The 126,616-nt window shown below is 40.5% G+C and overlaps 2 protein-coding genes and 2 long non-coding RNA genes across 5 annotated transcripts; 1 reads left to right on the plus strand and 3 right to left on the minus strand.

Moving 5' to 3' along the window:
- Positions 1 to 13,091: 13,091 nt before the first annotated feature.
- LOC119862707 lies at positions 13,092 to 19,358 on the minus strand. The gene is made up of 4 exons (XR_005295340.2): positions 18,821 to 19,358; positions 17,977 to 18,055; positions 14,356 to 17,107; positions 13,092 to 13,695 (listed from the first exon to the last, which is right to left on the minus strand). It is a non-coding gene; the product is annotated as an uncharacterized LOC119862707 (long non-coding RNA).
- A 319-nt stretch (positions 19,359 to 19,677) lies between these two features.
- On the plus strand, positions 19,678 to 82,545 carry BAIAP2L1 (BAR/IMD domain containing adaptor protein 2 like 1). The gene is made up of 14 exons (XM_038418989.2): positions 19,678 to 19,967; positions 33,144 to 33,219; positions 41,579 to 41,665; positions 62,491 to 62,552; positions 62,650 to 62,721; positions 63,186 to 63,323; positions 66,401 to 66,553; positions 67,106 to 67,273; positions 68,048 to 68,165; positions 69,849 to 70,056; positions 70,408 to 70,485; positions 71,198 to 71,363; positions 80,805 to 80,845; positions 81,974 to 82,545. The coding sequence occupies exons 1-14, from the start codon at positions 19,917 to 19,919 to the stop codon at positions 82,047 to 82,049; spliced, it is 1,494 nt and encodes a 497-aa protein (XP_038274917.1). The 5' UTR covers positions 19,678 to 19,916; the 3' UTR covers positions 82,050 to 82,545.
- Positions 65,460 to 111,572, minus strand: BRI3 (brain protein I3). 2 transcript variants are annotated; one of them, XM_038418992.2, is made up of 3 exons: positions 111,071 to 111,567; positions 107,908 to 108,016; positions 65,460 to 65,942 (listed from the first exon to the last, which is right to left on the minus strand). In XM_038418992.2, exons 1-3 carry the CDS (start codon positions 111,240 to 111,242, stop codon positions 65,861 to 65,863), a joined length of 363 nt encoding a protein of 120 aa, XP_038274920.1. In that variant the 5' UTR covers positions 111,243 to 111,567; the 3' UTR covers positions 65,460 to 65,860. The 2 variants fall into 2 exon arrangements, with proteins under 2 accessions (XP_038274920.1, XP_038274919.1); XM_038418991.2 differs by lacking the exon at positions 65,460 to 65,942 and adding an exon at positions 87,843 to 88,228 and having other exon boundaries at positions 111,071 to 111,572.
- LOC122456017 lies at positions 98,743 to 103,361 on the minus strand. The gene is made up of 2 exons (XR_006274621.1): positions 101,528 to 103,361; positions 98,743 to 99,693 (listed from the first exon to the last, which is right to left on the minus strand). It is a non-coding gene; the product is annotated as an uncharacterized LOC122456017 (long non-coding RNA).
- Positions 111,573 to 126,616: the final 15,044 nt, after the last annotated feature.

Below are 126,616 nucleotides of genomic sequence, written 5' to 3' on the forward strand. Positions count from 1 at the left end.
ATTTCCAATTCCACCCCACCAACTTGTAGGTTCAGTTTGTAAACCCCTTCCCAAATCTAGCCCTGCTTAATGTAGCCCTGCTTAATTCACACAACCAGAGTAATAATAATACATATTCACACAGGTTGCTGCTTATAGAATAAACAAAGTGCAATGGTGAGAGCAAGAAGAAGACCTGAAGAAGCAGAGCAACAAAATAATCATACAAATAAACATTTACAGTGGAAATAAACATATTGTACATATTCTGGTTACTATCTACTGCACACTTCATTTATTCTTAGGGTGACCAGACAGCAAATGTGAAAAATCAGGACAGAGGGTGGGTGGATAATAGGAGCTTGTATAAGAAAAAGACCCCAAAACTGGGACTGGGTCAAGACATCTGGTCACCCTATTTATTCTTTATTTTTCTTGTGCTGCTTACACTTTGAATTGCTGCCTCTCGTTGTTGGTCTGAACTTTGCACTTTGTCCCAAATCCTGCAAATATATATGTATGTGCTTAAATTTACTGCCTTAAATAGTCGGTAGTACAGCTGAATGTGTATGTAAGTGTTTTCAGGATCTGAGTGTGGCAGAACATACCCCTGTATTCACACCCTGTACACTACTGTAATAATCTTTGTACAAAGTATGCCTTGTAAAGTATCTTTTGAAAACTCATAATTTGATGATCAGTATCTCCCTGATAAAGATATAAGATTCCACTGTATGGTGTTATTAACACATGTTCGAAACTGAGGTTGGCAAACAGGTCTGTCCTAAACAAAGGAATATGTGCTCTGCTTAATTTGCATTTAAGCAGTAAACAGAGTCATCAAGCAGGAAGAGGAGACAAAGGAAGCTCAAAGAGGTGAGAAAACAGAAGCAGATAAATAACTTCCACATAGATAACAGATGTCATATAAACTTGTACTATCCAGGAAAGGGCTGGGCAGTACAGGACATTTATTTCTGGGGAGAAAATATAAGAGTGGGAGTATATTGGGATCAATCTGCAGTATAACCAAAGCTGGTAAGAGCCAAGGTATGGCTGGCTGGCTGCTGCACACACACAGACATAGCTGGGAGTGAGTGACTTGCATGCTAGAAGTTGTTTGTGAGCAGTCTGGTTGGAGGCTATAGCAGCAAAGCATTGTAAAGGCCACCCTTTACAATGAGGGCAGAGGTGACACAGCTGATCATTAGTCTGGATTGTACCCTTTGCCCATACTTTAAGTAGCCATCTGTGTCCTTGTATTTGCGCTGACTTTATGGCTACTCTCAACTGACTACTGCACTGAATTCACACTATGCTCCATCCATCTAATCCTGGAATACAACCATAGCACTAAAAAGATTACGTCTGCAAGAATAAATAAGTAACTAAACAAAAAATGTTAGTAGTCTTGAAGAATATTTTTTCCAGATTAAAGAAATACTTGTTTTAGAAATTTCAAAGATCTTATTACATTTTTCCCCTGTAAAAAAAAAAGAGGAAATAAAAACTATACTTAAATAATATGAAGAGTAGGAGATAATGTAGTCTAGAGCTTGACACTCTACCACTCTGCCTGATTTTGCAATAAGTTCTGTGCAGGTATTCTCCTGAACACGTCCTGAGGACTATTACATTAAGTATGTGCATAAGTCAAAGTGCCTCACAGTTAGATGGAGTGTAATCTGCTATTGTTTTCATCTTGGGAAAGGGCTGGGAAATAATTCCTTTTGCCACTTTTTATTATTACAACACATCTTTAGTTATATGAAAATATTACCAACCTACAACAATTATTGAAATACATTTTTCAATTTATGTTCAAATTATATCCATTGTTATTTCCTTTATTATACACTTAATAAAGATTATCTTTTCTGGGTACCAAAAGGTCCATTTATTTTACTTCTAGGTTAAATCAAAGGATTTCCTCTTTCTGAAGGAAAGGATATCCTTCAAATAGGCCTTTATCTTCTATATTTTAGATCAATGTTGGCATATCAATTTTCTTCAGTACTAAAGTTACATTTGCACAACTCACCATGACCACAAATGTTAATTAACATTAGATTTCTCTAACCTAAAGCCAGTCGTTTGCGTCAAAGTGAGAAATTTTTTGGGTGGGAAATGGACAGAATGACGCAAAAACTACTTTAAAGATGAAAAAAAGCTTATTAGTTTCTCACACTTTGTGTGGATCTGCTAAATTGATTCTAGCTGTGAAACTGAAGGAGTGTAGAATCTGTTCAAAATCTCTATTATATAGAGAACTGGTATAAGAGGAAGTGTGAATCAACAATGTGCTGTAGCTTAATCTATTTATCATTTTCCTCTGTGAGCCAAAGCATAAAAATCCAGCTTGTTAGAATAGATATAAACATTATGTTAACTCAGTCACATTTTTAAATTTTTCTCTGACTCCCACCACCATAGTACATGAATGTCTCCTAACAATTAGAAAGATATAACAATCTCTCTCCCTTCCTTCCCAGTTAGCAGTAGTAAGATACATGATTTGTGTGTATTTTATGTTTTGGTTGGTTGTGTTCATAAAGGAAAGTTAATTCAAAGAGATAAGTTTTGCATTTAGGTCCTGATCCAGCTCTCGGTCTCCCTGCTTTTGTGGACAGTGCTGCAATTTCAGTTGGACACAGCTGTCACCATAGGTTTTGATCATAGTAGGTGATCTCTCAATCATGGCCAGTTCCAGGGAGGACTTTGAATATTAGGACAATGAGGACCCCAGAGTCCTTTGACTTATTCTATTATAAATAGAAAAAATGTATTTATTTAAATAATATTAAGGTTGTGACTCAGATTCAAACTGAATCTTCAAAAACCATCTTCAGTACAAAGTTGTAGGCTTAAGAAAGGAGTTCCAGTTTTCTCTTTGAATTTCTTGGCATCAGAATAATCTTTAACTCTTATGTAGCACCTCTTATTAGAGGATATCAAAGCACTTCACATTTAATAATTAATGAACCTCGCAGCACCCAGCAAGGTAGGTAATAAATATTACTGTACCCATTTTTACATGGTTAAATTTAGGCACAGAGAGGTTAAGGAGCATATTTTCAAAATGTCACCACTAGGTGTTTGAGAAGTGGGAGGAAGGGACACAAAGTGGCATATGGGTCTGAAGAGGTGGGTACCACATAGGGTGACCAGATGTACCATTTTTATAGGTTTCAGAGTAGCAGCCGTGTTAGTCTGTATTCGCAAAAAGAAAAGGAGTACTTGTGGCACCTTAGAGACTAACAAATTTATTAGAGCATAAGCTTTCGTTAGCTACAGCTCACTTCATCGGATGCATTTGGTGGAAAAAAAAATCCACCAAATGCATCCGATGAAGTGAGCTGTAGCTCACGAAAGCTTATGCTCTAATCAATTTGTTAGTCTCTAAGGTGCCACAAGTACTCCTTTTCTTTTTACCATTTTTATAGGGGCAGTCCCAGTTTTGGGGACTTTTTCTTATATAGGCTCCTATTACCCCCTCACCCCTGTCCCGTTTTTTCACAGTTGCTATTTGTTCACCCTAGTACCACAATGCCATATGCCTCTCTGGCTTAGGTCTTTTGGCATCTCATTCTCAAGCTGGTTCCTTCTGTTAGAGCAGGGCTTCTCAAACTTCATCGCATCGTGACCACCTTCTAACAATAAAAATTACTACATGACCCCAGGAGCGGGGACCGAAGCCTAAGCCTGCCAGAATCCCACCACCCTGGGGGGAAGGAGGAACAAAGCCAAAGCCCAAGCCCAAGAGATTCAGCCCCAGGCAGGGGGCCTGTAACCTGAGCCCTGCCAGCCTGGACTGAAGCCCAAGGGCTTCTGCAGTGGGGCTTTGGCCCAAGACCTCAGCAAGTCTAATGCTAGCCCTGGTGACCCCATTAAAATGAAGCCATGCCCCACTTTGCGGTCCCAACCCACAGTTTGAGAATCACTGTGTTAGAGGGAAGAAAAACAGTTTTCAGTCCCACAATAGCTGTCATATTCATATAGAATACAAAAAGTGTATGAATTGCTTCACAACTGCTTGTACTTGGCTATTAGCCCATCTCCTTCTTTGCCAACAAGTATACTTATGCTGGGTTGTCATAGCTACATCTTTCAATAAGTTTTTGCTCTGATACTTGATCAGCCAATAATTTAAAGATCCTATCTTACTGCAGATAATTTATAAAAAGGTAGTACAATTTCTACAGAAAGGTGTGCATGCCACAACAGTGCTATTCACTGACCAGGGTAATTATTAGTAATTTTATAAGGATAACACTTTCTCTCAACTACATGGGCATGTTCAGAAACCTAGTGGATATTGCAGCATCCCAGACAGTAGCATTAATACTGCATTGGTATCTTCTCTTCAGTGCAATTGTGCTTAATGGCAATGAAAATCAGAGCAGCCTGACTAAGAGGATTCTGAATCCTTATTTTGGGCTGATGAAAATTACATTGTCATATATAGCTGCATCAAATGGAATATTTAAGCATTTTAACTTGGGCATTTTATGCTTTAGTGATTCACTTAATTATTTTCTCTAGAGTGCACGTATTTTATTCTCATGTTGATGCATGTGGAGTTATATGAATAAATCTGCAGGCATCAAAATGAGACTAGTACCCTAAGAGCCTGACTTAAATAAATAAAAACAAGAGACAGTAGTGGGAAAGATGCTACCCCAGGCTTATTTCACCCCATTGTACGTACCATAGGTGTGTTAAGTGTTGTGGAGACCTAACTGCCCTATTCTGCTGTTCATGCACCTTGAAACGCAAATTTTCACACAATTTAAGAAAAGTAAGAGCTACACAATGATGTGCTCTATTTTTGAATCTGCATTATCATGTATAATTGAATTTGAGTTATTCAGGTCATGTAACATTTCTGCAAGGTCACTGCAATCCCAGAAAAGAGGTGAAAAGGATTTTGGAGGAGTCACAAGTTTTAGGAGGTGTTAATTTTGCAGGGGGAGGGTGCCCTCCAGTAGGTTGATCAAAAGAAACTCTCTACATTGGGGACATTACATTTTCACTCCCTCTGTTGGTCTTTTCACCCCAGGGAAGCCCTGGACCTTCATTTTTATATTCAGTGGATAAATATGGTAACACTTTGTTCCATTTGCAACATCCTCTGTTTTGAGTGTCGCTTTATTCTGTGAATGTTGTATACAAAGTACCCACAATTTGTAGTTGGCTTTGTTAGTAAAATAATGTGAGAAGAGATGACTCTGAAACCAAAAATTCATATCCAAACAACCTTAAACGCTGGGAAAATTCAGATCCAAATTCAAACCTGAATTTAGCAGCTCAGGCCCAACTCTTCCCTATAAGATGCTTTTTTACTTATGTTGCTAGGTAGCACTATAATAGTAATGATGTGGGCAGAGAACAATTCCTACGACTTTATGTCAGGTTTCAGAGTAGCAGCCGTTTTAGTCTGTATTCGCAAAAAGAAAAGGAGTACTTGTGGCACCTTATTTGCATCCGATGAAGTGAGCTGTAGCTCACGAAAGCTTATGCTCAAATAAATTTATTAGTCTCTAAGGTGCCACAAGTACTCCTTTTCTTTTTATGACTTTATGTTTGATCTAAGCTGGAAAAAATATGTACCTTGTTTGATGCTAATGGAAAATGACTTTACAAAAACATCCCATCTATCCATACAGTATACTCAACTGACTGATGTTCAGTAGGTAATGAAAATGTGGAATGTGCAAGACCTGCCTGTTGACATTTCAGAATGAGTGGAGGCAAACATATATGTCAATTGATGTTCTCTGAATACTGTTCCATTAGTGTAGCAGAGAGTTCTGGATACTTGTTTTCCCTTAAAACAGCTTTTGATGTTACTGAAAGCTCAAGACAAATTAAAAGAATAAGGCACTCACTGAGTTCTCCTTGAATGTACAGAACAGCCCTGACTTTCATGTATTATGATATTTAAGCGAAAATCCACCATTAAGGATGCTACGTTCTATCCCAGTTGTGGTGGATGATATGAATCTTATACAGTACATGTAAAAGAGTTTCAGTATTTATAGTATCATCCAGAAGATCCACATATAGGGTGTATTCCAAAGCCCATTGAAGTCTTCCTATTCGCTTCAATGAGCTTTGGGGATCAGAGACCTAGTAAACTGCATGGAAGTCAACATACCTCCTGCGGTTGGATCCAAAAGCTGGATTTGAACATAGAGTTCCAGGGTGTCTAGTTATTTTGAATAGCCCTCTAAGCCAACCCTTTAACTGAAATGGTAATATTGATCATTGTCTCTATATGGACAACACGGAAAAACAGCAAGCTGGGTCTCCTCAAAACACAGAGGGACAATTTCATCCACGATGCAACTCTCACAATTTCAGATAAGTTATGCAAGGGAAGAATTCAGCTCCTAGGATTTACAACAGTAATCTTCATTCTCTTCTGATAGGCTTGACCACAGTATTCTTCAGAGAGCTGATCAGTTTCAAAGGGAAAAGCAAAAAACCTGGTGCACTAGGCCCAAATTTTTTTAGTAATGCTCCTGTAAATCCAAAGGAACTCAAAGTGACTTGAGTGGAATTGTTCCTGATTAGCACTGATGTAACTGAGAGCAGAATTAGCCCTAACACTTCGTGTTTCTTACTCTCCAACGTTTTGTGAGAAATAACAGGAACAATGAGAGAGAAATAACAGGAACAAAAGATAAATGCGGGACCTGGCTATCTGTTGTCCTCTGAAGACTGAAGCAAAACAAAGTTTCAGCGTATTGTTTGTAGGGTGTAGAAACCTGTTCCATTGCTTTCCACATGCAGAAGGAGATCATAACATTTTCAGTAAGTAGCTTCACTGGGTATTGTGTAATGCAACAAGAACTCGGCTAGTAGAGCTCAACAACAAAATATGTTCTCAGAAAAAGCCTTTTGGGGGGTTCTTTCTGGGGCTTACCAAGGGTCCATCTGCTGTTTCTAAAACATTTCTGAATAAATCAGAAGCAAGTGGTAGCATCTGAGCAGGATTTAAGAAATACGAAAAGAAAAAAATGTACAGATCATGTGGGATCATTCTCAAAAAGAAAAGGAGTACTTGTGGCACCTTAGAGACTAACAAATTTATTAGAGCATAAGCTTTCGTGAGCTACAGCTCACTTCATCGGATGCATTTGGTGGAAAAAACAGAGTAGAGATTTATATACACACACACAGAGAACATGAAACAATGGGTTTATCATACACACTGTAAGGAGAGTGATCACTTAAGATAAGCCATCACCAACAGCAGGGGGGGGAAGGAGGAAAACCTTTCATGGTGACAAGCAGGTAGGCTAATTCCAGCAGTTAACAAGAATATCAGAGGAACAGTGGGGGGTGGGGTGGGAGGGAGAAATACCATGGGGAAATAGTTTTACTTTGTGTAATGACTCATCCATTCCCAGTCTCTATTCAAGCCTAAGTTAATTGTATCCAGTTTGCAAATTAATTCCAATTCAGCAGTCTCTCGTTGGAGTCTGTTTTTGAAGCTTTTTTGTTGAAGTATAGCCACTCTTAGGTCTGTGATCGAGTGACCAGAGAGATTGAAGTGTTCTCCAACTGGTTTTTGAATGTTATAATTCTTGACGTCTGATTTGTGTCTACTCTGAAACCTGTGGGATCATTGTGTACCCCATAGTCAAATTTGAGCCAGTTCTTATTTAAGTAGCCTTATTGTTTGATATAGTAGATAAAAATCAGGTGAAGTTTTGACAGGGACTTCTCATAGACACTCAGAAAAGCCACGTTCATCTTGAGGGAGCACAGGATGGAAGTTATCCACCCAGATCCTGGTACCACTAAAACCCAGGGACAACCTTGCTCAGGAACACCTTTCTGTGACTACAGTGTGCAGTCCTGGGGGGCCTGTGGCGTGGGTCACTTAATTACAGACAGTATCATAATATACTTGGCCAAGAGAGACAAAGTAAAGTTGTATGATTGACCTTCGTTCTGGCATTTGCTAACTTTTGAGTGCTTGTCTTTCCAACTTAAATGGTCTTTTTAAAGTAATACTTATTCACATCACAGGAGGGGGTGTTGGATGATTAATTAGTTCATGTTTGAAAAGTGATAGTTAATGGTTAATATACAGAATAAGTCCTATTAAAAATTAAGGGTTAAATTCTGTCCTCGGTTATTGCCACTGACTTCAATGAGGTTGCAAGGATGTAGCAGAGGGCAGAGAGTAGCCTAAAAGTTCACCGAGAGCTAAAGCATTCACTTTTTTCACAAGGCCAAATCCTGTATTTTGATGAACATGTGTAGCCCCAGTTAAGGCAATGGGAACTGTTGCCTGAACATTGATGGCAAAATTTGGTCCAGAGCATTTTAACGCTAAACACAATTGCAGAGTAGATGTTAAATCCATCTAGTCACTGGAATTCATACTTGTACTGGTAGATATTTATCAGAATTCATTTTATATTTCCCTTTTGAAATATACATGTAACTCCCATAAATGTTAATGGGAGTAAGGTGAGTAAGTTAGGAGATTTATCAAAGTTGCTAAACGTTCTTTTAGGTTTAAAAATTTAGTGGGCACTGCCCAAAAAACATACATATCATAATATAATATGTTCTGTCTATCCAGTGTTCATATAATATATTATATTCTATGTTATGACATGTAATTTGTTTGGGCAGTGCCTGGGATAGCCTGGTGGGCTCCAGAGGGACCTGGATGCTCCACAGCCATTACTGCTACTTTGTTCAGCCCCTTCTCTTGGCACAGAGGAGAGGTTCCTAGAAGAGCTGGAGCTGCAGCATCTCCCTGTAGGCTGTGGTCAAACCCTCTGGGTAACCACATCCTGTTGAGTTGGCCCCACTACCGAGGGGTTTGCATGCCCAAGGCATCTTGGGATCCCTCTTACTAAAGGCCGCAAAGCACTGGGCCCCAGTATTGGTCCTGAGCAGGCTTCACTTAGCTGCGCTGTCTGTGGAGCTGAAGCTCCCACGTCCCTACTCCCAGGGTTCCTCTGGCTGGGGATACAAACTTTCACAGAGTCAGCGGACCCTGGCTGGCTCAGCACCATGCCAGCAGCTTCGGGAAATAGTAAGAACCAAACTAACTAAGAACCAAAGCAGGGCTGGAAGAGTGTGGCTCCAGCCCCAGATTTACAGCCCAGGGCGGACAGGAAGCTGCATTGAGAGCCTGGCTCCAGCCCCCTATGTGCTTCTACCACATAATTCTTGTTGAAGAAAAATTAATATTTTAGTAGTATTCTGTTACTTTCAGATTTAGGACTGCACCACTGGGCAAGAGAGGTGATGAGCAATGTCCAAATAACTAAGTCCAGATTAATGAACCAGTGAGTAGCTTCAGAAGTGGCTTGGTGTAAATCTGAGGTGCCAATGACAAGCGATCGAAAGGGGGGCACCGATTTACAATGTGGTTCATAGTTTGTGACTAATGTCCACAGCACATTGTGCATTGTCTTTCATCTGCCAGAGGTATAAGAGATGACAGTGTCTGCTATGCAATGTTCTGAAATGGTTTGGGGCACCTGGCATTTGCCACTGTTGGAAGACAGGATACTGGGCTAGATGGGGCTTTGGTCTGACCCAGTATGGCTGTTCTTATGTTCTTACGTTCTGATGTTTCTGGTATATGCCGAAGCCTGGATGTTCTTTTGTAGGGTCAGTAATCTGGTGTTTGTTTGGGGCATAAGCATTATCCCAAAATTCTTTCCCTCACGAAAGAATTCTCTTACCTCAGGATTGAATGAGAATGCTTTAAGACCTATTGCCCATCGCCTAAAAAGACTTGCAAAATTTCAAGCATGCCTTTGAAACATTTTGAAGGGCCTCATGAATTGGTAAGCAGTTTGGCCATGATTCAGTTGTACTCATGATCTGTGTGTCTTCCTCCAAATATTGAGTGGGGGTATATGTGCTAGAGCGGACAGCCATTGAATGGGTATTGAGTTTAATGTTCCAGTTATGATTCCAATTGTGACATTAAGCTGCGTGTCGAGAGATTTGGTATCTGAGATGCGTGCCCAGACTGGAATGCAATATTCAGCAGTCGAGTATACCGGTGCTAGTGTAGCTGTTCGAAGTGTGTGCACGTCAGCATCCTATGTTGTGCCTGCAAGTTTTCGGATGAGGACAGTCCTTGCTTTTATCTTTTCACATGGCTTTTCTGAATGAACTTTAAAACTCAAACTTCTGTCCACCCAAGTACTTCGGATAGGGCTCATTTCAGACACATTGATTGCCAAAAGTTCCTTGGAGGCTTTGTTATTGAAGTGAAACCAAGGTGATACTTTTACTGTGAAAAGTATTTGATAACTCCCCCCCCCCCAAAAAAAGGTTTTACAGGATTTGCTACTTTTATAAGTAGAAAATGCTAGAACAAATACCCTGATATTCATTGTTTATTTGATACCACTTTAAATAAGAGTTAAGATTAATAGAGCCCAAATGTATGTGGAGTCCTTTGAAGATAACTACAAGGTACTATCTTTTCAGTGTGTGTGTGTACAGTGCTTAGAATAATAGGGGAATCAATCCCTAATTGGAGCCTATAACATACTACATTTCAAAACAATTAATAAAATAATAATATCTCTAATGTAATAGCCAAACAGTTAGAAGTAGTAAAAGCATCATAATGTGTTTCCTACCATTATCTGTAATACTCTACATTTTCCTTCAGGCAACAACAGTTAATCCCTTTGGAACAAAGAACATGTTGTTGGATAGCTAATCCTCCATCTGATAGATTACAAAAGGGAAGAATGAATATATACTTATTCTAAATAGTACGTTATTGGCATGGCTTATACAGCAGCATTCACAATGTCAGTAGACTAGAAGTCTGGAAGGTCAAGTCTCTAACCAGGACTTGGACTTGCTATCCAAGATTGACCTCCAGGGGAAAGTTAAAAATCCCAAGGCACTTTTTAGACACAAGTGATAACATCCGCATCCTAACAAGGTTTCTTCTCTCAAGGAAAAAAGTCCAAGGCTGTGTGTGAGCAACATAATGGCTGCTCCATTTGCTTACTACAAGTATCTACCTTCTTATTTTGTAAAGCACTTTTGAGCATTATATAAAAATCGTATTTGGTTCTGTTATGTATAGCATGCTTGCCATCTAGTGGTTACAGCTGATAAAATAAAGGAAGCAAAAATCTGTCCATCTATTGATAAGAAATCAGTGCTTGTATAAGGTACTGGTTTAACACTTCTGGAAAAGTAAGACTTTCAGTTACCAGCAGATCTGCTCAGGATCTGCAGTGCTAGTGGCAACAGCCACCAGTTTGCCCTAAGTGCCTCAATCCTGGGCAAGTTAAATAACCTGAAGTGTCTTGTGCAAGTACAAAGAATATCTCTTAGAGAAAAACTCACCCTCAATGTTCAGGATAACACATATTTCCAATCTGAAAAAAAGATATCATAATGGAGAAATCAATAGGTTACCATTCCTCTTTATATTGCCATAGTAATTTGCTATGGAAGACCACTAAGGTATCAACAACACAGGTGTCCAAAAACTGACTAAAAATAGACCGGAGTCCTACCCGTTAAGGAAAAGTTAGCATATGTGACTCCATTTTGGTTTGGGGCCCACCATTGTCTAAAAGCAAGCACATCATGCACCAGGAGGAGTATTCCTTAGTTACTGTATTCCTGTGAACCTCCCCTGGCTTGTTTCCAGCCTGTCTCGACTCCCGGTTTCTGTTCTTTGTCTGTTCCTAACTCCCTGCCTCCTGGCCTTGATGTAAGCCTCCCATCCTGATAAGAAAGGCTACTGATGCATTGCTTTAGTGCTTTACTGGTGCATTGCATGTTGTGTAGTTGAAGTAGTAGTTTAGCACGGGGAATGTACCTAGCAGGGATAAGTGGTAGATAAGGAGAGGGTTTGTCTATTGGCTAAGGTTTCCGATGCACGAAGGCAACATGCTTTGCTAAAAGGTATATAATCTTTGCATAACCTACATTCAGGGTCCCCATCTGACTAGCAGGGGGGCACCACGCTCGAGCGTAATAAACTTAATATCTTTGGGAACTCTGCAGTTGTGGGCTTTGTTCATGCACTTCAGCCTAGATTCGAACTGTGCGTGACCTATCAGGTATAATTCGCAACATATCTGAACAAAAATGTAGCTTTCTAGGCTACAAAGTCATGACAGCATGTCCCCATTTAAAGGGTATGTGGGAAGAAGTCGCACTATTACCTGTGATTGTAAAAAGCATTCTGCAGCTGCTTGAAATTCTCCTTTTCCCAAGAAGCCAATGAGACTACCTATATGCTTAAAGTTAACACTGTGTTTCAATGCTTTACTGGATCAGGGCCATGTTGCTCAACACCCTGCAGGATTGAGCTGTATGTCACAGTTAGACTGCCCCATGTTCCACTCACCATGAAAATCCAACTCATAGGAATGACATCAGGAGACATATGGGGGCTAATTTTGCCCACACCTGTATCAGTTTAAAAACGGAGCAACTCTTCTGAACTAAGGTATAAAACTAATGTGAGAGTAGAATCAGACTCATTATGCTCAGTGGGTCCTACAAAAAGTGTATTTACTTTGTTCATTTAACAGCAGTTTGAACATAGTTTCATTGTTTCCCTGTACAGCCAGTAGAGGAGAAACTACCTGAAAAGATTCTTGTAAGCGTCAGAGGAGGAGAAAACCTTTTTAAGCTTTTTTTAAAATTCAAAATATATTGTTCAAAAGGTTGGAAACAGAACTTTTTTTTAAAAAAAACTAGTCAATATTTAAAACAATGAGGTTGACAGAGTCCCTTAAATTCTAGATTGGAAGATGTTATTCTGGTTGTAGACTTTGAATATCACTTCATATTACAAATTAAAGTGCTGTGTACATTTTATTCTTAATTAAGCTAAATGTCTGCTAATGACCATAGGGAATGAAATAAGCCACAGCTGGCTCTACCATGCATATGCCACTACTGCTTAACAGCAATTTGTGTAATTACTAACAGTTGTATTTATCTGTGTAAAACACATGTTGAAGATTTAATGATGAGTTGAAATGAATAGATCACAATATGCTTAAATAGTTTTTAAAGGTATATTTGTTTGTCAATGACATAGGACATTTTCAGAAAACATAAGTATTAAATTCAATTAATTTTTAGGAATTCCATTATATATTTTATTTTTTCTTTAATAGGATACATTCATAGACATGAATTCTAACACTTCCCCCTTACACTTAAAACCTTGACAAGCTGACAAATTCACAATTAAGCTTTCACAGTTGCTGCTCAAGCTATACCTGTTCTGTGGATACAGTATTTCAATAGCAAGTCTGTTCAAATTTACAATTTCCATGGGAACTTCTCTAAATTTATTTAAAACAATGCAAAGAGGGATTGGGCTCATGAGGGGAGTGAATATCCCAGTTCATTTTGGTTCAGTCCTCTGGTCCCAATTCTACAGTTGGATCTGTGTGGGTGTCCTCTTTGCCCACATTGAACCAACCAGAGATTCTGGACCATAGTTTGCATTCATCAAAGATTAGGCACATCAGGGAGGAGACTTCATTCAAACAAAATAAAATAATGTCTCTGAGATATCTTTCAGATAATGTGATGGACTTCCCCTCCTCCCTTAGCTGTGTTGCAGGTGGGTGTAAGTTAAAAAAGAGGCTGAAAGTACAAGATTGAAATGAAGTGTTCTTTTGGTTAGTGATGCCACCTGTCCTCATCTCTAGAGTAGACAGGCACCTGCATTAGACTTTGTTAGATTTTTAAGACAGTGAGGTGTAGTTTCTTTCCCTCTAATACCTCTGATGTTACAATATGTTTTTACTATACAGTTATAAGTATATTCATGATATAACACAAAGATTCTGAATACTGCATTTCAGCAAAACAAAGTTTTCAAAAAGTCTTCTGATTTTGGATGTCATCTTTTTCTAGGTGACACCTTGGGCCTGAATTTCAAAATGGCTTAATACCCATAACTCAAAGTCAATTAGAGTCATGTGTACTCCAAACATCTAAAAATTAGACCCAAGATGTGTATGGAGTTGCTAGATCAAAAACTGTAGCACCCAAAATCAGATATCGCTTTTGAAAAATGTTCCCTAAATCAATGGCTCTCAACCTTTCTAGACAGCCGTACCCCTTTCAGGAGTCTGATTTGTCTTGCGTACCTTCAAGTTTCACCTCACTTAAAAACTACTTCCTTACAAAATCAGACATAAAAATACAGAAGTGTCACAGCACAATCTTATTGAAAAATTGCTTACTTTCTTATTTTTACCACATATAATTATAAAATAAATCAATTGGAATATAAATATTGTACTTACATTTCACTGTATAGTATATAGAGCAGTATAAACAAGTCATTGTCTGTGTGACATTTTAGTTTGTATTGACTTTCCTAGTACTTTTTATATAGCCTCTTGTAAAACTAGGCAACTATCTACATGAGCTGGCATACCCCCCAGAAGACCTCTGCGTACTCCCAGGGGTACGTGTACTCCAGGTTGAGAACCACTACCCTAAATAAACAAAGATATGGGACAGAATGTTCAAAACATTGATGACGTTTTTTGATGTATTTTGATATTTGTATATAAGCAACAGAGTACAAAGCAAAATTTAGTCATTAAGAGCTCGAATCTGCAAGGCAATGAGCATTCTGCTTGATTTGGCAAAAACACTTAAGCACATGCCTAATTTTAAGTTCCATGGGACTACTCAGGTGCTTAAATTTAAGAGCATGCTTAAGTAACTTGCTGAAGGAGACTTATTTCACCAATTCTGATCTCACTCACTCAAGTTAAAATCAGGAGTAACCCAATTAGTCAATGGAGTTACAGTGATGTAAAACCAGTATGAGATCAAAGACTGTATATCTCTATAATAAAAGATCAAAATACAGAAGTTTGTACTATAATGAAACTTTGCTGTCAAGTTCAGCTGATACTGTTATTTCTATCAGGAGCCTTCCATGTGAACATGGGACTTTCTGACCGAGCAACGTTTGGGAATTTGTAAATATGCAATTAGACCATACGTCCACATTTCAAGTACGGGTTTTTATGTTGTTTACTGAAACACAATTATGGTAAACTAAATCTGAACACTACTACCATTTATTATGCAGGACAGTAGATATTTAAAAATCTCAAACAACAGAACAAGAGGTATATTGTAAACTTTTCCAAATGCTGCATGTACAAATAATGTTAACTAGATTTGAAGTAGTAATATTCACCACCATGAAAAACAAAATTCCATAAAAGAAACAGAAAATATTTTTCCACATTTGCCATTTTTATTTTAACATCTAATGTCAAAATGTACACACTTTTCCCAATAAAAAGGTAACATTTCAACATATTGATTCTGTAAATTACTATGCCTTCGACAAAGATTCCAAGACATTGGAGGAAACATTTTGTGTTTCTATCTTTGAAGTATAAGTCAGACTTGCAAAATTTAACTTTCAGTATATTTTATATTTTTATCTGTTTCAACTGTTTATTTTCATTCTTTCATTATGTTGTATAATTATTTGATGGACGAACACCAACATTGTTTTCCCCAAATAAAGGATTCTCCCTTGCCATCTACAATTCCCTTTGTGGCATTCCTTATCTTTAAAATGTTTTTGATCCTTTTTGACCTGTTCGCCCTACAATTTGATTTGCTAATACATTTAAGTCTTTAGTTACCTCCTTCTGTATATTTCTGAAATATTTAATAAAGAAAATACGTAAAATTTTGCACCTTCTCTTACTATAAATTCAAGTGCAAAAATATGTTATCTGAAGACTGGAGAAGCTAAAAATAGAGTACTGTCCATGTTAATGGAAGAAAATGAGAAAGATGGTCTTCAATAAAACCTTGAAAAAATTTACAACTTTTTAAAATGCAAAGGGATCTTTTAGGAGTACGCATATAAACACCTGAAGTTTGCGTGCAGCTCCCCAAAACTATCCTTTATTCTCTGTGACATGCAGAGACATTTTTATAAGTGGATAACAGTGCAACCTACTGATGAATGTTGTGGATAAGCACAACAAGGACCACAAGAGAAGCCTTTCCAGAATTGATTGCTCTGGTCCTAGATAGCAATGCCTTCATCCTCCAGTGATTTTAATGAGGTTGTGCTGAGAATCATAAAATTTTAAAATCCCATACTGAATGTAAACATATATAAATAAATTAATGTTATTATTCTAATACTTCAAATCTAAATCCCTCCTACAGGGTTTTGTGGGCAGTTTTTTGGACATAGTATTCTATACTTCATGCCTTAAGTTGTTGTGTAATGTAGCTGCATGTTATTGCTGTCTATCACCCTAAGGGTACATCTACACTGCAGCCCCAGCTGTGAATTGCAGCTAGATGTATTTTCACTAGCTGTAATCTGCTAGCTCGCTAAAAATAGACATGAGTTTGGGCTTCAACAAGGACTGCAGAAGTCTGCTTGCTTGATCCCCCCTGGTATTTGCTCACTTGTGCAACCAATGCTGAAGCCCACACCTGCCCATCCTCACTTCTATTTTTAGCAAGCTGGCTAGATTACAACTAGTACGGGTATATCTATATGACCTGAAAATCATATCTGCTGCTGAAATGTAGATGTAACTTAAAAGTGGTTGCACTTGAGTAGTACATGAAGTAAACCCTGCGAGCCAGATTCTCATTTACACAAAAGGTTTCAAGTCCCCGTTACACTGCCAGAGTGGTATAAAGGGGCCTTAAGTGTAAATGAGAATCAGGACATACATGTACAGCTAATTTATATACCAGGGCTTTCTCATGATATGATGCTAATTAGGTACAAACTCACATTGACTATAGAGAGCCTCCTGGAGCTCCCCAGTGTACAGGGATAGTGGAATCACTGGTACACGCTTTTAGGGGATACAGCATATTTCCTCCCACGTACGTACCAGTTCCAATGACTGATGCAATATAAGGAAAGGGAACCATGGCCTCTTCTCCATCTCCTTTGCAGTGACTTGCACCCCCTGGCTACTGTGCCAGGATGCAAGGTGGGAGGTTTCTCTGCATCCTTTCATCCATGCACCTGCTTTGAATATCCCTGGAGCAGTTAGACAGAATGTGGTTCTCCAGCTGCAAAGCATTTTGAAATCCAGCAGGCTGAAAGATGCTATAAAAAGGTATAGAAATAAATGGTCTGATTCTTCACCCTTATTCACACAAATTGAAGGTTACTTTAATTGAACTTCTTGTATGTACTGCTTGTACCACTCAGTGTGAGTAAAGGTTGCAGAATTGGACCCAAAATTATTAAGAACAGTTAACAGGACAGTATTGTAAACTGTATGTTACAGAAATGCTATCAATACAATAAATTCCAGAGGCTTGAGAAGACTTTACTTGGAAGGGTGGGAAATGCCCCATAAACCTGCCTCTGTTCCCGTCATGTTAGTTGTAGTCATGATAATGCTTTCACAGCTCACTGTTTCCCAGCAGGAAGAATTAAAGGCATAAAACCCTTGAGAACGATTCATTTTACAACTCCTGAAAACTCATAACAGTCTCCTCCCACATCAGAGTCCATTTGCCTTTCTGTTCTAAGTCCAAGTCTTGTTGTTTGCCTCTTGTGATCTCACCACAGCAACAAGGTGGCATGAAAAACTAGGAGACAATACCAGATGGGGAAGCCCAACATTTAAAGAGATAGAGGTGTGTGTGTGAGGGAATTAACAAGTTTTCCTTAATTAAAACAAGCTGTTAAGCTTGAAGACAAACTCTTTCTAATTGAGAATATCATTTTTAGAAAATCATTTGTAGAAAGAAAGGCTCGAAATGGGACTGAGTCTGCAGTCTAGACTATAGAAGGGTCAGAGAAAGTTTCAGGGACATGAAAATCACGCTTGAGACCAATGAGCCCCACCACCCCCAATTCATATGACCCCTAATATGCAAGAATCCTGAATATAAAGTAGGACTGGGGAGTCTGCCACTGTGTTAATGTAATGATAAGAAGAAGGAAAAAGAGAATCATAGTGTCACCTTTTCCACTGGTGTAAATTGGCATATCTTGTTTGACTTCAGCGGAGCTATGCTGATTGGAACCAGCTGAGCAGAAATTCTAGAAATAGAAGTATTAAGTTATTCAGTCCCATTTCTTGTCAATGCTGCCTTGTTCCCTACTGTACATTTACTAAAGTTTCATATAGTCTAGTTCTAAATGTCCAAGGCTATGGGGTTTATGTCACTTCTCTTTTGAGACAATTTACATTGCTCTATCAGGAAGATTTTCCTGGTACTGCCCTAATCTTAATTTCATCTCACAACTGCCAATTACTTCTTATGGTTCTAATATTCATAGAATCATAGAATATCAGGGTTGGAAGGGACCCCAGAAGGTCATCTAGTCCAACCCCCTGCTCAAAGCAGGACCAAGTCCCAGTTAAATCATCCCAGCCAGGGCTTTGTCAAGCCTGACCTTAAAAACCTCTAAGGAAGGAGATTCTACCACCTCCCTAGGTAACGCATTCCAGTGTTTCACCACCCTCTTAGTGAAAAAGTTTTTCCTAATATCCAATCTAAACCTCCCCCATTGCAACTTGAGACCATTACTCCTCGTTCTGTCATCTGCTACCATTGAGAACAGTCTAGAGCCATCCTCTTTGAAACCCCCTTTCAGGTAGTTGAAAGCAGCTATCAAATCCCCCCTCATTCTTCTCTTCTGCAGACTAAACAATCCCAGCTCCCTCAGCCTCTCCTCATAAGTCATGTGCTCTAGACCCCTAATCATTTTCGTTGCCCTTCGTTGTACTCTTTCCAATTTATCCACATCCTTCCTGTAGTGTGGGGCCCAAAACTGGACACAGTACTCCAGATGAGGCCTCACCAGTGTCGAATAGAGGGGAACGATCACGTCCCTCGATTCTTCTCCATCCTCGATGTTTACACACTGCAAATATTTGTAGACTGTTCTAAACCTTCTTCCCTCAAGTTAGGCCTCAGGAACAACCTCACGAGGGAGAGTGAGGCGTAGCCGTTTAAAGAAGAAATGCGCCTAAAGCGGATGCCAGTGTCTTAATCCCATTCACTCTGCAGCAAGCTTCCGCAATAAACCCCCCAACCCTCTCACCCCTTTCTGTTTTGAAAAAGCTCCGGTTATTGCTGCCACTCCTGAGCCCTTTTCCTTAGCTCTGGGTGGAGGAGGGTATCATGTACCCCTGCAGTCTTTGCACAGCCCTAAACGTCTCTCCGGTCCCAGGGACGCGGGGGGTGGTCCTGCGGGTAAGGCACTGGGCTGGGACTCAGGAGATCTGGGCTTGATGCCAGGCCTGAGTGACTATGAGCCAGCAACTCACTCTCGTTGTGCCTCGGGACCCCAGGCAGGGGCTATAACCCTTCCCTACCGCCCCAGTGCCGTGAGGATACGCCCGTTAACCTTCCTGAGGTGAGTGGCCCTGACGTGTCGTGTCGTGTCGTGTCGTGTCCCCCCCGCGGGGAGCTCGCCTGGCGGAGCTGTTCGTCGCCCTTCGCTGGCGTGGTGCCAGTCGTGCCCTGGGGCGACTTTCCCTCGTCACTCGACACCCTGTCGCGGCCTCATACAGCAGCTCAAAGCTGGCCGAGCACGAGGGCACAGGCTGCGGCCCCGGGGAGAGAGCGGAGCCGCCCACCCGCCCCAGCGCCGCTCCCGGCCGGCCCGGCCCCGCCGCGCCGCGCCGCGTCAGCCGGCCTCCACCTCGCCGGCTCCGCCCCGGGAGCGCTGCCGGGCTGGGCGGGCTGGTTCTGCAAGTTTGACAGTTTGGGCGAAGGTGGCCGCGGCGCCGTCTCCGCCGGGACTTTTCTGAGGCGGCGGCCGGGCGGAGAGCGCTTCCCGCCCCCCCCGAGGAGAAAGTTTTCCCCGCCGGCCCCCTCGGCCTCGCCGCCGCCGCCGCCGCCCCTTTCCCCTGATCTCCTGCCTGAGGCGCTGCCGCCGTGTCCGGGGAACGATGTCTCGGGATCCCGGCGAGGTGAACAAGCTGACAGAGAACACCTACAAGGTGAGTAGGGCCGGGCCGGGCCGCGGCGAAAGGGGGCGCTCAGGGAGTCAGCGACATAACCCAGTCCAAGGGGCAGTCCCCTCCCGGGGCAGCGGGGCACCCCCGCCTGGGCACACACCTACCCCCCTCCCTCGGGGAGAGGGCGGCGGGGGGGCACCCCCGCCTGGGCACACACCTACCCCCCTCCCTCGGGGAGAGGGCGGCGGGGGGCACCCCCGCCTGGGCACACACCTACCCCCCTCCCTCGGGGAGAGGGCGGCGGGGGGGCACCCCCGCCTGGGCACACACCTACCCCCCCTCCCTCGGGGAGAGGGCGGCGGGGGGGCACCCCCGCCTGGGCACACACCTACCCCCCTCCCTCGGGGAGAGGGCGGCGGGGGGGCACCTCCGCCTGGGCACACACCTACCCCCCTCTCTCGGGGAGAGGGCGGCGGGGGGGCACCCCCGCCTGGGCACACACCTACCCCCCTCCCTCGGGGAGAGGGCGGCGGGGGGCCACCCCCGCCTGGGCACACACCTACCCCCCTCCCTCGGGGAGAGGGCGGCGGGGGGGCACCCCCGCCTGGGCACACACCTACCCCCCCTCCCTCGGGGAGAGGGCGGCGGGGGGGCACCCCCGCCTGGGCACACACCTACCCCCCTCCCTCGGGGAGAGGGCGGCGGGGGGGCACCCCCGCCTGGGCACACACCTACCCCCCCTCCCTCGGGGAGAGGGCGGCGGGGGGGCACCCCCGCCTGGGCACACACCTACCCCCCCTCCCTCGGGGAGAGGGCGGCGGGGGGGCACCCCGCCTGGGCACACACCTACCCCCCCTCCCTCGGGGAGAGGGCGGCGGGGGGGCACCCCCGCCTGGGCACACACCTACCCCCCCTCCCTCGGGGAGAGGGCGGCGGGGGGGCACCCCCGCCTGGGCACACACCTACCCCCCTCCCTCGGGGAGAGGGCGGCGGGGGGGCACCCCCGCCTGGGCACACACCTACCCCTCCCTCCCTCGGGGAGAGGGCGGCGGGGGGCACCCCCGCCTGGGCACACACCTACCCCCCCTTCCTCGGGGAGAGGGCGGCGGGGGGGCACCCCCGCCTGGGCACACACCTACCCCCCTCCCTCGGGGAGAGGGCGGCGGGGGGGCACCTCCGCCTGGGCACACACCTACCCCCCTCCCTCGGGGAGAGGGCGGCGGGGGGGCACCCCCGCCTGGGCACACACCTACCCCCCTCCCTCGGGGAGAGGGCGGCGGGGGGGCACCCCCGCCTGGGCACACACCTACCCCCCCTCCCTCGGGGAGAGGGCGGCGGGGGGGCACCCCCGCCTGGGCACACACCTACCCCCCCTCCCTCGGGGAGAGGGCGGCGGGGGGCACCCCCGCCTGGGCACACACCTACCCCCCCTCCCTCGGGGAGAGGGCGGCGGGGGGCACCCCCGCCTGGGCACACACCTACCCCCCCTCCCTCGGGGAGAGGGCGGCGGGGGGCACCCCCGCCTGGGCACACACCTACCCCCCTCCCTCGGGGAGAGGGCGGCGGGGGGCACCCCCGCCTGGGCACACACCTACCCCCCCTCCCTCGGGGAGAGGGCGGCGGGGGGCACCCCCGCCTGGGCACACACCTACCCCCCCTCCCTCGGGGAGAGGGCGGAGGGGGGGCACCCCTGCCTGGGCACACACCTACCCCCCCTCCCTCGGGGAGAGGGCGGCGGGGGGGCACCCCTGCCTGGGCACACACCTATCCCCCTCCCTCAGCGGAGAGGGCAGCTGGCACAGTAAAGGTCACCCTTCAGAAACACATGTCAGTATAAAACTGGTTCTCAAATCAGGGGTACACTTACCCCTGGGGGTATGTAGAAGTCTTCCAAGGGGTACATCCACTCATCTAGATATTTGCCTAGCTTTACAACAGATTACATAAAAAGCATTAGCAGAGTCAGTACAAACTAAAATTGCATACAGACTATACAGTGAAATGCAAGTACAATATTTATATTCCAATCAATATATTTTATAATTCTTTGGTAAAAATGACAAAGTAAGCAATTTTTCAGTAAGAGTGTGCTGTGACACTTTTGTATTTTTATGTCTGGTTTTGTAAGCAAATCGTTTAAGTGAAGTAAAACAAAAGGGTACGCAAGACAATCAGGCTCCTGAAAGGGGTACAGTAGTCTGGAAAGGTTGAAAGCCACTGATGTATAGCATACTTGCATTATTCTTCCTTTCTAAACAATATAGGAGAACTCAGCATACTCAGGATAATGATTATAGTCCTTTTATTTGCTACTCCCAAAACTGTCAGGATCTTTTACCTTGATCAGGCTGCTACTAAGCAAGTTTTCTCCATGATATGTTTATGCATGCCACAATACAGAAGAGTGCATGTGTGTGTGGGAGGGGGGATTAAATAAAACAAAAAATTTCAAAAAACTTTTATGGTAACATTAAGGATATTAATTTGACTCCTTGTAGTTTCACATGGAGAACAGTATAGCATTAATTAAAATATTTTGTGCCATGAGTGTTCACTTTTTTCAGCTAAGCTTATGACTCTTGCATTGTTTGGGTTTTGCTTTTGGTTTTTGTGATTAAATCTATGAAAAGTTAATGGTTGTGGGGTATACATACCCCAATATGACAATTGTTTACCCAGTTTATGGCAAGTGTGTTTATATGTATGCTTATGCACATAACACTGTATTGCAATATAATCCACAATGCCTTAAAGCTCTTTTGCCGTAAAGAGTTTAAGATTTATTTTTTCTTTAGCAGAATCAATAACTTTAAGTGACCAGTAATTCATATAGCTCATTTTGATAATAGGGTATTTTACTGCTGGTGTTTTATGAACAGTGATTCTCACTCTGGGCTGGAGCCTAAAAGTGTTTAAGCACTTGAGTAAAGTTATTGGCATGAGCCCCAGTCTGGCAATCTGATTCACACAGGTCTACATATGCGGTGATCCTGAACCCCAGCCAGACTACAAATCAGCAGAGGAGTCAGTCTGTGTGGATCCAATTTCATAAATGGGGCCATGCTTAATTGTAGGTGTGGATGCTGATTAGTTGTATGTAAATTCATATATGGGGTATGAAGTTTTTTCTTTAAAAAGTTTTTAAAAATTTTACTTACATCGTAAGTATACGCTAAAGCTTGTAATAAATCAACATCTATAAGATACAAAATCCATTTTGTGAAAGTGTACAACCACAAATGAGCCTCATGCAGAAATATATAAACTATGAGTGACAGTCCAACTCTTAATTTTTTTAAAAAACACACATCTGTGTTTTGCTAGTTGCAGAATGTTTTATTTCTCTACATTATCTGTACATACTTATTTTGAAACTCTTTTCTCCAAACTCAGCAACTACCTATATTAAAAGTCTCTATACTTACAATTTCTGCATGTGTCTTTATTTAAACACACTGAATTTAATCATACTCAGTCAAATCCTGTAATACTTACTCAGGAAAAACTCACTTTAAAATCAGAGTTTTGGCTGAGAGATGAGTGCAGTATTTGGCCCATAATCTTAGTTTTGCATACCATCTTTTACCAGACGAAGTGCTCAGACTTGCAAAAAAACACTTGTGAATCAAGTTACATATGTGTATTTGCAGCTTTGAGCCCAAATGAAGGATTTCTAGACTTTTTCATACAAGATAATACATCATAATAATAATAAAGACGACATTGTCAAGGTATGTTTTCATAAAACAAAATTTTAAAAATTACTGACTGTTTATAATCCCTCAAACTGTTTCTGTAAGGTTCTCCTCCCCCCTCGGCTGCATTTGTTTTGTTACTCTCACACTTCAGGCTGATCCTACAACCTTTTATTCTTGCAATTAGTCCAGTTGTGTTGGAGTCATGTTGTGTTTTCTGTTTGATCACTAGGGGCAGGAGTGCTGGAACAATTTGTATAGTGGGGGTGCTGGGAGCCCCTGAACTAAACTGTAAACCCTTTTTATGAGGGAAACCACTTCAAGTCAGACAGGAGGTGCTACCGGGCCCCCCAGCACCCCTACTTCTAGCACTTATGACTAGAGGGCTTAAAAATATAAAATTTGGGCAAAATTACCCTTGACTTTATTGGAAGGAAGATCAGGTTCTTTGTGTATAAATAAAAGCTCTCTCCCCTACACTCTGTCTTGTCCTGTCTCTTACATAATCTCTAATATTTGTGATATCAGTTACCAATACAGGCCCTAAGTCAGCAAACCCTTTATCACACAAGTATGCCTATTGCTAATAGAATAATTTTCTTGAGTAAGTTTGCAGGAGGAAGCTCTGAAAGTTAATTGTAATGTTAGAAATGCTGGATTGTGACAGGATTACAGGAATTGAGGAATGGTGAGACATAGGACTAGCAGGACCAGTTATCGGCTTTCATCCTTAAAAAAAAAAAATCCTAGCTTGAAGGGAAACTGAAAGAGATTGGAAAAGGAAAATTAAAGGTTCTCTTGCTTGTCTGTTTCCCATCTTGCCTCCCTTGTAGTGCATTAATAGTACTATCCATGCTATTGGATGCCCTTTAAATACATATTTATTCACTCTGAAGTTCTTACACATATTTACACAAATAATCAGATTGGCTAAAAGATGAGTTGACAAGGTAGACTGTAAATTCATGTTTCTTTGGGGTATTATTTGTGTGTTAATTTAGCAATATAAAGAAAAAGTGAACACCCCAAAACTAATCAATATTGTTATTACACACCCATCCTAAAGCCATAAATCAACAAAAGCAAAGAATTCCAGAGTTAAGATTGACACTTAGTCTTGCCCTCTTATTCTTTACATATTACATAGCTTTTGAGTATATGATACAGTGGCACATGCAGGATGAAACTTGAGGGTGTGGAAGTTCATGATTTAAAGGCAGTTACAACCTTCCTCATAGCATACAACCCTAATAATTTACTGGAATGATGTTGTACCTATGAATCAGGAGGCTCTGCAGCGAGAGCAGATATTGCGTGACCCCAGGTAGACTGCTAGGCCATTCACTTGTTGGAAGGCCACTACAGTCAATGTGACTTCATGCTAGGAGCAGTATAGAGAAAAACTGCCTGTGAATCATCTGATCGCATACTATGCAAAATGATAATCAAGAAAGCATTGAATTAGAAAGTTATTCCAATTCTATGTTCTTGTGACTGCACAAGACACACACGCTGTGCTCTTGTGGCTTATGAGGTTTCCAGAACTCTTGATGGGGTGATGGTTCCTATAGTTCAATGGTGTTTGTTATTAAGCCTAGATTTAAAAACTGTATATAAAACTGTCCTGAACGCTATAGCAATAATTCTAAGTGCATATTAGGCAGTTTTTAAAATATCCTGTTTACTTCAGGAAACAGGTTAGGTTAGGTTCTTCTGGTAATGTATGAAATTACTAACTAATGGTTTGTCATGCGAGTATGTAATTATATATGCATAGTTAAGAATCTTGACAATAGTTACTTTAAATTCCTTTAAAAAGAAAAAAGGACCAGTGACTAGATTATGGACTACCTGCCATATTCATTTTAAAAACAAATTAAAATCAAAGAACCTTAAATGTGTTTCATCAAAACAATTGTCTTGTACTACTGAAACCTAAAGTAAATTTATTTTAAAGATGTGTTTAAAAATGTAAAAGACACTCCCAGGTTGAGATCTGGAGTGCCAAGAGCCAAATTCTACCTAAGTGTAAAATATGTATCTGTATTGACCACAATGGAGTTGTGCCTACTTAGTGCTTCATTTGGACCTAGATTTTGTCCTGAGTCACATGTTCATAACCTCCTGAAAAAGAGTTTATATTTGAAACATACTGATGGACGACACTTTAATGAGTTTCTCCTTTAAATAGTAAATGTTTGGCAAGCTGACTAATAATCATAAGATCTCACCTGGTTTGAATAAACATTTGGATCTTAATTTTTTTACTTTGTTAATTTTGTTTTACACCACTGCAATTCTGTTAGAGTGGAATTACACCAGTATAAAATGGGTTTAGGATTTGATTCTGTACCCATTGACATCAGTGGTAAAGCTCCCATTGCCTTCAATGGAACAGGATGAGACTCTTAATGAAGATGAGAACAGGCCTAATTTTATTTGTTAGAGATGTATGATCACGCAAAAAAAAAGTTTTGAGCCCCGTACAATACGATTTGTTTTACGTATGTTTATATACGACTCCTATTTGAGTCAATTAAAGAAATCTCAAGGGGATTTCCAAACATAAAATTGTTATACTAAAGGATTCTTCTAAATGTAATTTGCTGTTATTTTAAATATGAAATAGCGCATGTAATCATCCCAATATAAATGTTTAATTAATAACTACTAAGGTATGGCTCAGTCTTGCTATGACTAAATATCTAACGCTGTAATAATATGAATAGTAAGGTTTACTAAATATACAGCATGTGTGTTTGTGTATAATTATCGATTTTTTTGTTGGTTAAAGTGTCAGCAGGATGTAAACCTGAAGCTACAGGGACTCTAGGTATTGTTTAGCTGTGTTCATACCTGCTGAGCTATTGTTTTGAATAGGTGCATCTCAAAATAAAAAGCAAAGCTGAGCATTTACAGGAAAGAACTCCCACAATGGGTCTCATTTGTTTTGAAGGTTAAAACTGTTTATAATAGTAGCAGGAATTGGAGAGAGAGAGAGCGAGAGAGAGAGAGAGAATGAGAACATGTGGAAATGCAAGGTTCTTTCCTTTTTAATTCTGGAGAGTCCTAAGCACTTTAAACTCCCATTGACTTCAATAGCAGTTGAAGGCGCCCAGCAGTGAACTCTAGTACAACTCCATATAATTGTTTCATGAATGACCACAATATATTTCTCTTAAACTCTTTCATGGCACGTCATTTTGCCTTTTTGCTGTACTTTGCACAAAAAGATGTTTCCTGGTGGCTGTTTTGAATAGGTGTTTCCTCTTAATTTCCATTCATCATCAAGATCAGAGAGCTGTATGAGCCGATTATGTGCCTATTCTCTTCTAGTTAAGTATTTTTATGAATAGATAAGAGGCATTATGGTACCAGAGCATAGGGCACTGGACTTGCATGTAGGAGACTAGGGCCTGGTCTACACTGGGGTGGGGGGATCGATCTAAGATACGCAACTTCAGCTATAAGAACAGCGTAGCTGAAGTCAACGTATCTTAGATAGACTTAGAATCACTTGCTTTGCTTCCTCGCTGCGTGGGATCGACGGCCACTGCTCCCCCATCGACTCCACTTCTGCCTCTTGCGGTGTTGGAGTTCCAGAGTCAACGGCAAAGCGATCGGGGATAGATTTATCGCATCTAAACTAGACTAAATAAAATCGATCCCTGATAGATCAATCTCTACCCGCCGATCCGGTGGTTAATGTAGACGTGGCCTACATGGGTTTTTTTCCCCCACTTAATTTGTTTCCTTTCCCATCCTTTGGGCTTGTTGCATGCTAACTGGCCCATGGAGCAAGCACTAAAAGATCTATAGTGCACTTTAAAGGTAGTACCGTTTGCATGTTAATTGCAGTCCCATTTCATTGGGGGCTTTTAGTTCATGCCAGAGGGTCCACATAAGCCAGTTAGTTTGTGATGTGCTGGTGCACATTAGAATTTACACTCCCGCTGGTGCAAACTAAGGCCACATCTACACTACAAACATATTGATATAACTACATTGCTCAGGGGTGTGAAAAGTTCACACCCCGAGCGATGTAGTTATACTGACCTAACCCCTGGTCTAGACAGAACTGTGTCAACAGGAGAGCTTCTCCCGTCGACATAGCTACAGCCTCTCACGGAGGTTGGTTAACTGTAGTAACAGGAGAAGTGCTCCCGTCAGCATAGTAGTGTCTTCACTAAAGCACTACAGTGGCACAGTACATGAAGACAATCCCTAAGGCATTGTGTGGTCTTGTCTATTTGGATGATGCTTCTCAAGGCAGGGACCATTTCTTTTTGTGTGTTTGTATGATGCTTCAAATGATGGGTTCCTGGTTCAGCTGGGGCCTCTGGATACTGTTGTAATAGAAATAATTCACATTAAAAAAAACAAGAAAACTTCTACTAAAGAGATTTGCTTTTTTCCCCAAGATTGTTCTTTGTTTGTTTACTTTAGTTAATTTTGAAGTCAAAATAAAAATTTACACCGAATACTTGTGAAAAGTGGCTAATGACATTTGTCACATTCATTTTCTTGTTTCTTTCAATAGATTATAAATAGCAAAAGTTATAAAACACTGGGATGTTAAAAAAAAAAAAGCATGTTCTGCCAGTGTTTTAAATCCAGTGTTTTATCCCTTGTTGACTTTTCTGCTACTTCTAGCGTTCCACAAAAATAAAGCAATCACTTTTTAAAAATATGAACTCTCTCAGCAGTGTGTAAAATACTGATACTTGACTGAAAATTTGGGCCTAACCCTGAGAAATGCTGAGCACGTGCAGCTCCCATTAGCTGCAAAGATAACTCCAAGATAAAGCCATTTACTTTTTGAAAAATATTCTGCATTTTTGTGGGACTTTTGGGGAAGGGGCAAGAAGTGTCATTACTTTACAAATCAAGTTGAATAAATAGATCAGACTTTTGCTTGTCTTGAGGTTATTTTTGTAAGATGATAGGATTCATCCTGCTTTTCTGTACTGCTGAACAGAAGAAAACCCAGGATAAATTAAGTTGCTTTTTTTTTTTCTTGAGATTGTCTGAAGGGTGGGTTTTAATTTCAGAGTAGGAAATTTAAAAAATAAAATGCATAACTTGCTGTCAGATAACCAACTTAAGTGGACTTTGTTTCCTTCCCCCAAAACCCTCAAAGTAATGCTGAACATTCCCACCAACCATCCTCTTTGACAAAAGCCTGAGGAAAATAGATGAGCTTTGCACCATTCCATGAATGTCAATTAACTATGGCCAATGCATTGAATCAGACAAGCTAATTCAAGAGCATAAGAACTTCTACTGGGAATGTCCTGACTCCATCCCTCAAGCACTCAAATCTAGAGACTGGCTGGGGCACTTTTTCTAACAGTCAACTGCTGTGGCAGTGCAAAGGCTTCCAGCCACATCTGGGTCTGTTAGAGAAAAGATCCACGAGTTGCATCTTTCATTAAGACAGGCCAAATTCACTAGCTTTCACCATAGCCTTATATATACCATGTGCAGAAAGGGCAATATAGCCGAACTCTTCTTGAGAACGCTCTGTACTTAAGTGGACTTATTCTTCTATCATCTTGTCTACACTTGCCTGTGTCTGCAGAGAGTCAACAAAAATCTAATGGTCAATGGTACTGAAATCTACTTATGGATGGGGAAAAGATACTATTCTGTTTGTTTCTAGGAGGAGATGAACAATGAAGCTAGTACAGTCTTTGTTTACCCAGTTTGAAAGCCAAGTTGAAAGGTATCAAAAAAGTATAAGGACTAATGGCACTGTGGTTGCAGGCCACAAACTTTTCAGTACCATTACACAAAAGTGGAAGGTCAGAGTCGTGGCAATAACTGGGATCTTTATCAGTACTAAAAGTAGGTTTCATGATCATGTGTCTAGCAACCGCTTGCTGGAGGGTAGCGGTTATATTGTCCACTCAAAGCAAGGTGCATTGGTAATCGATATTTCCTTACTATGTTTTCCTAGCAATGAGAGTACCTGGGCCAAGTCTGTATGTTAAAGAGAAAAATAAATGTATTCAGTGGCTTATGTTAGTGTGTACATCTTTGTTAAATAAAATATTGCATTACTGGAGAGGGAAAAGTTCAGAAGATATCCATTTAAGACTTGTTGATTCTAATATCAACATGGTGAATTACTGATGGATGGAGTCTCATTCTGGAGGAAAAAAAGCAGCTTTCATGGGGGTGAACAGAAATATGCTATAATTCTTTTAGTATTATAGAAAAGACTTGTGTGACAGGGCTTTAGTATGACACTAGTCACAGCCATACATTTGTATACATGTCCTTAGGATGCTATATTACAGCGTGCCTTCAGTGAGAGCTGTGCCCGAGTAAGCACAGCAGTACCTAAACCCAATAATTTTCTCATTCCAACAAAACAGTCAAGTATATTTAAAATATTAGTAGAATCTGACTAGTATGTCTAAAGAGCGAGTTTGAAAATATTCTACTTGCTGTTACAAGAAACACTCAAGATTATAACAAAGCAATATAGGTGAAATGTTTGGTCTTTTTTCTTCAGACACAATGTTGTCAAATTGGAGAATCAGTCACTGTTATTGTTTCTCATGTGCAGTCAGTTTCTTCTGTTCTCTGTGCGAGTCTTTTTTAGAAGAAGGAAAATAGGACCATAAAACAGAAGTGATGGTGGTACTTGAAACCAATTTTATCTCATTCTTCACTTTATAAATTGACTAGGTTTCGTTGTTTGGTGCTTTGTAAAAAAAGCTTCTTTTTTTTTCCTTTATGTTGTCTGAATAGCCTTAAGGATGACAATTTGGGTTTTTTTCCTTCCCAAATTTTTTACATTTTAAAATGTTCTTATCACATTCTCTTGGTTCATGCATATAAAGAGATGTACGTTTGCCAGTATATTACCAGTACAGCACACAAAAGATTAAGACTTTTATTGTCGTCTGGTCTTTCTGTTAAAGAGAAGGTGTTTATTTTGAACACCTTGATTTTCAAAGTAAATCTATTTGAACAACATCTAAAAAGATGCCAGTGCTTCAATTGTGTTTTTAACTTCAACTTATACATGTGTTACTGAAATCTGTTCTGCAAGTTGATTCTTTTCTGTTTAAAATCAACCTTTTAAATAAAGTTTATTCAATTACTATGTGAGTTTTCAGATATGTAATGCTCCTTGTTTGTTTCTAGTGGTTTGTAATGTAGCACTGTGGGATTTGTAGATTTACTTTGCAGTTTTCAGAGTTTATTAGAAGGTCTTTTTCTAGGTTCTCTCAGAACCTGTAACACTTTTTGTAAAAGTCTCTCTTCTTTTTGTATTTGATGTACCATATACAGAAATATGTCAGAAAATGGAAAGGTTGATTTTAAACAGAAAAGACTGGACTTGCAGAACAGATTTCAGTAACACATGTACAAGTTGAAGTTAAAAAACACAATTAATAGAATTTGTTGCCAGTATAAGATTCCACCCCCGCTTCTAGCTTCTGGGTTTCCTGTACAAGCCATCACAAAACAAAAAATCTGAAAAAGATGGGAGATTTTACATTGAAACTGCTTACATTTTAAAACTGTTCAATTTAAACTTGATAGTGCAGAACTAATACAATATAATTTTATATTTCTCTCCATTTCGTTTTCCTTCACCTGTGCTATTTGAGTTCTAGCATTGCTTTGGCATAATAAGTGCTTGTAGAGTGCTTGAGGTAATTTGAAGTTATAAACATTGCTAAATCTCACTGATTTACTTAATTTAGCATTATTATATTTATACTTATATATTTTCCAAATAAAAGTATATATATTGAAGATTAATTGCTCAGTATTTGTGGATATCAAGAGAAAAATCCTTTAAAGTACATATTTGGGGAATTGTATTTAACATACAAGGGGAAAACAGTCATAATATTGAAGCTACTTAGCTTAAAATGACCAGTAATATGATAAATGTAGCCAGTCCTGTGTTTGCTCAGGCATAACTCCCGTTTACATCAGTGGAAGTTTAGCAAGAGTAAGGAATGAAAGATCAAACCACTCTTCTTTTTAAACATAAATGGGGTAACTATCTGAATTAGAAGTAAACCACAACCACATAAATCCATAGGACTACCGTTCAAGCAACCTACCAAGTAGCTAAAAACTGCACCCAACTTTTTCAAAAGTAATTAGTAATATTGGGTGCATGCATTTTATTATCCAATTTGAGACACTTTTAAAGGGCCAGATTTTCCAAGGATGGATGTTCTGAAAATCAGGCCTCTTCAAGGTGTCTCAGCTTTTGAAACTGAAAAAATCAGTGGCCACTTTTGAGTATCTTGGTCTGAAGGAAAATGCTGCTGTTCTCCTTCCACTTTTCGACAGAGGGGAGGCATTTCTAAAATTTGGAGTGTTTAAAACTGGATCTCAATGGATGGTTACTTTTTCTAAATTGGACCAATGCAGCTATTTTCCTGAATTGTGAATGACAGTTTCACAATCTCTGCCACTTCACCTGTTATAGAACTTTGGTGATTATGAAGGCAGACACGTTATGCGTTTTTGGATTTCTAGTCTTAGTTTCTCCAGCCAAGATAATTGTAAGAACATTCAAAAGCAGCTGTAGTGGGAGGTTTTGTTTCATTTTACCTTGAAGGAAGCCAGTAATTCTCATTTTACTTTTTGGTCGAAGTACTAACGCTCAAATTGGGCTGACACCATTCAATATATTGAGCTTTCAAATTGAATGCGTCAACTGCTCTTTCGAAATACCATGCTGCAACACACACCAACCTTTTAGCAGGCCCATCACTATTGTTTTTGATTGGAAGATGTTAAGTCATCCAAGTCACCTGTCTAGTCAGAAAACTCAAAAGTGTTTTTTCTTTTTGAAGGAATATCCAAAATTCTGAATAGTAGCCAGTATTTTTTCCTTGTCTTAAAGTATTTAAGTGGTAGTGGAGAAAAGGGATTTCCCTTCTCTCCTACTTCTCCCTCATTAAAGAGGGATCTGTGTAAACTTTAGTCTTGAATATATAAGCACTCTTACCAAGGTTAGAGAAAAGGTCAGATTCATCTGTTTTAAGTGAGCACAAATCCATTGAAATTGGAAGTGTTGCACTGCTTAGTCCAGAGGTTAGTCCAGAGTCCAGCATCCAAAAAAAATTCACTGTGGAGGTCAAACATCCACAATAGCAGCTTTTCAATATGTGCCTTGCATCTGAGATTAAAATCTGGACCTGTGTGTCTACATTGCAATTAAAAACCCATAACTGGCCTGCATCAGCTGTCTTGGGCTCACAGGGCCAGGGCTAGGGAGGTTGTTTAATTGCAGTGTAGATGTTCAGGCTCTGGCTAGCACCCAAACTCGGAGACACTCTTCTCTCTCAGGGTCCCAGAGTTCGGACCCCTAGCTTAAGTCCCACAAGCTCAGGCCAGCCAACACGAGCCAGCCACAGGTTTTTAATTGCAGTGTAGACAAGTGCTGGCTTATGCTGTGGTGACTCAGATCAGCTTTTTTGTGTATTTATTGCCTGCAATGAGTTTTTTGTTATAATGTGGCTTTTTTTCTGATCATCAGAATGTTATGGAACAGTTCAATCCTGGGCTACGGAATGTAATAAACCTGGGGAAAAATTATGAAAAAGCTGTTAATGGTAAGTCTTCCTAATTTTTAAATTCAATTATAAATTTAATAACTTTATTTAAATTTATATGCTATTTTAAGATAATTAAAAGCTATATACAAGCTTAAATTCAATTTTGCATGTTAAATCATAATTTCTATTAATTTTAGGTTTTGTATTTTTCTTTAAATCAGTGAAAATAAGATTTTGGCTGCAGTGTTTGCATCCCAAACATTTTACCATAGTACTACTGCAGGAAAAATAAAGTGAAACTGACGAATCAATTTTCATTGTCCAAGCTTAGTAGAAATGTAAAAATAATATCAAGGTTAAAAAAAATTATATTTTTTTTAATTTTAAGTGTCTTTAGAAATACATGGAAAAACGACCTGTTCCTGCCAACTCTTATTCGCATATGTATTCATTACCCATGCAAATAGCCCCATGAGTTCATTGGAACTACTTGCATGACTAAGGTTTGCAGGATTGAACCAGATTTTAAAAAATTAGACTTTTAAAATCTACTTAAAATTGAAATAAGTGAATTAGTGTCCTTGGACCCAATCTCAAATTTTTTCTCATGTGACGTATACCCATTGACTTTTGTAAACCAATTCTTATACACATAGTTCCACTAGAGTGGGCTCTTGACCCTGCGAGTTTGCTTAGAGGGACCTTTTGTGGTTTGCTGCTTCTTTTACGTGGACCTATGGAACAATTTGATACCATATTAGAGAGATGTGGACTCCCTATATAATATGACCTGATTCAAGAGGCTGAAGGCGTCTGTTGCTTGTCCTTCTCATTTGTCACAGTGCTAGACTTCATGAACATGTCAACTAATGCTTTGTCGGTTATGCAGTTTCTTGAATGAAGGCAGTACCATATGACAACAATATTTAAACATTTTGAAAAGGTTTTCATACTTGCTATTTTGATTCATTGTGTACTGCTCACTAACACTTTGAAAATGCAGCTCAAACCTCTTACTGCTGCCAAATTCTACCAGGATCCATTTTAACAAAATATCTGTTTGTAACAGTGGTATAAAATGTACCTGGTCTGTACAGCAGAACTGGAGAAGTACATTGCTGTTATATACTGTGTACCAGGAAATATGTTCTTAAGAGCAGATTGATGTACCAGGTCTTGTATGTATCCTCAATTTAATTTGAATGAATGTTTAATTATGAACAGCTGATGAGCAACTAGCACATTATGGGAGCCAACAATAGAGATCTGATATAATTGTTGTTTTATGTAAGCTGTAAATGGTTTAAATGGAGCTGTAACAAGGAGTAAATATTCTGTTCCCACGGAGTAAAACGTATCATGACTTCTCACATAAATCAGAATTAAATGGACAGAGTAAAACTTTAAATTGACACACAGAATGTTTCATTACCGTTTTTGTGGATACTGTGGGGTTACACAAGTCTCCTTCTTTTCTGAATTTCAAGTTACCAGTCATTAAACAGGTGAAGAGATTATATAGTATGTTTTCTCATTAAAACAACCCAGCTATACAAGCACAGAAAAACCTTACTTTTAAAAAGGAACATTAAATAATTTAGATTGCCTGTATTGGGATATAAATTTAACAACAGGCAAACTCCTGCTCACATGCACAGTCTGCTCCAAATCATTCAATCATATCTGGAGAAAGTGGTGAAGAAATTTTAAAGTTATTGCTCAAAAATAGAATTGTGGCTTCCAGCCTGAGAGAATATTGGATTTAGATCAGACCACCATACTGATCTCTTGGACTTCTGTATCCTGTAGTCCAGTCAGTGAGGCTAATTTGGCAGCATCTATTCAGAAAGTTTGAATACTAAACCCCTGTGAAAGATGGCCTAGAAAGGAGTGAGAGACTGCAGGGACCTGGACCATAGTGAGAAGTTTCTCATTTTCATGCAAGAAGAGGGAAGCGTTTGCCTCAGGGCTATTTCTGTAGCCCACGCCCTCAGGATGATTGATGATCCAGTGACTCACTAGTCCATGTGGTGAAGAGAAGTTGAATCTATAGCTGGTCAGAGCTTTAGCACAGCTTGCAATGTGTCCAGTTGACTCAAATCTAACCCTCAGGATAGCTTTGCATACCTGGAAAGCCATAAATAAAAAGATTGGTAGTGGGGCAAGAAAACTGGCTCAGACCCAGACTGTGAAAAGTACTGATCAGCTCCATCAAGAGTTGAAAAGTAATGGGCACTACCTATCAAAAAACTGAGTTGTAGTGTAGGGGAGTGAGACCAGGAACTGAAGGGGATCTTGTAACCCCTTCAGGGCTTGGCTCAAGGACAACTAGCCAAAGTACCACTTGATGTACTATGGGATAGGCAATGACCTCGCTTTTAGCTAGGGTTGCCATCCCTCCAGGATTGTCCTGGAGTATCCAAGAATTAAAGATTAATTAATGTGATGTGATGGAACCTCCAGGAATATGTCCAACCAAAATTGGCAACTGTGCCTTTGGCAGTAAAATTATAATTGGCTGGCTGGCTCACTGCCCTGTGTCTTCTCCCTGGTGTCCCCAACAAGAGTATTCTGAGGTCAAAGGAGATGGTCTGCTTGGATTGTACTTGGGGGATGAAAAGCTTACTACAACAAAAAGATAAGAGGAAGACGACTTTGTCTCCTTCAAAAACAAACTACTACTCAAAGCATATGCATCATTTCCACTTGCAAGAATATCTGACCAATTCTTGCCATTACTACTTAACCTCAAAACACAAGTCTGATTCAGATGCCCTGAAGATGCAGGGAAATCAGATTTGTATGTTATAAACTACTTTTACAAGTGTAAGCAGTTGTTCACTGCTAGCCCTTCTCCAGTCTCAATCTTGCTGCTTCAGTGTTCAATCCAGCAAAACTGGCCCTACCATTTAAATCAAATGCACATATTAACATGGAAATCATTAACAGGAAATAATTGAAACCACTGTGACTTTATTATTATGCTTAATGTTTCCTGAACAACCTGAACTCAGTTATGTTGTATCCAGCCAACATGCAATAAAAGTAGTCAAAACATTGTCTTAAAATCAAGACAGTTAGAACTTTGTCACATCTTCTCAGAGAACAGGAGTTCTTTCTTGTACATTAGGTCAGTCTTGTGTCTTACAAGAATGAAAGTTTTCCAGTTTCACCTTTTAAATTTCTATAATGCCTCTTGCCTAACAAATGTGATCATGTCAAACATGCAGGATGCAGTTTGTTTTGGAGTTGTGAATTCACTGACCAAGAAAAGGTGAGAAATGTTAATTGACAGAACTTACTAAACATCAATAACAGCCCTCTAGCTGAACTGAAATGGTTTTGAGTCCAGCTTTAGTGCACCATAAGAATTTATAGTACATGCTCACTTTCAGGTTGCTGTTGCATCCTGATATGCTTTGTCCTGCGAATCTACATTTTCCATAACAAGTTGCAAAGGAGAGGAGTTTTCAAAGAGCTTGCCTTGTTTAGGCAAGCAAATGAAGGATCAGAGGGGATATGATTGCTCTTTATAAATACATAATGGGGGTAAAAATCAAGATAGGAGAAGACCTAATTAAGCTAAAGGACAATGATGGCACAAGAACACATGTAAAAACCAGCCATGAATAAATTTAGACCGGAAATTGGAAGAAAGTTTTTAAACTATCAGAGAAGTGAAGTTCTTGAACAGGCTTCTAACAGGACTGGTTTGGCAAACAAACTGATTAGTTTTAAAATGAAGCATGATAAGTTTGTGAACAGGATTATGTGATGGAGTTGCCTGCAATAGCAGGGGACTGGACTTGGGACTCGTAGGGACCTCCTGGCTCATCATATTCCTATGTAGGAGAATTTACATATGAAGAAAGAAAGAAAGTCATTGTGGCATCTAAAGTCAATAGTGAGACAGGGGTGTAATCGCAAGATGTTCAAACAGGCCATCACTTGACACATTTTTCCATAGGATACCATAGATTTGTAGAGTTTTCTGTTTTTAAAAAGGACCTAATTAGCAGCCGATAGCTGTTGGGTAACCTGTATGATATGAGTTGATAGTCTAGTTTCAAGTGATCCTTAGTTCCAACTAGTTTCTGTGTGTTCATGAGTAAAATAAGATCTAAACACACATAGATATAGGTATTTTTTTTTGAGACTGAAACTAATTCTCTGAATGACAAAATCCTTGATTGACAAATTGTACACAGACAATACTTCATACAAATCTTCCTCAGATCTGTCCAAGGAAGTAGAAATATTAACTTGAAATGTTGGTAGATATTATGCTATATGGCTAATTCAGGCAGCTTACTTATTGTCTCAGAAGTGTTAGTGTCACCAGTTGAAAATAAAGATGATAATGCCAAATCTGGCTATCTAGCATTCCAACTCTCAGTAGCATAAATCTCCTTAACCTGAAAGATTAAGTTCTTGAAAGATTTTTCAACTCCTATAATTTAAAGACTCCAGAATGCCTTACCAGTTAAAATGAAAAACAATCAGTGGCATTATAGTTCTGGAACTATATTTGGTAACCTAATTATTATTCTGGCCATAGAGAATCCTCAGACATTTTCTAAATGCTTAGTGACATTATATGAGCTGGATGTATGTGATGATTGCAGGTTAATATTTGTAATATATTAATCTCCATGAGTAGCAGTCCATGTGCTACAGAAAAATTAAGAGTAAAATATAAAGGTCTAGCAGACTGTTGTGACAGTCTGCACCCTTATGTTCATCCTTTTTACAAGAGGATGATAAATTTTGTACAAATTATGCCTGTGGGGTATCATTTGAAAACTCAGTCTGCCAAACACCATTGTCCTGGTAAAATGTGACAACATTGTACGTAAAGTTATAAGATTCTACTGTATGATATTGCTGAGACATGTTCCATGTCTAGAAAAGCAGGCACAAACCAGTTCCTTAGAGACAAAAGGCAAACTGATGCCTGGCATAATCGGCATAACCAAATGGACTGGCACCTGGTTAAGTGGACACTCTGGCAGGAAGAAGGATGTGAGCAAGAAATTTACATCTTGGTAATGGAACAGCTGGAAGTTCCCATCTCCCCAGATCTGCTGTTTCCTGAACTCCAGCTGGAGAGGATCATCAAAAGAGAAAAAGATATAAAAAATGAGGAACAGGGGTCCCAAATCACCTCTCACCTTCCTTTCTCTCTGCCCACGACATCCACAATGTCTGAAGGACAAGGAAAGGAGCACTGGACTGTGGGATGGGTCCTGGCTGGAAAGCATCCAGCCAGGAAGTCTGCAAATGAACATGGGTTGAGAGAGAGACTTTAACTTGTCAAGTATTAGTTTGTGTTTTACCTTTATTTCTTTGTAACCAATTTGGACTTTTATGTTTCATTACTTGTAACCACTTAAAATCTTTCTTTCTATAGTTAAACTTGTTTTATCTAAACTAGTCTGTTTGGATTGAAGTGTTTGGGAAACTTCATTTGAGATAAGATTTATGGATAACATTTTCAGTTAACGAAATGACGGACTTTATATGAGCTTGTATTGTTCAGAAGGAAAGAGCTGGACAGTACAAGATATACATTTCTGGGGGAAGTCTGGGACTGGGAATTTGCTGGTGTCACTCTGCAGTATAATTCAAGGGCGGCTGGCTGGCTGAAGCACTCTTGCAGCATACCTGGGAGTAGTTTTCATGTTGGAGGCGGTGTGAGCAGGCCAGGAGTGGTTGCTCTTACAGAGAAACAATGTAAAAGGCACCCCAGGTTGGAGAACTGAGGGGACACAGCTGCCTAACATTCCAGATTGTATCCTGGGGAATGGCACAACTACACTTGTCATTCATATTGGTAGTCAGTACTGTTGGAAGTTAAGGGTGCTATTGTATTGCCTATTAATAGAACAAAAACATTGATGTGATTTCATAATAGTCCATATGTAAAACAATGGTTTTCCATGAAAATCCTACTTAGAGAACTGGTTGAAGAAAGTCCTCTGAGCACAAATGACAAGAGATTATCTGATGTTTCATTATTTGTGTATTAAAAATGTGCAGAATTGCATCTATGGAACCTCCCTTCAGATGAATAAAATGTTTAGGATGGATGGTTTGGTTCATTCATCTACTCTTGATAAACACATTATTAGCTGGATGCTTCAGACGTACTGACTAGCAGTGAAATGGTAAACATTTTCCACTGGTAGTTTGCAATTCATGCTCACTTATAGGGCAATTATAGACCTCTCTTGGCACTGATTTAAATTATATGGGATTAGTTCTTTTAAGAAGAGTGCCTTGCTTTTACCGTCATCTGTTTTTTGGGAATCAACTGTATTGCTTTGCTATTCTGTCATAGCAATTTAGGTGTCTGGAATAATTCACATCATAACTTTCTGTTTAAGGTAACTGTTTTATTCTCCATTCCTAAATAGCAACTCTGGGTAGCCAGGTTTAGTTATAGGGAGGTTCTGTGAGGGTAAGAGGAGAAGTAAACCTTCCATGTGCCTGGTCACTCTTGTGATGCCACTTCACAGGGCATCACTGGCTGTTGAAAATACACAGCAGCAGATCTATTGGCCTTTCCCCAACACTCTGGCACTCCAGAATTGTAGCTTTCTTGTAGATTTCCCTAAAGCTTTCACAGCAGATCTTCACTGCATCTGGGAACTTCTGCAGCCATGGAGAGGGAGATGTGAGGGGTGGCAAAATTTGTTCCTAGAAGACCAGTTGTCATCTTCAAAGTATTGCATCACACTGAGTTGTCAGTAAGAAAAGCTATTATTGGTCACCTTGTTTACTGATTTAATTCATGCTGATCTTTTGTTTCCCTATGAATTTTATGTATTTCCAGCTGATACAGTATTTGATTTTTTTTTTTTTGATAGGTGATGGTTAAGCTTTTCTGTCGAATCTTAGAAGTGATAGGTATATCTGAATCTATGTAGCTGCTCTTCACTTAAGAAATAAAGGGAAGGCCTTTTCTCCCTTTTGATACAATTTCTGGAAGTCTTTCTAAAACATTGAGAAGTTACAGAAAGATGTTTTCAAGTTCTCATTCCATTCTCTCTCACTTGATATGGTTATCTAGTGAAGCTTATTGGTTTTTTTTAGATTTTAGATAGAACTGGAAAGGCCAAATATAGTTATGTACTGGGAATTTGCCACACTCACTCACCTTTTAGCCAAACATATCCCATTAAAGTAAAATAATGGCACAACAAGTACAGTCTATGGCAATCTTTAGTATATTGTAAACAATATAGAGTATAAAGTGTGATTATAGACTTTCCTGCTTGATTCATAGAATGCTCATGACGAGATTTTCATGAACTTCTGTCCTTTTAAAATCTACTTTGTGGCCAGTTTGCCAGAATCAAAGACTTGAGAGGGGTTTACCATGATCTTACTATGCAAGAGTTTAATACAGAAGGGGGGGGGGAAGAGAAGAGTGCGGGTTTTTTTGTTTGGTTTTTTTTTTAAACCCTGTACTAAACTCGCATCCACAAGAGTATTTCAAATTGTGATCCACAGAGAACTTGCTGATCATGAGTTGCCGGTGGTTCTTATTTCTAGCTGTTAAAAATCACATTAAACAACATCTGAAAGTACTGTCTGTGGACTGGAGTTGGCTTCTGTAGGATCTTTCACCCCCCTCAATTTCATTTTGTACTTTACTTTACCTGGAATATCACAGGCCTTCTCCCATGTAGTTTCAAGTATTCTGTTATAGCTTTTGACCTCTAAAACTACCTCCTCATTAGGAGTTTCAAGGGAGCAGTTAAAAATTCTTTGCTCTCTTGATATCTGTCATGATATTTTCAAACCTTTATAATTCTTTCCTAGCCTGAAGTTCTGGAGCCCCATAACTGCTTTTAAATGCAGGTTTTCTGTATAGTAACATGCTTTGCTATTTACTGAGTGATGAGGCCAGTCAGCTGCAATGCTCCATACTCATAAGACTTTAAAATCTATTTCAATTCAAACTGAATAATCCAATCAATGGAGTATAATTTTTCCATGTGTCCATTAATATTAATAAGAACTAAGAGGGCATATGAATCTAAAGTAAAACAGAAAGGACATGTGCTTTTTGGTTGTACAGGTATGTCTTATGTCATTTAAGAACAGATAATATGCTTTTTGGGAATTCTATGTCCTCTTAATAGATGTGAGTCATTTACTATTTCTGGGGGCTGATCCCACCTCTGTTGAAGTCAGAATCTTTCTATTGACATCAACAGGCGCTGGACTGGACTCAGAATACCCTAGAATAATTCCCAAAAGTTAGAGAACCAAGTTTGTACACCCCATTTGAACCCCAGGTAGGCATTGTGAAAATATCATCCACCCTTTCCTGGTGGACAGTAATTCATAATGTACTCAATTTTTTAAATGCCACACTAGCTGAGTACTCTTGTTGTTTTCCCTATAGCTATGATACTGGCTGGAAGAGCATATTATGATGGTGTTGCAAAGATTGGAGAAATAGCAACTGCATCTCCAGTTTCTAAAGAATTGGGTAAGTAAAACTGTATATCACATTTCATTAAATTACAGCTTAGGATACTTTTCCTTCCCAGCTGGGGGCTCACCGAACTAATTAGATTTTAACAGTTCGGCACTGGAAAGAGCTGCTGGGATGAGGGAGTTTGTAGAAACCTCTTACTGAAGGGAGAGTTGGGGTGACTGCTCTGCTTAGGATCCTTCACCTTGATACTGCTAAATTACCCCTCTCAGAGACTTACCAGATGGGCTCACAAAAATACTTCTGAAGAGCAAAGTGTATCTTTGGAATGCACTAGATCAGGGGTTCTCAAACTTCATTGCACTGCGACCCCCTTCTGACAACAAAAATTACTACACAACCCCATGAGGGGGGACCGAAGCCTGAGCTGTCCCAAGCCCCACTGCTCAGGGTGGGGGTGCCAAAGCCTGAGCCCCACTGCTCCAGGTGGAGTCAAAGCTGAAGCCAAAGGGCTTCAGCCCCAGGCAAAGGAGCCTGTAACATGAGCTTTATCCCTTGGCCCTGGACCCCAGCAAGTCTAAGCCAGCCTTGGTGACCCCATTAAGATGGGGTCACGACCCACAGTTTGAAAACAGCTGCACTAGATTGTACCAAGTGTCAGGTAGTTTCAGTCCTAGGAAAAATGCCCATCCACCTCAATGTCTTCATAGTCCCATTTCAGATTTCACAAGCTGAACACTTTTCTGTGTTGCTAAATTCAGTATAACTCTTTGAAGGAAAGGAGTACTTGTGGCACCTTAGAGACTAACAAATTTATTTGAGCATAAGCTTTTGTGAGCTACAGCTCACATTGTAGCTCACGAAAGCTTATGCTCAAATAAATTTGTTAATCTCTAAGATGCCACAAGTACTCCTTTTCTTTTTGCGAATACAGACTAACACGGCTGCTACTCTGAAACCTGTCTTTGAAGGAAGTGCACTTCAATTTTTTTTTTGCCAACTCATGTTGCCTCCCTCCTTGGTTACGATGAGTTTAAATGGGAAAACAAAAACTACCTTCTCTAGTTCTTCACTCTTGCTTTTTGCTTTTGAAATCAAGACTAACTAAAGGGTTGAAGCCACAATACAGTAATCTTATTGTATATAATGGGTAGAAGGAAGGGTCTACATAAACTTGAGAATTGTATTTAGATTTTAGATGTACTATTTTTTACTTAGTACCTTAGCAAATGATATTTGTTTAAGAGGTGTTAAATTTTAAACTCCAAAGATAAGATGATGTTTTTATAAATGTCACATAGTTCTTCCTGGTCTTGTGTACCTATAGTTGTGCATAAATGTATTTTTTCAAAGTTTGTAGTACTCTGTTACGTAGCAATGGGAAAAAAAATTTCATATTAGATATGAATTTTGGATAACAGAAGATTGGGGTGGGTGTGTTAGCGCATGATACGTTAAGAACAAGATTTGATAGTCATCTGAGCAACATTTTTGAAAATCTAAACCCTACTTTAAGCTTTCTTCCATAATCTTATACAGATATTAACAATATTCTTTTTGAAGTTCAGCCTTTGAAAGACCTAAAACTCCAGGAAATATTAAAATCTATGGTAGTACAATTACTTTTACATTATTATAAGTTTCATAAGATTCCCTGCCATTTGCGCTAAAATTCCAAACACCCTATCAGTGTTTTCCTTGTTCTGCGAGCAGTGAAGTCAATACTAATTCTACAAATAATCACCACAAATATTTCCATGACAACTGTTTGTTTTCAACAAAGGATTATGACTTCATTGCAGAATCAAGCCAGAGAAGGTGGGTGGTAAGAGAGAAGCCTATGATACCTCAATATCCTTTAAGAAATACAGAAAACTAGTGACAGAATTGATTGTCTATTTTTTTAAACTATGCTGTAATAAGAGTCTCCTTCTCTAAAGTTCTATATATAGAAGACAAACAGGGAACTGATAGCTCCTTCTCCTGTGATTTTACTTGTTAGTACAAGGATCCAACTGGTGAGAGGAACTGAATTTTTTTTTTGTAATATTTCTATGGTCAAAGATGGTAAGAGTTAAGCTGTTCTTGAGAAGTGAACGTTTGTGTTTGCTCATATTTTCTTGACTTGTTCTGAAGTCACCATTGTGTGACTCTTCACATTGTATGTTCAAACTGAGGGAGTGGCAGAACAGCAAACAGTAAAAAGCAAACAGTTTGCGATATAGTCATTTTCTTTATTTGCTTTGTAAGTAAGTCTAGTTGTTGTAGTTTCTGTGCTATAGTACAAAACTACAAGAATTTTAAAATGCTATTAATTGGGTAAAAAAGGCATATAAGACAGTAGAAAATAAATAAAAAAATAATAATAAAAAAAATCTTAGTTATGCCTTTGCTAACTTTATTCTTTTAAAGAACTGATTAGAAGGCACAGAAAGTGTGCCTCTTTACAGAACTTCAAATGGCTTTTCTTCCTTTTAAAGAAATCATTGCTAGGTATTCTAGGGCTAACTAGAAAATTTATTGGTAGTCCTTTCTTTAGTGGAGTAGAGTGTACAAAAGATCTGAGTTTTGAGCGCTCCTTATTGACACTGAAATTATGTTAATCTTTGGACTAATAGCCTATTCCCCCAAGTAATTATGAAACTTGTGTATTGGAAGTAGGGTTTAAGAAGTTCATTCTGACAGTCACCAGATTCAAACCCCGAACACTGCACACAAACACTTTATAGTTGGTATACAACATCATTATTTTCAATGAGAAGATAGAAGTCAAACTGGAAAAAATTCAAGTCTGATAAAGTACATGTTATAGAATACAAAAGGTCAGAACATTGGAAGAAGTACTGTAATACTTTTAGGAAGTCTGAAAAAAAAGAGTTCTCATATTATTAAAAAGCCCTATAAACAACACTCAACCCTTTCAGAGACAAAGGAGTTTGAGACAAAGGAGTTTTTTAAGCGGGTCTCAAATGATGTGGTACCTTAGCTTAAAGCCACGTAGAAACTTAGCCTTTAACTGTGACACATTCTTCAGTAATTGCAAATATGAGAACATGAATGTTGAGTAGAATCAAATATATAAAAGTGAGGTCAAATTCTGCTGTAATCTACCCTTTTGTTAAAAAAAAAAAAAAAAAAAACCAAAAAAAAAAAACAAAACAAACAAAAAACAACTGTGCAACTCCACAATTTTAGTAGCTACTTTGGGCTTACACTGATGTAATACAGAGAGGAACCGGGCCTCTTGTGAGCTTCCTCACAGGTTTGCCAATACAACTTGCCAATTTGTATTCTTGACCTGCAGGACCTCTACCATACAACTTTTGTTGTCTTCCACGGGCAAGAAAGCCAATTGTGACTAATTGTGTTGTGGTTTGGTAATGTGCATGTCTGTTTGTGAACTGGTTTCTCAGAATTTGTTTCACTTGATTAGAGGTGAACTGGCATGGTTTATTAAACAAACAAATAAAGCTGTTCTAAAGGTGACCTGCAAAGGTAAAGGAAAAAAATTCCAGTAACTTTATCAGCATGTGCTGTCTACATCCAAATGTCAGCCTGAGAGGTATTCAGCACATTTTACTTTCACGTGTTAAAGGAAATACTGTAGGGCCTTCTCTGTCTACTTAGAGAATGGCAAAATTCCCACTTATTTCTGTTTGAGCTGGTCTTCAACATTAATACCATGTATCAAAATATGCCTCATTCACTACTAATAGATAGGATAAAAATAACTTCAGTCACTTCTAAAATTTTGGTTTTAGGTGCCTCGGTACAGAAGCCCAACTTGGCACCTTAAAAGGGCCAGATTTTTAGAGGGTAGGTGCTCAGGGCTTTCTAAACAAAAATATCAGAAACTTATAAAAATGTCTTCAGTGGGGCACCCAAATATTGAAACACCCAAAATTAGTTACTACTAAAAATCTTGGCCAAAATTACTGAAATTTTGTATTTGAACGTAAAAGGATGTTTTTAAGATCCCATGTCATAAAGAAACAGCCCTGGTCCTACTACCAAGTCTTAATAAATGGAAGTTTACTTCCAGAGGGGGAGGAGGTGGTTTTGCTTTTCTTCTGTGGTTATGGCATCACCTAGCACCTAAAGGGATAGTAATGTCATCAGATGTAGGAATAAAATAGAATTCTAAACTCAAGCACTGGCAGATAAGCCTTTCAGATAATGTTTTAAATGGTTATAAAATGGGCTTTTCTAGTTCTGCTATATTTGTTTTGATATGGGGCAACCAGAACTGGATACACTATTTTAGGTGTGGGTGGACCATGGATTTACATAATGGTATTATGATATTTGGTGTCTTAGTATCTGTCCCTTTTCCAATAGTTCCTGTTAACCTTTTTGACCACTAATGCACATTGAGCTGAAAAACGTTAGGCTCCCTGAAATGATGCAGAAGACTGGTCTTACAGTAAAGAAATTTAGTGACACTGATGGTCTAACCAAAACTACAGAAGATTCGGGGAAGAAAAGAGCAACTTAGGGGAGGACAAAATACACAGAGAAATGAGAACGAAAGACAATGTAAGTGAAATCAAATTTTCAGGTAGAAAACAGCTGTTTTCTTGGGATAAGAGAACAAAATGATACAGAATCTGGGGAAAAGCTGGACAGAAGGTATAGAGGCTTCATACTGAGTATCTTAGCACTTAAGTCAATATGAAGCTCTCATTCATTTGTTTCAGAACAGTTGAAGTGAAACAATACTATGCACTGCCCATCTTACTTTACAGTTTAATTACCAAGGCCTTAAAGATAATCAGTATGGACCTGATCCTGCAGTTCTTGCAAATTTAACCTGAATTTGTACCTATATACAGTATACCTCAAGGTATACTCAAAAAGAAAAGGAGTACCCGTGGCACCTTAGAGACTAACAAATTTATTTGGATATCCGATGAAGTGAGCTGTAGCTGACGAAAGCTTATGCTCTAATAAATTTGTTAGTCTCTAAGGTGCCACGGGTACTCCTTTTCTTTTTGAGTATACAGACTAACACGGCTGCTACTCTGAAACCTGTCAAGGTATACTGTAAGATGAAGAAAGGAACCAACTCTTGAAAGCAACGTTGAATTAAAAAAAAAAGTCACATGAACTCTTCAAATTGTGACTTTACAAGTACATACAAGAGAAAGCTTAGAGAATTGAAACCTGTATTTTTCAAAAAAAAAAAAAAATCAGCATGAACTATACGACATTCTGTTCATTCATTCCTAATTGTATGTTCCTGAAACATAACAGCTGTTTCTCTGACAGGTCTCTTGTTCAGACCATGAACACAACTGTACTGCATTTTAGTTTTTTAAAACCAAATACTTCAGTATTCAAGCTTAGTATAGTAAATATTTGGGCTGGTTAATAAAGAATATTGCCTGGAATTGATAGTTTTATATAGTAATTTGTATTAGTGTTAAGTGTGTGGATATACTGAGGGACACATTTAATATTTTACTAAAGAAACTGTTTGCATATCTTACGTATGCTAAAACTGTTTCCTGGGGGTAATTGTGCAAAGTACTATAAGAAGCAATGAACGATTTTGGAACTTTATTAAGTTACATACTTGTTTACACTTATGATTTACATGAACATTCCTCAGACTCCTTGGCCTTTTACAATCTCCAAGTTGTAGTTCCCTCAGAGTTTGGCTGCTTGCATTATGGGCCATAACCTTCCATTGTTACATGACTAGAACCCACATTGATCCAATGAGAGTTTTGTATAAAAATTGATGGAAAGATACGGTGCTTTTATATTTCGAGTGAAGCTTAGTTTGATTCAAGTGAGTTTTTTTAAAAAAATAGAACTGGCTTAATATAACTATTGCAATAATTTGCAGTTGAAATAGAAGCAATGCTATTTTTAGTAAGATAGTTTAAAAAAAAAGTGAGTTGGACACTTCTGTGAAATCCAGATTACACTCCTTCTTTTTTTAAAAAGAATCTCTTCTCAGCTCTAACTAATCTGGGATGTTAAACAGTACTACAAGTGTTTATCAGAATCACAAAAAATCTTCATTCGCTAATGATAGTTTCACTAATCTTTCAAAATAGATTAGGTTTGTATTTGCTAATATTGTAAATTCAGATTTATTGTAGTCTGTGATGTCAGACATGAAAATGATACACTGAAAGGAATGTTATTGAAAATCCAAATATCTGTCAGTTCTAATAGGCTTTCTTCTGCCTCATTCCTGATTGCTACAAGCAACTTTACTTAGAAGGAATCTTGCACATGTAGAAAAGCAATTCCTATCGAACAATTTTAGAAATAGTACAAACTAGAAAATGTCAGGTTTTTTTTTTAAACTAAAGGGCGTATCCTTAGGTAAAACAAAGGATGAAGTTTATCTTTGAAAAATTCCCCATCTTACACCTTTAATGGAGGGCATTAGCTTCTTGAACCATTTACCCAAAATGTTATCTTGCCATTATTTCCATCATACAGATGACTACTTTTTTCCTTTCCTGAGTAATAAGCAAGACAGTTACTTGAGCTCTAACCTAAAAAAGCTAGAGAGCTAGCTACCTCCACACCTACCAGAATATACTGCTTAGGTATCACTCATTACTGAGAGAGCCAAGCAGAAAAAGAACAGTTTGCTTACACAATTTGGGCCAAATTCAGCCCTGGCTTAAGTAGGTTGATTTTACTGGAGTTGTGCCTCATTACGCCAGGGTATAATTAGACCCTTTGAACTGTAATCGTGTTTCACCTGCCTTAGAAAGCTAAACACTACCTTTTTCTTTATTAGCTCATGGACTCTAAAGAAAAGCCTATAGGTTATCTGGCCTCATCTCCCTGCCAGCACAGGACTGTCTTCTGTTGTATAATTACAAGCATTTTACTATTTGAAATAAAATGAGTTGTGGACAGACAGGCAAATGAAGTGATGCCAACAAAAACTGAACCACTCGGGCACCTCAGTCAATTGAAATTTCTGGAAAAAAAAATATCAAAAGTCTACTGCTGTAGCGAGAGTTACTACATAGGACCAGCTCTTTTTAAGAAGGATTAGTCAGAGATTAAGGAACACTCCTAACTCAAGTTAAAATTTAAAACTAGCCACTAACATTTTTCTTAAAAAAATTAAGTACACAGGAAGCTATCTTGAAAACGAGACACAAAGTGGGTCTGAAAGAATAAGCTTTACTGTCAAAGTGTTTTGAAATTGGCGTTTCAAAGTGGTTGTACAGCAATTCTAAAATGAGGGTTTTTTATTAAGTTAAACCAACTGTGTTTATACATTTGCACTCATCTTAAAGTCCAAAAATTAGGGTTTGTATTAAATTGTGATAAATAATTGTCAATAAATTCCCTGTTGGTGACTCATTAATATGAGTCACCCAATATTTGTACTGTGTTGGTTCTCTTTTCTGTGCTATGGATAATTATTTTCTTTAGAAAGAAAAATGTGTTGATATAAATGGCATATTATGGAGAATGAATAACTGGGTTTTCAAGAGATTTTTATTCCTCTATGGTTATTGGGCTCAAATGTCAGATTTTTGGCCAAACAATAGTGTGTGTACGGGGGGTGGGGGGAGAGAAAACACTTCATCCAGACAAGTATGTGTCCATACACCACCTACCAGTTAGGTGTCCCACCTCATCATCATTGCATGGCTGACCTCCACTTCTGTAAAGATAAGCTCTTCATTTTGTACTTAAAACACTCTTGTCATGACTGATCTGTTATCATATTGTATCAACTTATAACTTCCAATCCGCAGTAGATAATGCGGGGGGGGGAGGGGAAAGAGAGGCAGGCTTCCTAGATCTTGTCTTCCACACATGAAAACACACCGTGGTTTTCACTCTTTTCCTTTTGGGGGTTTTACTTTACTAGGTCATTCAGAAGGTAAAAACCAACAACATTAATTTTTTTATATAAATAATAGGGCTGTCAAGCGATTAAAAAATTAATTGTGTGATTAATTGCACTGTTAAACAATACCATTTAAAATTTTGGGATGTTTTCTAAATTTTCAAAGATATTGATTACAATTAAAACACAGAACACAAAGTGTACAGTGCTCACTTTATATTTATTTTTATTACAAATGTGCTATAAAATAGTATTTTTCAATTCACCTTATACAAGTACTGTAATACAATCTCTATCATGAAAGTTGAACTTAGAAATGTAGAATTTATGTACAAGAAATAACTGCATTCAAAAAAACAATGTAAAACTTTAGAGCCTACAAGTCCACTCAGTCCTACTTCTTGTTCAGTCACTGAAACAAGTTTGTTTACATTTGCAGGAGATAATGCTGCCTGCTTATTGTTTACAATGTCACCTGAAAGCGAGAACAGGTGTTCACATGGCACTGTTGTAGCCGGCGTTGCAAAATATTTAGGTGCCAGATATCTTAGATTCATATGTCCCTTCATGCTTAAGCCACCATTCTAGAGGAAATGCTTCCATGCTGATGACACACGTTAAAAAATAATGTGTTAATTAAATTTGACTGAACTCCTTGGAAGAGGATAGTATGTCTCCTGCTCTGTTTTACCTGCATTCCGCTGTATATTTCATATTATAGCAGTCTCAGATGATGACCCAGCACATGTTGTTCATTTTAAGAACGCTTTCACTGCAGATTTGACAAAACGCAAAGAAGGTACCAATGTGAAATTTCTAAAGATAGCTACAGCACTCGACCAAAGGTTTAAGAATCTGAAGTGCCTTCCAAAATCTTAGAGGGATGAGGTGTGGAGCATGCTTTCAGAAGTCTTAAAAGAGCAACACTCTGATGTGAAAACTACAGAACCCGAAGCACCAAAAAAGAAAATCAACCTTTTGTTTTTGAGTGCAGTTATGTAACAACAACATCTACATTTGTAAGTTGCACTTTCATGATAAAGAGATTGAATTACAGTATTGTATGAGGTGAATTGAAAAAATAGTATTTCTTTTTTCTCATTTTTATAGTGCAACTATTAATAAAATATAAAGTGGGCATTGTACTCTGTATTCCGTGTTGTAATTGAAATCAAAATATTTGAAAATGTAAAAAAACCCTCCAAAAATATTCAATACATTTCAATTGGTATTCTGTTTAACAGTGTGATTAAAACTGATTAATGTTTTTTAAAATCACAATTAATTTGAGTTAATCATGTGAGTTAACTGCGATTAATCGACAGCCCTAATAAATACACTAATTCTGACAAAAAAGCAGTATAGGTTTTTTTGCTTGGAGCCTTTTCCTTCCTCCTTTTTTATTTTGTATGTAATAAATTGATGGAAGTTTGCATAGCCGTAGGGGTTGGGCGCAGAATTTTCAAACCTGGATCTTTAAACGTAAGCAAATAAGTCCATATTTAGTCATCTAATCATTGCCCTAAGTTTTAGAGAAGCTGAGCACCTAGTGGGAGCTGTACATATTCAGGAACTCTGGAAAAAAATCAGACAGATTGTATTTCAGCAACTAACCAGATTTATATACTTAAATTAAATCCATGAACAGGGTTGAGAGAAAGTTGATTAGCTGTTTAGAGGAGCTGAAGCTTTGCATTGCTCACATGAGGCATGTGCTTTGAAAGAATCTTAACAGGTCCCTACATTATATGCCACCGCAGAACTGGAATGTTTCTCTTTAGACAGAGAGGCAGCTGTGTGCATTTCTGTCAAGTAAAGGTAGCACACCCAAAAGGAGCCTGCAGATGGTGCCCATGTATATCCTCTGATGATGGCCCAAGGAGCATACTGTTAAAATATCCTAGCAGCCAATTTCTCAGATGTTCAGAAGTTTCCTCCAAAATTGCTGCATAGATAGCCTAGGAACGTTCCAACCAAATAATGACCAGAAAGCAAGAGTAATGCATGATCCCTCATTGCATACAATCATTGCTAGCAGGAAGAGATCACAAGTAATAGAATACAGCCAGTGAATAGTTACCAACCATAGTCAGCGAATCATACACTGCAGTTAGCACTGGAAGCTAAGAAATCGTGTCAGCCCTCATATTCCAGGCTAACGTCCACAGCGAATCAGGACAAACCACCACTAATTTAAGCCCAAAGTACCCCTCTTCTTCCTTCGGATTATGTAATCCTTCCCTTCCTAAAACACATAGCACAAGAAGTTCTGCAATACGGGCACCAAGTGATAGTGGGGAGGGCACTTCAAGGGGTGCACATGCTTAGAAGCTTCTGCTGCTACAGCTGGTTCTTCTAAGGTTACAGGAGAATTATGTTTGTTCCATACACAGCTGCATTGTTTTAATTTCAGTTTTAAAGCTTCAATTATGAAACTTGAATTTTATAATGTTGGTAACTCCTACAGCCATGAGGAAAAAAAAACAAAAAGCCAAGGGATAGACTATGTCCTTCAAGACAGTCCACTGAGATCAACTCCAGGGACACTGACGTTAGGGAAGAGAGTATTAATAACAGAGAACATAGAAAGAAATTGGCACTGCTACTCAATATGAGAAGGCATGTAATGGACTGCTAAAGATTTAATTCTGTAATGTTAAACAGAGAACTGGAAAAATGTGCTAGCTTGAACAACTTCTTAAGAGCCCCTACCACCCACACTCTAAAGTGGGCTTTCCTGGTCCCAGTGAGAGCGCTGTGGGGCAACAAGTAGCCTCACCATATACTGTCCTGTGTTTAGTGTCAGGGTGGTTAATTTAAAGATATGCAGATTTCTTAGGCTGTACTAGTTAGCATATTAACCCCTTTCTGACTCATTTTTTTAATACACACCACATCCAAGCACCTGCTACTGTACACACACCCATGTATGAACCCTGACCTTACAGACCACAGTACAATGCATCTGTAACCATATGTATGAAGACTCCTTGAAGGTAAAAAACAAAACAAAAAAAACTTCAACACACCTGCAATGGTGTGTATTAATCTGATGCCTTGCGCATGATTTGTGGGTAACAGCAAAGGGGTAAAGGGGTGCTCTCTTGTAGTGTGTCTGGCTGTGCTGGATAATTGTGTTATGTATGTTAGTCTTGTAGGCATCTTGTTTGATTGGCATCTAAACCATAGGAGCCAAAGAAACCTTTGGTGCATTCCTTGCTTGCATATACATATAACACACTGACTGGCCAGTGCCCAGGTCTGGTATACTTAGATGCAGGTTTTCACACTGTGGCTTCTGTGTATGTGCTATTTAGCTGTGTTCCCTCTGGCAGCTCTTTGAACTGTGAGGCTTGTCCAAGTGGGGTGTGGTCACATATTTAGATTGGGGTATTGAGAATCATATGCAGCAGGCCACTCCCTGCCAATCATAATCACTCCCACGTATCTGTACATATGCCCATCCTTAGCCACATCTGATAGTATGTGTTTCCTTCCAGCATTATTCTGCTAATGCAGAAGGGAGTAAGCAACTGACTGCATATGCATATAGAATGGCATTTGAGCTTTCATTATATGTATGTGCTATTGAAGCTTCTCTTGCAGGGGAAGAGTAATAGGGTAAAAATAGGAGACCTAGATGACACCAACTAGGGTTGCCAATTTTGGTTGGATGTATTCCTGGAGGTTTCATCACATTACATAATCTTTTAATTAAAGGGTAATCTTTAATCCCTGGAGACTCCAGGATAATCCTGAAGGGTAGGCAACCCTAACATCGACCCTGGAGAAGGTCACTGAATATATGTAATGTGGTTGTCCATATGTTTTATTAAAGAGATGACAATATTTTAAGGCCTGTACAAGACACAAAATATAGACAGTTCTTGCCTGAGGAATACATGATCTAATCAAGAAATTGTGGATGTCAGCCATTACTCAGAGAAGGCAACTTCTTTAGGACTCTACCAATTGACATTTAATTTTACCATATTGTTTGTGTTTCATTAATTTCTTCATTTTAGAGAGTTAGAGGTTTCTGACAATGCTGGGACTGAGAAACTGATAAGATATGTAGAGAGCTCCAATATTAAAAATTGGACCAGACCATCTGGAACAGAACCACATTATAGCTTATAGGTACCACTTCTGTTTTATTTATTTATTTTTTAAGCACTGGAAACCTTCAGTTCCTACTATTAACTGTGCTTTGCCTGTTCTGGTCTTCTTACAAGAGTAACTCACATGTGTGGTATTCCTTTACTATCTGCCTAAAGGACAGCAGGGCTTCATGCAGGCATGTTCAGGCCTATAGTTGTGTTGTAACTTTATCTTCTATCGTGCCCGATTTGTGTAATCATTATAACCACTTATTTGTTCAACAAGATTAGAGCTCAGACGTTGCTCAGCTCAGCAAAGCCATTACATATAAATGTTTTCAGGGCCTTATAAAAAGGTCAGTCTTTTATATACACATGTATTAATGTAAACTATTTCCTGTACACTTTGATCAAAAATATGCCTGCAGCAGTCTTTAAAGTTATTAGCAATGGTGTGACAGGTGGAACAAACAAGTTTGCCATTTTTCATCCATTATTTATAGTGCACCTGCTTTGTTTTTTTTAAACATTAAAATTAATGCAATCTTAACTTACCAGTTGTTTAAAACAAGATGAAGTTTAATGTTCATTTACATCTAGTTGATCATCATTAGATAAATATTTTAGTGTAAAACTGATTTTTTTTTAAAAAAAGACATACTATGGAACCTAATATAGGCCAGGTCTTGCTGTCCTTGCTGTGTGGTTATTCCATCAGTTTGTCTGAATAACGATGGAGAGATCAAACCATAGTGGCAAAAAGCTGGAGTTAACAGAAAATTGACAGAAGGAAATAAAAATACATTTCCTTTTCAGAATACTGTACGTTAACAAGCATCTTTCACTGATATTTAAAAATAGTAAGATTGGTTTGGGGACAGTGTTCTTAAATTGGATAAATGGAAAGTTTAGTAAAGTCTTCATTATTAATATTTTATTTCTCTTGCTAGTAGTTGTGTGGGAGTGACTATTTGTAAGCAGTTCATCATGATTATATTGTATGTAAAGCATGTTAGTTAAGAACTTTCAGTTTCTTTATTTAAACCACTTAGTAGGTCAGGCCTAATTAAGTTAGACAGAAAAATCCATAAAATGCACATTCAGCCCTTTCTTCAGCATTAATTTTCATCTGTAACTTATGTAAAATATTCTGATTGATCTATGTCATATAGTACCAACTGCGCTTTATTAGTTACATGTAGCTGTATTAAGCCCCTATAAGCTTCCCCAGATGGTAAGTCATGAGCAACTCCTTGGGCCCTTTAGAGTATGTCAACACAGCTGCTGGGAATGAGTCTCGCAGCCCAGGTTGGTGGACTCATGTTAGCAGATCTCAGGCTAGTGTGTTAGACATAGCTTTGCAGAGGTAGTTTCGATGTTCAGGCTCAGGCTGGAACTTGGACTCTGAACCCCATATTCCTCCCTGTGCTTTACAGCCTGAGTCAGAATATCTACATTGTTATTTTTAGCATGCTAGTGTAACCCACACGCTTCCTAGGTGTGATGTTCTGTCCCATCTAGTGGCACCGAGACCACATAGAGAGAGAGAGATTAATGAGTCTGCTCTACATCCTAAGGTAACAGCCAGCTGGCTTTTAGCTCATGCAATAGAGGCTCATGTACTAAGCTCCAGAGGTCCCAGATTCAATCCTGCCTGCCGACGACCAGGATCTGTCAGTGTTACACTAGCATAAACCCTGCAAACAAAATCTTGTCAACCCAGGCTGCAGGACTTGCCCCCAGCAGCTGTGTAGTCATACCCTTAAATGTTGAGAACATTAAAGTTACAAAGTCAAAGTATGCAGAACTAAAGAAAAGCCAGAATTAAGGTTAGTTATGCAACTTTAATTCTACCCTTTTAGGCAGATACATTAGGATACTGTCATGGCATACTGTTCCCCAACCACCACCACATGGTCATAAGGGTTTGTACACAGAACCTTCAAATCTACAGCCACTTCCACTTGAACTACAGGAGTAACTGGTAGCAGAAGTAGGTTGTAGTCCCTTGTTGGGATCAGGCTTTAGAATAGATGTGTAGCCCACTGGCAGAGTGTGCATCACAACAATTGAGAGATAGCAGAAGAATTTGGGGTATCAGGAATCCTTGGCTGCATTCATAAGTCTTAGAGCAATGTGTAATCTAATTGCTAGAGTAGTGGTTAGAATCAGTATAGTCAATCAGACCTGTGTGGTGTGAGTGAAGTCTCAGCAACTCCAGTGTTATTTTGCTGTATGGCCACTCTTACTCAAGCTAGGCTACCTCAAGAGAAGTAACTAAAGTGTAGGTAAGTCAATTTTGCAGTGAAGACATACCCTTAGTCTAGTCCCCTTCAGTCTTTTAAGGTAGGTCTACGCTGCCATTAGACACTCCTGGCTGGCCTATGTCAGCTGCATCAGGCTCGCAGGGCTCAGGCTAAGGGGCTGTTTAATTGTGGTGTAGATGTTCAGGCTCTAGGACCCTGCGCAGTGGGAGGATCCCAGAGCTGAGGCTGGAGTTCAAGCCTGAATGTCTACATCTCAGTTAAACAGCCTGTTAGTCCAAGCCCCATGAGCCTGACCCAACTGGCACGAGCCAGCTGTGGGTTGTTAATTGCAGCGTAGACCTACTCTTAGAGGTGTGCAAATTCCTCAAGACAGCAAAAATAATAAAAATTAAGAATTGTAAAAATAGTTGTACTTCTGTTTTTGTACAAGATATTGAGAGTTTGGTCAAATCGGGCATATGACAAGGGGTGCATGAATAGATTACTACTCCCTTTTGCTAGAAGAATTTATTGGGGGGGGAGGGGTTTAATGTGGAGGATCTGCCTTTTACTCATCTCAATCAAGAATGAAGCTCTGTGGAAAGAGAAAAGAATAGCCGCATGAGCTCGTCACCTCCAAATACCACTGTAACAGTAGCGGCTACAATTCTGCTCGACTTTCTGTTGAATACTGTAGCTTTGTCCGGACATTGAGCCAATATGCTTAGCCCTAGGCAGTTTCCAGGGCCTTATGGAGTTAAGAAGGTTGTGGATTTTGTCTTCTGAACCAAATTCTATGAGATTTCCAGATATTTAAAACATTTTGGACTTTTTTGTAAAAATAAATTACCTTACTAAAGCAACCCACATCTGATTAAAATAATTCAAAAATCAGAGAGCATATATGAAATTGAACTAGGGATAAGTTCAGACATTTTTGAAGGAGATGATTAGTCTGAGTTTTAATAACTTCTTAAACAATTCAATTTAGAAATACTTATTTGAAACATGGTGGCTAATGTAACTTGAGAGCAAATTTTGAGAAAATTATTTGTGAACCAGCTCAATACAAAGCTCTTCTACAGTTAAAGGGATGTTGTCAGGATTTTGAGGTTATTTATATGTTAAACCAATAATTGCTGCAGCATTTTAAAAAAAAAAAAAGCCACCTACTTGTATTACGTGTTCAACTGCAAACAAACCAGACAACCTGTGCTACAATAGGATAGGATTTTTATACTAGTTTGCATTGAATGAAAAGGCTAGTAAGGCTTGTGTATTTGACTCCTTTTTAATTTACTGTAATTTTGCCAACATTGAAGAGACTTAAAGGGCAGTTCCTGAAAGTGCTTCAGCACATTACTAAGTTTACTTTGATAAAAATCAAAACTTTTGTTGTTGATTCTGAAAATGGCACTGTAAGAGGGTTGGTCATTTCTAGAGTGCCCCCCGCCTCAACCACATGGCTCTGCAGAAGCCTCCCTTACTCTGCTTTCTTGGATTCATCAAGAGCTCACAAAAAGCTTTCACAAATACTTTCCTTCTTGGGGTCTGATTTATTAAAGTTGAAGACAATTCAGACCATTCTCAAAGTCCCAAAATAATTCAAGCTGCCATTCCTAGGCACTCCTACCTGGAATTCTTCCACCAGCCTTTGCCTGCCTTTCCAACTCTCTGTGGTTCAAAGAGGTCAGGGGGTAAACCTTGTCTTCAGGCTCTCTCTTGGTTTTTCAGGGTCTCTGCAAGAGCCTTGCTGCTTCCTGGAGCTTTCTTTGTACCAGTTTCCAACTAGGGTTAGCCTGGACCAACCCCTCCTTCATAAGGGGTCACTCCTCTGTTCTAGCTCTCTGCCTGTCTTGCTTTTGATCATCTACAGCCTCAGGCCTTTCTTTTTCTAACCCCTAGAGGCCTAGTTTTGTCACATGACCATGTCATGTGAAATGATTAATTCATTTCCTCCACCTGGGAGGCAAATAGGTTGTCACAGGGCGGGAACTAGGGCCCATTTCCCCTTAAGGAGCCATCCCCCTTGTGACAGGCACCATTATAAACTAAACTATGGCCCTCATTCTGCAGTAGAGTCTGTTAACACATACTCTATTGCTTCAGTGCGTCTCCCCTTGGGCACATGGGATTTAGGGTTGCCAATTTTGGTTGGAAGTATTTCTGGAGATTTCATCACATAATATAATCTTTAAATAAAGGGAAAAAAACAAGGAGTCCTTGTGGTACCTTAGAGACTAACAAATTATTTGGGCATAAGCTTTCGTGGGCTAAAACCCACTTCATCAGATGTATGAAGTAAAAGATACAGGAGCAGGTATAAATACATGAAAGGATGTGGGTTGCTTTACCAAGTGTTAGGTCAGTCTAACAAGATAAATCAAGTGGTAAGAGAGTGGCCCATTACAGACAGTTGACAAGAAGGTGTGAGTAACAGTAGGGAGAAATTAGTATGGGGAAATGAAGCTTAGATTTTGTAATGACCCAACCACTCCCAGTCTTTATTCAGGCCTAATCTGATGGTATCTAGTTTGCAAATTAATTCTAGTTGAGTCTATTTTACTATTATATACTGTATAATATACTATACTATATATTAGTGTGTAGGATGTGAATACAGTGGTCCTTTTGGTCACGCTATCTTCATGCAATAAATCTTTCCTTTGAAAGGGTGACAAACTTAACACAGTTAGTAATAACATTTGTTTGTTTAGTTATATTTCTTTGATGCACCCTATTATCCTATCTATATTTTGGGGGACTAATGGCTTCAAAGGACTTTACTTTCAAGCTTTCTTTCACAATAAAATTCTTCCACTTGGACAAAGAGTAATTTATAGAAGGGACTCATCCTAATATAAATGGAACCTAAAATACTTGTTAACTTTGTTGTCTCCCATTGTAGCCTATGACTTAGATTCAGCCTCTTCTTCACATGCTTAATGAAATAAAAATGGTGAGGTGCTTCATATTTAAGGCACTAGAACTGCCATGGATGAAACAACAGGAGATGGATGAGTGAAATAATTTAGGTACTTGAAGACCACTCCCAACATATTGGAAAATATGTGTTTCCAGAACAATCTGCCTTTAATAGAAATAATACTTAAGTGTTCTCCGGAGTAACAAACATATATAATGTGTTTATTAATTCTGATGTAGGCATTGGACATTTTCAAAGCGTTTTCAAGTGTCTTACATAGTTTGCATAATATGAGTATTTGTTTATAGGTAGGCTCTTTAGTATTAAAAATGTTCCATTTTTGTCTTTCAGTCAAACTAAGTCTCATATTAAGAACAATTAAAATAAGCTAATATCATATACAACCTTTTAAATCAATTTGTGTGACCACACCAGGGGATTGCATTTTAACTAAATCAGCTTATTTAATGGTACAAAAACAGTGTGTAGACCAGCCCTAAAGAGGAGCGTGTTTATCCATAGGCTCTTAAGGTGAGGCTCCATCTGTCTCTTCGAAGAAAGTTTCTTTAAAGTGCAGGTCTACTCTGAAAACAAAGTACAAATGATTCAGATTTTTTTTTCTTTTTGTGCATAGAGTCATATCTGTTTGCTTTACTGAAATAAATGTTTTTCATGCTAGCTTTGCAGAACCAACACAGCTAAGATTAAGTTAATGGGATTCTATTCCATTTTGTGTTTCATCAAGAGAACTGTTTACTGAGTTCCGATTCACTGCACTTCTGTAAACCTATGTGATGGGAATGGGATTGCACAGGTGTTACTAAGGGAATGAGCTGGAAAGAGGCCAGTTTGATTCTCAAAAGCCAAGATGAGTTATCAGAAGTAATTGTACATCAAGCACATACGCTTCACAAATTAGCATGGTAGTGCCATTCTGACTTGTCAATTTTCAGAGTACAACTACATTTGGTGGCTCGGTTCCCCCACCTATAAAATGGGGAAAAGATTGTTTCCTTTTTGTGAAACAGTTTGAAATACTCTGGTAAAAGGTACTGTTGTACATTTTTTGAAGTAGGGATTATGTCTTCCTCTGTCTCCCGTGGAACACTTGGCACATGCTCTGTAAATATAATGGCTTTTAACTTTGCCAATTTTCATCTGCAGTACTAAGAAAATGGGGCAACTACATGTGAGCAGTGAGCAGTTTGAGTCCATGTTTTTCCCCATGTAAATATCCATAAATCCTAAATTTTTAAAGGTAGTGAGGTGATGCTTCACTCAAAGTCATCAAAAGTTACTTAGGTGCCTAATTCCCATTGACTTTCAAATTATTTTAATCTGTATTGATGATAATCTAAAAGTATGCCAAATTCTTTTTAAAGTACCCTTTAACAACACGGGGCCAAGTTCTGAAGTTAGTGGAAGTACTCCAGATTTATACCTGAGGTAGATTTTGGCCTATGATTTACATCTTCTTGGATCACAGTGCACTTACTATGGCTTTTTGCTCCAAATGTTGACTCAAAACATGAAACAGGAAATGAAATGGGTGAGCCAATACATATGAGTGCTGCTGGATTACTGGTAGCAATGAGGGGATTCTAGCATGAAAACTGGTTTTATATCTGGAGTGAAGAATACAAGGATTCGCTTTGGTTGAATTTGCTTAAAAGAGGAAAAAATGTTATGCAACAGATGGTCACTAATCTTTAAAAATATTAATTTAAAAATGTACTCGTGTATGTTGTAACCAATATAAATATGAAGAAAATAAATTTGTAAACTAAACTAGTGCAAACTTTTAAAATAACATGTAATTTTTAAAATATTTGTATTTCAAGATAAATTTTGGCAAGATACATGTTGTAATAAGGGTGAAAAAATGTGTTTCTAACTAAGTATTCAGACCCTAAAACTGAGGGCTTACAGTCAGCCTGAGTGCTGTTTCAGAGAAGAAAAACAACATTCACATGTCAGGTTTTCCATTCTTGACGCACCAGGTGAAGGGGTTGTTTTACTAAGCATTTACACTATGGTGGGAGGGGAAACCCAGAGGATGGGAGTGTAAAAGGGTGATGAGAGAGTGAGCCAGCACCCAGTGTTGTTGGATAGCTGTCAGTACTTAGAGCTCCAAGATCTACTGCATTAATCTTTACAACGCCACATGCCATCAGCTGTGGCAGCAAATTCACATGCTGTCAGAGAGAGTGGAAGTAAGTTTTTAAAAGAAGTTTATACAGGCAAATTTAAATGCCCTTTAAAGTAAATGTACTGTCAGTTCTTTTTTCCCCCCATCCCTTTCATTTATGTTTTCAAACATTTAGTTTTAAGTGTAACCTTAAATTTGAATTTCTTGTTTTTAAGTTTCCTTTAGCAATATTCTTTTCCCTTTAAGTTATTGATAAATGTCTACAGGCTTTCTCCAATTTAATCTAGTTTTTTGTTTGGGATTACCAGTCTAACATTTACAATATCTTTGTGATGATGGAGTTCTGTTAACAGGAATACTACAGGAGAGTGCATCCACTCCTGAAGTCCTAAAATAACAGGCTCACTTGCTCATGCCATCTACTTACCAGACAAGTGTTTTTATGCAACTGCACTGTATTTACTCTTTCTATTGCATATAAATAACCAGTTACTATAGCAACTCTCGCTTCACATGGTATTTACCCCTTCACGCTGTATTAACTACAAACAGAATACCCGAAGAAACAATCACAGCATTCTGTCAGGTGGATGTAATGACCCAGAAAAACAGATACATGAAAATCCCCTTAATGATAGCCCAGCTCTCCCACCCACAAGATCTGGGCACAAAGGGGATCCTCCAACTGGGGATCTCTTTCCTTCCAGAAGGACTGGAGCTCAGCTGTCTCCATAGCATTCTTCTCTCTCCTTTTTCCAAATCCCATGAAGCAATATATGCAGGGGATGGAGACTGGGTGGGATGGGGCAGATATGGGCAGTCCAAGAAATAGGGGGAGATGCACAACTTTCTCCCTGAAAAGATTGTACACCCCATATTTTACATTATTTAGCACCGTTCCATTGTGCTCAGTGTGCGAGGTGCTTTACAAACCCAAAAGACCTGGTTTCTACTTCAGCCTGATTTAAGACAGCCGTAAATTGAGCATGGCAAACAATAAGGGAGGGAAGATAGGGAGATAGAGATATGAACAATACATTCACACACTTACATAGGCTAGCTATGTCTGCAGGTTGATGGTTCCAGGTCTCTTAAATATAGTGTGGGGAGAAAGGTTTGTTTTGTTTCCGGTGTTGTTGTGGGAGGGGGTTGTTTGTATTTTTGTTTTCTTTTGGGAGGGATTGTTTTCTCTTATGCCTTTGTGGATTTTGCCCTGGTTGGCTGATTTCATGTAGTTATAGCAGTTATAGAAGTGGGTCTAAAGGAGGAAGGAAGAAAGGACAGTGGCTTTGCTGATTAGTCCAAGGAGGGAGTTCCATGCATATAGGGCAGTAGGCAGGAAAACATGAAGACAGGTTCAGTGTTGCTTTCACGTAGATAATAGATTATTGATTATTCAAGTCGTGTGTGTAAGCTGCTTGGTAAAACTGTGGCCAGATAAAATTATTTTGTTCAGGATAAGATTGCTGTGATTAACAGTTGCAAGAAGGTGCCATGTTTAAATTCTTAGTTCACTTTATAATCTTAGTTATAAAAGTATCATCCCGCATCTACTGTGTGTTAACAACTTCAAACATCTGTAAAGAAACAAGAAAAATGGGTGTTTGTTTATCCACAGGACATGTTCTTATAGAGATTTCAAGCACAAACAAGATACTTACTGACAGCCTAGAGGAAAGTGTAAGTATTTTTTACTCTATTTAACCTTTTTGAAATAAAAAAAAACAGTTTTACTTTAATTTTAAATAACCCTATTATCACTTGCTTACTTTTAAAGTTCAAAAAATTTCATAAAGAGATTATATCTGAACTGGAGAAGAAAACAGAACTGGATGTAAAATATATGAATGTAAGTACACTGAATTAAATACCAGAAAAGATCATATATTTATTTGCATTGTGTGTAGCCATAGCAACTGTTTGTGCCTTTTTAAAATGATAATTTACAAAAGGAGCATACATAGAATTTGGTCTTTAACTACGGAGGGACATTTTCAACTTCTTTGGTTTATTTTAGAAGTTATTCTGCAATGTACAATTATATATTAGAGAATATTATCTAAATCCTAAATTCTAAAAACATTCTGTAGCGTTTTTCATTTATTTTAATTGTAAATGAAAAACCTGAGAGTGAATTAACAGTGGAATTTTGTTTTGAATAGATTCTACAATATGAAGAAAAATAATTGATACATTTGTAGCTTTAATGTTAATCATCATAACAATACAGTGGATTTCTTAGCTGCCTGCATTAGTGCTCTGATAGTTGTATTGTTGCATACACTGCAAGATACTTCAATGCTTTGATTGCAGGCAACTTTAAAGCGATACCAAACAGAACACAGAAGCAAGTTAGATTCTTTGGAAAAATCTCAGGCTGAGCTGAAAAAAATCAAAAGGAAAAGTCAAGGTGGAAGAAATGCAATGAAATATGAGAATAAAGAATTTGAGGTTAGTGTACTCATTTCTTTTACTTATTGGCTTTTCTCTTCTATCCAGTTTAGAGAAACTGGTCAATAATAGAAAATTTACAGCTGTTAGTTCAAGTTTTCCTGAATCCACTTTAGTGCAAACTGACCTTGATTTCTATGCCTGCAATATATTTAGTTATCATATAGCAGGGGCGGGCAAACATTTTGGCCTGAGGGCCACATTGGGTTTCCGAAATTGTATGGAGGGCCGGTTGGTGCCTCCCCAAACAGCCAGGCCCTGCCTCCACCCCCTATCCAACCCCCCTGCTTCTCGCCCCCTGATGGCCCCCCTGGGACTTCTGCCCCATCCAACCCCCACTGTTCCCTGCTCACCCCCAGAATCCCCGCGCATGATTGCCCCCTGCTGCCCCATCCAACACCCCTCTCCTTCCTGACTGCCCCACTGGGACCCCTGCCCCCATTCAACCCCTCTGTTCCCCACCCTCTGACCGCCCTGACCCCTGTCCACACCCCCACCCCCTGACCACCACCCCGAACTCCCCTGCCCTCTATTCAACCCCCCACCGCTCCCTGCCCCCTTACCGCACTTCTTGGAGCACCAGTTGCTGGCAGCGATACAGCCTCGCCGCCCAAAGCATCAGGACAGGCAGCCATGCCGCCTGGCTGGAGCCTGGCACTCCACCGCAGAGCACAGAGCACCAGGTTGGGCCGAGGCTCTGCAGCTGTACTGCCTGGCAAGAGCTCATAGCCCCACCGCCCAGAGCATTGCCCTGGCTGTGCAGTGAGCTGAGGCTGTGGGGAAGGGAGGAACAGCAGGAGAGGGGCCAGCGACTAGCCTCCCTGGCCAGGAGCTATGGGGCTGGGCAGGAGGGTCCCGTGGGCCGGATGTGGCCCGTAGACCGTAGTTTGCCCACCTCTTTCATATAGAATATTTCCTATATTAGTTATTTGGCAAGAGTTAGACAGAAGAACTTCAAAGCAGTGATTGTTGCTTTTGATTTTTCCCAAGTTATTTTGGGTTAAGGAGATTACTAGCATATATAATAAAAAAAAAATGACATTAAGGTTTATGGTCCAATCCTATACTCCTTACATGGAGTCCCACTGATTGCATTACGCTTTGTAGGATCAAGCCCTGGATTTTGTTTTTAACGTAGCTTCTATTTTTGTACTAGCAATTAGTTATGGGTTGTAGTAATGGCATTTGGATTTCTGACTACGGGATTTATAATCAGCCTCAAATAGTAGGACATCTGAATACTATTACCTATGGCCACAATTAATTGTGACTTATTATGTATTCCAGTACATACAAGGGTGAATTCTTCACTCTGCCAAAGCAAGTTCAGACACAATGAGGGGCGGGTTGACAGAGAGCCAGTCACAGCTCCCTGATTCTGTTCCAGAAGCTGTGAATGGGCAACAGGATGGATCACTTGGTGATCACCTGTTCATTCCCTCTGCGGCATCTGGCATTAACCACTGTCAAAAGACAGGATACTGGGCTAAATGGACTGTTGATCTGATCCAGAATGGCCGTTCTTCTGTTCCGCCTAGCCTTGGTATAACAAAGCTGCAGGGGGACAGCTTTAAGTGATGCTGTTGGCAGAAGACCATCTACCAGCAGAGAATCAGGACTAATGGCACCTCACTTCATCACGCATCCCTCCCCTTCCTTCCACTGACAAACTCCCTCTCTGCCATTCTATCTCCAACCCCCACCCCCTTTACACAAGTTCCAGTGGAGCAGGTGGTGTCAGCAAGTGGCAGAGTAGGTGAAGGAGGTTCCAGTATGCTATTGGGGGATATCATGCTACCATCTTTGAGGGGAAATGTAAAACTTACGACTGACTATTTGTGTTCGTTAAAGATCACCTGGTAATCTTTGTGAAAGATAAACTTTGTAACTCCTTTGTGTACAAAAACAGTTGCCTGTAGTAACAAGAGTGGGTGAAGTTAGACCTGTGTGTAGTTGTTGTTATATCAGTTGGAGTTTTTGAAGTGCTTTGGAAACCTTTATTCTGAAAGGTGTTACGCTAAACATAATATATTATCACTTAGTATTACCTGTCCTAGAATCCTATTAAAAGCCTTGCCGTTTTGATGCAAAATAAAAAATAGTAACATTGTGAAAGTAAACACGTAGAATGTGCTGTTGCTTCAAATAATGGTACAAATTTTAATGTAAATGATATACACAAATATTTGTTTATTTGCAGTTTTTTTGCACTTCCTTACTTCAGTCTTCATTTCATGTTACTTATTCTTTTAATTTTTTTCTCTCCTATTTTCAATGTTTTTTCTTTATAAAATAGTTGAAATTTTAGCCAAGTATATTGAACATAATGTTTAGCTACTGTTTCTAGTTATTTGTGCAATAACCTACATTCAGTAGAGGAAGGATTGTCTTGTGGTTAAGGTACTAGACCGGAATTCAGAAGATCAAAGTTTTATTCCCGCCTCCAACATAGACTTCTTTGATTACCTTCGTCAGGTCTCAATCTGTCTGTGACTCAGTTCCCCAGCCATAAATTGAGGTAGTGATAGTTCCATACTTCACAGTGGTTTTGTGAGGATAAGTTTGTTAATATTTGTGAAACACTGATGGACTATAGTGATGGGAGCCCAAAGACAGGACCTGTGGGATTAAAAAAAAAAAAGTCAGATAATAGATAACATCTGAAGTTTAAAAAAAAAAAATACACAAATTGATTTGTTCTGCTCACTTTCTACTACTCTGAAGTAATCTTATGACCTATTTCAGTTCTTTGTGGAGGCTAGAAGTTCTTTCCCTTTGCTACTGCACTGAATGGATTTTGTTTTTATCTTCTAATATGTGGAGGATTACTGGCAAACAGTCAATTTTGTCTACTTTGGTGGGCATAGTAAGGATAAATTATTATCTGAAATGTAAAAGATATTTAAAGCAAAAGTTTCATGTTCCTTTACATACAGGAATTTAGGTTACTAGATTTCTTAAAATAATTCCACAAAGGAACAAGATATGCTTAGATAAGTAGAGTTGTGTAAGAAAAGTCAAGCTCATGAGTAGCCTATGCATAATTCATTCTTAATTTATTAATTATTATTATTTAGTATTTGGAAACTGTGAGTTCTCGACAGAGTGATATTCAAAGATTTATTGCTGAAGGTTGCAGAGAAGCTCTACTTGAAGAAAAAAGAAGATTCTGTTTTCTGGTTGACAAGCACTGCAGTTTAACTCAGCTCATGCACTTCTATCATAAACAGGTCAGTGTGGCTGGAAATTTAGGTAGCATGAATGCAAACAGTCATAGGGCCTAATCAGATGAGGTAAAACTCATAGAACCTAATGAGGTGAGGCAAAACTAATCTCCTTAGTGTATGATGAGGTCCATAAATGATAAAGATAATATAAAATACATTATGTAGCTCATGAAAATTTTATTTATTTAATAGAAAAATGTTTTCAATGTAGCATTTTCGGTTAGTAATCTATTACTTCTTGTAGTAATAAATTATGACTGGAAACCAAATATTATTGAAAGATCTATGGATTGACAGAATAAATATTCCAATATCTCAGTCTTGAAGTAGGGCAGTTATTTCTATCACATAGCATTTCTTTAAATTTGTATCTAAAGACTCCCTAGCAAGAGTATTTATATTAGGCTAAATTCTGTTGTCCCTGAGACGTACAACCCCATATACATCACTGAGTTTGCACTAATGTAATTAAAGGCAGAATGTGCCCCTTTACAATTCAAATGTTGTTTTAACCAAAAACATACATATTATGTAACTTTTTTTTATTGGTTACAGTGTGCAGATTTACTTAACTCCAAATTGCCTGGATGGCAGGAAATGTGTAGTGATGCCACAAAAGTGCCAGAAAAAGTTATGAATATGATAGAAGATATGAAGACGCCTGGTTCCACTCCAATCTCAGGAACTCCACAACCTTCACCAGTGACAGAGAGAAATAGTATGGTATGCATTGATTACAAGTTCTCAAGGTTGTATTGACTTCCCTGATCTCTTCATGTACAAAAATATTTGGACTCAAAAGCCATAACAAACAACCTGAATTATGATTCTGGAATGAGTTACAAATTGGAACCTCAGTCCGGTAAATAGATGCATCAGGTAGATTCTTGTATCTACACAAAGCCCCATTGACTCCAGTGAATTCTGGGTTGCCATGAAAAAAGCCATTGGCTCTCATGTTCAGACCCCTATTTGTGGGGAAAATAATTTTTGGAAACTTGAGTTTCTGAATGAAACTCAACTAAATTGGTAGCATACAACAGTCATAATATACTGAAATATACTTGGAACAGAGGACACCACCTTGTACTATAATTTACTTTGAGAGTATTTTTTCTGAATTAAAAAGAAGCCTAAGTTTCTATTTTTAAATGATTTAAAAGATAATAGCGATTATATATCTGATGAAATATATAGCAACCAGAATGTAACTGAATGGAATACTTACATTAGAAACTAGGCCCCAGTCCTGCAACTGGTTCTGTGGGGGAAAGTCCTTGCGCCCATGTGGGTCCAGTGGCAGAAGACTCTTTCAAGTTTATTTTTTTTTCCAATCAAAGAAGTTGGGCAGCTAAGGACCTTCCAAAATTTGAAGCTTGTATAATTTAAGAATATTTGGCTATTACCTTTTAGAATTCAGTGCTGCAAGTAATCTAAGAGGTCCCTGTCATTTTGTTACTATGATAACATTATCTTAATAAAACTTTGTGTCTGTAGGTTGGAAGAGTGCCCCCTGCTCCTACAGTTAGAGCATTTACTAGTCCTTTAGTTGACATGTTTAACAATCCACCAGCAGTTCCAAAGGTTCCTTCGGAAAGATTAAGTAATTCAGCAGGTGAGTTTTTACTTGTTGAAATGTTATTTTAATATAGAAAATGGGCTTCACTTTTGTTTTGCTACCGATGTACAATAAATACAAATGACATACTGTGCTATCTGTCAGAAATTAGTGTTGCTGTCTTGACTACCAAAATAGTCACTATATGATATATCTTTTGAGTTCCAGCAGGAAAATTCTAGGGGAAGGAAAAATTGTCTTTCCAAAATGTTAGTGATATTCTTAGTCAAAAGATATTGCAGTAGGTAGCAGTCTAAGAAGAAAAATTAAAATACTGAAGGGGGAAGAATGTTTTGTGGTAAAAGCACAAGTCAAGAGATCTAGATTCTGTTGTAATCTCTAGAGCCATGTACAGATACAAAATGTGTATCCTCATCCAATCCATGATCCACAAACATGGTCTGGGTACAGATATCTGCAGATATAAACTGGATATCTGCAGATTTGTAGGGCTCTATCAATCTCTGCCAGTTACTTCCTGATTTATTGTGAGCAAGACTCAAAGTGGGATTTTCAAAAGCACTTAATGTTTCACTTCAGTGGGAGTAGATTTAGGCTAACAGAGTCTTTGGAAATCCCACCTTTAACTTTCCTTTGCCTTAACTTCCCCAAATATAAAATGGTGAAAAATAGTAGTGCAGTGCTCTAAAACTCTTGATTCTCTGATGAAAGTGATATAAGTTTTAATATCATCCTCATGAACTACAGTATGTAGTCAGTCACATGACTGTCACTTTGCATTTTTGGCATATTGGTGTGCCATTTTGTAAAGCCAAATGGAAACTGCTAGTATTCTAATTTAGTTTGTTCTCTTAATCTGAGAAGATATTTCAGTGCATCCAAGTAGTAAAAATGAACAAATATTGCATTGTTTAAAAAGGGTGCCAAAAGTAGTTTTGAAAAACAAGTGTGAAGGGAAAATGGGTCTACTGTTTCATTGTTTCTCACTGCTCAAATGGAAAGTCCCATTAAGATTTGGGAAATCCCATCAAGATTTGGATATGTTGTAGTGGTGTTAAAACATTACCTCCAGATTATATTCTGCTTGTTAGAAAAAAAAACCCTAGGGCAAGATCATAAATTAAGGAATGCACAAAATTCTCCAAGATAATCAAAATAATGCTTGGCTCTTCTGCTCAAACACACACAAACCATTTATTATGTATAGTAGTTATGTCATTGACAAAGATTTGAGACATCCCTGTCATCACATTAATGGCCTGATTTTTCAGTGGTGTCAGACACTTGCATCTTTCACTGACTTCAACTGAAGCTGAGTTCTTGTTACATCTAGTTTCTGAACACAGTTAAAATCTTCTGGAACCAGAAATGATAGCATGTAAGGTTTCTCATCAATGTGTACTTTAGCAACATCCAGTCACTAGAGGAAACCAGTCATGGTCATTACATTCTGTACATGTTTTACATTTACTAATTTAGAGTTATTGGACTAGCCATAGTATTTCCTATACTTAGCAGAAGGAATATTGTGGCAATGTTAATTATTTGCAAATGGCAGTTTTGAAGATTTTACTGTAATTGGAAACCATTGAACCAGGACAATAGGTAGTTTGGAAGTGCTGTTTGGTGGAAATTTTGGTGCTGCTGCTTTTCTCTTTTTAGGTATCTGTTTTACTAGGTTACCCTGTGGTTATTCTTACATTGATTTTTTTTTAACAGATAATTCAGATGATGCCAGTTTATCGCATTCAACTTCTGTTGCCACAGGACTGAACATAATGAAAAGGCAGAAAGTAAAAACTATCTTTCCACATACTGCTGGAACTAACAGGACATTACTTAGCTTTGCACAAGGAGATGTCATCACACTTCTGATAGCTGAAGAGAAGGATGGATGGCTTTATGGGGAACATGACTTTACTAAAGTGTAAGTCAATCAATGTATTACCTGATTCCAGCATTAGAGGGACAAATGCATCTTATTCTATTTTGTCTATTTAAATTGTCAAGTAGTTTTTTGCTTCCCTGCTTACTGTCATTGATTGGGAATTCTGAGAGAAGTGTTCAGCAACCAGGAAAGTGTTAGTATGGAGGCAAATTTGTCATACAAAAAGTATATATACAAAATCCCCTGAAAACAATATCACCAAAAGCCAGACATAAAAGCTCAATCTTCATCCAGCCTTGTTGAGCCTGCTCTTCCATACAGTGCCATCAATTTAAAAGTATAAATACTCAAGTAAATATATCAGGTTGTCTATTTTTTCCCTTTTTACAGGAAAGGATGGTTTCCATCATCATACACAAAGCTACTAGAAGAACCAAGTGATGAAACAGTACATGTTCCAGTGCGAAGGTAATATTATGGGGTTTGTTGAACTGCTTAAAGATCTTTAAACTTTACAGAAACTCTTTGTCCTAGTGATGCACACAGCCAGTTACCCAGTCCTACTCTGTTCCCAGAGGTGGAAGGGCGTGTGCTGCTTGTTGGTGACTGATGAGAGAGAGAAATCCTTCCAGAATGCACTCGGTGTAAATCCTCCTGTCTTCCACACCCTCTCCTCCCTGGTGCACATGATGGGTTGGTCTACTCTGGTCACCTCCTGTTCTCCCCCTGGGCTCCACTCAGTTAAATCCATCCCCCTTTCTCCTCTCTCATAATCCAAATCCAGTAGGAACCATTAAATGAGTCTCTTCTGCTTTTTTCTGCTGGCTAGACAAAGACCCACCACGTTCTGTTGAGGTGTTCACAATTTCTAATAAATTTTTCTTCTTAAATTAATTTCTCCTAGAGTTTTATTGTTCAATAATATGATTGATACTGTAAATATTTTTGAACATTATATGTTCTCTCTCATATGCCTTGATTACACACCATCTTCTTTCACCAAAGACCCATATCTATTAAAACACTTTAAGCACAAGTAGTCCCACCGAAGTTAATGGAACGACTCGTGTATTAAAAACTAGGCACATGTTTTTATGTTCTTTGCTGGACTGGGGCCCAAACCAGTATCAGTTGTTGTTTTAATTAAGCTATTATGTGCTTTTTTTTCCCCCCCTTTTAGTGCTGCACCAATCAGAAGTATCAGTTCTATAAATCTAGCAGATAAAGGTGGTGTTGTCCTCCCTCCACCAGATTATCTGGGATCATTGCAAACAGGCACAACTTCAGATATGAGAGTAGATTCTTCTAAAGGTACTACTGTGGCCAGACCAGAAAGCACAACTCCTGTGAGTAAAATGGCACTACATTTAATCAATTATATGGATCCAACTGTTCTTTTCTATCCTTATCATTTGTCTGGCCATCTGACTGAACTCCTCACAGGCTCAGTGTACTGTTTACTCTTGTTCACCATGTATGCATGTACCTCATCAGCCAGCAAACCTTTTTTGTCCGGGCATGGTGTAGCAAGCACTCCTCCTTTAGCACCCCCTGCTGACAGCCATTGCGGTCTCATGGTGGGGTACTTCTTGCAACTCAGCGCTCCAGCCAGGTCACAGACAGTTCCACGCCTTATGTTATAAGCCAATAGTTCAACAAATAATAGTCCATCAGCCTTACACTGGGCCTTCAGTCCAACTCTGGACTCACTAGCCCTGACCACTGGTATCCAGAAGTTTCAGTAGTCCTGACCTGTGCACCTTCTTCAGTAGGCTAGTAGTGGGGACAACAGTCCCAGTCCCACTCCCTCCCTCCCTCCCTCCTTCTCCCCTGGGTTCCAGTCCTGTGCCTTTTAATAAACAGTCACGGCCTGACTACACAGACCCCTTACTCCATTCCCTAGACCACTTCCTACCTTCTTCCCCAGCCTTTGCTATAGCTTCTTCCCAGGATCAAAGTGTACCAGCTTCTTCCTCTCCAAACCTCTTCCACAGGCTCACTGCAGAGCTTATTAGAACTTTCTGTCATCCAACTGGTTCTGCTGCAGGAGAGTTTGCTCCACCCCCTTGACAGGACAATCCCTGTCCCAGCAGGAGTCTTCCTGTTCCCTGCAGGCCTGTTAACCAGTACCAAGAATCCTGGGCAGACTTCCTTCTACTTTCCTTCCCAAGAACCTTGGACTCCCAGCAGCAGCCCTACCTTCCCTCATGGAGGCTCTGTCTGCCAGCAGTCCCAGTCAGCTCCCTGACTCCAGCCAAGCTTCTCTTATTGAGAAAGCCAGAGATCTGCCACGTTCAGCCTTTTTAATTTCCCCACACACACACACTGCAGGTGTAGCCTGGTGAGGCTGATTGAGCCCACAGCTTACATTAACAACAACTGCCCCCATCACAAACCCCTGGTGTCAAAGTCTCAGCAATTGCTCTCGACAAAAAAAAATTTTTTTTTTTTTGCCAAACTGTCCCCACTGTAAGAATTATTTTTCCTGATGTCTAATTTAAATGCTTTCCTTTAGAAGCTCAGGCTACTACTTATTAAACTACCTTTAACCACCTGAAGTAATATTTACTTCTCACTATTGTTATACAGTACCTCCTCTAATCTGCATTTACAAGTTTGTCTACTTTTCTCTAAAACAGACATACCCAGTTTCTCTTTGTCATGCATCCCTGTCATTTTATCAAATTGGTTACTCTTTATTTAGATTCTCGCTAATACAAAATAAGCATTTAATGTAAACAATTCTGTGTTGTTATTTCAGTTCAGAAAGTGGAGATGCTTCTTAGCATGTGTAAAAAGGATAGATAGATTAGATAGACAGACAGACCCATTGTTTTTAATACATTCAAAAATAACAATGTAATAAACATTAAAAATTGACATCTTATTTTAATTGCTAATCAATAGCAGACAGGCCTAAAAATAACAATGCCAAACTTAATATGTGTCCTTGGGGGCCTGATCCAATGGCCACTGAAGTCAATTGGAGGCTTTCTATTGAATTCTGTTGACACTGGATCAAGCCTTTTTAGGAAACACCACATTTTTTCCATTTCAGTCCTTGTCTTTAAGCTAACATTAAGAAGGGAGAGGAATTGTTTAGGAGCATACCTAGGAATAATATGATGATTTTTTGGAAGTGAAATTTAGGCTGAATGTTGAGAAAACTTCCCAGCACTGGAAGATATTAAACACTTGAATAAAATCTCAAGGAAGGTGATGGAAAACTCATCACTTACGCCATTTTAAAATTATAATAGTCCAAGCAATTGAGAGTAATGTGCCACATTCTGCCCCCAGAAAGATCTGTGCAACCCCATATAAGTAAATGGTATTTGGTGGAATAACTGACAGCAGAATATAGCTCATAGTCTATAAAATAATCCTACACACTGGCCAGGGGGAGTATTTAGACACACACATTAAGTCCCATATCCTGCAAACACGCATGACTGAATGGACTGCATTTTTTACCTATTCATTTGTAAGCCTGGTAGTTTAGCCATTAAATCAGAATACAAATGATGCATGTTGATTGCTGTATACCTAACTCTGATAAATGATTTTGCGCACATTGTTTCCAAAATTCCTGAAACAGAATACATGCTTTGGGGGGAAAAATCTGCTTTAATATAACAGTCCAAAAGGCAGAAGATGAAACTCTGCTAAAACTGAGATGCTATACCACAGTAAGATGCCAAACTTGATAAGTGTATAATTCCATAGTGAGTTTCTTTAAATTCCATATTGCATACCATTCTGTCACAAATGAATAAACAGAATTCACATTTAGTTACTATACCAGAAATAAACAGAAAACTAGTAGGACTGAATTAAATATTTTATAACTACAGTACATTTAATTAGCACTGTAGGTGTCATGTTTGTGCTTGCTAAGTGATCTGTTGGCATTTATATTAGTAATGAGAATGCCCTTGTAAATCTCATACTGTGGCAATGTGAAATATGGAAGTCTCAGAACATCCTGCTGGGAAAGTGAAAAGCAGAAACTGAAAGTTTGTTACATCTTTTTGATTAATATTAAAATATTCAGTTAGTGATCAATAATATGTATATGATAGTACTTGAGAGCAGTGACTTTCAGGTGGCATCAGAAAACTATAGTCTTTATCAAAGAGATCTCTCTCCCTCCTTTTTTAATTAATCTGTTAATATAATTAGATATGTGCAAGTCCTTAGATATAATGGTGGTAGGCACCTTTTTAGATTGGACAAAATAGATTAGCCTATATATTTGTGTCTGCATATGTATATTTGTGGTTCTCTGTCCACATGTATCTCAAAAACATGGAGAATGAGCAATATTTCTGGAGATTTATGAACTAGTAAATGCTATTTTTAATAGTGATTTAATAAATAATAAGTAAATGTTATAGTGTTATTTTGAAGATATGAACTCAGGCAAAAAGATTTAAATAAAACACGTTAACCAGTTATAAATACAAGTTATGATGACGTATCTGAAAGTTGGGTTATTTCCTTTAAAAATAAAATAATAAAGGAGGGAGCATTTACATATGAAATAATGAAGATTTACATGCCCAGAAGGGGAAAAATTTATCTGAATTCTCCTTGAGGAAGAAACAATATTTCTTTGAAGAATTAATTGTCATAACATGCTAATCCAAATTTTGATGATTTTTTTTAAATAAAACACATGACCTACAGTAAATGACTGATTCCTTTAAAGAATCTAAAGATTTGCCAGAAGTTCAGCTAGCTAGGTCTCCTGGAAATGTCCTCTCTTACTGCATATAGTTTCCAATGCAGTGAACTTCCCTTTGATCCTCTGTTGTCTTGCTTTGGAGTTCCACAAGAATATCCACACATGCATAAGAAGAATTACTTGTAGTGACAAGCCAAAATATATATCACTTGCAGATGCAGAAACTCAAGGATTCCCTACCAAATGAGAATGTTTGATAAATAATTCAATACTTCCCATGAAAAGTCTCGCAAAGGCTATGCTATGAGCTGGGGAGTGATTCCCCCGGTTGTGTATGTATTCTTGCGCTAGCTCTCATCGAGATAGCAGTGTAGTCACGGTAGCAGCAGCAGAGTCTTTGGTCTAAAATAGTGCTTTTTTTGAGGGTAGGGATTTTTTTTTTAATTGCTGTTAAAGGGCTAACTGATTATTGCCAGTACATGGTGGCATTTGCTGCTGGTTTTGTTTTTCTGATGTGGTTTGTGTTTTATGTATCAAAGATGCCTAGAGCTTGGAATAAGCACCTTTTAATGGTATTTATGGATTTATAAAGGGAAAAATTTAAAACAAATGGTGCCTCATTATAATACACATACTGAAACTGATCTTGACATTAAAATACTGGCCTATGATATGCAATTAATAAAAGGGAATTTTAAAACCTATATATAAAATATTTTAAAATGTGATATATATCCACTTGTGCATGACTCTCCTACCTATGTATTTATTAATTTTCAAATGTTAATTTGTTATGTGGGTATAAAATAGGGGACAGATCCTGGTATATCCACCAGAACTACAACCTTAAATAGAAAACAATAGTTGAACACATTATCTGTTTGCTTATATGTCACTTCTCACAAGGCATTTAAGTGTAATCTTAATGTTTACATTTCAAACATATTTTCAGACTGGGAAACAGAATTAGTTATTTAAAAAAAAATCAAAGCATTACTTCTCCTTTCTCCTGGCTTACATATTTCTTTAGGGTTGAACGTTGCTTTTTTGGGGTGCATGACCATTCCTTCAATGCAGGAGTGATGGCGGTGCGACAGCACCCCCAGGCTTGAAGTGGTTTCCATCATATACAGGCTTTCTTCAGTGGCTTTCAGTACTCCCACTATAAATTGTTCCAATGCCACTGCTTCAACGAGCATAATAACAATTTATTCACTTGAGCATGGCTACAGCTCCTAACATTGTACATGTAAATGTTCTTCCAATAGCCATAGTGCATTTGTTGTTAAACTCTGTATGTGTTGCTATTACTTTGTTTGCTTTTGGATTTATTATTAGATGTGGTAAACAGCTGTTGTTGCCAGTGGTGCAAGTAAAATCCATTTCTTACTGGTACGCGGTGGGGCCACCAACTAAGGAGGGCGTGTGATCTCCCGACGTGACCCTCCATGTGACTCACTGGCCCACCCATAGCCCAGGGCCCCCATGTTCTCCCTGTCCCCTCCCCATGATCCATCCCATGTTACCTGTCCTCCTGCTGTACTGGAGACTCCGGGGCAGGGCTCTCCCAGGAACCACAGCGGGGGAAGGAGCAGAACCTCTAACCCCACCCCCTGCCCTTTCATGGAGCTGTGTCTCCATCTGTGTACTACAGGCTCAGCAGCAGCCCCGCCAGAGGACAGTGCTGAGGAGGCGAGGCTGGGGGCGGGCGGTATAGCCGCCGGAGGAGCTGCCGGCGTTCTACTCCTTTCCCCACTGCTGCCCGTCCTAGTGGGAAAAGGAGCAGAACTCCCAGCCCTGTCCCCCAGCCCTCTTCTCCAGCGGGGCTGCTGCTGTGTCTTTCCAGTACTCCGTACCAGCTATAAATAGCTTGCTGGTACGGTGTACCAGAGTATACCGGCGTACTTGCACTGGTGGTTGTTGCTGACCTGCCAAATATTTTCTTTATTTGGAACAGAAGATGTGACTAACTGCTACATATTTCAAGGAGGAAAAGTAATTCATAAATTCTATGGCCCATACATACTTGACGCCTTCTTACTAAAAGAGAACATCTAGATTGTTCATTGAGTGCTCTGAGCAAACCATTTTCTAAGCTACGTTTGAAGCCATACTTCAATAAGTGGTTTTACTTACTTACAATGATAAGTAATTAGTTCTGTTGCATAGAACTGTATGATCTCTCTACCATGCAGACTTTCTAGGGTAACTTGCTCCCGTGAGAATAAAACTTCTTACACTCCATAAAATGGATTTCCAAAAAAATAAGATTTATATTCTAGCTTTGGGTGAATTTGTAAATCAACTACAGTAGAACCTCAGCATTATGAATTGATCAATCAACACACACCTCATTTGGAACTGAAAATATGCAATCAGGAAGCACCAGAGACCAAAAAAAAGCAAATATGGTACAGTACTGTGTTAAAAAAAATACTGGGAAAGTTTTAAAAAAAGATTTGACAAAGTATCTAGGAACTTCCAAAATGATGATGTGAACAAAGCACCAACATTATGAAACATTTTCAGTTTTCATTTTTGGATAAAGAATAAATGAGCCTTAATAATTATATAATGTCAGAATTATATATTGGTTCATTTATTCTGTGGCTCACTGGTGAGTCCTACTAGATCAACGTGTCCTTTGACTATAATCACGTTTGCAATAGTTTAAAGATTTATTAGCCCAGTGGAAGTTGCTAAGCAAGCAGTACAGTGAGTTCTTTGCCATGTGACAGGGAAAGGTGACTTACTGTAGTTCTGTTAAATTATTGCATCAGTGAAGTTGTCTCAGTAGCATTGTGCTGTGTAGTTTTTCATATGGTTAATTTACCTCTTGTGACTTTTAGAGACCATTCATTTTAGGTGATTTTTTTTAAAAATTAATAAACATAATGATAATGTCCCCCGTGCTGTCATTGCATGGAAAAATCCAGAGGAAGAGCAAAATCACCTGTAAAATTCTGGCATGTTCCCCCTGGGTAGTTAGAGCTGCATGCTCCCCTCAGAGGAAAAGATGGGTTTATAGCCTCTTAGAAAGGAGAGGGGGCACTATAGGCAAACTGTGTGGATACTAAATGTACATAGGGAAAAGTGAGTTTCACAGCTCCTGAGGATGTGATCTTCATCACTTCTGTCTGGGGTGCCCCTAAGGCCTGGCAGCAACATTTCTGCAATGCCCACTTGCTGCCCCCGACCTTTCCACTCCAGAAGGGATAGAGTTGTAGAGAGAAATCACCGCCACTTACATTAGAAGGGAAGCCAGTTGTGGAGAGTCATGTCTGCTCTATACCCCTTGCCTACTCCAACTCCTTCCCTTAAAAGAACCCACAAAACTCAGACCAAGTGGAGCTCACACTGAGGAGCTTGCACATATTCAGGGAAAAGGAGAGCACCTATTGCCTGTCCCTCCCACTTCCGTGGCAGGTATTTTTTTTAACCCCTTTCCCTGTGAAGCCATGGAAACTGGTTCCATGTAACACCAGGCTGATCTAGAATGTTCCGCAATATTCAGTTAGTGTTCAAATGGAACAATATACAACGGTATGCAATTTATACTGAAGCACAGTTTAACTCATTGAAGTATTTTGACTTACAAGTGGATAGCTTAGTGGTTTAAGGATTGGGGTTTTGCTTCTGTGTTCTTGGTTGGAAGCTGAGGCAATGAAAGTTACTTTCACTTCATGAAAACTCTCACAGACCTTGGGAGGCAGGCCAGACCTTGCTTACAGACCGCCCCCCAACTTGAAGCTACTACTCACCAGCAACCACACCACAGAAACACTAATCCAAGAACCAATCCCTGTAACAATCCCGTTGCCTACTCTGTCTCCATATCTACTCCAGCGACACCATCAGAGGACCCAAACACAAGCCACACCATCAGGGGCTCGTTCACCTGCACATCTTCTAATGTGATATATGCCATCATGTGCCAGCAATGCCCCTCTGCCATGTATATTGGCCAAACCGGACAGTCTCTACATAAAAGAATAAATGGACACAAATCAGAGATCAGGAATGGTAACATACAAAAGCCAGTAGGAGAACACTTCAATCTCCCTGGACATTCTATAACAGATTTAAAAGTAGCCATACTTCAACAGAAAAAACTTTCAAAAACTAGACTTCAAAGAGAAACTGCAGAGCTACAGCATTGCTAAACAATTCATTTGCAAATTTAACACCATTAATTTGGGCTTGAATGGGACTGGAAGTGGCTAGGTCTCTACAAAAGCAATTTTTCCTCTCTTGGTATTGACACCTCCTATTCAGTTATTGGGAGTGGACCACATCCACCCTGACTGAATTGGCCTTGTCAACACTGGATCTTCAGTTGTAAGGTAACTCCCTTCTCTTCATGTGTCAGTATATTTATGCCTGCATCTGTATTTTCACTGCATTCATCTGAAGAAGTGGGTTTTTACCCACGAAAGCTTATGCCCAAATAAATCTGTTTTCTTTCTAACTGTTGTATACTTAAAAAATTAAACACCTAGAATAGCCATGAAAAGGAAATGCTTAGTGTAAACCAAATGATGACTGGTTGACAATCATGTATTCCTATAATTTTATTCAAGTGTATGTGTATATTCAAATATAAAACAGTAATTTTTCATATTAGTAACTGCAATTTTTCATCATCTTTGAACTGCTCTTTCATTCTTCTGTTGACAACTGTTAAAAGCAATATGATTGTTTATTCTGCAGTGTAAATTTATTGAACTGATTTATGCATTGACTTATACAGTTGATTTAGTATATTTTTTCTCCCTAATAGGCAGTATAAAGGGGAACTAAACTTGAGTTTAATGGCCTCAAGAAAACATTGCAGATTTGTGTCTGAAATGTCACTGCTATGATAGCTTTCCTTATCTCAGCTGTAAAACTGACTATTGTAATAACATTATGGCAGTGCAACACTGCCATCTTTTGGGTAATTATCTGAACTTCACAACTGAATATGGATTTCAGGAGGAAAAGTAATGTACAGTACCAGATAATAATTTTAGCCATACAGTAATATTTGTCTCATATTTAAATATGTGACTGTTAATAGTAATGAAATGGTAAAGATATGGCTATTCCTTTTTATTGTATCACACTACTACAGATAGTGGAGAAAGCACAGAGCCATGTAAAAATGATATTTTTTTCAGTGCAAAAGCGTATTGGAAGGGTCTGATTTTGAACTCAATCCACTGTAACTCTGCAGTAGCTACACTGAAGTAAATACAGATAGACTAGAGTGCAACTAGTATAAAACAGATCAGAATCGGTGCCCTACTGTTTTTAATTTCAAACCTGCAGTTAAATTGGGTGATGTCTTTACGTTTTACATGATTTCACAATGTATCAAGCAGATATATCAATTACATCCTGTTTATAGAAATAACATTTAAAATATGCATTTGCATTTTTACAACTGAGCCGGTCCAGACCAGCCATTCATGCATTGGTGTCTTATTGTAATCACTAGCATTTTACAAATTGTGTGTTATGTTAATGACTGCTGCAAGTAAGGAGGCTCATAAATTTAGAGGAATGAATTGTAATATGCTGCAATAGATAGATATAGCATCTTGGGATTCTTAACCTGTCAGATGAATAGATTTCTCCCAACCTATTTTAGAATCTTCTTTTACTTGGTTAATGTTTTTTTGTTCCAATGTGTTTTTATAACTTCTGATTTGATCTATAATATGCTCAACTAGCAATTACATGCAGGTAACCCGTGCAGACCTTACTCTTCTGTGGTTTTCAAATGTAATAGGGTGAAGATCTCTGCAGGTCTCCATCATGTATTCGACTTTTTTATTTAATGTTCTAAGTTTGATATTCAAGCATTGATCTTACTGTTTTTTCTTCTCCGTACCCCTCTCTATTTGAACTGCTATTGTCCCTTCCTGTTGGCTGAGTATTTCATTGTGCAGCCAAATAATGTGGAATGGTGAATGTTGGGAATACTTAATTTGTTTAAATATAAAATTATTCTTGACTATCAAACAACTGCAAGCAGGTAGCTTATCTTTCTAAACAATTTTCAGAATTGATATGGTAAATTGTTTAACACTGATAATAGCCTTTCTTTCCTTTGCAGAAACCTGTTATAAATGGCATTATAAAACCACCTTTCCTAAGGTATGTTTTGTTCAGCTTATAATTTAATTAAATAAAACAAATGTTAAAATAACAGGTTAATGCAGTAGTAGTTGGTCGTTATCTTAAAAAGAAAATAGATGTCCATTTTGCAGTTTCCCCTACTGGGCAGCAGTAAAATAGCATGGCACACATTACAAACCAGGCTTTCACTTAGGAGCAGGCTAATGATCCCTTATGAGGATTCTGAGGGCATGTCTACACTGCAATTAAAAACACTGTGGGGTCCTCCCACATAACAGGGTCCTAGAACCCGGGCTCCAGCACAAGTCTGAACATCTACACTGCAATTAAACAGCACCTTAGCATAAGCCTGCATCAGCTGGCACAGGCCAGCCACAGGTTTTTAATTGTAGTGTAGACATACCCTGAGAATCTTTGAGGTGTAGCCATATTACCCCCCCCCAGCACAGTGGGTTGGGCCTTCTGCGGGAAATTAGCCCCAATGAAGCCAATGGGATTTTTCCCCTTACATGAAAGGTAGCAGAGTCAAGCTCCTAGTTTGGGGTTAAACAGAAGAAACAAAAGATTGGAAAGAAAAAGCAATGAGAACATCACTCCTGCTTCAACCAGTTTTAAGGAAGTCCCAAATATGGAAAGTGAAAGCTTCTTGGGCTACACAGATGAAAAAGAGTTTGCTCTGTTAAGAGCCCTCAAATTGAACCCATAAAAATATTTTTCATTCTAGTTAAGTGAAAAATAATTGCAAAGTGTCTTGTAGTTGAAACACTCATTTTATTCTTCACGTAAGGGTCAGTGCAGAGAAGGAAATGTAAATTTTAGTCTTAAATTGTTGCACAATACCATTTTACTGCAGCATTTAATTCCTAGTGTATTTTGAATAGATAAAAATTTGTTTACTAAAAATTCAACCTTGGGAAAAAAATCCAAATAGCTCCCTGAAACAAGTGCATGCAGATGATAGCCTCCATGCAACCAAGTACTCAAGCATATACTTAAATCCATCCCTGTTCAGTAAAACACATAAGCACAAGTACATACTTAAGTGTTTTACTGAATGGTAGCTTATGAGAGTTACTTTTTAGTCATGCTACTCATATACCTTGTCTTGCCCTCACACCTGTAGTAATTTTATATTTCATTTCACAGCGGAGAAAATCCTTTTACCACAGTGAAACTTCGACCAACAGTAACAAATGACAGATCAGCACCAATAATTCGATGAATATAACATTCATGAAAATATTTTTACTCCCTGTAAACATGATGTTTAGCAATATGATTTACAAAGGCTGTTTATTTAAATGTAACTAGTGTACAGTAGGAGAATATTGAAGTGGATTTCTGATTTTAAAACAATCCATCTGCATTCTAAATGAGATAATTGCCCTGGGTTAAAATGTTTTGAGAACTTTAGCTTGATTTTACACTACATGCCTTTTTTAGGAAGAAAGTTGTGAAAGTCTGGGGGAAGTTTGAATACTGTATTTACCTGCATACTTAATATTTTATCAAAATGCTCTCTATCTGTTGTATGGAAAATACCACGGATAAGTTTGTGTTTAAGTCTGCATATATGGTTTAGTAGATATATAAAAAAAAACTGCACTTTTTAATAAAAGGAACAATGCAACTGTTGCCTTAATAAGAGTAGAAGTTTGACTGTATAACATGATTATGTATTGCATTGTTTTGTTTAAGATAATGCCTTAGGTTATAAATAAATAAATATTTATCCTCTAAGAGCTTAGACAAATGTAGTACGCTTTGCTTGACGTTAAAATACAAATTATTTATCTGAAGTATCAGTATAAAGCTACTAAAATTATACAAAGTCTGATTTTTAGTTCAGTAATGTTCTACTCTGAAAAAGGAGTATTATTGTTTTCATGAAATAACTATTTAAAGTGTGGAAAAATACCCATTTGCAATATGGTACTATTCTAGTAATATAAGTAAACATTTTGTTGCCTACAACTAAATAGACAGTGCACCTTCAAGTCACAGAAATTCAAAATGGAAGAAATTTAGTTATCTTGTCCATCCCCCTGCAACTGCAGGATTATTCTGAACATTGTATTTAAAGGGGTATTATTATATGGCTATACATAATAATGTTACAGGCTTGGTGGTCTGACCACAGAAAACTGAGTTCTAATTATGGTGATACTGATACTTTGAACCCCTAAATCCTCATCCGTGCCTATCACCCTACTGCTTCAAAGTCTAATCTCCTAAAAGAGGCAGAGTTGGGCCTTCTCATTTCCGGTAAATATTGACCACGGAAAAACCCTGGTGCCAAAGGTCAGTAGCCACCTACTAAATGGTCTGTTTCACTCTAACTCTGTTAACCCAGTGATCCACCACAGTTCTAAGCAGCACCATACTGTCAAGGTGCCATTTCACAGATTTGACTACTTTTGATCATTAAAATCCCATTGTATGTTTTGCAAGAGTAGGGAAATCTGCATGAGAGTACTAGTCCAGTTCAAACGAAGTAATACATTTTGCTTTGTGTTCCTACTTTAGTCTTGTATCACTTGGCTACCATGTTTAGTCACTCCCTTGGAGAAATTGGTATGTATTGTTTCTGTAAATAGCCAAAATTTCAGAGTTAGGTAAAGTAATTCTTGTATCTAGTTTGTAAAGTGTTTTGCAATCCTTAAGCATTAAAAGCCCTATAGAAATGTTAGATTGTGGATTTGTACTCATGGATATTGATCTTGTCAAGGTTCCTTCCCCACTCTGAACTCCAGGGTACGGAAGTGGGGACTCGCATGAAAGATCCCCCTAAGCTTATACTTACCAGCTTAGGTTAAAAACTTCCCCAAGGTACAAACTTTGCCTTGTCCTTGAACAGTATACTGCCACCACCAAGCGTTTTAAACAAAAAACAGGGAGAGACCACTTGGAGACGTCTTTCCCCAAAATATCCCCCCAAACCTTACACCCCATTTTCTGGAGAAGGCTTGATAATAATCCTCACCAATTTGTACAGGTGAACACAGATTCAAACCCTTGGATCTTAAGAATAATGAAAAATCAATCAGGTTCATAAAAAGAATTTTAATTAAAGAAAAGGTAAAAGAATCACCTCTGTAAAATCAGGATGAAAAATACTTTACAGGGTATTCAGATTCAAAACACAGAGGATCCCCCTCTGGGCAAAACCTTAAAGTTACAGAAAACAGGAATAAATCTCCCTCTTAACACAGGGAAAATTCACATAAAACAAAAGATAAACCTATCTGCCTTGTCTGGCTTACTTACACTGGTTGCAATATTGGAGACTTGGAGAAGATGGATTTCTCTCTGGCATCTCAGTCCCAAGAGAGAGAACAAACACATAAAGAGCACAAACAAAAGCCTCCCCCCCCCAAGATTTGAAAGTATCTTGTTCCCTTATTGATCCTTTGGGTCAGGTGCCAGCCAGGTTAGCTGAGCTTCTTAACCCTTTACAGGTAACAGGATGTTGCCTCTGGCCAGGAGGGATTTTATAGCACTGTATACAGAAAGGTGGTTACCCTTCCCTTTATGACAGTTCTACTTTGAAAAGGTCAGGTACAGTGATCTGGAAAGAGATTTGTATAAAAAGCCATCTAACTATGAAATAAATAGGTAATCATTTGAAAAGTCTGAGGGGAACAGGCAGAAAGGTAAAACAAAGAACACAAACTGCCATACTGAACTGGATCAGTGGTCAGTCTGTTCAAGTTAGTTAGTGTGTTGGATAGTAGCCAACTGGCAAATATTTCAGCAGATGTAAAGATGCTGTCCTGCACCAAATTCTGCAATATTAGACCATAGAGTCTGACTTCCTAACCATATGGTAATCCACATACGTCATAGCACATGAAAAACCATTGGCCCACATGAACCTTTTAAAGCTTTGTTAATAAGCAGCCTTATCCTTTTATCTGTGACACTCACCTGTGACCTAGAAGGTTGCTAGGTGACCTAGAAGGCAAGAATCAAGCTCTTGCCAAACACTAAATGTATTTTTGTACAAAGATGGCCCTGCATCATCTCTGATGGCTGTCCATGGGTAGTTATAACTTCTGTAATTTTTCAAAAAGAAGGGACTAACACGGATGTCCTGACCAATGCTACCACTCTGCCTCTCAGAGTATTGGCAAAGGCCATCTCTTCTAGCATTATCACACTGTTTGAGCTTGCATAATCACGGCCACCAGACTCTAGTTAATTATGAAACACTTTGGAATTTGTGGAGTACAGAGTACTTTCTATAAAGTATAGTCTTGTGACTAGTGAACATGTCTATTCCCAGTGTCAGTTTCTCAGAAATGGTTAAATTATATAAGAAAAAGGAAAACACCAAACAATTTAATGGAAGTAATCTTCACTGATCTGTTTTAATACTCAGTTGGCGGTCTTAAAAAGTTATGGATGCAACAGTATGTTCAGACCCATGAAGTAATGACAGCATGTTAATAAGCAAGAGAATGTGCCTCCTGCAGAGCTTACTGATTTCAGGCACCAAATAAAATACAGTACTGATTAGCCACTACATTTTTTAAAATAGCTTACATATTTATCAAGTAGCAACACAATAGGGGTAACTTTAGTTGCTCTATCATATAGTCAGCTTGATGAAGTACACTCAGACATTAGCACCGCTGCCTTGGAAAATGCATCCTTGTAGAAGACTCCTATTAATATCTGGTCCATTAACTCCATTCCCACTAATGCAAGATTTTTCTGTAGTTACTTTCAAGAGTATCGTGAACTCTTGTGTTCAGTGTCTGACAGGAAGAAACAACCAGGAAAGGGTTAAGAGGTACCTGCCTGTCACATGATTCAGCAGAGGTTTAAAGCAAAGGGCGAATCCTCCTTTTTCCATGGTAGAGAGGTGCAAGGGAAAAGCCTCAGAGGCCCTGCAGCTGGTTTGGTCAAAGAAGTAGCTTTGTTATACGTTACTTTGAGTTTTGTGTTCAAATAAATTTGTGCCCTGAGACAAGGGTCTAGAAGATTTTTATGTAGCCCTAGTTCTTTGCTGGGCTGTGAGAGCCCACTAGCTTAGTGTCCAGAGTTGCTGTGTCTTCTTCCTGTACCTGCAAGATATGTCTATTCTGTCAAACGGTTGAAGGAAGTTTAATTTTAGCCCCTTACTCTACATGAGACTTCATTGTACAAGTACTTCTATTAGAGATCTTAATGTGTTTGTTTTTTATAGTTGTAATTCTTCCCCCATTTCTCAGCCAAAGTACATCTGACATTCAGGAAAGATTAAAATGAGTCTCCGGCTCTGATTTTATTGCTCCTCCTCAACCTCCTGACCTGCATATTTAGCTATGAGGAATTCACACTTTTAATATTAAAGTGCTGTCAGAGGGACTCCATGATGTGCCTCTGCAGTCCAAAAATTGCAATGCTACTTAATATCATAGCAAAAAGCAGTTGTCAGACAAGTATCAGCATTTCTTCGCAGGTTTTATCTTCCCCTTAATTGATTATTCTTCCATACACTAAAAGGAGATAAATACAAGCTAAATTTAATCTGATCTATTACTTTCCACTCATGTTTCTAATCTGTCTTGTTTCCTTGATATTATGTCTGTTTTTACTCCTCCCCACTGAACTTCAGATGACTATTGAAATTAGTTGGAGCATTTCCATTGGTCTTCAAGGGACATGGATCAAGGACTTTGAGAGTTTTTATTTTAAATCAGTCATATAAATGAGGTTATTAAATAACCTGATGCTTTTTCCCCACTTTACCTTACATTTACTACCCCAGCTATTTCAGTCCAGCTGCCAGTCTCACTTAGCAAGCCAATGAAAATTGCAAGATTGTAACTTGAAAGCATTTGATATTGGCTCAAACAACCATTTTTCAGAGATTAAAATAGATCAGATCATGCCAGACAAGTTTTTACATCTTCATGGTTGCATTGTCATGTCCAATTTTCTTCTGTGCATTCTATTGCAATAAAGAAGAGTAAGTTACCCCTTTCCTGTTTAGAAAATATATATATATATTATAGTCATTGCTACACTTGCCTCATGTCTTCTGGTACTGCACCTCATCCTGTGTATGTGGGGAGGGGGATTTCCGTAGTACAAGCAAGTTCGTTGGCTTTAATGTATATTTCATAATCAACGTAAGTCTTTGTGGAAAAGTACCATAACAGAACTTTGACAATGTGTCTTTTTAGTGATTTAGACAGGTTAGATTATGTATTTCTAAAAAGTAGGGCCATTAGTTTCATACCATTCTTAATGGATCTATTTACTGCTGTATTACTCTACCTCAATATTTGTGAATATCCATTCTGTTACTCACATCTAACATTTTTTTTTGTAGTCCTTCAGTTGCTATTTTGTTGTTTCATCTTTTTTCTACTTCTTGTAAAGTATTCCGAGAGACTTCAGGTCTTTGAAGTAAGAAAATACAACAGCATATTTTTAAATAGGGTCTTGAACTTCCCCATAATTTTCCAAACTTGTGCAGGTTAGTATCTCTCTACACATCTTCCCTTCCTGAAATAAGTTTCTAGTACTTCTGTATCCTGTGGAGCATATGGTCAGAGCTAGTCCAAACAAAAATCCAAAAACATGATTTGAGACTTCAAGAAGTTTGGACCAGCTTTATAGTTGGTCGAAAAATGCAAGAAGTTGACGTGAGAATTAGTCTTTCCTTCCACCCTTTTCAAAATTAAAAAAAAAAAAAAAAAAAAAAAAGTTGACCTGCGCTGGTCCTCAGTCCCAAGCTGCCCCAATAGTCTCCAGAACAATAGATCACTTCTATGGTTAGAATCGTTACTTTCTAGATTTCTTACTTTAAACCTCTGGAATTTCACAACACTGCAGCTAGTATGCTTGTATGCATACAAAGTTTATGGTTTTTAATCTGCCTATTAACACCAAGGACATTAGTGATGTACTTTTTTTTTTTTTTTTAAAAAAAAGCAAAAGGTACATCGTGGCAGTATGCATACACAGAACCAGTTGACATGAAAGAATATGTTGATACAAGATTCAGCCTTGCCACAAATTGTGAAGATTGCAAAAAGGAACAGTTTTATTTAAGTTTAAAGATGCCATTAAACATGGAAACAAGGGGGGTTTTCATGTTTTGCAATGCACATGCTCATAAAACTGACTAAGTTTATCACATGCAAGACTATAATTTCATCACTTTACAAAACAGGTCTGAAGCATAATCAAATAAAATGATTGTACATGACATTTACATTAGAAACAAGTACTACAATAGATGTGGCCTCCATAAGCCTGTTCAGGTTGATCCCTTAACCAAAAGTTGCCCCACAGTTAGGACATCTTCGTTGCCTCAGAGCAAGACAAAACAGAATTCCAATGGGAAAGAATACGATGGCACACAAGACGCCAAGACAGGTGAAGGTGTCCTCCAATACACCAACTCTGTAGGAGGAAAGAAAAAAAGAGTTAAGTCACAAAATGCCTGCTGATGCTGTAGGCACAGCTGGCAGCTCTTCCTGTTAAAGTTTTCCCACAGTTTATAAGACGTGTTTTCAGTTGCTTATAAATTGGCCAAATTAACTCTCTGGGCTGAAATTTTACATGCCGGGTGTCTGCTTGAGGTTGAATTGTTCTGGGAAATTTCAGCCAAAATGGTTCAGCTGTTCCTGTGAACAAGGAAAAATAAAAGTTTTCCCATGTTAAATTCAGGAGGATCTTTTCTTTGAGAAGCTATAGCATTCTCATGTTTTGGAGCAGGAACCCGACATTTGGCACTGGGTTGCTTTTGTGCAAAGGATGTGCCTATTGCCAGCCTCTTGAAAATCTGCCCAATTTTGACCAAGTTACCAACCTTTGGGGGGGGAGGGAGGGGAAATAAAAAGGAAAAAACCCTGCAGTTTTCACGTGCTTAGTAGAAAACTTGCTAGACCTTTGCAGCGGACAGTCCCCAAATAGTCTGTCCACACTGGGCATGCTCCAGCCTAGACCTAAGCAGCTGTTTCCTTGCCCTTCAGGATGCCTGCAATTGCCAGACCGGGGGTGGGAAGAAGTAGAAGACAACTGGGACAAGGAACCTGGGGGAGATGAGAACTGGAGGCTGACAGGACTTGGAGCCAAGGAGGGAAATGGCAGACTGGGAACTGAAGGAGAGGAGAGTGGAACTGAGAGCTGAGAAGGAAAACGGGGTGGGGAAAGGACACAGATAAGGAGCATGGATGAAGGGGGAAAACTGGACTGGCTGGACAAGGAGCCAGAGGAGAGGAAAAGATGGGACAGGACAAAAAGGGATCAAGCTTTGGGGAAATGGACAGAAGAGTCTATGCCCACTACAACACACTTCCCATGGAAGCCAAGATTCCCAAGTCTTACCATTCCTCTGTTGTTAGCAAATATCTGTAAAAGCCACTGGCAAAGTATCTTATCCCCCTCCAGGGCTGTTCCACAAAGAGATGACAAGCTACTACTGTTATCTGTTACTCCATTTGCTCAATTGGCAGAGGTCTGTGAGGTGGATCTAAAGCTTCAACCCTGGTGATGAACCATGTGTATCAAAATGGTGCAATACAATGGAATTTGGTTTTTTTCAGTTTGCTTCAGAGCTAGGGAGTTGAATGTAGTTGTATATACAAAGAACTATAAGGTTGAAAAAAAATATCAAACATTTAAATTTAGGAAATGCCAGCAATAAGGTTGTTTGTGTAGCAGTATGCATTGTAATAGTCTAATTACAACACACCTTTTTCCACAGGACCCCAGCCTCTTTCAGTGCACAGGAGGCATCTGCTCTGGGGATGCATCAGTTGTATAAAGGAGGTTGTTGTCCATAGAGTCCCTGCCTCATTTACTGAGGAAGTTGGAAGGTATGTAGTGAAGGAGGCAGGTGATCACAGAAGAGAAGAGAGTATTCTGACGGTTAAAGTTACATGCTGACCTGGATTCTATCTCTACCATAGCATTCCTGTGTGATGCTGGGCAAGTCACTTAAGCCAAACTTTTCACAGTGCTGGACTTGAGAGCCTACGCTCTGAATTGTAGAAGCGCTGAGTGCTCACAGCTGCAGCTGTAAGTCAATGAGACCTGTGCCTGAATCTATAGAAAGTGCTCTGTAACAGTGGTTCTCAACCAGGGGTCTGGACCCTCCTGCGGGGCCACAAGCAGGTTTCAGGGGGTCTGCCAAGCACGGCCAGTATTAGACTCGCTGGGACCCAGGTCAGAAAACCAAAGCTCTGCCATGTGGGGCTAAAGCCCTGGGCCTTGAGCCCTGCCCCTGGGGCTGAAGCCAAACCTTGATTAAGTTAGCTTTGCAGGGCCCCTGGGAAATTGCCCCGCTTGCTATCCCCTAATGCTGGCCCTAGCTTTTATATGCAGAAAAAGCTTAGGCACAGGAGGGCCATGGAGTTTTTAATAGCATGTTGGGAGGGGCTCAGAAAGAAAAAAGGTTGAGAACCCTGGCTCTATAATGTTAAGTACACGCGGTGCGGGGCGGGAGGGGGAAGAGAAGGAAATTCTAGGTCTCTCACCCAAAATTACTGGAAATGTTTGACTGTAAATCTTTGTGCCTCAGTTTCCTATCTATAAAATGGGGATAAAACCCCCTCATCTAACAGAGATTTGTGAAAAATAGTTCACGAAGTACTCTGATAACATGGGGTGAGCACCATGGAAAAAAATCCATGAGGAAATTAATAATTCAGTCTTCCGAGCAAGGTTTGAGTAGAGTGCAGTAAACAAGGCATGGGGCCATCTACTGAATGGGGGGGGGGGGGAATTGACTAGCTGCTCATTATTTCATTATTATTATGTCCATCCTCTGCACTGAAAAAGCAGGGGTCCTGTGGAAAAAAAACAGTCGTCATCTATCATAATGAAGGAGCACAAAGAGACCAGATTAAGTTTGCACAGGCAGCCTCAGTTCTGGCATTTCTTAATTTAAGAGGGCTTGACTTTGCAACCTTAATACTCTTTGAATATAGTTTGCATATAATTAAACATTTATATTGCAACAGAGCCCATAAACCAACCACAGACTCTCGGACTCCAAGGCCAGAAGGGACCATTGTGATCATCTAGTCAGACCTGTATAACACAGGCCCTAGAACTTCCCCAGAATAATTCCTTTTAAAACTACTGGAGCATCTCTCAAACATCCAATCTGATCATAGCCCTACAGTGCTATGAACTATACAAAGGGGCACTATTCCTCCTCTACAGAGCTTCGAGTAAGTGACAAACAGCATGGAGGCAATCAAATCCATACATTTGTATTTTGTTAGAGTCAAGTATTGTCATCTATCCCTCAACCTAACCAACCATCACTAACTGAAAAAATTCTCAGGCATTGCAGCACACAAATTTCTAGGACAGGGCGTACTTATTACATGTTTTCCATTTACACAACAGTATCTCAGAAGCAAGACTAGAACGGATCCGTGTGTTGGTCAGGAATGTCCTACTGGGGGGGCCTCATTGTGGCAGACCACGTACACATATAGACTTCTGCCCAGAGGGCTCATAATACACAGACAAGGGGTGGGAAAAGGCAGACATCTCCATTTTACAGATCAGGAACTGAGGCAGAGATTAAGGAGGAGATTTCAGTCACAAAATGGTAGTTATGTTCTTAACTGCCATTTGCACCTTTGAAAAAATCTCCCCTTAAGTAACTTGCTCCAGGTCAAACAGTAAATTCATGGCAGATCCACAGAATTGAGCCTCCATCTCGCCAGTCCCAGTCTAATACCTTAGCCACACAACCTTCTATCTTCCCCAAAGAAGAATAGTGCAATTGATTCATGAGGGCTAATTCGAGGAAAGTGACATTAGCAGGGTAGAGTGGGGATGTGGGTAAGAATCTGGCCTGCAGGCAAGCTTCCTAGTCAAACTGAACTGATTTAAAGATATGGATTAGACATTGCCATAACAAAGCCAGAGAAAGTGTAAACTGTTATACTTGAGAAGAGGTCAAGTTGTTGCTCAGGAACAATCATAATCAGTGCAGGGCAACTAAAATGAGAAACAAGCGTAGGCCCCAGTCCTGCAAAGACTTACATACACATGAGTAATGGGGCCTAAAGTTATGCACATGCTTAAATCTTTGCATAATTAGGGGCATTATTAAAAAGCAGCATGTGACTAAGTGCACAATTCATTTAGAGCAGATACTATCAAAACAATTCTACTGTAACATTGATTTTAAAAGCAGCTTGTGCCAGGTGTTTATTTGTTCAGTGCAGAGTTTCATTAGAGTTTGGCTTTAAACTGTTGCTTTAATAGCTAACAAGGCATCAGTGTCCACCACCCTACGTAACCAGCTATAAAAACCAACATCCAAGGTAATTTATGCAAAAGTTTCAGGCCAGTATGAGCAGTTCAGCTGTCATCCCTAAAAAGGACTTCCCAAACAAAATGAAATTGCACAGTATCAGAAAGCTTAGTCAGATGCTCTTTTCCTCTTTGTTTTAGGGAGGCTTATGGTTCACATATGTAAATAAAGCCTTAAACATATCATAGTTTAGCATATGTAACAGTGAAGTGATTTAAATTTTTTTTTTTAAATCAAGATTTTAAATTTTAACTCAAGTTGAGGCTTTGTAAGTTAACTTGAAAGCGTGCGATCTACAGTTTATTTATTTTAAAATACCAGTACCATTACTAGGACCTTATTTTAATTTACCAGGCTATTCTACATAAAACAAAAAAATGTAGCTAGTTAAAAGTTTGACACCATAAACATTCTTAATTTTACTATCTACTCACTGAGGCCTCAAGCAGATATGTAACTTTACTCACAGGAATAGTCCAATTTGAAATCAGTGGAACTATTTACCTGCTTAGTTAAACATAGGTATATTTATAGCACCAGGGACAAAATTGTACTTTTGTTAAAAAAAAATTTAGGTGCATAAAATCTGTCACTTCAAAAGCAAGTTGTTTCAGTGTTAACAAGGAAATGCAACATTCAATATTAGTTATTGTGAACTTTTTTCAATTCAAAATACACACAGGATAAAATATGCAAAAATAGTGGCACAGAATTAGGCTCCTGAACCCCTGTTTAGGTACTGAAAGGTGGGATTATCAAAGAAGCTTAAGTGATTTGCTTTAACTTTCATAGCTGTCACTGTGCAGATGTGCCTTAGGAATGTCTACACTGGAATTAAAACCCCACAGGCTGGCCTGTGCCAGTTGACTCTGGCTCAGGCCTGTTTAACTGCAGTGTAGATGTTCTGGCTTGGACTGCAGCCTGAACTCTGGGACCCTCCCACCTCACAGGAAACTAAAGAAATGAGTATTCCACATCCAATTTAGCAATGTGCAATTCTAATTTAAAATGTTTTTCAAATTTTAAATCAAAGTTATTTTTAATTGATCCTGCCACTGGACACATGCACTTTGTTGACATTATTTAATTTATTTTATACCTTGCCACTCTTCAAATCCTACAGTCCTTGCAATTCAGTCCTAGTGAAAATATTCTTAGTAAATTGCACATGACCACATGAGGTTTCAGTATTTAGTTCCAAAGTAGTCAGCTGATTGACAAGGGTGTTTTTCAAATAAATTTGCCATTTAAGACATGTGGTCTTCCAGCCTGGAGGAAAGTCAAATGACAAGGAGATATCACAGTTTGAAGCTGTACTGAAGTCATTTTTCTTAAGTTAACAGTTGTATTGTACATAATTCCTTTAGGAATTTCTTCCTTTAGAAAGATTTTCCAATGGCACAAAGAGGAATTAGTGTCCAAGCTTCCTTCCAATGCATTTACACTTTTCCAAACTGCAGCAAAATTCCAAAGGGGAAAAATAGGGATTGGGTTGTTACTGGGTATTGTTAGTCTTCCTTTGGCTCATCCTAGCACACTTCAAGCCTAAGAGTCAGCTATACCATGCCAGCATATTCCTCCAGCTTCCAATGCAAAAAGGAAAGAGATAATCAATTTAGAATCTTCAGACAAAGGTTAAAAATTAATCCACCATGTTGTACAGGCACCTAATGGCTCTTCCATCTTCCAATCATAGTTTAAAGAATTGCTGTTCAACCTAGAACTAGAACTTAAACTATCATCCTAGAAAACTGAATACTTCTTTGGTCAATTAACGATACAGGCTCAAGCCCTCATACCCACTACACAAACCATAGGGTTAGTTCAAGTAGTCTCCAGCCCAGGGGTGGGCAAATTACAGCCTGCCAGACATTTTAATCTGGCACTCGAGCTCCTGCTGGGGAGCAGGCTCTGGAGTTTGTCCCACTCTGGCGCTCCAGCCAGGGAGCAGGGTCTGAGGCTTACCCTGCTCTTCGTGTACCATGGCTTCACGTGGTTCCTAGAAGCAGTGACATATCCCGCCTCCAGTCCTGTGAGTAGCATGCTTCTCCCACCCCAAGCACTGCCCCTGCAGCTCCCATTGGCCAGGAACCATGGCCAATGGGAGCTGCAGGGATAGCGCCTGCAGATGGGGCAGCACATAGCCACCTGGCCAACAGCATGCCTCCATGTAGGACTTGAGGGGGGACATGCCACTGTACCCAGGAGCTGTGGAGGCAGAGCCTGCAGATGGGCAGCTTGCAGAGGTTCCTGGTCATGCCTCCAGGTAGAAGGCAGAGGGGAAATATGCTGCTGCTTCCAGGACCTGCTTCAGGTAAGTGCCGCCTGTAGCCTGCACCTCCTCCCGCAGTCCAACCCTTGGCCCCAGCCCTGATCCCCCTCCTGCCCTCTGAACCCCTTGGTCCCAGCCAAGAGCACCCTCCTGCACCCAAAACCCCTCAGCCCGCACCCCCAGCTCTCACCCTCAATTTCATGAGCGTTCATGCCATATCATTTCCATACCCAGATGTGGCCCTCAGGCCAAAATGTTTGCCCATCCCTGCTCCAGCCCCATTCACACAGCTGCAATTCATCTTCATCCTGGTCCTAGACTGCTTGGAGTGGGAGAAGGGCAAGCATCTGTCCCAAACTGACAACCAACTTTTACAACAGAAATTAGTGATCATCGCTCCGATTTGGAAACTAGACCAACCAGGATGGCACATCCCCAAAAGCTCAGAGACCAAGTGAGTTTGCAAGACTCTATGGAAAGCACCACTCCACACTAGACACTAAACAATACAACCACCAAAGCTTTGCAATCCAGGGTGAGCTAACCCACTCCCAGATGCACCTCAGACACAGAGATTAAGTATGAAGACTGGAAAGTAGAGCAAAGTCATATATAGACAGCTAGGCTGAAGGAGCTCTCAAGCCTTTATTACCTCTGAAGGAAACCAAGAGACCGTTCTAATCAAACAACAGAATACACCAAGTTCAAATTAATTCAGCTTGCCTACATCCAACCTCCAATCTCCGTATCATCCCACCATGAAAGCTCATCCTACTTCACAGAAGAGAGATGGAATCCCCACTAGACAAAGCAGAGTTTAATAAAGATGTTCTCATCACAGTTTGACCCAATCATATAATTGCTTTCAGAGCTTCCAATCAAGAATGCCCAGGCCACACCACACCACACACAAAAAATTCGTTTCCCCTCATGGCTGGTGACATTCAGATCTATACTGCCAGACACCAAAGCCTTCTGTTGCCCCTGAAGGGCACTATGGAATAGCCTCTACTATAACTCTTTGGTAAGAATCAACCTCATGAATGCTGCCCTGCCTCCAGGAAATCTGGTTTCCATTTCCAGATCTGCCACTCACTCAGTGTAACCTTGGACACAGGCTCTGTGCTTCAGTTTCTCTTTAAAATGGGGACAAATGATGTTTGGAACTTTTATCCAATCAATCCCAGAGCATTTTACTAAGGAACGTAACTAGTATTATCTAGCCAGGCCAGAAATAGCCAGGAAAGAGTGCAATGAAGATTGACATTTGAAATCTGCCTCTTCTTGAATGAAAAGTCAAGCTAGAAAGAGGTCCTTTCTCCCTGCAGTACATAACACAGATCAGACAGTCTTTAACTAGGCCCTGAAAGAGAGCATCCAGGAGCACACAGCAATTTCCCCATCCCAACAGCAACATGATCCTGTAAGTCCTCCATAGCTGCTAGTGCAGTCAGCAGTGAAGCCAGCCACATTCAAATAAGCTATTGCTTCATGCTACTGTAAAGCTTTTGGTAAGTCTGGTTCCTGTAACTGTCTGCACACTCCCTAAAATGGTGGCAGATCTGCTATGGGAAGAGGATGTGGAACACAACACACACACACTCTACAGAAAGAGGAGTATTACAAGTCATATGCAAAAAAGATTATGGACATAGATCACATAGGGTTCGGACCACAAAAAAAATAAAATAAAAAGGTGTGAATGCTGGCATGTAGCTTTACCATCATTGTGGGACGACACAGAGACAGATGTATTACCAAGGAAGAAAAGATTCATAGTTTTGCACGTGCGATCAATTAGGCTTTTCATCACCAGCACATCACCTTGGGAGATGCTGATTAAAAAGCCCAAATACACACAGGGCTATTATCTTAGAGACCCACGTGCAGGCTTTACAAAATTACAGGAATAAGTCTCAAAGATGCATGGATTAACCTATGACTGCAACAACGGTTTCTGCTGCTGACCAATTAGAAAAATCCAGATGCTCAGAATGGGCTTCCTGTTCCTATCCCCATCATCAACTTGCCATAGGACTGCCTGGGTGGGACCTTTCTGTTGCTGTTTTCCACCCAGCCCAGATGCATGTCCCTTGTGTGACCCACATTAGAGTTGCACTCTTTCTCCAACACTGGATGTGCTTTTTTGGTTTATAGATGGTCTTTGGTTTAGTGCTTTTATTTCTATAACTAGTTTTCTACTGACATCAGCAGCAGAGAGAGAATGAGAATAAGGATTTTCAGTTCTAGTGCCTGGCTTTAATACAGAGTGTTCTCTCTGAGCATCAAAAAAAAAAAAAATTAAATAATAATAATAATGACATCACTTCTGAAAAATCTCAGCCAGAGCCTTGAACTTTCAGATTTAGAAAACGGTAAACTGGACAGTTTCACTAAATAGGTTGAAATTATAACCTAGGTTTAGCAACTGCACTTACTTGATTTAACAAGGTGTGTCCTCTTGGACTCCCCTGCACAAAGAAAGCCAAAAGGAGTGGCCTTGATGTAGTGTCAAAGCATTATTTGACAGACAAGGAGCCAGTGCTGAACTGCGTGGTTTCGCTAATGATGAAGGGCAATCACAAGCACCTATTGTATAAATTAAACTAATGGAATGAAAGAGGAGGGGGAGCTAAAAAAAAATGCAGAGTGCACAGGCAATTCTTCTGTTGCTGTTGCCTACAGGGTTTACTGAAGTTTAGTTTCTTGAATAGCTTAGGAAAAAGTCATTCCCCTCACCTCACAACCACAAATTGCATTACAACCCGGGTCATTTTCGGTGTTAGACATTTAGGCAGCATCATGTGCCAAGAACATTTAAAAAAGAAGGAGTACTTGTAACACCTTAGAGACAAATTTATTTAAGCATAAGCTTCCGTGAGCTACAGCTCACTTCATTGGAAGCATTCAGTGTTTTTCCACTGAATACATCCGATGAAGTGAGTTGTAGCTCACGAAAGCTTATGCTCAAATAAATTTGTTAGTCTCTAAGGTGCCACAAGTATCCTTTTCTTTTTGCGGATACAGACTAACACAGCTGCTACTCTGAAAAAAGAACATTTAAGTTATTCAACATCAGCACCTGGAAAGCACTCAGGACAGAAGAGCTGACTGACTCAATCACAGTAAAAAAAAAAAAAAAAAAAAAAAAACCACACATTCCACAGTAGAGGTAATGCTGGCAGTAATTATTTGGGGGCATTCCTAGCATCATGCCCCTAAGTGCAATTCCTCCCTGGGAACAGAGTGAGAAGGTAAGGTGGTCCCTCAAGTGGTAGCCCACACAGATTCACCCTTGGGGCACATGTGCCACGTCAATCTTTTAGTCTGCAGCATCTGGTGGGGCTATACCTACACCCTCAGTGCCCGGTGCTTGGCTGCCCCAAACCAAGGGCACAAAGTGCAGTGCAGGTACAGCCATCCCTCAGTTCCTTCTTACTGCCCATGGCCACGAGACCAAACCATTGCAGCATCTGCCAGCTTCTCTACAACTCAGGCCAGGTCTGCACTGCAAACTTGTATCTGTAAAGCTAAATCTCAGGGGTGTGAAAAAATCCACAACATAGTTATATCAACCTCATCCCCTGTGTAGGCAGCACTATGTCAACAGGAGACCTTCTCCTGTCCTGTCGATGCAGCTACTGCCTCTCGTGGAGGTGGAGTACCTATGGCAACAGAAGTCCTCCGGTCAACATAGGTAGTGGCTTCACTTAAGTGTGACAGCTGTGCTGCTGCAGCCTTTAAGTGTAAACCTGCCCTCAGGGTCAGCAATTTAGTTTTCCAGTTGGGTTTTAATTTTTTTCCTTTTTTATAATTTTCCATAGTTCGCTAGTAGGTTTAGAGTCCTGCCCTGGCCCTTACCCCAGAGTAGCAGGACTCACACCTTTATGGCAGAAGCTAGATTTACAACATGCCCCTCAATGGGCATGCTGTATGCTTTTTTGTTCAGGTGAAGGGCAAATCCCTGACAATTGCTCCATCAGCCCCTCTTTTTCCAAGCAGTCTCAGAAGCACTGCACGGAAGCTTGCTTCGGTGCTAAGAAGACAGACATAGCTACGGCTCAATCCTCCCTTCAGTCCCAGCGAGCCAAGGCCTCCAGCAAGCCTGGGCTCCCAACCTCCAACTCCTTGGCAATCCCTGGGAGCCCTGGCTGCTAAACTCTCAGCCCCCGATCACTTTGCCTACTCTGTCCAACAACCTCAGAGAGCGAACAGATCCTAGACCCAGTCTCAGCATTGTTGCATCTGGCAGCCTGCCGCCTACCAAAAGAAGCTATTCAGCTGAAGTTCAGAACATTCTGCTCTAAAGCAGGAAAGCCTCAACTAAACCAACTTACAAAGCTAAAAGAAAACACAGTTTTCTGTTTGGGCATCTCAGCACTATCTGTCTCTCGACATCAACTGCAGCAATATTGGTCTATGCAACGATCTAGGCTTTATTAGTTCCATCTAGCAGTGATATCTGCACATTACTCACTTATCCCAGGCCACACTATTTTTTCACCCTATGGTGGCTAGATTCTTTAAGGGACTTATTCATGACCCTCGCTTCCCCACCCCCTCTCCAGTTTGGAACCTCAGTACAGTGTTAACAGAGTTGAAGGGCCCTTTGAGCCCTTAGCAACTTGTTCCCTATCCCACCCGATAACGAAGGCTGCCTTTTTAGTAGCCATTATAGAGCTGGAAGGTTTAAAAAAAGATTCAGACCCTTGGGGTGGGGAGGTGGAAAGCTCCCCTTTTACTGTGTTTCATAAAGAGTGGTTCACTGTCAGGCCTGATCTAAGTTATTGCCCCAAGTTCCAGATGAACCAATTTTTTCATCTCCCAGTTTTTCTTCCCCAAGCCTCATTCAACTCCAGAGGAAGCCAAACTTCATACAGTTAAGGTAATATGACAGTGCCCTTACTACACCAACAGCACAATCATTCAGGAGCACACCTAGAGCCTCTGTTTGTGGTCTTTGCTGATAGGGTTAAAAGGTCAGGCAATATTCTCACAGAGATCATCAAAAGAATGTTATGAGCTAGCCAAGTGAGAGCCACCTAGTCATGTTAGAGCTCATTCATCAGAGCTCAGGCAGCCTCTGTAGTCAGTTTGAGAATATCCCCATTTCTGAAATTAGTAGGACAGCTTGTGGAGCTCAGTCTACATACTTACAAGACACTGTTCTTTGGTAGAGGCTTCTAGATTAGATGGCCATTTTGGTAAGGCTGTCCTGCAGCATTGTGTAAATTAGAACTCCTACTATCCACCTCCAAGCAAACAGACAACTGCTTGTTAAGTCAGCAAAGGCAGAATCCACGTGAACTATCACTGGAAGAAGAAAATACGGTTGCTTCCCTTAGAGCAAGTGTGGCTCTTAAAGATAAGGTCATCTACACGGATTCCACTACCCAGCCTTCTTCCCCACTACTACTGAGTCCAACTCCTTCGGCAATATAGAATCCCAGAGGAACTGAGGAATGGTTGGGCCTGTTCTTTGCCCTTCATTCCATTGGAGGGCAGGGGGTGGGGAGAAGAGGGAGGATATGAACATACTTAGGGCACAGGCACAACCCCAACAGACGCTGCTGGACAAAAAAATCATCTGGCGCACATCCACACCAAGAGTGCTTTCCAGGTGGACAACAGACATCTCTAAAAAGAGAGAGAGTCACTCTAAAGAACCATTCAGACCTTGTGGTTTCACCCAAGATGGGGGGGGGAAGGCAAGGCACAGTAAAAGGGACATAAACTACCCTTTTATTGCAAGCAGGAAGTTTAAAATGGAGTAATTAACAAATGCAACTGCTGCACTTGCACAATGGCCTGCTGCAACCTAATTGAAGGAGGGTGTTACTAAACAGCAGCAGAATGCAGCCTCCTGCACTTCACAGCAGGGTTGTTTTTGCTTATTTTAAACACATAAAGGGCCTTGTCTATACAAGACTTAAGATTTCCCACCATTGTAGTCCCAACAGCAAGACACCGACACATTTTAACTGAGCATTGGCCAGACTGCCTGTGAGTAGGTTGGAGTGCTGTAGTTAAGATGCCAATATCAGGTCTACACTAGCACAACCATCTGCAGTCAGCTTTAAGCAACAGTGTCTATGAGACAGGACACAGCTGAGAGAAACTGTATGTGCTTATTGCTTAATGGGCTATGACTAGGGATTAGAAACTCACAGCACGTTTCTTGGAAGGAGAAGTGGAGTTTAGCATCCATCTCCTGACACGTGCTGCGGGCACTTCCTCATAACATGCTTATTATTTCAGGATCAATTCCCACAACAGAAGCTTATCTGTAGTGATATCCTAACTACATGGACACTTGACGTGGCATTCATTAGTTCATGTCATCTCCTAATCAGAGATGGAACATGCCTAGGCAAACAGTGTCTTTTCTTAGCCTGTTACTACATTTAGAAGGGGAAGCTACTTTTAAAAGGAGTTCCAGAACACCACTATTTTAGTCAGTTCCTTAGTCAGTAAATTATTCTTCATCTTAGATAATAAATTACAGAGAGTTACTGTACTCAATCTGAAGATTTATTAATCCAGCCAAAAGTAATTTTTGTCCTACAGCATAAGCAGCTTTAATGTGGTTTAAAAAAAACAAAAACACACCACCACTCCTAGGATCTAAAAATAAAAAGGGAAGATTTATTTATACTACAGCAGAGTCTCACATTTAAGCTACACTACAGCTGCTCATTCAGTTTGGAGAAGTAATTTAGTTTCAAAGGCTCGTTGATGAGAATGATTAACCTTTTGATAAATGTTAGCTTGAACGAAAAGTCTCTCAACATTAACACCTTCAACACATTGTAAGAGCCAGAGCTGCCGTGATCAAAGATACCAAGTTACTACAATTTAACACACAGTTGGCACTTTTAGGCTGAATATTTTAATATATCTATTTATATATATTTAAAATATCTGAGTTTGTAACAGATAGTGCTACCTAGGCTTCCCCACACTTCAGGGAATATCCTGAGTACTGAAAACAAAATTACTGTGATTTTTGACACAGCTGAGCCCTCTTCTAGATAGGCCACCTCTATATTGTCAATCCCCACCCCTGTTTAACTCCTTGGCCTCATAACAGAGACTGCCAATAAGTGGGACAATTAGACAGCACAATCTTTTCAAGATGGATACCTACCTGCTAGGAACAGGCCTGAGATTTAGCTATTCATTTCATCTAGCCTGTGTACAGCCATCAAACTTGGATGATCTTTGGTCACTTTTGTCCTGAGCCAGATTCATAGGAGTATCCAGTGGGTGAAAAGCTCTTTTCTTCCTTACCACAAGCTCCCATTACCACACTAGTAAATCCTGTGCACACTGCACCAATTAGACACCTGGACGAAATGTATTGCAGCAACTTCTCCATCAGATCAGGCTGAACAAAGGAAGAATTCATCCACACTACAGGCTGGGACCTAAATTTCTGAGGCATTTTATAAAATGCCTATTAAGTGATGCACTCATGCAATTAACAAGACAGATGTCTGAAAATCTTTATTAGCAAGAGATCTAATTGTTTAGTTTGAGAGAAATAAATTTAGACAGTCCCAGGAGGATGAATATCCTAGCAGGAAATACGGAAATATCTGTGCTCAGCCGTCTTTTGTGACCCTACTGAGCACTAGCATCCTCCTTGTATTCTTTTCTACACTCAGGAAGCAGGCTTGCTTCTACCAGTGGCATGTGTTTGGTGCAGTTTTCTTACAGGATTGAGAAACTTTAAATATCCAGGTGGACAACTGTGTCATGAACAGCAATTCCAAATGACAGGTTTGAGGCAACCGCTAGATTTGCCACATCAAGGTTTTTTACTTGAGCTTACATAATGCTTTAGTGCGTTCCTTGTCTTAATCTCTCCAGCCATCAAACTACAGCAGAGCACCACTGCTAACCCTTAACAGGGATGAATTCGGTCTCTGCAATTTGTGTACACAAACAGCACATTTTCCCTGCGTGTGGTGTAATACAGTGTAGTGAGCTACTTAGTTTTCAATCACATTTGGGTCTTGTTTTTGCAGCAACTTCTGTCACCAGCTCCTATTCCTACTTGGTTCCTGGTTATAGCATCAATCTTAAATAGAATTCCAAAGGGACTTCACTTCCTACAAGGTGCAACAACATGATGATTATTGCCAACGTCAACATAGTCACTGCATACGTGAAATTCACATTTGCCGCAAAATGGAGCAAAGGACTGATGTGAGAAAAGATTTATGCTCCAATTTATGCTCCTATTTTTCTACTTAATAGCTGTTTTCACTTTTTTGAATGTCTGTGTTAAATCTAAATAAATGAATTTTTGCTGAGAGGAAAAAGGGACGCGTTTACAATCTTCATTCATATAGTTTCCTTAGATTTGCCACAAAAGTGGGTCCTTTCTGATGTTAACAAACATGCAGAAGAGCCTGCAATCTTGAGTTTATTCATAGTCAGATGCCATTTTGTACAATTTCATTATTCATGCTCTCAGGAAGGAGGCACTTGGGTGAAAGGGGCAACAAATGTAGGCCAAAACCTAAGGGACAATATCCTTCAGTCCAGCCAAGCCTACAGGCCATGGAGTCAGGGGGCAGAGAAGAGGATTAATATGGTTTGAATACCACTTTACCTCATCCCCCAATCCTAAAGCAGCCTTCAAGGCTGCACAAATTTCTGCCCAATTGCAACAGCTCCCAAGTGGCCATTTCACTGGGCAGTGAGTGATTACCACAGTACAGTAGTACTCTAGCCACACATCTTTCACTGTCATTGTACCTAGGAATGCAAGGTGGCAGTTTACAGCTGGCAACCCCAGCTCTATGCCACCAAGAGAATTCCCTACAGGCCCAGATTTAAAAAAACAAAAAACAAAAAAACACAAGCATCTGCAAACATTAGACCAAGAAAATTACTTGCATTGGTTTTCTTAACATTTGTTTTAGAAAGAAATAAATTCCCTTTAGTTTGTCCCAACCAAACACTGCAGCACCAAGAAAGTAGAGAAACTGAAGAGTATTTAAGGGTACCTCTACTTCTACTGCTTGAGCTAGTGTGCTAAAAGTTGCAGTGTGATCGCAAGAGCATAGGTGGCAGCCCAAGCTAGCTGCTTGAGCATACACCCAGGGGATCGGGTGGGTTTGTGCTCTGGCAGCTAGCCCAAGCTGCCACTGCCACACTGCTATTTTTTGTGCGCTAGTTCAAACACAGCTACTGCTCGTCTACCGACCCATGCTGCAAAGCACGCTGTCCAAGGAGCAATGTAGACAGGCATTTCTTAGTTAGGGCAAATGAGCGACTGCATGGCAAGAAGCTAGATTTGTGAAGTTTGCAGCTTTAATGGTTCAAGCTGTTCTTGGGGATATAAAATGGTTTAAAGGCAGGACCAGATTGACAGTATCCCTTGAATATTATTTCAATTGCAAGCAGTAAATGATTTCATTGACAACAGATTCCCAAGAATGCAACACGCTGCTCAGTATTCATTAATGTTCTAGACATTGGAGTTGTGGTGGGGAGGGACAGGAGAAGAGAGACAGTTATGTCTACACAGTGCCTAACACAAAGGGAAGGTGGTCTCTAGGCACCACCATCATGTGCATTAGGAAACGTGAATAAGCATTGCAGTGTCAGTGCTGAACAGCTAATGGTTCTGCATTGCTTCACAAGCACTGGATCCTGCTGAAGATCTGACTAAGGAATGACCTACCATGCCAAGGTGAGAGATGAAACGCAGAAGAGTTACCTCGCTGTTTGGAAATAGCATCTGTATCCCCATCACAAGGTGGCAGTATTTCAGATTTTAAAAGTATAAACACATACCACATTATGGCCACTGCTTATGTGAATCACCTCTAAGCTCTGGGCACTTTTATTGAGAGGTGCCTAGTTTTAGATACCCATGTTTCATAATTTCAGCCTTTAGTCCTTCCTTCCTGCAGCTAATGCATCATGCTATGATAATCACTCAGAATAGTAAGACTTGTGGCAATAAGTAGAATACGATCTCAAAATATATCCAGACGGCAGACACGGGATACAACATCCCCATCCGCAAAATGAGGGCATTTAAAGCTAGTCTCTAGAGCCTCAATAACCTAATTTGTAGCGCTAGTACAAGCACAGTCAGCGTACCAAGTGTATCACAGTACACACAGTTCAGTATCTAGGAAACCTCACAAAGATTAGTGTGCCCACTATGAGATTTCCTAAGAAAGTCACTATCAAAAATGTGTGAAATATACAAAGCCACATCTTAACTAGATCAATCAGAGCACATTTACACTCCTCTAACACCAGTTTTACACCTCAGATTCTCAGCTATTGCAGGGAAAAATCTAAAAGTACTAAACATAACAAAATCAGTGGCAGTTTCTCCTATCTAGAAAATGAGTCAAACAATACAGCCAAGGGTATTACAGCAAAGTTCATCTTAGCATCATGATCTTGTGGTTCTTTCTCCAACCCATCATATGCTACAGTACTTGGTTGTTGTTGATTTATGCCATCTTTAGGATACCGAAAAGATGCAACTGAGCCAAACATCTTCAAGGATCAAGGAAAGACTAAGACACATCAACTTAGACCAGTGGTTCTCAAAAAGGGGTATGCATAGCCCTGGGAGTACGCAGAGGTCTTCCAGGGGGTATGTCAACTCATCTAGGTATTTGCCTAGTTTTACTAGTGCTTTTCATGTAGCCTGTTGTAAAGTCCATACAAACTAAAATTTCATACAATTACTTGTTTATACTGCTCTATATGCTATCTCAGTGTTTCTCAACCTGGGGGGGGGGGTCACAATTTTATAATTATATGGTAAAAATGAGAAAGCAAGCAATTTTTCAGTAAGCGTGCTATGACACTTCTGTATTTTTAGGTCTTGTTTTGTAAGCTAGTAATTTAAGGAAGGTGAAATTTGGAGTACACAAGACAAATCAGCCTCCTGAAAGGTACAGTAGTCTGGAAAAGTTGAGAGCCACTGGCTTAGACTACAACATCTCTGTGAATACATTTTTCAGGCCTAGGAACTAGGAATAACATTGCTGCACAGTCCTTGAAAAGTCAAGGATTAAAAACTCTTCTCCCAAATTAGCTAGAGGCAGAGATGATTCAGACAAGAGAGCATCCCTTATGTCTCATGCTGGGAGTTCCATGCTTCCCAGAATGGATTGAGCCTCCATTCCTTTTCCCTGCACACAACCATCCTCTTTTCTGAAGAGTGATCCAAATACCAGACTATCAATCCCACAGCTAGTCAAAGCAGGAGTAGTCAAGGTTTTGTATTCTATTGCCCCTTCAGACATTTACACAGCTTTTACCACTTCTGATGCCAGGTACACTATAGCTGTTCAAGCACTTCATTAAAAAAGGCCAAAAAGGTGCTGACATGGCATCAGCCTATCTGTGGCTACAGCTACCGGTCCCAACAGTTCACTTCCTACAATTGAGTACGCATCTTACAGAAGCTAAAAAGGGCCTGGTAGAGTAATCATTGTATCTTGGAGTAAATATATTCTCCCTCTCAACCCAGTCATTTTCTGTGGGTTGAAACAGAGCCTGAGGAGTTGAGGGAAAGGGACTCAGGATCCTACCTCAGAGAAGACCAAGCTAAAATTTCTTGCTCCTATCCTCTGTAGAGAATAATCAGACAGTGGAAAAGCAGCATGCAGAACATCAGATGTGTCCATCAGAGAGGCATGTAGGCACTTTAGAAGAGGGACTCTATTTAAGCGAAGATTTAACACTGATTTCTGCAAGGCTCAGACTGCTTCATTTTATCAAATTGGCACCATCAACCAGTATACTACACATGTCTGGACCAAACAGTGAACACCTCCAAAAGTCTGAGCAATGCTCAGCACAAGGATGGCGTTCAAGTAAGTTTCACTGCCTAGAAAGGGATTTTGCACTAGAGATTACATTTTCAGATCTGAAGCTTCCAAGGAATCCTCCATACCATGCTGAGGGAATTACTAACAAAGAGAAACAAGAATTGTATAAAAATCTGTAAGAGGCCACTGATGTTTAATCTAGTGCAGAAGATTCACTATTTTCATGTTGAATTCCCTTTCAGATTTACAGGTTTTAAGGCCTGAGGGGACCATTATGATCATTCTTGTCTGACTTCCTATACAGAAAAGGACAGAGTAATTCCTAAGTAACATTCTATCAAGCTTTATTTTCTGGTTAAGTTAGAACGTTTTTCAGAAAGACCTCCCATCTTGATTTAACAGCTTTGAGTGACAGAGAATCCACCACATTCCCAACTAAGCAGTCCAATGGTTAGTTACCTTCACTGTTAAAAATGTGCATTTAATATCTAGCCTGAATTTATCTAGCTGCTACAGTTTCAGCCTAAACTGATGCAATTCAACAGCATCAGCCCTTACACAGCATTCTAAGAGCCTCCATCTTTTGGACCCACCTTTCTAGGAAGAGGTAAGACTTAGAAGGCAGGCTTTGACTCCCCACAGTACAATTCCATTCCACAAAGGCCAGAGGATGCTTCATTCATATCATCTCATTACTGTGTTGAGACTCATTAGAACATTACTCTAGAACCACAGTTGATACCACTTGTGCTATTCTGATGGGTCCATCCCCTAAGCACAGATTTCTGAATAAAGGCTCAATCCTGCAAGGTGCTGCTCCTGGGCAAGATCCTGTAAGTACAGCTCTCATGCACGTCAATGGAAGTTGAAGGAGCTCAGCACCCCAAAGCTGAAAGTGTTAAGACTGATCATAAAGAAAGCCCAGGATTTACCTCAGAAATGATCTGATCTCATTACCTGTTGTGAATATGCCCTCTCCCATATTCTTTTGGAGCTAGGCTGACCAGAACTGAAAGCACTATTCCAGGAGAAGAAGCATAATTAATTTATATGATGGCATATGTCCAGTATTCTCTATCCTTTTCTTTAGCGCATCCTAACTTCTCTTCAGTGAGTAACAGTGGCTTAATAAATAAAAAAATAATAATAAAAAAAGGGCATTTGGTCTTATTAGTGGAGGAACTTGCAATTAATCTTTCCTGACTCCCACTCTATCTTGGATTAACACTTGCTGCAAGCCCCCTATGTTTTTAATCTGACAACTCTTCTGCAGCAAGTGGACTTCCACACTCCTAGAATCATCAATATTGTACCAATACAAACAAGAAACCACCCCTGCCAAGAGAGCACTGCCCATTACTTCAGCCATAGTTTAAGTACAAGTGAAGGAAAAATCCCAGGTTTTCTTCATCAACCTAGAGAAGGAAAATCAACAGAGCTGACTAGGATCCCACATGTGAATATCATGTAGGAGTCCTTTCTATGGCAATAGTAGGAGACAAAAGGGACTATGGTCATCACAAAACACAGCAAGTTTCATTCTAGCGTTACGGCTGAATGGGATGAGTGAGAACATCCCACCACTACTTTATATATAAATATTCAATTAATTTCATTTTGATATTTAAAACCAAGATGTTTGTGGTTTCAAGGCCAGAGATGTGGAATTTATTTTAAAATGCTGAAAAACAACTGGAGAGAACTGTACCTGCAGGCAGGGCAACCTCCAACCACTACAACGGAGGTGGTGGTAGCTGGCTGTTGAATGATGGTGTACATGTTAGGATAGTTATGTTGTGGTGGTGGTGCAGCATATCCTAGAACAAAGAGAAATGCAAGTGAACCTTTGGTCATAAAGTGGTTTTTTGTTTTTGTTTTTGTTTTTTTTTTTTTAAAAAAAAAAAAGGTAAAGGACACAATGATTCCTTAGACAATGGTAACTTGGGAAGGCAGATTTCATTTTCCACAACAGAAAGACACTTGGTATCATAGGGTCAATTCTACAGTAGAAGCACTTAGCCATTATAGTTATATAGGTATACTATACCAGCAAAGAGCTCTTGGTATGTACAAATCTTATACCATCAAAACTGTGCTTTATAGCTTATTCCAGCCACTAACTCCCTCCCCAACAAAAGCTATATAAGCAAAAGCATAATTTTGCTGGTTTTATCATGCATACACCAAGGCAGAGGTGGGCAAATTACAGCCTGCGGAACCATCCTGCCTGGCCCCTGAGCTCTGGGCCAGAGAGGCTAGCCCCTGGCCCCGCCCCCTCAGCTCATTACACCTCCTGTGCTCTGGCCCGCCATTCCTGCTGGGCGGGGCGGCATCATGGCTGGCTCCGGCCAGGCAAGGGGGCTGCGAGCTCCTGCTGCTCTGAGCAGTATGGTAAGGGGATGGTTGGATAGGCATGGGAGTCCAAGGGGGCCTGTCGGGGGGGGACAGGGGCCAGACTGTTTGGGGAGGCACAGCCTTCCCTACCCAACCCTCCATATACAGTTTTCCAACCCCGATGTGGTCCTCGGGCCAAAAAGTTTCCCACCCCTACACTAAGAGTTTATACCAGCACAGCATCTCTTCTCTCCTCTTCCCTCCCAACCCCCATCCCTGGGCCAACATAGCTATGTCAGCAGAAGTATCTAGATATGGCCCAAGATCTGCTTAACATAAACAAAGCAACAGAACTAATCTGAATAAGACACTTTAAAAAAATTCATTGTATGTGACAAGACTGTGGCCCCAAAGGTGTATTCCTCAGGACTTAGGAGGACATACCAGAACTTGAATCAGAGGTAGAGTTAAAACAAATCCTTAAGGGGACATACTAATTAGCATGTCTTTGCAAAACTGTTTCATAGGCCTGAATATCCAATACAATTTCACAGTCTAAAATGTACATAAGGCTAATAATTAACTTCAAAGATTTTGTTTTAATGTTACTGGAAAAGAGGATGAAAAAACAGTTTAACTGAACAAAAGGTCACAATTTTTATTTTTAGACATCCAAACTGGTGGATCCAGGATGCAGTGTTTCTCTGGCTACCAGCCTGAAAACTTCCACATTAGTTAAACTAATATACAATAGCAGGAGTGGAGAGAAAGAGGTAGAGGTAAGGAAATGGATGAGAAGTCTTGAAAACCGATAAATAAAATTGCTTGGAAGACCCAACCTAGCCAGCAAGCTTGTACATGTTCTAACAACTGTATTTAGAAAGCATAAACTATTTTACAAATCATTACTACACAAGCCTCAGAAATGCAAGGACAACAATTACAAGCTTGTTGTTTAGCAAGAGACTATGCAATGACATATCCTGCCAAATAGAGAAACTGGGTTATTATGACATCAGAAGATGAGGTGCCTTACACCACCCAGGTTGTGATGTTTTGGGGAGTTTCTTAATGAATAAGGGCAAAATCATATTTAAATTTACAGAATCACAGGAAATCCATTAAGTGTACTAGTAAAGAAAAAGTCAAAAATAATTCTTGGGGTTTTTGTGGGTGAGCATGCTGTGACTGAGTAAATGGTAAATCAAATATCTATGGTCCCAGGCCTAAAGGCACGTACTTAACTTTATACACTGTGAACAGTCCCATTGAAGTCACTTGGGACTACTCACAATGCATGAAGTATATGCTTAAATCTTTACAGGATCTGGGGTTAAGTACCTACTTGACGCACTAGTTTTTCCTCAAGTGTGTGTGTGTGGGGGGGGGGGGAATTTCCACTGAGAAATTGCCAATACTGTAGTCTAGTTTTGTTTAGCTAGATCCAAGTCATGCTAATTTCATAGTCAGTCAACAGAAGAGGTTACCCTCAGTTCCAGGGAGATTTTAGCAGCTAACAGTGCATTTAGCATTAGAAAACACCGCATTTAATCAGAGGAACAAAGAGAATGTGTGCATGGTAAACTGTAGTTTTGGGGGAAAAAAAGTCAAACGCTAAGCGTTAACGTGTGCATCTTTGTATGAAGTCCTGATAATTCCATCCCTCTTCAAAATAATGGCAGTACAGCATCTCAGCAGTTAATGATAGGAGAACACAAGTACAGCTAGGTAAATAAAAAGGACACACGTTGTACCCTACAAGCAGTCTTAAGTGGGAAGAAAGGGAGGAGCTTTTATAACATCTGGCACTCCTGACCAACTTGTTTTCTACTCCAGCTTGAAGTATTAACCAAGTCACTGAGGGCAAAGTAACATACGGTTTTTACTGGGAAGTGGCACACAACCGTTTAGCAAAGCGACTGTGAATTTCTCCTGCTACAGCCCAATGCCATGGTTTCACGCACAAGTAGCTAGGTTTTGGTTTGACATGCCACAAAACTTTTTCCAAGAGAGGTAGCGTCTCTAGCAACCAGCCCTTCTATTGGCATAGCCAATGTAGGCTATTGAACCCGACTGCAACAGAAGAGCGTGTTCGACTTGCAAGTCCAGCCATCCAGAGAGAAGCTTCTGCAGCTTTGCCTTGGCTTCTGCACGGCAGTTCCCGGGCTTATCGTGACTGATTTCATTGGCGGTGAGCGGAAGGGAAGAGGGAGGATTTATTTGCTTGCAAAGCTTTAGTAACACATTTCCCCTTTCCACGTTAGTTTTTTTTTTTTTTTTCCCCCACTCGCACACGGCAACGGTCGCCAGAAAGACCCCCCCTCCCCCCACGCACACCCCCCGCCGGATCAGAGCGACACACCAAGCCCGCCGCGGCGGGGCTCGCACACTGCACCTCGCAGAGTTCCGCCAAGTTTGTTTTGCGTCTCACATCCCCACCCCTCCCGGGCCGGAGCCAGGGGCTCGCGGCTTAACACTTAAAACAGGGCCCTCGGCACCACCGCCCAGCTCCGGGCCTCGCCCGGACAGCGACCCACCTGCAGGGCCGGCGGCGGCAGCAGCAGCGCTGGGGTAGGGGTAGGGCGGAGGAGGCTGGAAGCCCGGCTGAGGAGGGGGGATGGCCCCATAGTTGCTCTGTCCGAAGTCGCCCCCCTGCGAGGCCGGGGTGTAGGCGGGGGGCCGCTCCTGCAAAAGAGGCTTGTTATCCATGCTGGGACGCGGCGAGGGCCCCCCGGGGGGGGGGGGGAAGCAGCGCAGAGACCCCGCGGGGAGAGGAGGCGGCGGCGGCAGCGCCCAACTTTCCCTGTGCCGCCGCCCGGCCGGAGGGGGGAAGCGAGCCGCTAGCGGGGGGCTCTCCGCCAAGCCAGCCACCCCCGCACCCAGCGCATCCGCGGGGGTGGAACGGAGCCCAGGCGCCCCCGGCCAGGCAGACCAGTAGCAGCAACGTGCCCGCTACCGCGGCGGCTCCCAGCGCTCGGGCCAGTCACAAGACTGAGCTCACGTGACGCGACTCTTCCCCCCCCCGCGATCAGCGGTGACTCTCTGGCCGCCGCAGGAAACCCGCCCTTAAAGGAGCCGCCTGAGCCCGCGCGCTCCCCCCCGCGCGCGGCCCCCACCTGTTCGGCCCCGGGCCGCTGCGCGCGGGCGGCCAGGCTGGGTCCGCAGCAGCGGCTGGGAGCCGAGGCTCGGCCTCCTGAGGGGAAGGAACACGGGCACGTTGGCATGGAGACCTTTGGGGTCAGCGTCGGGTCAGTCACTCAGGGTGGGTCGGAGACAAAGCAGCTCGCGGAATTTCTAATGTGGGGGGGCTTCGTTCACTGGGCAGACATCAATATTATCCCTTCTATTGCAGGTGCTCAGTGCTGTAGGGACAAATTGGGGGACACTGTCCCTGTCCCCCAGAGAACGGTCAGGCTGAAGGGATTGAGTGGCCTTTGGTCCAGTCTCTCAGGCACCTGGCGCCAGGTTTAAGAGCATACAGGCCATGACATAAAATAGCACATCCAGCAATGAATCCCCCCCCCCCCCCCGAAACAAAAACACACCAACCAAACAACTACAGACTGAAAAGCTAACCCCAGGAGAAAGGGAGACTGTCAGGCTGTGGATTCTTTTTCAAAGCTGGGGGGTTTGGTTTGTTTGTTTTTATGGTGATGTAGGATTTTGTGTGTTTCGCTGAGACACCATTTAAAAAAATCTCAAACAAACCCCAAACTGAGAGCCTGCCCCTGTCGCAAACTGACAGCTTGAATCTGCCAAAACATAATGAAGAATGAAAAGCAGTACTTGTGGCACCTTAGAGACTAACAAATTTATTTGAGCATAAGCTTTCGTGGGCTACAGCTCACTTCATCAGATGCATTTGGTGGAAAAAACAGAGGAGAGATTTATATACACACACACAGAGAGAACATGAAACAATGGGTTTATCATACACACTGTAAGGAGAGTGATCACTTAAGATAAGCCATCACCAACAGCAGGGGGGGGAAGGAGGAAAACCTTTCATGGTGACAAGCAGGTAGGCTAATTCCAGCAGTTAACAAGAATATCAGAGGAACAGTGGGGGGTGGGGTGGGAGGGAGAAATACCAGGGGGAAATAGTTTTACTTTGTGTAATGACTCATCCATTCCCAGTCTCTAGTCAAGCCTAAGTTAATTGTATCCAGTTTGCAAATTAATTCCAATTCAGCAGTCTCTCGTTGGAGTCTGGTTTTGAAGCTTTTTTGTTGAAGGATAGCCACTCTTAGGTCTGTGATCGAGTGACCAGAGAGATTGAAGTGTTCTCCAACTGGTTTTTGAATGTTATAATTCTTGACGTCTGATTTGTGTCCATTCATTCTTTACGTAGAGACTGTCCAGTTTGGCCAATGTACATGGCAGAGGGGCATTGCTGGCACATGATGGCATATATCACATTGGTAGATGCGCAGGTGAACGAGCCTCTGATAGTGTGGCTGATGTGATTAGGCCCTATGATGGTATCCCCTGAATAGATATGTGGACAGAGTTGGCAACGGGCTTTGTTGCAAGGATAGGTTCCTGGGTTAGTGGTTCTGTTGTGTGGTGTGTGGTTGCTGGTGAGTATTTGCTTCAGATTGGGGGGCTGTCTGTAAGCAAGGACTGGTCTGTCTCCCAAGATCTGTGAGAGTGATGGGTCGTCCTTCAGGATAGGTTGTAGATCCTTGATGATGCGTTGGAGAGGTTTTAGTTGGGGGCTAAAGGTGATGGCTAGTGGCGTTCTGTTATTTTCTTTGTTGGGCCTGTCCTGTAGTAGGTGACTTCCGGGTACTCTTCTGGCTCTGTCAATCTGTTTCTTCACTTCAGCAGGTGGGTATTGTAGTTGTAGGAATGCATGATAGAGATCTTGTAGGTGTTTGTCTCTGTCTGAGGGGTTGGAGCAAATGCGGTTATATCGTAGCGCTTGGCTGTAGACAATGGATCGAGTGGTATGATCTGGATGAAAGCTAGAGGCATGTAGGTAGGAATAGCGGTCAGTAGGTTTCCGATATAGGGTGGTGTTTATGTGACCATCGCTTATTAGCACCGTAGTGTCCAGGAAGTGGATCTCTTGTGTGGACTGGTCCAGGCTGAGGTTGATGGTGGGATGGAAATTGTTGAAATCATGGTGGAATTCCTCAAGAGCTTCTTTTCCATGGGTCCAGATGATGAAGATGTCATCAATGTAGCACAAGTAGAGTAGGGGCATTAGGGGGACGAGAGCTGAGGAAGCGTTGTTCTAAGTCAGCCATAAAAGTTAAGTTAGAAACCTCTCCAACGCATCATCAAGGATCCACAACCTATCCTGAAGGACGACCCATCACTCTCACAGATCTTGGGAGACAGACCAATCCTTGCTTACAGACAGCCCCCCAATCTGAAGCAAATACTCACCAGCAACCACACACCACACAACAGAACCACTAACCCAGGAACCTATCCTTGCAACAAAGCCCGTTGCCAACTCTGTCCACATATCTATTCAGGGGATACCATCATAGGGCCTAATCACATCAGCCACACTATCAGAGGCTCGTTCACCTGCGCATCTACCAATGTGATATATGCCATCATGTGCCAGCAATGCCCCTCTGCCATGTACATTGGCCAAACTGGACAGTCTCTACGTAAAAGAATGAATGGACACAAATCAGACGTCAAGAATTATAACATTCAAAAACCAGTTGGAGAACACTTCAATCTCTCTGGTCACTCGATCACAGACCTAAGAGTGGCTATCCTTCAACAAAAAAGCTTCAGAAACAGACTCCAACGAGAGACTGCTGAATTGGAATTAATTTGCAAACTGGATACAATTAACTTAGGCTTGACTAGAGACTGGGAATGGATGAGTCATTACACAAAGTAAAACTATTTCCCCCTGAAGAAAAGGAGTACTTGTGGCACCTTAGAGACTAACAAATTTATTAGAGCATAAGCTTTCGTGAGCTACAGCTCACTTCATCGGATGCATTTGGTGGAAAAAACAGAGTAGAGATTTATATACACACACACAGAGAACATGAAACAATGGGTTTATCATACACACTGTAAGGAGAGTGATCACTTAAGATAAGCCATCACCAACAGCAGGGGGGGGAAGGAGGAAAACCTTTCATGGTGACAAGCAGGTAGGCTAATTCCAGCAGTTAACAAGAATATCAGAGGAACAGTGGGGGGTGGGGTGGGAGGGAGAAATACCATGGGGAAATAGTTTTACTTTGTGTAATGACTCATCCATTCCCAGTCTCTATTCAAGCCTAAGTTAATTGTATCCAGTTTGCAAATTAATTCCAATTCAGCAGTCTCTCGTTGGAGTCTGTTTTTGAAGCTTTTTTGTTGAAGTATAGCCACTCTTAGGTCTGTGATCGAGTGACCAGAGAGATTGAAGTGTTCTCCAACTGGTTTTTGAATGTTATAATTCTTGACGTCTGATTTGTGTCCATTCATTCTTTTACGTAGAGACTGTCCAGTTTGGCCAATGTACATGGCAGAGGGGCATTGCTGGCACATGATGGCATATATCACATTGGTAGATGCGCAGGTGAAGGAGCCTCTGATAGTGTGGCTGATGTGATTAGGCCCTATGATGGTATCCCCTGAATAGATATGTGGACAGAGTTGGCAACGGGCTTTGTTGCAAGGATAGGTTCCTGGGTTAGTGGTTCTGTTGTGTGGTGTGTGGTTGCTGGTGAGTATTTGCTTCAGATTGGGGGGCTGTCTGTAAGCAAGGACTGGTCTGTCTCCCAAGATCTGAGAGAGCGATGGCTCGTCCTTCAGGATAGGTTGTAGATCCTTGATGATGCGTTGGAGGGGTTTTAGTTGGGGGCTGAAGGTGATGGCTAGTGGCGTTCTGTTGTTTTCTTTGTTGGGCCTGTCCTGTAGTAGGTGACTTCTGGGTACTCTTCTGGCTCTGTCAATCTGTTTCTTCACTTCAGCAGGTGGGTACTGTAGTTGTAGGAATGCATGATAGAGATCTTGTAGGTGTTTGTCTCTGTCTGAGGGGTTGGAGCAAATGCGGTTATATCGTAGCGCTTGGCTGTAGACAATGGATCGAGTGGTATGATCTGGATGAAAGCTAGAGGCATGTAGGTAGGAATAGCGGTCAGTAGGTTTCCGATATAGGGTGGTGTTTATGTGACCATCGCTTATTAGCACCGTAGTGTCCAGGAAGTGGATCTCTTGGGATCAGAGGGTAATGGCTTGTAGAAAGTGGTGTTGGAGAGCTGCCTAGTAGCCTCTTGTTCATACTCTGACCTATTCATGATGACGACAGCACCTCCTTTGTCAGCCTTTTTGATTATGATGTCAGAGTTGTTTCTGAGGCTGTGGATGGCACTGTGTTCTGCATGGCTGAGGTTATGGGGTAAGCGATGCTGCTTTTCCACAATTTCAGCTCGTGCACGTCGGCGGAAGCAGTCTATGTAGAAATCCAGGCTGCTGTTTCGACCTTCAGGAGGAGTCCACCTAGAATCCTTCTTTTTGTAGTGTTGGCAGGAAGGTCTCTGTGGATTAATATGTTGGTCAGAGGTGTGTTGGAAATATTCCTTGAGTCTGAGACGTCGAAAATAGGATTCTAGGTCACCACAGAACTGTATCATGTTCGTGGGGGTGGAGGGGCAAAAGGAGAGGCCCCGAGATAGGACAGATTCTTCCGCTGGGCTAAGAGTATAGTTGGATAGATTAACAATATTGCTGGGTGGGTTACGGGAACCATTGTTGTGGCCCCTTGTGGCATATAGTAGTTTAGATAGCTTAGTGTCCTTTTTCTTTTGTAGAGAATCAAAGTGTGTTTTGTAAATGGCTTGTCTAGTTTTTGTAAAGTCCAGCCACGAGGAAGTTTGTGTGGAAGGTTGGTTCTTTATGAGAGTATCCAGTTTTGAGAGCTCATTCTTAATCTTTCCCTGTTTGCTGTAGAGGATGTTGATCAGGTGGTTCCGCAGTTTCCTTGAGAGTGTGTGGCACAAGCTGTCAGCATAGTCTGTGTGGTATGTAGATTGTAATGGATTTTTTACCTTCAGTCCTTTCGGTATGATGTCCATCTGTTTGCATTTGGAGAGGAAGATGATGTCTGTCTGTATCTGTGCGAGTTTTTTCATGAAGTTGACAGATTTCCACTCTATACGGCTAAATTCAGTGCCTTGCATAATCACAGGTGTCAGAGTAGCAGCCGTGTTAGTCTGTATTCTCAAAAAGAAAAGGAGTACTTGTGGCACCTTAGAGACTAACAAATTTATTAGAGCATAAGCTTTCGTGAGCTACAGCTCACTTCATCGGATGCATTTGGTGGAAAAAACAGAGTAGAGATTTATATACACACACACAGAGAACATACCCTCTGATCCCACTGAGAGTTACCAAAAGAAACTACAGCATTTGCTCAAGAAACTCCCTGAAAAAGCACAAGAACAAATCCGCACAGACACACCCCTGGAGCCAGGACCTGGGGTATTCTATCTGCTACCCAAGATCCATAAACCTGGAAATCCTGGACGCCCCATCATCTCAGGCATTGGCACCCTGACAGCAGGATTGTCTGGCTATGTAGACTCCCTCCTCAGGCCCTTCGTTACCAGCACTCCCAGCTATCTTCGAGACACCACCGATTTCCTGAGGAAACTACAGTCCATTGGTGATCTTCCTAAAAACACCATCCTAGCCACTATGGATGTAGAAGCCCTCTACACCAACATTCCACACAAAGATGGACTACAAGCCGTCAGGAACAGTATCCCCGATACTGTCACGGCTAACCTGGTGGCAGAACTTTGTGACTTTGTCCTGACCCATAACTATTTCACATTTGGTGACAATGTATACCTTCAAATCAGCGGCACTGCGATGGGTACCCGCATGGCCCCACAGTATGCCAACATTTTTATGGCTGACTTAGAACAACGCTTCCTCAGCTCTCGTTCCCTAATGCCCCTACTCTACTTGCGCTACATTGATGACATCTTCATCATCTGGACCCATGGAAAAGAAGCTCTTGAGGAATTCCACCATGATTTCAACAATTTCCATCCCACCATCAACCTCAGCCTGGACCAGTCCACACAAGAGATCCACTTCCTGGACACTACGGTGCTAATAAGCGATGGTCACATAAACACCACCCTATATCGGAAACCTACTGACCGCTATTCCTACCTACATGCCTCTAGCTTTCATCCAGATCATACCACTCGATCCATTGTCTACAGCCAAGCGCTACGATATAACCGCATTTGCTCCAACCCCTCAGACAGAGACAAACACCTACAAGATCTCTATCATGCATTCCTACAACTACAGTACCCACCTGCTGAAGTGAAGAAACAGATTGACAGAGCCAGAAGAGTACCCAGAAGTCACCTACTACAGGACAGGCCCAACAAAGAAAACAACAGAACGCCACTAGCCATCACCTTCAGCCCCCAACTAAAACCCCTCCAACGCATCATCAAGGATCTACAACCTATCCTGAAGGACGAGCCATCGCTCTCTCAGATCTTGGGAGACAGACCAGTCCTTGCTTACAGACAGCCCCCCAATCTGAAGCAAATACTCACCAGCAACCACACACCACACAACAGAACCACTAACCCAGGAACCTATCCTTGCAACAAAGCCCGTTGCCAACTCTGTCCACATATCTATTCAGGGGATACCATCATAGGGCCTAATCACATCAGCCACACTATCAGAGGCTCCTTCACCTGCGCATCTACCAATGTGATATATGCCATCATGTGCCAGCAATGCCCCTCTGCCATGTACATTGGCCAAACTGGACAGTCTCTACGTAAAAGAATGAATGGACACAAATCAGACGTCAAGAATTATAACATTCAAAAACCAGTTGGAGAACACTTCAATCTCTCTGGTCACTCGATCACAGACCTAAGAGTGGCTATACTTCAACAAAAAAGCTTCAAAAACAGACTCCAACGAGAGACTGCTGAATTGGAATTAATTTGCAAACTGGATACAATTAACTTAGGCTTGAATAGAGACTGGGAATGGATGAGTCATTACACAAAGTAAAACTATTTCCCCATGGTATTTCTCCCTCCCACCCCACCCCCCACTGTTCCTCTGATATTCTTGTTAACTGCTGGAATTAGCCTACCTGCTTGTCACCATGAAAGGTTTTCCTCCTTCCCCCCCCTGCTGTTGGTGATGGCTTATCTTAAGTGATCACTCTCCTTACAGTGTGTATGATAAACCCATTGTTTCATGTTCTCTGTGTGTGTGTATATAAATCTCTACTCTGTTTTTTCCACCAAATGCATCCGATGAAGTGAGCTGTAGCTCACGAAAGCTTATGCTCTAATAAATTTGTTAGTCTCTAAGGTGCCACAAGTACTCCTTTTCTTTTTGAGAATACAGACTAACACGGCTGCTACTCTGACACCTATTTCCCCCTGGTATTTCTTCCTCCCACCCCACCCCCCACTGTTCCTCTGATATTCTTGTTAACTGCTGGAATTAGCCTACCTTGCTTGTCACCATGAAAGGTTTTCCTCCTTTCCCCCCCCCTGCTGCTGGTGATGGCTTATCTTAAGTGATCACTCTCCTTACAGTGTGTATGATAAACCCATTGTTTCATGTTCTCTGTGTGTGTGTATATAAATCTCTCCTCTATTTTTTCCACCAAATGCATCCGATGAAGTGAGCTGTAGCTCACGAAAGCTTATGCTCTAATAAATTTGTTAGTCGCTAAGGTGCCACAAGTACTCCTTTTCTTTTTGCGAATACAGACTAACACGGCTGCTACTCTGAAACCTGTCATAATGAAGAATGAAAACCATCACTTTATATTCCTTATCCAGTTGATCAGAGCCAAGGTGCTCATCTCACTCTGAGCAGGAGGGAGAGCAGGACCCAGGCTCAAGTCTCTAAATCAAGAAGACTCGGAATTGGAAGGGAAGGGAGAGAGGACAAAGACCACCCACCCACCCCCATCCTGCAATTGTATCCACTTAGACAGACTCATGCAGAGCCCTAATCACTTCAACTGGACTCCAAGCAGGTGTAAGTGTCTGTACAGATCTCATGGCAGGATGGGGAGAAAGGCGGCAAGACCAAATCAGAAATAGGGTGACCAGACAGCAAATGTGAAAAATCGGGACGGGGGTGGGGGGTAATAGACTATGTAAGAAAAAGACCCAAAAATCAGGACTGTCCCTATAAAATAGGGACATCTGGTCACCCTAAATCAGAAATGAAATAAAGCCCTTAACTTCCAAAGACTTATGCACATGCTTAAATCCGTGCATTGGAAGAAGTACCATAAGAGTCCAGAAAGAAAGAAAAAAAGAGAGAGATTTGTGGGCATAGGGAATAAATGGAAACATTTTCTAAAGATGAACAGTTATAGCAAATTTGTTCTAAGGAAATACTGTGTAAGTGAAGAAAAGACATAAGGTCTAAAAGGAAATGAGTAGTGAGGTGTAGGAGATTATTTTACCTCTGTATTTGGGATTGCTGAGACCAATACTGGAATACTGTGTCAAGTTCTGGTGTCCATATTTTTAAAAGGATGTTGAAAAATCTAGAGGGTATAGAAAAGAGCCAAAAAATGACTGAAGACCAGAGATAAAGGCCTTACAGTGAGAGCAAAAGAGTTTGATTTGTTTAGTTTATCAAAAAGAAGACTGAGGTGCTTTTATTACCTTCACAGAGAGAAAATACTGGTTAAAGGGTTCTTTAATCTAACAGAGAAATCAAAACAAGAACAAATAGCTGGAAGCTGAAGCCAGACAAAAATCAAGTTAGACACAAATTTTTAAAAGTGAGAGTGATTAACCACTGGAACAAAGTACAAAGGGAAGTGATGGACTCTCTGTTGGTGTCTTCAGATCAAGAGTGGATGCCTTTTTTGGAAGATCTGCTTTAGACAAACACGCCTATACTGAGCCCAATTATTTGTAACTGAGTGAAATTTAATAGCCTGGGATACATAGGAGGTCAGACTAGATGACCTTTGTTCTAAGGAAACAAAGCTTCCTGTCCTTAAAAGCTATGAAAATCTATGAGCTGCTGGAAGAGAATAAGGAAAGTAGGGGGGAAGCAAATACGGAGTTGCTTGCTTTCCCCAGTGCAGTAATCTGAATCAGTGATTTCTTGGTGCTTTGAGTACTAGTAGTTATTTTTGAAATCTGAGTTCTTGACTGTTGTCCCTCCCCACCCCCTGAATGTATCAATCATCATCAATTTCTATTAGATACATGTCTGGGAATGTTTCCATCAGTCCAGATACCTAGATGGCTCCCATCACAGCAGTAGCTAAGTTCTCCCAGACATGTAAGGACCTATCTCACAACACTCCTGTGAGGTAGGGAAGGATTATCCCATTTTATAGCTGGGAAAACTAAAAAGCGAAGAGATTAAGTGACTTGTGCAAAATCAAACAGGAAGCCTTTGACACACCTGGGAATGCAGGCCTGAGTTCCAGTCTAAAACCAGGGGAGGGAGGGAGGGAGGCATGCGGGTGTGCCTGCCTTTTTTTCCCCTCTTCCTCCAGACCTGCAAGCCTCATTAGGAGGAATTCGGCAGTGATTCTGCAGCAACGTTTACAGGCTCCATCCTGCTCTTGGTGATGAAGGATTTTGCTCGTGTGTATGTGTACATGCTATGTGAAACTTTAAAAGCCTTGCTGAAACAGGAACACAGCATAATCCTTTCTCATCGGGAACAAGGGCACTTCCTTAAAAAGAATGTCACGTGGCACGGAGAAGACTTCCTTCTAAAGAATTGAAACTGAGGAGGGCTTGGAAAAGACACAAGAGGGAAGGAAAACTTACTAGATAGGGCTTGCAAGAATGTTGAGGGGATATTTTCATCCTCAGTGAAATCATTTTCCTTGGAGCTGTTAAATTGCAACAGGGGCTCTCTCTCAACCTGGAAAATTTACATGAGAAAGATGCCCAGCACATGATGCAAAAGATTTTAAATGTCTTAACTGTGAAAGGCACCTAGCAAAGTCCATCATGAGGGAGAGACTTTAAAAACTGCCTTAAAGTGAACCCCATGTGATTCAAGCCTTGGCGAGGCATTTCCCCCCAATTACAGCCATGAGTGGTCCTGCAACCCCTAGTGTAGATAGGCACCACCATTACTTCTACTGGGGTAAGCTTATCCTGTGCAAATATTGGTCAGGCCTTCCTACACTAGGGGTTACTCTCAACTTTCCAAGATCCTCCCTCCACCTGCCCACGCAGGGGAAGATCAGTGCTGAGCATGACATCCGGCCCCATGCTAGCTAAAATCAGGGCAAATCTCCAGCCTAGGTGAGGTCTGAGTCACCTTCCCAAGTGAGTGAGACTTGGTAGCGCTGAAGAGCAGGGGCAACAGCAAGACAGGTGTCAGGAAGGAAGACAGTTAAATAACAATCCCGCTCCATGAGCAAAGGCTAGGAAACTTCAGCTCCCTGAGTTCTAATCCTGGTGCAGATGCTCCTTCCCTCAGTGGCCTTGGACAAATCCTGTACATTCTCGGTCCAGTTTCCCCCATCTGTAAAATGGTGCTAATAATAAAGTACCTCACAGACTGCAAACCCCATATAAATGATGAGTATTATTAATGCTACTTGATAAAATCATTTTCCTTATAGATTCTAAAACCCAGTGATGATAGTTGCTTCCTTCTGACCAGATGTGTACAGTATGCACCCATGAGATGGCACTTCGGTCTCTCCCTGCAGAAAATCTACAGACTCTGACTGAGGTTCAGCATTATGCCAATGCTCAAGGGATACACAGCATTGCCACAGCTGCCCTAGACATTGGTTATGTAGGCTCTTTAGATGTGATTATGTGATGCAAACAAGCCCTATACTAAAATGTAACCATGTAAAACCTTCCGATGGGTCTAGCATCTAGCTGTTTATTTCTACAGAATTTTCCTCTCCTTGCCTCCATGCAGGGCCGTCCTTACCCATACACAAAGTACGCAGCTGTGTCGGGCACCAGAAATTTGGGGCACCAAATTTCCTGGTGCCCGACACAGCTGCGTGCTACTCCACAAACTCCAAGTTTGTGTTCCTGAAGGATAATCAGTCCTGCCCCATGGCCTCCACCCCTGCTCCGCCCCAGCCCCGCCCCCACTCCACCCCTTCCCCAAAGCCCCCACCCCTGCTCCACCCCAGCCCTGCCCCCAATCCAGTCAGCCCTCCTCCTGAGGACTGCAGCAGGGATTGGGCTCCCTGCACTCATCAGAAACGGTAAGTAGAGCGACCTGGCCCCAGCCCACTCTGCTCCCCTGGCTCCCAATGCTGCGGCACGAAAAGTGCTGCGGCACGATTCCCCGCTGCTCCCCAAAGTTGTGAGCCAGGGGAGCAGAGCAGGCTGGGGCCAGGTCACTCCACTTCCTGCAGGAAGTGGCCATTCCCCTCCATGTTGAGTGAAAGCTGCCACACTGAAACAACAGCAATGGAGCAAGGCGGTGCTCTGCATTAGGCACCAGGCTGTGACTAAGGGTATGTAAGTCTACACTGTAAAAACAAAACAAAACACACAGCTGGAGCCTGGCTCTGAGACTCACCCTCCTCACTGGATATCAGAGCCTGGGCTCCAGCTGCAGTGGGAACATCTACACTGCTCTTTTTATCTCCATAGTATGAGTCCCACAAGCCCGAGTCAGTTGAGCCAGGCTCAGAGACTCTCTGCCATGTTTTGCAGGGGGAGGGAGGGTTGGCAGTGGAGACATACCCTAAGAGTCTTCGTAGGGGATTAGCCTGCTCCTAACTTTAACGTTATACTGTGTCTTGGAGGAGTAGGTGAAGGGGGAGCCAGTGCATGTGTTAGCTGGCTACAAAACAGAGATAAAGGCACCGCACTCAATATTGTTGATTTAGGTTCACCTCCAAACTTCTCATTTATAACAAGCAAGAGGAAACTCTGCCCCGGCTTATCATGTGAGCTTCTTGGGCAATACTGCACACTAGCATCATGTGGATGTGATCGTGTCTGGAGACATGGTTTCAAAATCCAAGACTGTAAGAAAAAGAGAATGCTCTGTGAACTTTTACTCTACAAAGGCACCATCCCGTTCCCATTGAAGACAATGGGCGTCTCTCCACTGACTTTAATGAGAGTTGGACTGGTCTAGGAGTTAGGGGGACAGCATAATTCCTGAGTACTGTACAAGTGTAGCAGTTCCACACCCTCCAATGGACCTCAAGGAATGACACTCAGGGGATATAAATAATACTTCAGCATTATATAGCACTTTGCAATATGAATGAATCCCCACAAAACCCCTAAGGGATCAGTTTAGAACAGAGAACAGTTGTACTGTTCATATTTTTACCCAAGAGCAGGAAAGTTTGCCTGTAAAGTTTGTGTTCCTGAAGGATAATCAGTCCTGCACGAAACAGTGGATAGGGTCAGAGGGTCTGACATGCGAAGCCTCACGTAGATGAAACAAATAAGAGGAGCTCTAAGCCTAGCAAGGCAAAAGTAAACTGCAAAACGGGGAGGGAATGACTTTTCTGGGCCCATTTTTGCCAACATTTTCTGCAGCACTGTTCCCTTTTTCATCTGCACTTTTTTTCACCAGGAGCTTCCATGAGACCAGAATTTAGTCCTAGGAGAGTCAGCCAGACACTCCTTGTGTCTCCTGAGTGATGATCCAAACTGGGAGGCTCTGCTATATGCAGACTTCTCCCTAAAGCATTTCATGCACACATAAGACCCTGACACCGCCCACCCCGACTAGAAGATGAGAGCAAGGCAGATGGATTCTGCCCAACTCAGGTTTACGATGAGTATTCCAGTTCAGTTTGAAAGTGGCTTGCAATTAAAAATAATTGAATTTACACCTCTCTTTACTAAGTCATTAGCATGCATAGAGAAGGCTTGCAAATGTTTTTTGTTTGTAAGTCTCTTTCCTGCTTTTTTATCCCATTACACATGCCAGCTCTTGCCTATCCTATTTTATTGGACACTGTGGGCGACTGGAGAACAGGGATCATGACCTCACAAATGACAAGAGATGGAAATTTGAGCAAATACAAAGGGGAAGAAATTTTATTTGGACTACTTGGGGCAGATTGTGACCCTCTTGCTCACAGCAAACAGAACTGAACAACATGAATAATCTCATTGAAGTCGATAAGACTCTTGGTGCAGTAAGGCATTATTCAGTATGAGTAAAAAGAACACCGCCTCACCCTATGCTTTACATGTTTGTTTTTGTACACATTGATGTATCTCAAATTCCTGACAAATACTTAGGAGAAAAGCTCTCCCTTTTTTTAAAGATACAAACAGTTTCCACTGATCACTGAGAAAGCTCCCACCTCATTTCTCTTATCCTCCAAGGAGTCCTCTAGCAAAAAGTAGTAAGAAAAGACTTGACATTTCTGACATTTCTTTAGGAACAAAAGCCAAAACCCCAATTCCTTTATAAACCCCTTTCAGGCCTTCTTTGTGCATCACAAAGAATGAAAATGGCCCAAACCCATTTTTTCCCCTATCGTTGGAGTAGGCCTTTTCTAGAATCTAGCTTTCCCTGAAGCCTGGCATGGTAGGAAAATATAGATTTCAACAAAGACTTGAAGGTGAGTCATCTCCTCTCAGCCTCCCTCTCTAATTGCTCTTGGACCTCTCTCTCTGTATTTTTCTTAATACCATAGAAGGCAGAAATTTCAGAGCCTTTGGATGAAATCACTTCCTGCCAGCCTGTGACTTGTTAGCTTTCAGTTTTCTTTTCAGTCCTGCGAACTAGTTTCCCAGGAGCTGTTATGTTGCATTGCTAGACTGATTTTTTCCAGTTACCCATGGAAGAAAAGAGGCGATTCCCTACTTTCACAGGGGACAGTTATAAAGGAATTTATAATAATATGCCTCAGGGTTCATCCGATACTGACCCCTTCTATGACCCTTTTCACCACTTTGGCAGTGCAAACAGACTATAAAGCTGATTGATTCAGCTAGCTGAGGATTCCTTGGCTCAGGGGAGTCCTTAGATGGTGGAGAAATGACACCTAATGTTTTCCAGTTGGAAAGAATTTGTACATCTAAACCAGGATTTTCAAAGACACCTAAGGTATTTGGATGCTTAAGCATCCGAATCACTTAAGAGTCTTTGAAAAATCTCATCCCTTATTTACTACTCATTGTTCATGCCACTTACTTTTTGCATTTCTCTCCTGTTGGACAATGATACTAACTAGACACTTCCACCTCTATTTATAGTAATTTTCACTTTCCTGCCCTAGCACATTGCTGCAAGTGTTTGGGTTGCAGGCCTGAAGGAGAATGTTTATTTATTTTCTTTGCTCTTAAAAACTTGCCACTGGGATTGTTTTATATTTTGTGCAGACATTTTTGCACTGTAATACATTTTGTAATGGTCTTAGGTTTCATAAAAACTTCATTCTACAAAATCTACATTTGTGGGCAAAATTGCCCTCACAGTGTCCTTTCAATTCCGTAAGTGTGTCTAGTGATTATGATAGGTACATAAAAATTACAACAGAAATGACACTTAGCAAAGCTATTGGTATTTGAAAATCATATAGTGAGTATGCGCAGCACATATATAAGAAACAGTGTGAGCAAAGCAAAAAAGCCCTTCAAATAAATAGTTATGTCTACCCTCAGATCATCTTTACTGTCTTCGTAAACACTTCATTTCCTCTATTTTCCATTTTTTATATCCACCAGACATTTAAGGTTTTTCTTGTTCTATATTAAGCAGCAGATGTTGTTAGATACTGACCAAAACTGCTCTTTTTATGGCTAATTCTGATCTCTTTATACCAGTGTAACTCCATGGAGTTGTTTTACACCAGCATAAGTGAGATCAGTATGGACTTTACATATTTAAGCCCACATAATACATAGCTAATTGAAGTACCAGGCACATGTACAAGTATTTGAATTGATCTCTCAACGGGTCATACGTACCAATATTCAATTGTGGAGAAGCTCCTTTTATACCAATTTTGTAAACAATAATCCAAATAAATTTGAAACTTGATAATAAGTCATCTCAAAGACTGATGCATTGAAAATTCAGTAAAGTTACTTAGTCCTTCAAAATCTGATAGAGAGAGAAATAATAAAACTTGGGGTAAAACTGCTGGAAATATT

The sequence above is a fragment of the Dermochelys coriacea genome, chromosome 10 (genome assembly GCF_009764565.3).
Source record: "Dermochelys coriacea isolate rDerCor1 chromosome 10, rDerCor1.pri.v4, whole genome shotgun sequence".
Classification (NCBI taxonomy): Eukaryota; Metazoa; Chordata; order Testudines; family Dermochelyidae; genus Dermochelys; species Dermochelys coriacea.

Bases quoted from the DNA above. Each gene is read 5' to 3' on its own strand.
- BAIAP2L1 (XM_038418989.2), top strand. From the start codon at position 19,917: ATGTCTCGGGATCCCGGCGAGGTGAACAAGCTGACAGAGAACACCTAC. The intron at 70,486-71,197 runs GTAATATTATGG...CCCCCCTTTTAG, and splicing joins GTACATGTTCCAGTGCGAAG to TGCTGCACCAATCAGAAGTA. The intron at 80,846-81,973 runs GTATGTTTTGTT...TTCATTTCACAG, and splicing joins ATAAAACCACCTTTCCTAAG to CGGAGAAAATCCTTTTACCA.
- BRI3 (XM_038418991.2), bottom strand. From the start codon at position 111,242: ATGGATAACAAGCCTCTTTTGCAGGAGCGGCCCCCCGCCTACACCCCG. The intron at 108,017-111,070 runs GTGGGTCGCTGT...TCTTTGTTCTAG, and splicing joins TGCCGCCGCCGGCCCTGCAG to GATATGCTGCACCACCACCA. The intron at 88,229-107,907 runs GTACAGTTCTCT...TTCCTCCTACAG, and splicing joins GGAGGTTGCCCTGCCTGCAG to AGTTGGTGTATTGGAGGACA.